The following is a 143,110-nucleotide window of genomic DNA, read 5'->3' on the forward strand; positions in this document are numbered from 1 at the left end:
ACATTACTCTCAGGTGAAGACCATTTCAGCAGTAACTGTATGTCAACAGGTGAACGACAACTATAAAAGCAAGGGGGTGGTGACTTAGCTTCCAAGGTAGTAGATGGCGAAGCAACATCTCAGATTTGAAGACATTTCAGCAAGTAGAATCATCTGTCTTTGGCCTCTGCTCATTATACAGGACTACAATAAACCCAAAGAATGACCTGGGCCATATTCCACAAAGCTCGATAAAGTTCTAAGCCTCGATAAAGTTCTAAGCCTCGAAAATGTTAGCTTGCGTTCGGTGCCATCAATGTGGCTCAAATAATTCGCTGCTTGGTTGAGCTCCTTCTGAGTCAGATATAATTAGCCTGGTCCCGACCAGGCTAAAACACAGGCTATAGTCATCCGTGCGTCAAAAAAGGCTCACAGGCGGAAACTAAACCCTGAACGAAAGTTCCTCATGTGTCTTTTAGGAAATATTAGTTCCCACTTCACACGAGATAGATAGATTAGATAGTTTGATTAGATAGTTTGACTGTGTGATAGGTAGATAATTTGATATTTTGAAAGTGTGATCGATCGATAGATAACTTGATATTTTGAAAGTGTGATAGATAGATCGAGACGATAGATCAATAAAGAAAAGAGTGTAAAAAAAAAAAGAAGTAATTGTCTCAACTTGCATTGCCATCAACACAGCGGTCTGGCTGGCGCAGTGGTTAAGGCTGCGGACTCGAGTTCCAAAGGTTGCGAGTTCGAGACTTGACTAAGTCGTTCATTTTTTTTTTTTTTACATTTAACCGAAGATTTCATGCAAAGGTTTCAAACACCATTGTAATCGTGTCAGTTCTTGTAAATTAGCCTGCACCATAATTTTATAGCCTACATACTTTTTTAGATGAGATTTTAGATTAGATTCAGACAACGAAATGCAGTAAAAAGTGCGCCTGAAGAGGGATTTGAACCACCGATATAAAATGACGAATAAATCCTATGGCAGCGGTCGATACCACTAGGCCATTGTGGCGATATGACGGTTTGTAGCCTGCTGCTGATATCACCACAGTAGTAAATATTCATTTATTAAAATATGAACATATAACAATAACTGGGGCTAGTATGACCTACGCATTTAATTGGTCAGCAATTTCTTGCCAAACCATTTCCCTCGCCTTGTTAATTGCGGCAGTATTGCACTATTTTACATCTTATTTTTCCGTCTTCATAAAAAATCAATAATTCGGAATGCTGCGCAAATGTAGTACCCCTGCAGAGTGGAGTATCTTCATTTCGACAGATCGACTCTTCTGGGCTGCGTATGTCTGCGTGCACGCGCCCATATCGAAGATTTGTAAGCCTGTCTTCTGTGAACACTGATGACACAAGGCTGATCCTCATTCGAGGAATCACCTGAGGCTTGAATACCAATCTCGAGTTCCCTGAGCGCCGCATTTATTTATAGCGCCGCTATATTAAGCCACCTTTAGTGGAATATGGCCCTTGTCTCAGGCATTTCCCCGATGTCAGTCAGCATTCTCAAACATGGCCACCGGGGGGAAAAAAACGATTGCATTCATGTGACCTGGGGCCCATTCCACTAAGGTGGATTATCTTCTAAGCCTCGATAAAGTTCTAAGCCTCGATAATGTTAGCTTGCGTTCGGTTCCATCAATGTGGCTCAAATAATTCGCTGCTTGGTTGAGCTCCTTCTGAGTCAGATATAATTAGCCTGGTCGCGAGCAGGCTAAAAGACTGGCTAAAGTAATACGTGCGTCAAAAAAGGCTCACAGGCGGAAACTACATCCCGAACGACAGTTCCATCAAGTGTCTTTTAGGAAATATTAGTTCCCACTTCACACGAGATAGATAGATTAGATAGTTTGACTGTGTGATAGATAGATAATTTGATAATTTGAAAGTGTGATCGATCGATAGATAGATAGTTTGATTGTGTGATGTGATAGATAACCTGATATTTTGAAAGTGTGATAGATAGATCGATGGATAAATAAATTAAAAAGTGTAAAAAAATAAAAGAAATAAATAGGTATGTCTATCAACTTGCATTGCATTTGACACAGCGGTCTGGCTGGCGCAGTGGTTAAGGCAACCAGCTAGAGTTCTGAAGGTTGCAAGTTCGAGACTTGACTAAGTGATGATGATTCTTTTTTTACATTTAACCGAAGATTTCATGCAAAGGCTTCAAACACCATTGTAATCGTGTCAGTTCTTGTAAATTAGCCTGCACCATAATGTTATAGCCTACATACTTTTTTAGATGAGATTTTAGATTAGATTCAGACAACGAAATGCAGTAAAAAGTGCGCCTGAAGAGGGATTTGAACCACCGATATAAAATGACGAATAAATCCTATGGCAGCGGTCGATACCACTAGGCCATTGTGGCGATATGACGGTTTGTAGCCTGCTGCTGATATCACCACAGTAGTAAATATTCATTTATTAAAATATGAACATATAACAATAACTGGGGCTAGTATGACCTACGCATTTAATTGGTCAGCAATTTCTTGCCAAACCATTTCCCTCGCCTTGTTAATTGCGGCAGTATTGCACTATTTTACATCTTATTTTTCCGTCTTCATAAAAAATCAATAATTCGGAATGCTGCGCAAATGTAGTACCCCTGCAGAGTGGAGTATCTTCATTTCGACAGATCGACTCTTCTGGGCTGCGTATGTCTGCGTGCACGCGCCCATATCGAAGATTTGTAAGCCTGTCTTCTGTGAACACTGATGACACAAGGCTGATCCTCATTCGAGGAATCACCTGAGGCTTGAATACCAATCTCGAGTTCCCTGAGCGCCGCATTTATTTATAGCGCCGCTATATTAAGCCACCTTTAGTGGAATATGGCCCTTGCCTCAGGTATTTCCCCGATGTCAGTCAGCATTCTCAAACATGGCCACCGGGGGGGAAAAAACGATTGCATTCATGTGACCTGGGGCCCATTCCACTAAGGTGGATTATCTTCTAAGCCTCGATAAAGTTCTAAGCCTCGATAATGTTAGCTTGCGTTCGGTTCCATCAATGTGGCTCAAATAATTCGCTGCTTGGTTGAGCTCCTTCTGAGTCAGATATAATTAGCCTGGTCGCGAGCAGGCTAAAAGACTGGCTAAAGTAATACGTGCGTCAAAAAAGGCTCACAGGCGGAAACTACATCCCGAACGACAGTTCCATCAAGTGTCTTTTAGGAAATATTAGTTCCCACTTCACACGAGATAGATAGATTAGATAGTTTGACTGTGTGATAGATAGATAATTTGATAATTTGAAAGTGTGATCGATCGATAGATAGATAGTTTGATTGTGTGATGTGATAGATAACCTGATATTTTGAAAGTGTGATAGATAGATAGATCGATGGATAAATAAATTAAAAAGTGTAAAAAAATAAAAGAAATAAATAGGTATGTCTATCAACTTGCATTGCATTTGACACAGCGGTCTGGCTGGCGCAGTGGTTAAGGCAACCAGCTAGAGTTCTGAAGGTTGCAAGTTCGAGACTTGACTAAGTGATGATGATTATTTTTTTACATTTAACCGAAGATTTCATGCAAAGGCTTCAAACACCATTGTAATCGTGTCAGTTCTTGTAAATTAGCCTGCACCATAATGTTATAGCCTACATACTTTTTTAGATGAGATTTTAGATTAGATTCAGACAACGAAATGCAGTAAAAAGTGTGTCCGAAGAGGGATTCGAACCACCGTCTAAAAATGACGAATAGATACTATGGCAGCGGTCGATACCACTAGGCCATTGTGGCGTTATGACAGTTTTTAGCCTGCTGCTGATATCACCACAGTAGTAAAATTCATTTATTAAAATATGAACATATAACAATAACTGGGGCTAGTATGACCTACGCATTTAATCGGTCAGCAATTTCTTGCCAAACCATTTCCCTCGTTAATTTCCCTAGGTTAATTGCGGCAGTATTGCACTATTTTACATCTTATTTTTCCGTCTTCATAAAGATCAATAATTCGGAATGCTGCGCAAATGTAGAACCCCTGCAGAGTGGAGTATCTTCATTTCGACAGATCGACTCTTCGGGGCTCTTTATATCTGCGTGCACACGCCCATATCGAAGATTTGTAAGCCGGTGTTCTGTGAACACTCATGACACAAGCCTGATCCTCGTTCGAGGAATCATCTGAGGCTTGAATTCCAATCCCGAGTTGCCTGATCGTCTGATTTATTTCAATCGCCGATATACTAATCCACCTTTAGTGGAACGGGGCCCTGACGTTCACTCCCGCTTCGTTGTGATTAACATTATTTCCCTCAAACCATGATCATCCTTTCAAATATACAACTGAATAAAAGTCAGAAATGACAGAACCACAGCACAGGTACAGGTGAATGATGCACAGGACACTTGAATGTGAATGCTTTCCAGTATGGAGATATATTTATATCATAAATACACACGTACGAAAGTATAATACGCAACCGTGTTTTGCTACCCGCAACCGTGTTTTGCTACCCGCAACCGTGTTTTGCTACCCGCAACCGTGTTTTGCTATCCATCCGCACACATCTCTCGAGTCGTGTGTCGTAAAAATAATTCACGCATGCGTGAACAGATCCACGCAAGCGTGTTTTGCTATCGACCCGCAAATATCTCTCCATTCGTGAACCGTGTTTTGTGAACCGTGTTTTGCTCTGCTTGAATTTACGTATGTATTTTTGAGACAAACATTTCCCTGTTTTGCCGTCTCGATTCGTAACTCGTAATATTCATTAGCTGATTATAAGGCGCTATCTGATTGGCCGGTGATCTGTGCTGTTCTTTCGACAAGATGAGTGTTTATACAGTTTCTACCACTCAGCAAATACGATAATACACTACGAGAGCACTTAGAATACATAATAGTTTGAGCCCCGCGGTGGCGCAGCGGTCTAAGCACTAGCCACTAGTGCAAGCTGCCCACCGGGGACTGGGATCGAATCCCGGTCTCGCCAGACCCGGATATGGCCAGGGCACACAGGGAGCGGCATATTGAGCGGCCGCTCCCAAAGGGAGGTATAGGACTATTTCCGGACAAGGATCCGTCGCGCAACACCGCCCCCGGGGTGCCGGAATAACGGTGTCGGGCTCGAGGAGCCAGTCAGCTAGTCTGCCTGGCGATCTCCTCTAGGGCTGCCGGCCACGGGGTCGTGCGGTGGATCCTACGCAATAGGCAGGGGATAATTGGATGCTAGGTTGGGTTCAATTGGATACCAAATTGGGTGAAAAAGGGGATAAAATCTGAAAAACAAATAAATTTAAAAAAAGAATACATAATAGTTTACAAGTAATACGTTTATGTGTTATATTATTTATATGTATTGTGGTTAACCTACATGTTTTGCTCACTGCACTTCTTATCCACCACTGATGTAAAAACCGAACAATTTCAGAATGTTCGCTTTTATAATATAGACTACCCACTTCAGTCACCTACACCACTGCTAGAAAGCATATGTTTGTAGTTGGAACAGGGAGCATTTTGAGGGAGGGGGTCAGAATATGGCAGCCTGCCTTTCATGCTGGCATATTCTGACCCCCCCCCCCCCTAACTATTGTTTGCAAAGTCTGAGACACTTCATATTTTTTGTGGTGACATCTTTAGGTCACTGGGTGGTACCCCTGAAAGCACATGCACAATACACATGGAGATTTAAATAACATTATTTATTCCATATAGTGGCATTAATTGTGGTTGCGCCAACTGACATACCGGTTGCACCACCTGACTTTTGCCACTGATTTCAAATTAAACAGGCTTCTACTTGGACACCTGCATTAGCTTTGACCTATGCTAGCAATATCATACAAATCATTTTAAAACAGAATAGTAGTTTTATGATAAAATAACATTTTCCTAGTTTTACATTGGTTGTACCACCTGACATGGAAAATATACCCTCCTACCTCTGAGGTGAAACTATCTATTTTTATCAATATTTGAGAGCGCTCTACAAATCATTTCACTCAGCCACAGATGTCAGACAGGGTCCTCTGGATGATGAAACATTTGGCTGATGCAATAGTCTCTTGATTTCAAAATAAAAGTCCCATGTTTACGGTTGTGCCACCCTGACATTTGAGGAAAAATGTTTACGGGACAAAAGTTCCTCAATTATCTCAATGGCTTTAAAACTATTGTTATTTGGAAATGTGTGTTTATTTGAAAGGTTTCAAACATAAAATCATGCCACAGTATTTCATATTGGATATATTATTATTAAAATACCACTTATAACAGTGTTCTTAATCTGTTCCTTTGTTGAGACGGTTGCGCCACCTGACATTTTGGGGGTTTGAGATGCTAAAACACAAAGTAATCCATATTATTAGAATGTACTGACAATACATTCAAACTAACCATGTTGTATAGAATAAAATCATATATGACTTGAATTGATTAATCTATTTTTAAATGGAAATAATATGACATGACACAAAAATATGCACGTCACGTCATTGACCCATTTGCTGAGTGGTAGAAACTGTATAAACACTCATCTTGTCGAAAGAACAGCGCAGATCACCGGCCAATCAGATAGCGCCTTATAATCAGCTAATGAATATTACGAGTTACCAATCGAGACGGCAAAACAGGGAAATGTTTGTCTCAAAAATACATACGTAAATCCAAGCAGAGCAAAACACGGTTCACAAAACACGGTTCACGAATGGAGAGATATTTGCGGGTCGATAGCAAAACACGCTTGCGTGGATCTGTTCACGCACGCATTAATTCTTTTTACGACACACGACTCGAGATATGTGTGCGGATGGATAGCAAAACATGGTTGCGGGTAGCAAAACGGTTGCGGATAGCAAAACACGGTTGCGTATTATAATTTCGTACGTGTGTATTTATGATATAAATCTATCTCCATATTCTATGGGTATAGGGAGCTGTGAGACATAAAAAACATAAACCCAAGGCTGGCGGTCATAAAACTGTAACCACTAGATCCCTTAAATCCTATTCTAGTGAGGCCTTAAACCATAAACTGGAGAAACAAGACTGGTTAGATGAACTAAAATGCACACAGGTTGAAGAGGCATGGCTAGGTTTCAAAACCAAATTCCTAAATATTATTGACAGTATAGCCCCCATGGGAACCACCAGGGTTAAAGCCCGATCGGAACCATGGATGAATTCGGACATTCTAAATGCTATGAAAGTCAGAGACCTAAAATGCTTTGAAGTTCAAAAATGCAAATCAAAATTAGTGAAACACTTAAACGAAGATCACAAAACCCACTTTGAGAAAATTAAAAAACAATGCAACAAACTATGCAATCAGGTAATTACCATGACCAAATCTGCTAAGAAAGAATACCTCGATAACAAAATCGAAGAAAACTTAAACAAACCACGTGACCTTTGGAAGCTACTTAATAGCCAACTAGGTTGCAGTCAAAAACTCAAAACCAGGTCTACAAACATCAGCATAAAATCTGGAGATTCTCTCCTTACAGACAAGCTGGATGTGGCTAAGTGCTTAAACACTTTCTTTACAACCATAGCCACTAAATTAGTTAACAATCTACCACCCCACTCAGGGCGTTATGGTGTAGAGCACATCCGTGCGTTCTACAATAAACTGGGTGTACGCAAAGATGATTTTAAACTCTCCATGGTGTCAAACGATGAGGTGTTTAAAAAGCTGGGCGCTCTACACTCAGAAAAGGCCACGGGCCATGACAATATTCCAGCCAGATTTCTAAAAGACTCAGCTGCCTCCATTACCCCAATCATCACCCACATAATAAACCTCTCCATCAAACAGGGACACGTCCCCCTTGACTTTAAAATAGCAAGGGTAACCCCACTGTATAAAAAAGGAAGCAAATTAGACCCAGGCAACTACCGACCTGTTTCTATTCTTAATTCCATCTCGAAACTTATGGAAAAAATAGTTTATGAACAGGTTGATAGGTACCTTACCGAAAAAAATCTGATGTATGAATTTCAATCAGGATTCAGAACATCCCATTCCACTGACACATGCCTTCTCTATTTGAACGACCACATCAACCATGAGGTGGACTCGGGCAAGTACTGCGGCATGGTCATGCTGGACCTCCAGAAGGCCTTCGACACAGTAGATCACCACATACTGTTAGATAAACTGAAAGCAATTGGGTTCGATAGAACATCGGTGGGCTGGATGCAATCCTACTTAGAGGGGAGGGAACAGGTGGTTAGTGTGAACGGAACACTGTCCCCCCCCCTCCCAGTGACCTGCGGCGTTCCACAAGGAAGCATATTGGGACCTTTACTGTTCCTAATATATGTGAATGACATGTCATCAGCATGTGATTGCAATTTGTTCCTGTTCGCGGATGACTCGGCTCTGCTGGTCTCTGACAGGGACATATTGCAGGTGGAAAAAGCGCTAAGCACTGAACTGAGTAGAATCTGCATCTGGCTAGCTGACAATAAACTATCAATACACCTAGGTAAAACTGAAACCATCCTATACGGATCCCCATCTAAACTCAGAAAGGCTGAAAATTTTAAAATAAAAGTGGGTAACATTAATATCACAAGAAAAGAGGATATTACATACCTGGGCTCCATCTTAGAGGCAAATCTTTCCGGAGATAAAATGGCAGCAAAAGTAATCAAAAAAGTGAACCATAGAACTAGATTCTTGTACAGGATATCCTCACTTGTCAGTAAAAACACACTGAGGACCCTATCAGGAGCTCTCATTCAATGTCACTTCGACTATGCCGTAACATCATGGTACTATAGAACCACAAAGGCCCATAAAACAAGACTCCAGACAGCCCAAAATAAACTGGTTAGGCTTCTGCTAGGCCTCAACCCTAGGACACATCTAACCGCTGCTCATTTTTTGAGCCTTGATTGGCTACGAGTAGTTGACAGAGTGCAGCAGCTTGCACTGGGCCTGGTCTTCAAGATACGCTACACCACAAAGACACCCAAGTACCTGTCAACATACTTCCAAAAAGTGAACAACGTCCACACATACAACACCAGAGGAAGCTCCACGAACCACGTTCAACCGCGTTGCACCACAAACAAGGGGTTAAACTCGTTTGCAAACTATGCAGTAAAAATGTGGAACGCCCTTCCTATAATCTTAAAGGAGTGCAAAACACTGCCCACCTTCAAAACCACTCTCAAAAAACATTTACAGGAGGCTGCAATCCGTAACTGGACCCTCTAAATCAAAAATCAGATTAAAAGACCCGAACTACCCACTGTACATACTTTATGTTTTGTCCCCCGCCCCCACCTGTGGTGTATGTCCCCACCTGTCCTACCCGCTGTACATACCTGATGTTTTGTTGTATTGTATATCTAGTATTGTTCTTCCCATGATGGATGTATTTTTTATCCTGTAGATAGTAATAGTTATTTGTCTGTATTATCGTGTAGATAGTACTAGTTGTTTTTTTTTTCCCCTGTCTGTCTTACATGTAACGATGAATTGAAAATCAAGGACCCCAATTGAAATAAGCCAGTGGCTTTCTTGGGTTTTTATCCTTTTAGTTGACCTTGTATGTAATATGTACTTTCATGTACCTACTTCTGCAAATCTTCTAATAAAGTTTTCAATCAATCAATCAAAAGACAGGTGGGTGGGACGGGAGCTCACACTTCATCAAGCAACTGTGCACTCATGAAAGATAATCATACACCCCACACCATCCTTAATCAAGCATTGAAGGTGGCGTAACAGGCTATGTGTCGACCATGTAACCGCAGGGTTCCCGGTTCGATTCCGGCCGTGGACATGTCCTGCATGTCATCCCTTCTCTCTCTCACCCATCCTTCCTGTAAAAAAATACTGTCTACTGTCTCTATCAATAAAAAGACAAATAACAGTGGGACTGTATGGAGCTATTTTAGTGCCAGCAGAAATTGAATTGTATTTGACAGATTGAATTGAATATGAGCACAACTTGAATTGTATTTGACAGATCTGAATTGTATTTGACAGATTGAATTGAATCTGAGCAAAAACTGAATTGTATTTGACAGATTGAATTGTATTGAATTCAGTTTTCACTATTTTAATTCAGTTTTCAAATTCAGTTTCTCTAAATACAATTCGGTTTTTCTCAAAATACAATTCAGTTCTCAAAATACAATTCAGTTTTTCGCAAAATACAATTCAGTTTTAGAGGCACTCATCCGGGGACTAATAGAATAATAGAGCACCGTCCGATTCTAACTCCCATCCCTCCCATCCGAATTCATAAGAGCAACGCATCCGGGTACTTTGCTCTCCCGTCATGTCCTTTTGGGTGATAGAAGTGTAGAAGTTTGACTGGCGGTCAATGGAAATTTCTGGTCTTTGCTACTTTAATCCGATAAAATAAGAAAACCGTAGTGCTTTTTAGATATTAGGAGCCCAAATCCGATGGTCAGTCAGGCAAACTATTATATAGTGTCGTTGCCGATCAATGATCGACGTCGTTATATAGAGAACATTTATGAAATAGGGGTTGATTCATCAGAGCAGTCATACGTCATCTCCCTGTGTAGTTCTTCATTTGATTTTCCGTGTAAATCCCCAGATGAGAGTGTTAGTTTTCTTAAGATAGGATAATAAATAAATTTGTTCAATGGGCATTTGCCAAAGTGATGAACTGTTAATCAGTATTTAGCCTGTATGGTGTGTATGAAGATGTTATAGCTAGCTAGCTACGATTTATCATGAAAATAATGAACAGCAAGCTAGATCCAAAACTAGGGCCGGTGGAGGAGGGCAAGTGTCACATTGGACAGACTACCAAAACAGAAGAATAAAGTATCTTAACGATGTCAGAAATACATTACCTGGAGATTCAATAAGGTACTTTTATATAATATAAATTATATGACAGGATATGGGTTATGGTTATGCAGTGGCTGGCCGATAGAGGGCGCTGGGGCGCCGCCCCCACCTTCACTTCCTAGTTCCCCACCTTCACTTCCTAGTTGCGATTTGTAAAAGTTTTTTTTTAAAATAAACATTGTTTATTCACAAAATGCGGCTGATATTCTGTCGGCGCCTATCAGCATTAATTAAAAATCCTCCAATACAATAAACATTTTATCTGTGTGTGTGTAAAATTCACTGTTAAAATACATAGGGGGAGGCGTCGGGGCGCCGGTCAATGCAAGTCTATGGCAGGCCGAATACTTTTCGCTTACACGTGAGCTGTAGCAGCGCTCCAATTGGCTGTCTCCTATTTCTAGGCCGGGGCGCAAAAATGTGCGTCCTGAATATCCGGTTGTTAAGTCTGACGTCAAACGTGACGTTTTGCAATTTCCGGCTTTTACAAAAAAAGAAAACAATGTGGTGGTCTGTAAACTGTGCAGAAATGAAATGGCCTATCACAGGAGTACATCTGCAATGAACGAGCACCTCAAGCGAAAGCATCCTGGAGCTCTTTGTGAAGACAGCCGCAAGATACCACGTAAAGCCTGATTTATACTCCTGCGTCGAATTTACGCGCAGCTACGCCGTAGCCTACGCGAGGGCTCTCCAAGTTTATAGTTCTACGTTGGTCCGCGGACCGCGTCGCGTTGGTCGGTGTACTCATAGCGGCATAATGGCGATCAAAAAACTTATTTTTGTTATGCTTGTTGTAAAGAAAATGTCTATAATGCATTGAAATGACAGTAAACTAAGATAATAAGATGGTTATCATACATTTTCAAATCTTTATTAATAAGTAATTACAGAAAAGGTAAATGACATTTCTGTCATGACTTCCGCATTTACGAGAGAGTCGGAATGTGACGCTACCAAGCGGACCAATCACAGTTCTTATAGATAACTTTACATTAAATATGTCTATCATAAATATAATTTAAACCCAACGAACAGCCATGGGGCTCCCTGTAACTAATCATTTATTTCTAAATAAACAGGATTGTACATCTCGTAAATGTGAATCGCGCTATAAGGAATGCACAGCACGGCTATGGCTCCGTTGGAACGGTGTACACAAAGCGGCATAATAGCGATCTTTTTGTTGTTATGCTTGTTGTAAATAAAAGTTCTATGATTCATTGAAATTACATTAAACTAAGATAATACGATGGTTATCATAATTTTTCAAATCGTTATTAATGAGTAATTACAGAAAAGGTAAATGACATTTCTGTCATGACTTCCGCATTTACGAGAGAGTCGGAATGTGACGCTACCAAGCGGACCAATCACAGTTCTTATAGATAACTTTACATTAAATATGTCTATCATAAATATAATTTAAACCCAACGAACAGCCATGGGGCTCCCTGTAACTAATCATTTATTTCTAAATAAACAGGATTGTACATCTCGTAAATGTGAATCGCGCTATAAGGAATGCACAGCACGGCTATGGCTCCGTTGGAACGGTGTACACAAAGCGGCATAATAGCGATCTTTTTGTTGTTATGCTTGTTGTTATGATTCATTGAAATGACATTAAACTAAGATAATACGATGGTTATCATAATTTTTCAAATCTTTATTAATGAGTAATTACAGAAAAGGTAAATGACATTTCTGTCATGGCTTCCGCATTTTGGTCTACGAGAGAGTCGGAATCATGTGCTACCAAGCGGACCAATCACAGAGCTTACGGTTGCGTAGAAACTGACGTGTTCTTAAATTTTTGGAGATGTGCACATCAACCTACGCCGTAGGCAAGGCGGGCCCACGCGGGACTACGCAAGGCTACGGCGTCGATATTACGCAGAAGTCTAAATCGGCCTTAAGTCAGCGTTGTATTTCTGTTCACTTTTCCGGCCGTGTATGAGTGAAAAATGGATAGCTACTAGCTAATGTTACACAAGCAATGTAGCTCACCACAGTTTGTATGTCTTGTCTTCTGGTGTTAGTAATAATATAAAAAAAATAATCTATTGCCTCTAAAATCACCACGAACAGAACGGCGGAGGTACGGGTAAACGTGCGCGTGCACGCGGGAAAAAAATCGTGCACGCGGGGGGGAAAAAACGTGCGCGCGAAAGAGGACCCCCCCGCCACTAATGTGAAAATTCATGGAGGAAACACTGCTGTGCCCCACCCAAAATGTTTAGCACCAGCCGCCACTGGTTATATGACACCTGTAGCGAGATAGATAGATAGAGCCAAAAGTAAAAAGTCGCTGAGAGACGAAAGCAGGGTCTGGGCTGGTAATTGTATGACGCGCCAAACAATCCACTGAGATGAAAAGTACGTTTTAGAGCTTATTGAATAGAACAATCAAACTTGGCGACGTACAAAAATAATCCATAAGCGATCAAAACCAGAAAAAGAAAAAAAAAAGCGTATGGAATATGCGTATAATGCGGCCAACAAAAGTACATCGCTCCCCTCTCTCTCCACTACCGCCATGCAAGATGCGCAGGTGCTTATTACCTTGCAATAGCCTATCACCCCCCATAACCATATGACTTCTCAATACAGTGATCAAGGCAATAAACAAACAATCAAAGTAAACTCACAATAATATGGAAGCATTTTAGCTGACTTAATTCAAATGCTAATGCAATATGAGATTGCAATTGCATGTTCCACTTTTGCATGCATTCTTTCAGACAATATTCAAATTCAAATGCAATTCTAATGATTTGCATTTTCATTTTCATGTACCCGATGTGCACATTCGCTGTCAATATTAAAATTATAATGCAAAGCCATTTGACATTTAATTTCCAAAGTCATGCGCTGCTTTGTAGCTGACAAAATTCAAAAGTTCATTCTAATGTGCAAATGACTTTGCAATCCCAAAATAGCATATTCATTTGCCACTTTTGCCTGTGTTATTTGAGTCAATATTCAAATTGTAATGCAATAATGTGATTCGCAATTGCATTTACATGTTCTAGTAAACACATCCGCTTTGTAGCTGACAAAATCCAAACTCTCTATGCAATTCGGTGATACGCAATTGCATTTACATGTTCTAGGAAACACATCCGCTTTACAGCTGACAAAATTCAAACTCTCTATGCAATTCGAACGCATCCGAGTACTTTGCTCTCCCGTCATGTCCATGCCCCTTTTTGGGTGATAGAAGGGGAGAAGTTTGACTGGCGGTCAATGGAAATTTCTGGTCTTTGCTACTTTAATCCGATAAAATAAGAAAACCGTAGTGCTTTTTAGATATTAGGAGCCCAAATCCGATGGCCAGTTAGGCAAACTATTATATAGTGTCGTTGCCGATCAATGATCGACGTCGTTATATAGAGAAAATTAATGAAATAGGGGTTGATTCATCAGAGCAGTCATACGTCATCTCCCTCTCATCAGGGATTTGTCGATCTTTGATTTGATTTGCCGTGTAAGTCCCCAGATGAGAGTGTTACATTAGTTTTCTTAAGATAGGATAATGAATAAATCTGTTCAATTGGCATTTGCCTACAGTTAATCAGTGACTTACTTGACTTGCAAGATCCGTTGGATCTCTTGCAGAGCAAAGGCCATCAACGACTCTTCTCCATCCATCACGGCTCTGGGCTTTCTTTTCCACCTCTCCCCAGCTGGTACCCTGCCTCTTCAACTCCGCCTCAGAGTCCCGCCTCCAGCTGTTTCTGGGCCTTCCTCTTTTCCGCTTTCCCTGTGGGTTCCATGTCAGGGCCTGTCGTGTGATGGTAGCTGCTGGTTTGCGCAGGGTGTGACCAATCCATCCCCACTTCCGTCTCCTGATCTGGCTCTCTACTGGCTCCTGGCTCCCTCTCTGCCACAGTTCCTTATTACTGATTTTATCTGGCCACCTGATTTTGAAGATGCGCCTCAGACAGATGTTGATGAAAGTCTGGATTTTCTGCAATGTTTTCTTTGTCATTCTCCATGTTTCTGAGCCATAGAGAAGGACACTTTTGACATTAGAGTTAAAGATGCGCACCTTCGTTGGAGTAACTATTCCCCTTGAGGCCCAGATGTTCTTCAGGATGATAAATGCTGCTCTGGCTTTGCCTACCCTAGCAGTGACATCACTGTCTGTGCCACCCTGCTTGTCAATGACGCTGCCAAGGTAGGTGAAGGAGTCAACTTCTCTGATGGGTCTGTCGTCTATGATGACGGGGGTGGTGTTCGGGGTGTTAATCCTCATCAGTTTGGTCTTTTCCTTGTTCATCCTGAGGCCTGCTGCAAGGGATGTGATTGAAAGCTGGGTGGTCTTGTCCTGCATGTGGTTATAGCTGTGTGACAGGAGTGCCAGGTCGTCAGCAAAATCAAGGTCATCAAGCTGTGACCAGAGGGTCCACTGTATGCCTTCCTTCTTGCCCGCTGTGATGGTCTTCATTATCCAGTCTATGACCAGGAGGAACAAGAAGGGTGACAGTAGACATCCCTGTCGCACTCCGGTCTTGACCTCGAAACTGTCTGACGTCTGGCCTGCATGTAAGACCCTGCAAGTCATTCCCTGGTAGGTGTTCTGGACCAGGGAGATGATCTTCTCAGGGACTCCGTAGTGCCTCATTAGTTTCCACAGTGTCTCTCTGTCCACGCTATCAAAGGCCTTTTCGTAATCTACGAAATTTATGAATAGGGAGGAGTTCCACTCTATAGATTGTTCCACTATGATGCGTAGTGTGGCAATCTGGTCGGCACAGGATCTGTTACTCCTAAAACCTGCCTGCTGGTCTCGAAGTAGGGGATCAACTGCAGTTCTCATTCTCTCCAGTAACACTCTGTTCAGGACTTTGCCTGATACTGAAAGAAGCATGATTCCCCTGTAGTTGTTGCAGCAGGTTAGGTCTCCTTTCTTTGGAATTTTGATAATAACTCCTTCCTTCCAGTTTTCCGGCACCCTCTCCTCCCAGATTGTTGCGAAGAGGCTGTGGAGCATCTCCGTGGTGGTTGCGATGTCGGCCTTGATTGCTTCTGCTGGTATTCCATCCGGCCCTGCAGCCTTTCCTGACTTCAGAGCCCTGATAGCCTGTCTGATCTCTGCCCTGCTGGGTTTCTCACAATTTATTGGTAGAGGTGTATCTGCTGGTGGTATGTCTGGCCTGACTACTGGGTTTGGTTGATTAAGAACTTCTTTGAAGTGCTCTGCCCATCTTCCCCGCTGATCCTGAATGCTGGAAATTGGTTTGCCCTGCTTGTCCTTCACTGGCTTACCAGACTGGTGGAACTTGCCTGCTAGCTGTCTGGTGATACTGTATAGGTCCCTGTTACGCTTGCCTGGCTCTTGACAAGGTGACAAAAAGGGAGACGACACATGGATAACAATAATAGGAGATTTATGAAAGAATATAATGTTTAAATGGAAATAATGATAAAGAAAATAGTAACGACAACCAAAAACGGCTGCTGGTCGACAAAGGAAGAGAGAGAGTCCATGAATCTAACCCACTCTTTAAGGTTCCTGGGACAATTAGCATGATCCACCACACCTGAGCCCATCTGGAAGGTCGACAGGACAACAGGTGTAATAGCGCCCCTTATAGGACCAAGTGTGGATCGTCACATCCCCCCCCTTAAAACAGAGGCCTACTAAAAAGGTCTCTGGAAATTCTGTTCCCAGATTTATGGTATAACTAAAAAACTAGATTTAATCAAAAATACAAATAATAACAATAATTTATGCCAAAGAAAACGGTGATCTCCGCCACACATCCCAAACATAAAATCCCAACCTCACCTACAACCTGCCCACCCTCCAGCAATTCCTGGATCCGGGAAAAGCTCTATTTAAGGAGGGAGGAGCAAGAGAAAGAGAGATTAAAGACAAAAGTTTAGAACAGCAGCATTGATTCACCTGGTAAGGCGCTGGCTCGGACTCTGCAAAGAATGCAAAAAGGTCAGGGGGTTATGATCTGAACAAACGACCACCGGATGGAACCCCCCCTCCCACATAACATCAAAGTGCTGCAGAGCCCAAACCAGTGCCAAACAGAACCCAAACAGTAACCAAACAGTAACCAAACAAAACCCAAACAGTACCGATAACTCAGCCAACGTTTCAGAAGTCTTGAGCCGAGGACGCAAAACACCGTCTCCAGGCCCACTCACATCCTCCTCCCACCCTGCTGCCACCACAGGAGTGGATGGAGATGGAGACACCCCATTCACTGTGGTCTGTGTAGACTTTCTACGGTTAGGGGTATCGTTCAAATAATTATGTTCGGACACCTGTCGTACAACAGAGTAAGGACCAGTACATTTTGCCTGGAAAACTGGGTCACTCACAGAACAATCATTATGAGGAAGCCATTGACGAACCAACACATCCTCCAAGAGAAAACAACCACTTGCAGAGCTCTCCAGCTCATCCTTAGGCTGAATCCCACTGAGCAGCAGCTTCAGCTCAGGATCCTCCTGTTGTGCTAAAATCAACTCACTCCGAGACAAAGGCGGCGGCAGATCAGGAAACTGAAAAACAGAATTGTCAGGAGTGAACTTATCAGACTCTTTACCATCATAAATTTTAGGGTCCATGCAACTCTTAGCACGAGTCATGGCGCAGGCAGTAAAAACCTCAGGAAACTCCTTCACACTAAGGTCGGGTCCTGTTGGCCGTGTAAACCCAGAACTAACAACCAGAGGTGGGGGCACATCACTCCACATTCTTCCTCCAGCCAGGTTATTTCCTAAGATGACGGCCACACCCACCACAGGCAGAGAGGGTCGAACACCAATGGTCACTACCCCCTGGACCAGATCAGAGTAAAGCTCAATTTCATGCAAGGGGACAGACAAAGTCTGCATCCCCATTCCTCTAATCAAAACGCTGGTCCCCACACTTGACTCCTGAGAGAATGTCAAAACAGATTCCAATATAAAAGATTCTGAAGCCCCTGTATCACGAAGTATCTGGACAGGCACTTTCTGTGGGCTTCCCACCAGAGAAACGAAACCTGTAGTAATAAACGGGCCAAAATCTGGATCCTCCTCGCTAATCTGTATGGAGACAGAGCCCTGTAGTGCCACCGCCAACTCAGTAGCCGCAGGTGGGCTGGATACTGAGGATGCCATCACCCCTGGTTTAAAGGGAGACCTCTCGGCAACCCCAGACACTCTTACTCCTGCCCCACAAGCATGCACTGCAAGAGCCAACGGTCTAACAGAGCCCCCCTTCCCACTGTAGGTTTTCTTTCCTTTTAGGACAGGACACTCCTGTTTCCAGTGACCCTTCTCAAGGCAATAATTGCATGTCGAGTTAGGATCTACTCTACTCTGACTGCCATGCTCCGACTTTGAAAAGGGGACAGAATAACCAGGACCTTCGTTAGGGAATTGTGTACGATTTACCAATAGGTCAGTCACGTTCTGATTATTTCTATGGCTCCCCTCGCTACGAAAACGATGGTCACCAAACTGACTCTTATGAGTCAGTACAAATTCATCTGCCAACACCGCGGCTTGACCTGCTGTTTTCACCTTGTGTTCGTTAACGTAAGTGGCAATGCGATCAGGGACAATGGTTTTAAACTGTTCCAAAATAATCAAATTTGACAGATCCTCCAGAGTATTCACCTCTACCGCCACGCACCAACGATTGAAATGGCTGGTTAGTTCTCTTACAACCTCAACATGAGTTTGTTTATCATGTTTCTTCCATTGTCTAAACCGCTGTCTGTAAGCTTCAGGAACAAGTTCATATGCCCTAAGGATAGCGGCCTTAACTGTATCATAATCTTTCCTCTCTCCACCATTAAGAGCAATATAAGCTTCCTGAGCTCGGCCAACAAGCACACTCTGCAGTAATGCGGTGCGGTCTGAAGTAGACCAGTCCCTATCGTCGGCAACACTCTCAAACAGTGAAAAGAATATATCAGGATCTTTTTCATTAAACTTTGGCAACAGTCTAACCATGGCAGACAAATTATCCCTCTTAGAATCGCCACCTCCACCGTCAGATAACTTTCCCTCAGCAATCAACTTAAGGCGCTCCCGTTCAAGAGCCAATTTATCCAACTCCAACTCCCTGTCCCTCGCACGCTCTCGCATCTGAAATTCACGCTCTCGCATCTGAAATTCACGCTCTCGCGTCTGAAATTCACGCTCTCGCGTCTGCTCTCGCGTCTGAAATTCACGCTCTTGCATCTGAAATTCACGCTCTCGCGTCTGTGATTCCATCTGTAATGCTAACAATTCCTTCTGTTGATCAAATGTTAACTCAGTGGACCCAGATACAACCCCAACGGGTATTTTAGGGACAGACAATTTACCCTTTAGTATGCCCCTATTAATTAACGTAGTCTGTAAAGCCTCCACTACGTCCTGTTTCTTTGCTCGGCCTTTCACCACCTCAAGCTTAACCTCATAATGTTCAACAACCTTCCACAGTTGTTCCTTCGTTAACTGTAACAATCCATCGACCGACGGAGCTTCCACAAACTCCTCAAAAACATCCATAACTCAATATAATCAAATAACCAATATTAACCAACCCTAACAAACGGGAATCTCCCCTCTTATTACAAACTCCTCCTATAAACTACTCCCATTTCAGCCATAATCTTCAGCCCATTTAAAGCGAGCAACTGTGCACACATACAAAACAGAAAAGTAACTAACATACTTCGTAAGAGCTGCCCCGCATCTAACTCAGTAATGACTGACTAACCACTCAGCTAGTCTTCAGTGCGTTCACATGCAACTCTTCCACCGGCAAATGCCTGGTGGCGCCCCCGCGTTCAACACACCAAAAATAACAAACGAAAACAATAAACAAGCGTTAAGCGCTTCTACTCCTAGCACGGGGGTTCACGTATAGCTCTGATGGTATCTAAACCACCCGCCCTACCTATCCTTCTCTGCTTTGCATAGAACACAGCACTCACCAAACTCCAGCCGAAGATCACAGCCAATATCAAGAGTTACGTCGTTGTCAGCACAGTCGGACGGCCAGCTCATCCTTCGTCACCAGCACCCAAACCAACATACCAAATATACTAAACAATACATTAAATCCAATTCAACCTAAACCCAATAACTATAACAAATAACCATGCGAGTCTCCCAATATAGAGTTGGACACATCCAACAATCCAATCCCGAATATCAATTATGAAAAGGGAGAGAATATTGCTCTCACCAAATTCAATCCCGGACGAGCCCCCAATTTGTTACGCTTGTCTGGCTCTTGACAAGGTGACAAAAAGGGAGACGACACATGGATAACAATAATAGGAGATTTATTAAAGAATATAATGTTTAAATGGAAATAATGATAAAGAAAATAGTAACGACAACCAAAAACGGCTGCTGGTCGACAAAGGAAGAGAGAGAGTCCATGAATCTAACCCACTCTTTAAGGTTCCTGGGACAATTAGCATGATCCACCACACCTGAGCCCATCTGGAAGGTCGACAGGACAACAGGTGTATTAGCGCCCCTTATAGGACCAAGTGTGGATCGTCACAGTCCCTCATATTTCCCTGTGCTGCTGCCATTTCGGCCTGTGAGGCCAAACTGTCCATGTGGGCCTTTCTGTCCTTCCTGAAACCCCTCTTCACCTCCTTATTCGCCTTGCTGTAAGCTTCCTGTGCCTTTCCCTTCGCTGCTCTTGTCTTACCTATGTTCATCCTTTCCTTCTTCCCTTTCCTCTCCTTTAGCTTCAGCAGTGTTTCGGCCGAGACCCAGTCCTGGTGTTTTGTCTTCCTCCTTCCAAGGACCTCCTCGCATGTGTCCAGCCAGATCTTCTTTGACTGCTGCCACCGGGTCTCCACATCTCCCTTTCCCTCCATTCCTTCGTCCTGCAGTATCTGGAATCTGTTCTTGAGGCTTATCTGGAAACTTTTCTCAACTTCCCTGTTCCTGAGAAGTTCCAGGTCATACCTTGCTGTTGTGTTGCTGGTGTTGTGGTGTCTTTTCAGACGGAGCTTTGCAGTCATCAGAAGGAGGTGGTTAGGGATGCTCCGATTTATCGGCCACCGATTTAAATCGGCCGATTTCACTCCAAATGACTCGATCGGTGATCGGCAAAAATGGCCGATCGCAAAAACCGATTTATTTATTTATTTATTTATTTATTTTTCTGGGGAAGACAGATAACTGAACAGAAAACATAGGAGGACGTAACAGTATGTAAACCACGAAGGCCACGTTTATGATGTCTTTTATACAGCCATATCGACTGACTTGGGCTTCAGGCCCTAACTGGGTGATAGGCCAGACCTTTACTATGCCATAAAAATGGGTCTGCGTTTGCTTGGTGCCTAATGGATCAAAACTTTTGTCTAAAAAGCAAAAAATATGTAGGCTATCCAGTCAGTAGGCCTACAGTTATGTATTTTAAAAAAAATCGGTATCGGTATCGGTATCGGTTGATCTTGAGGAAAAAAATCGGTGATCGGTATCGGCCCCAAAAATCCAGATCGGAGCATCCCTAGAGGTGGTGGTCTGATGATACATCTGCTCCCCTCTTCACTCGCACATCTTGGCATGACCCTCTGAACCTTCGACTGATACATATGTGGTCTATTTGGTTTTCTGTTACCTTGTCAGGGGAAATCCATGTGGCCTTGTGGATTCGTTTGTGTGGGAATCTGCTGCCTCCTATGACCAGCTGGTTTATGGAACCTTTCTCCATTTTCGTTAATCTGGCCCAGCCCATGTGCTCCCATGATATCTTCATACCCAGTGTTGTCAGCTCCGATCTTGGCATTGAAGTCTCCCATGAGAACAGTGACATCGCCCCCTCTCTGTCTGTCCAAGACACCCTGTAGCTGGTCATAGAAGTTGTCTTTGTTTTCTTCTGTGCCTTCGTTGGTTGGAGCATAGCACTGGATGACATTTAGCTTGATGTTCTCTCTCTGGGTGGCAAACTGAGCAGTGATTATTCTTGGGCTCACTGGTTCCCAGCCGATTAGAGAGCGCTGAGCTTCTGGAGCCAGCATGAGGGCCACTCCTTCTGTGTGGTGTGCTCCCTCTTCTGCGTGTCCCGAGTAGAGCACCATCTCCCCTGATGTTAGCTTTTTCTGCCCCGCTTGCAGCCACCTCGTCTCACTCAGTCCCAGGAGAGGGATGCCATAGGTCCTCATCTCCTGTGCTACCTGGACTGTCCTCCCGGTCTCGAACATGGTCCTGATGTTCCATGTAGCGATCTTGGTGATGGTCCTGGGGGTTAGCAGGGGGGTCGGCCTTACAGCGTCCCTTCGGCTTTGGCTGTCCGGCGTCATATACCTCCTCTGTGGAAGCCCCTCTTTCCCCAAGCCGTGATGTTTTCGTTTTGTCGTTAATGTTTCCGTAACCAGTTTAGCTTTTTGTGCTGTGGAGTGGTTGGCCCCACGCGCAACCCCCACTTCTGGAGGGCCATGTGCTGCTCTTAGTCAGGTTTGCCCCACCCAAGGACGATAGAGCCCTCGGGTGAGGGTCCCCCTAAGCCCCCCCACCACTACAAGGTGGCAGCACATCGGGGGGGACAGTTAATCAGTGCCTACTGTTAATCAGTAGCCTGTATGGTGTATATGAAGATGTTATAGCTAGCTAGCTATGATTTATCATGAAAATAATGAACAGCAAGCTAGATCCAAAACTAGGGCCGGTGGAGGAGGGCAAGTGTCACATTGGCCAGACTACCAAAACAGAAAAATAAAGTATCTTAACGACAGCAAAAGTGATGGATGTCAGAAATAGCCTACATTACCTGGAGATTCAATAAGGTACTTTTGTATGACAGGATATGGGTTAGGGTTATATGACACCTGTAGCGAGATAGATAGATAGAGCCAAAAGTAAAAAGTCGCTGAGAGACGCAACCAGGGTCTGGCTGGTAATTGTATGATGCGCCAAACAATCCGCTGAGATGAAAAGTACGTTTTAGAGCATTTATTGAATAGAACAATCAAACGTGGCGACATACAAAAATAATCCATAAGCGATCAAAACCAGAAAAATAACAAACAATGCGTATAGAATATAGAATAGAATAGACTTTATTGTCCTTGTACAGTTGCCTATACAATGAAATTGTAGTGGTTCTTCTGAAGGTGCAAAAACAGAAAAACATATTCACATATTCACAAACATATACACATAACATATCACAAATATTACACACTAGACAAATTCAAAAGCGAAAATGCTATAAAACAAGCTAAGAGACAATGAGGTCCGTGGTGTCAAGTGCAAATAAAGACAACAATATTAAGAAAATAAAAACAACTATGAAAGCAAGCTAAAAGACATGAGGTCAGTGTCTCATCTGGTTCATCAGTGGTTCATCTGCGTCATATGCGTATAATGCGGTCAACAAAAATACATCGCTCCCCTCTCTCTCCACTACAATGCAAGGTGCGCAGGTGCTTAAATTACCTTGCAATATCACCCCCCATAACCATATGACTTCTCAATACGGTGATCAAGGCAATAAACAAACAAGTAAACTCACAATAAACCCAGCCTGTTATACTAAATACCCCCTAAATCATATTCATGCCTCCGACAACACCTCAGGCCTTTGGGTGGTTCATCCACATGGATGGAGGCAGACTGGAAGTCTGTAATCCTACTTTGATTGTTTGTTTATTGCCTTGATCACCGTATTGAGAAGTCATATGGTTATGGGGGGTGATATTGCAAGGTATTTTAAGCACCTGCGCACCTTGCATTGCGGTAGTGGAGAGAGAGGGGAGCGATGTATTTTTGTTGACCGCATTATACGCATATGACGCAGATGAACCACTGATGAACCAGATGAGACACTGACCTCATGTCTTTTAGCTTGCTTTTATAGTTGTTTTTATTTTCTTAATATTGTTGTCTTTATTTGCACTTGACACCACGGACCTCATTGTCTCTTAGCTTGTTTTATAGCATTTTCGCTTTTGAATTTGTCTAGTGTGTAATAGTTGTGATATGTTATGTGTATATGTTTGTGAATATGTGAATATGTTTTTCTGTTTTTGCACCTTCAGAAGAACCACATTTTCATTGTATAGGCAACTGTACAAGGACAATAAAGTCTATTCTATTCTACTGTATATTCTATACGCATTGTTTGTTATTTTTCTGGTTTTGATCGCTTATGGATTATTTTTGTACGTCGCCAAGTTTGATTGTTCTATTCAATAAATGCTCTAAAACGTACTTTTCATCTCAGCGGATTGTTTGGCGCATCATACAATTACCAGCCAGACCCTGGTTGCGTCTCTCAGCGACTTTTTACTTTTGGCTCTATCTACCCTCTGAGCAATAGACGTCTTTTCAACCTCGCGTCTACGCTTGGCCATCATATAAACCAGCTATATTACGGCTATATTTTCTACTTATCTTAAATGCATGAAAACCGTTATTAAACCCCTCTAAACTGTCAGAATACGTCCCAGACGTCATGTAGTATGAGATTCATATAGTCTAGCAGAGTTATCCTAGCAGAAGTGGTGGTTTAAATTGCGTCTATACGTCGCTGTCCTTTAACCCAGATAAATGCGGTCTGTGTCTAAACCTGTTTTAGTCTAGCAGCACGTTGAGTTTAAATTAATACCCTAAACGCCTGTAGATTGTCAAAATATGTACCAGACCGTCATTTAGTCTGAGATTCCATGTAGTCTAGCATAGTTATTCATGCAGAAGAGGTGGTTTAAATTGCGTCTATACATCGCTGTCCTTTAACCCAGATAAATGCGGTCTGTGTCTAAACCTGTTTTAGTCTAGCAGCACGTTGAGTTTAAATTAATACCCTAAACGCCTGTAGATTGTCAAAATATGTACCAGACCGTCATTTAGTCTGAGATTCCATGTAGTCTAGCATAGTTATTCATGCAGAAGAGGTGGTTTAAATTGCGTCTATACATCGCTGTCCTTTAACCCAGCTAAATGCGGTCTGTGTCTAAACATATTTTCTACTTATCTTAAATGCATTAAAATTCAGTAGGCTATAACAGGTCAAAACAACTAGACCAATACAAAACTAAAGAACAACCAAAAAAACATATTTTCCCCCAAAATAAAATGTGACAACAATCAATTTCATTAATGGGAGATCCTAAAGATAAGAAAAATCATTGTTGTCATTTGTTCTACCTCGGGTAGGGGTATCTCGAAATCTGAGGGCCCTTCCTGCAGACTTGACTATGATGTGGAGAGTTCCGTTCAAGTTGAAGAGGAGTTTGAACTACACAACTGCACATAAACTAACTTTTTACCTAAAGTGACTGGAATATCCCCCAGTAGTAAATCATATCCTCAAATAATATCTTAAGAAAGCCTTCTTATCTTTGTTGATTTATTATGTTTAGTTGAGTGTCTGTTTCAAATATTTTGTCCAACAATAGCCTACTGACTTTACTGAATAAGGCTGTGCCTGTCATCATGACACATATTGGTCATGAAGTGTTGCCAATGTAATGAATACAATATTGTTAATTTCAATGTTTGTAATTGGTCACTTTCGTTTAAATTCAAAAATCGACCGGTCGAGTTGAGCAGAGAGACAAGGGCAGACAGTTTGAAGAAGTGAAGTGCGCGAGGAGTTGGTTACCTGGTTACCGAAAGAGAAATAATTATATAGACTCGACAGTTGAATTTCAGGTAGGTGGTGAAAATGTGATTATCCAGCGCTGACTATCTACCTACGTGGTAGACTAACTGTTTATAGCAAGCGCTCGTTTGTTAGATACGTTTTTGTGCAACTGACTTGTGTTTATGTTCTCCGCACACGCTAGACAAGGCAGAACGGGCCCCAGGCAGAACGGGCGGTGCTGGCTACAGAAAGAATAACCCAACCTAAATGTTGTCTCCCTAACTGTTAATAAATACTATTATGTTGTATGTAATGTTCCTATTTCATTGTTAATATTTAATATTCTTATTTCCTTATTTATATTTCGTATTTACTATTTCCCTAAATAAATACATGTTCCTATTCATATTTCCTTGTCATAATTTACTTATTACTCATGAAAATTGTATTTGTCTACTTATACTAAGTGTTTAAACGTCTAGGCTATAACAAAGCTAAATTGATGTGAAATTGGAAATTGAAACGTCTGTTTAAACTGCATTTCAACAGCTATATATAGTCTGCCGTTGAAATGTCTATAGAAACAGTCGTTTCAATTTCACCTCCATTAGGCTTTGTTTTAGCCTAGACGTTTAAACACCAGTGTTTCAATGTCTAGGTTATAATTAAGCTAAATTTAGGCTAAATTGGAAATTGAAACTACGTCTATGTTTAGACGTTGAAATGCCGTTGAAACATAGAAAGGGAAACAACGTCTATGTTTCAACGGCATTTCAACGTCTAAACAGACGTTTTTTAAATTTCCAATTTGGCCTATATTTAGCCTCGATTTGGCCTAGACCTCTACGGGCCATTTAGACGTTGTTTAGACGTCTAATCAACGTAAAATTGCTCACTGGGTATCTATCTCGCTACAGGTGTCATATAACCCTAACCCATATCCTGTCATATAAAAGTACCTTATTGAATCTCCAGGTAATGTAGGCAATTTCTGACATCCATCACTTTTGCTGTCGTTAAGATATTTTCTGTTTTGGTAGTCTGTCCAATGTGACACTTGCCCTCCTCCACCGGCCCTAGTTTTGGATCTAGCTTGCTGTTCATTATTTTCATGAAACATCGTAGCTAGCTAGCTATAACATCTTCATATACACCATACAGGCTACTGATTAACAGTAGGCACCGATTAACAGTAGGCAAATGCCCATTGAACAGATTTATTCATTATCCTATCTTAAGAAAACTAATGTAACACTCTCATCTGGGGATTTACACGGCAAATCAAATCAAAGATCGACAAATCCCTGATGACAGGGAGAGGACGTATGACTGCTCTGATGAATCAACCCCTATTTCATTAATTTTCTCTATATAACGACGTCGATCATTGATCGGAAACCACACTATATAATAGTTTGCCTAACTGGCCATCGGATTTGGGCATCTAATATCTAAAAAGCAATACTGTTTTCTTATTTTATCGGATTAAAGTAGCAAAGACCAGAAATTCCCATTGACTGCCATTCAAACTACACTTCTATCACCCAAAAAGGGGCGTGATCATTCTGATGACAGGGAGATGACGCGCAATTGCTCTTAGAATCGGTGCTCTATTATTCTACCTAGCCCAGAGTCCCCGGATGAGTGCCTCTAAAACTGAATTGTATTTTGAGAAAAACTGAATTGTATTTTGAGAACTGAATTGTATTTTGAGAACTGAGTTGTATTTTGAGAAAAACCGAATTGTATTTAGAGAAACTGAATTTGAAAACTGAATTAAAATAATGAAAACTGAATTGAATACAATTAAATCTATCAAATACAATTCGGTTTTTGCTCAGATTCAATTCAATCTGTGCATTGAAGCATGTCTCCCACAAGGTGCCACTTTTCTTAGTATAGCCAAACAATGAATCGGCAATCTTTGTTCTGGTTTAACTCTGGAGCACACACTCATCTCAGAGACCGTCTGTTAAAATGATAGGATCAATTGAGAATGGAGTATCCAATGGTATCCATGTGGCCTTGGAGTATGAAATGGAGTATCCAAACTTGAAGTCCAAGAATTGACATTGACATTACAGTCTTCCGGGTAGCCGTCTACTACGGAAACAGACTCAAGTTGCGAAGGACTGTATCAGAGGTGATGTACTGTACAGAACCGATACGTAAGCATGTGTGTCTTGTATAATACAGTACACATCATCCATTCTTCTACCCCCAATTGGTCTCAGTGACCACCAGGCAGTTCTATAGTTTCCAAAAATCACAAATGGCATGAAACCAACTAGCCAGGCCAGACGTGTCTGTTGACCCCAAGCTAATTTGTCATGAGTTCTTGTTGTCTCCCTCTCTTTCTTTCTTTCTTTCTTTCTTTCTTCTCCACCCTCTCTTTCATTCTCTCTCTCTGCTTGTTCCCTGGATGAAGCATGTGGTGATTAGTGTGTAATTATAGTGTAAGGATGCTGCTGCTGCTGGGTGCACTGTCATCCAGACTCCCTCTGAAGATAATGGGCTGGGTGGAGGGGTGTTTAGGAAGGGGCTGGGGCTGCAGGATCACACGGAGCCTAAGTGAGTTACACTCACCATGTTCTGCAATGAATGTGGGAGTGAGTGACGGAACGAATACAAAAGAGTTCTGTGTTGGAGAACAGGGGAAAATGTGCAGGGTATGTAATACAATTGGCCAAATGATATGTTACATATGTTCTGCTTCTTAAAACTAGAGGGGGTGTTTTCATTTTGAGCATTGCTTATATCCCCATGATGATATTTGCATACACGGTGTGTTTTATTTTTATTTTTTATTTGATCATCGTACATCATACACCATAAAACAGATCAGACGATGATATCCCCCATGCTACCAGGGCCGAGTGTGTATCCTTTTGGAAATGATATGACTATTTACATGTATGATGATAGTTACAAGTCGTTGTCTTTTTCATCATCATCTTCCACAGCCACCTGATTCTGGAGCCTTCCTCCTATTAGAGAACCCAACAGGGAGTCCTGTCCTCTGTCCTCCTGTTAGAGAACCCAACAGGAAGTCCTGTCCTCTGTTCTCCTGTTAGAGAACCCAACAGGAAGTCCTGTCCTCTGTTCTCCTCCAGGTAGAGAACCCAACAGGAAGTCTTGTCCTCTGTTCTCCTCCAGGTAGAGAACCCAACAGGAAGTCCTGTCCTCTGTTCTCCTCCTGGTAGAGAACCCAACAGGAAGTCCTGTCCTCTGTTCTCCTCCAGGTAGAGAACCCAACAGGTAGTCCTGTCCTCTGTTCTCCTCCAGGTAGAGAACCCAACAGGAAGTCCTGTCCTCTGTTCTCCTCCAGGTAGAGAACCCAACAGGTAGTCCTGTCCTCTGTTCTCCTCCAGGTAGAGAACCCAACAGGAAGTCCTGTCCTCTGTTCTCCTCCAGGTAGAGAACCCAACAGGAAGTCCTGTCCTCTGTTCTCCTCCAGGTAGAGAACCCAACAGGTAGTCCTGTCCTCTGTTCTCCTGTTAGAGAACCCAACAGGAAGTCCTGTCCTCTGTTCTCCTGTTAGAGAACCCAACAGGTAGTCCTGTTCTCTGTCCTCCTGGTAGAGAACCCAACAGGAAGTCCTGTCCTCTGTTCTCCTGGTAGAGAACCCAACATGTAGTCCTGTCCTCTGTTCTCCTGGTAGAGAACCCAACAGGTAGTCCTGTCCTCTGTTCTCCTGGTAGAGAACCCAACAGGAAGTCCTGTCCTCTGTTCTCCTCCTGGTAGAGAACCCAACAGGAAGTCCTGTCCTCTGGAGCCAAGATGGCCGCCGAAACACCCCTGAGGACAGAGCAGGAGGAGCTGCAGAGGAGAGGCAACCAAGTGACAGATGAGGTGAGATATTTTTGTTTCACATTAAAAGTCCCCAAAATAGGCCTTTCTGTTTCCATTTTTAAGACCAGCAAGGAATATTTCCTTGCACATAATGTCTCTGTTCATCTCCCTTTTGATGAAGTTTAAATAAGCTAATCAAATTTAGTGTTTAGTATTTTGAGTCTGTTTATGGTTGTGTTATTTTAGTTTTGTCAGTCTTTGTAAGCTGTTTTGATGTTTAGGGATTTTAACATCTAGTCCTATTAAGAATCCTCAATTGTCATTTTTATAGAGGGTAAATGTACCTTTTAACGTTTTATAAATGTGCTGTTCACAATTGTATGCTCTTGAAAAATCTAATAAACAAAGTAAAAAAAACAACAACCAAAAACTGTGCTTTATAGGAAGCATACATAAAAACAATCATACCAGAGATGTTCAAAAGGTTACCTGCGGTAAACAGTGGTCCCCTGAGTGAAGGTTACTACAGGTGACAGCCTCCCAGACAGTCCCACTAGCTCAGAATAGGCCCAGGCTGTTTCTGTACTGCACAAACAATCACTTGGCACACAAACCGCTGAAAGGAATCTTGTTTGTTCTGTGTGTCCCTTGTTGTGTTTTTATTGTGTATTTATTGGTGTCGTATGTATTGGCTGGTGCGATCAAATTTCCTCTTTGGTGATTAGTAAAGTACTATCTGACTATTATCTTATCTTATCTAAATGTCTGCCCCTTATTGTATGGCTTCTTTGTCAGTTCATTAGATTTACATCAGGACAGGGTAAGAGTCACACAAATCAACTTCTAACAATTCAACTTCTAGCAAGCCCCTACAACTCTTGCCTAGTCTACTGTACAATATAGTGAAATTACTAGATGCATTGTAGCATATCAGAGGGCAACTAATAATTGAGCTACACATAAATTGCTTATAATTATCCCGTCATCTCAGATCAAGTGCAAAGGGATAAAATAAGAACTTTATTGTCCAATTGTTTTTAATCAAATAAATGTTTTTCTTTGTCATAATGGCATACACAAGCAGACAGACAAAACCAGGGGTTGATCTAGGATTCAAAGGGTGTCTCTCCAGTGCAGTTAAAGCAGGGAAGAGAAAACAACATGAAGAGATGTGGAGAAAGAGATTGAGACGGTTTGGTTGGTGTATTTCACTGTGTCATTTGAACATTTCCTTTCCATTTACTTTGGGGGGGGGGGGTTTGATATGAGCTAGCTAAGTGAAGATAACAAATTGTCCTGTAAATGAAGTCATTTTCTAATCAAGTGCTCCTCTCACTCTCTCCCCTGACTCCATGTCTGCCAGTCCCTGGAGAGCACCCGGCGCATGATGCAGCTGGTAGAGGAGGTAAGGCGGTAAGGGAGGCCATGACACTGAAATGAACATCATCATTACAATTCCACTAACAACATCTCTTCATAATGCTTTTTTTTCTGTCAACCGATTGGCCTTTCGAGATCGTTAATTTCAGTGGAAATGTAATTAGGCTATCAGAGCATAACATAATCAGAGCCAACATAATTCTACTTCCTGTTGATTTCATGTTGACCTGGCGCTGAACCTCTTCTACATTACGAAGAAAAACATTCCAGGCAAAACATACTCCATTGTTGTGATCTCTGATTAGCCGAGACAGAGTCACCCCAACAGAGTAGAGTGTGAATTTAGGCTTAACAAAGTCAAACAACAGCAGGGGCTTTATAACACACATCCTGTAGGATGAATGATGGTGTAAATGACATACAGTATGTGACACGTTCTAGTTTTTTGGTCCGCATGTCAGCATTTAATGTTTGGACTTTTCTTTTGAAAAATGGGAATACATTTCCGTGTTGTTGAAAATCAATGACACGTCGCTAGTCAACGAACACAGCTTGTGTGAATCAGAAAACAATGCATTAACAATCTAAATAATCATCATCTCAACTCGTTCAATGCTGAGGGTGAATAGTCACCGAAATTGTCAACACTCTGGAGTAGCCAAAAGTATTGTTGATTGTGTGTGTGAATACCACCTAAAACACTTTCCACTCTAGGTGGTGAGTGTTCTGGAAATCTTTGGCTGTTAGTGAAGCAGGGCATTCCTTACACAATGAAGCTTATCTTAAACAATGAATTTGTATGGCCTCAACTCAATTAATGTGTGAAATAGAATGTTGAGATGCAATTGTGTAATGCAGCTGATTGTGACTCTAATATATATTATATATAGTATATATAATACATAATATACATATATATAATGTCATTTCTGATCTCAACAGAGCAAAGATGCTGGGATACGTGCGCTGGTCATGCTCGACGAACAAGGAGGTAAATAACTGATGAGACTATTTGATGACGTTGATAAGACTATTACCGTTTAATGGCAGTTTGTTTTGTGATGCGTGGACACAGACAGCATCAATGTCAATGGCACAACGTCCTCTTAAAGGGGCAATCTGGAATTCAAATAACAACAAAGTGGTCACCCCGACACTTCTTTGGCTAAACAGCTGATGGATGGGGAGGGAGAAATGTAACCCCTCTCAAACTCATAAATGGAGCTATCGATGCTACGACTGACTATCCATGAGATCAAAATGATTGAAGCTATACAGTGTTCATGTACAATTATATTGTTATTGTTTATAAACAATTGAGTAAAACAAGCTTATATTTTGCATTCTGATGAGGTAAGAGTTGAACTAAGCTAATGAGGCATTTAGAAGTTATGTTCTTCAAGAGTCAACAGCTATATATCATTCATTTACGTCATTTAGTCAAGAAATTGATGTACCAATCCCAGATTTCCCCTTTAGGAAGGGCCAAACTATTGTCATCTGGAACTACCATCAAGTGATGCGTTGGATTCCATCCAGATGAGTGTACAATGACTCAGAGAGTCCTTTGGAGCGTCCCAAAAGTCTTCTCTTCCTGGTATCTTCCCTCCTAACCTCCTTCTCAAAACCCATTGGAGGAGAGGAGCTTTTTGAGAAGGAGGCGAGGAGAGAGGATGTGAGGAATAGAGGGAAAACTATTTTTGACCCAATGATATTTTCCTTTTTTGACCCAACGATATTTCATCAATGTCATATTGGCCTTTTGAGACAATGTGTTTGTGTTCTTTTCTCAGTATCACTGACCCAGTAATTATTGGTAAATCACCATAAACGTGATAGATCGTCATGTTTCCAACCGCAACTAAATATTTTGCAGTGACTAGATATGTGTAGGAATGGATGTGTTTCCATTCAGGAAACAGTGACTAGTGTAGGCGACTAGAAACAAATACAAAATGTATTTTATGTATATAATGCAGTATATGTTTTTATGTTCAATTATGTGCGTGGATGCAAGCGTGTGCATTTTCTATAGTACATGGCTGTGTGTTTCCTCCTGTGCTCCTTGCTGCCCCCTATGGGCAGAACAACTGGACCGCATCGACGAGGGGTTAGAGAAAGACAACAAGGATATGAGAGAGACTGAGAAAAACCTCACTGATACGGCCATAAGTGCCGTGGCCTTGGCTCTGGCATGGGCTCAAGTACGTCTTCCATTGCTCAGAGGACATCTGAGATCTGAACTGTCCGTATGTCCGTCAGTCAAGCAGTCCCTCAGGCAGTTTGTCCAGCCTGCAGGCCTGTTCTGAGACGCTGCTCTCTGCTCCTGCTCTGATGGTTTTTGAGGTCCGCTGGGAGACTGTGTGTGTAGAGGTGTGTAGCAGAGGTACAGACAGTGTTTCTCTGACTTTCTCTGACAGACTTTCTCGTCTCCCATGTCCCTCTGCCTGGTTTTGGTGGAGTGTCTGTATGTGTAGATTATGGTGGAGTATCTGTATGTGTAGATTATGGTGGAGTGTCTGTATGGTTGAGTGTCTGTATGTGTAGATTATGGTGGAGTGTCTGTATGTGTAGATTATGGTGGAGTGTCTGTATGTGTAGGTTATGGTTGAGTGTCTGTATGTGTAGATTATGGTGGAGTGTGGGATGGCTGTTGAGGAACGTTTATACAGATGAGACATGTTTCAACTCACCCTGATGTCCTCCCTGTATCCCCACCGCCAAAAGTCAAATGTTCACAAATGGTACAGCACACCTTCTACCCACACAATACTTGATGTTGTCTCTGGACTTCACTGCGTGACTCATGATTAACCGTTTGTGACACGTTCTAGTGTTTTGGTCTGCATGTCGGCATACGATTTAATGTTCTGACTTTTCTTTTGGAAAATGGGAATACATTTTCTGCGTTGTTGAGCCTGCTAACAATGTAAAGCAGTGTTATAGTTAACTAGGTAGCAGTGGGGATTACTCACCGAATCCATTGCGTTGCAGTGTTTTGGCTTGACTGGAGAGTTTGTGTTGTGATTCTCAACAGCGTTGAAATGTATTTCCGTGTTCAAAATAAAAGTTGTTTCGCTTTCAGTTGTGTTCTCAGTTTGGGGGATGTGACGTATAATGTTTGGGTGAATGCGCTTGTAGCTTTTTTGTCAACCGCGCGGCTTTTGGTGAGAGCTTTTTTTTCTTTCTTCTTCATTTCTCCTCTACCCTTCTCTTCTACGCTCCTGCCTCCCATCCCATTTCCTGTTGTCCAGAGCAACTGGAGCGGATTGAGGAGGGCCTGGACCAAATCAACTCTGACATGAAGGAAGCAGAGAAGAACCTGACTGACCTGGGCAAATGCTGCGGCCTGTGCTCCTGTGATAAGTAGGTGTCGGCGGGGCGGCGGGTTGAGGGTTCCTTCCTCCTTCCTCCAGTAACGTGCGTGTGTGTGTGCGCCAGTTAGTCCGATTCCCAACTCTGACTCCTGCAAGCTTGCCCCTTTGTTTCCTTATGGCTTCACGAGGCAGCGTCCCAATCGCCTGAAGTGACGTCTCCTCGGAGAGGTGGAGGCAATAGGGTGGATTATTATTGGAGATCTGCTCTCACTTTTCCAACTCCTTGAAATGAGGAGTCACAGAGAGGGAGTCAATTTCAGCTTTTGAGATGCACCCATGAGTTTTGATTGAAGCTCTTTTTTTTGTCTCCAATAAGTTGTTGTACGTACATCTTTCATGTGTGTGTGTGTGTGTGTGTCTGTGTGTGATATGGTCTGTCCCTGTCCCTGTCCTTGGCCAGGCTAAAGGACTTTGAAGAGAGCGGGGCGTATAAGAAGGTGTGTGTGTGTGTGTGTGTCCCTGGCTAGGCTGAAGGACTTTGAAGAGAGCGGGGCGTATAAGAAGGTGTGGGGGAACAACCAGGACGGAGTGGTGTCAGCCCAGCCCTCCTCACGCGTCCTGGACGAGAGAGAGCAGATGATCATGAGTGGCGGCTACATACGCAAGTAACTATGACATGGAAAGCATAATCATACTCAAGGCAAGGCAAATGTATTCATATATAGAACATATTCATACAATCGAATGCAAACTCATAGTGCTTAACATAAAAACATGCATTAAAATAACAAAAAGTTAAAATAAAAATAGGTCGTCATCAGCCGAACAAAAGAAGTGCAGTACAATGACAATTTAAAAGGTTCAAGTTTAAAATCTATAAATAAGTCAGTTAAAAACCTAGCCTAAACTGAAGACTGTTATGTTCTGTTCGGCTTCAGCTTATTTTTAAAAAATTATAAAAATGGGGCTGACCTAATTGTTGTGATAGCAGTTTTTAGTGAGTGAAAGCTGCCTCTCCACTGTTGGTGCTCACTCTTGGAACAGTTACCACATATCTACTGTGAGTAGATCCACATGCAGCTTATGACTTATATTTATATTAACCGTTATTTATCCAGGTAAGTATCATTTAGATAAAATCAGCAACACAGGGGAATAATGTTGCAGACAATTTAGCGACAGACATACATGACAAACACATGACAGACATAGACAAAATTAATGTACACTTCAATTAGTACATACCTTACACACTCAAACATACATACAATCTATATACATACAGTGTTGTCTGAAGGTTTGTGAACCCTACATGGATGGTAATTTTTTTTGTATAAAAAATAATTAAAATGATCTTTATCTAAACCCCAATTCGTAATAAAAACATTCCAAATAAAGGATAAAAACAAGCAAATATTACATATTTTCATTGTTTATTTAACACAAGTGGTTTATTTAACAAAAACTCTGATTTCTCTGTGAACCTCTTCAGTCAATAGCTTGTGGCACCTCCATTAGCAGTCATCACTTGGAGTAAACATCTTATATAGCCACTAATCAGTCTCTGACATCTTTTTTGAGATATTTTTGCCCACTCCTCCTTACAGAAGTGAGCCAAATGAGTAAGCTTTGAGGGGTGTCTGGCATGAACTGCCCGCTTCAGGTCCTCCCACAGTATCTCAATTGGATTTAGGGCAGAATTTGACTTGACCAATCCAAAACACAAATCTTCTTTATAATGAGCCATTCTTTGGTAGATATGTTTTTGGCTTTGGGCCGTTGTCTTGTTGAAAGACCCATTTTCAGCCCAGCTTTAGCTCCTTGACTGGTGGCTTGAAAATTCATGGTTAACCTTAATGACGTGGAGTCGGCCAGGTCCAGAGGAGGAAAAGCAGCCCCAGATCATGACATTTCCACCACCACCATGCTTGACTGTTGGGATAAGGTTCTTTTGGTGGGAGGCAGTGTTGGGTTTTTGCCAAACATAGTGGATTTGATTGTGACCAAAAAGGTCAATTTTGTCAACATCTGTCCAGAGAATGGACTTCGAGAAACCTTCAGGCATGTCCAGATGGTCTCAGGCAAAGTTAAAAAGGGCATTTTATTTATTTTATTTTTTTACAGCAGAGGCTTCTTCCTAGCAACCCTCCCACGAATGCCATTTTGATTCAGTGTTCTTCTTATTGTTGAAGCATGCACAGTTACGGTACCTGAGATGCAGCAAGGGAGGTCTGCGAATCTCTAAATATTATGTTTGGGTTGGTTTTTATCTGATTTGTTGTTTTTCTTGTGGCTCTTGGGGATCTTTTGGAAAGATATCTACTTCTAGGCCAAGTTGCTATCATGTTAAATGCTCTCCCTTTGTCAACGATTTGCCTTTCAGTGGACTAATGGAGTTCAAATCTTAATTCCGCAGACTGATGTCCTCTGAGATCTCCTTTCCTCTCTGCAAGGTGTGTTTTGCATTCACCTGTATGGATAATGCAAAACTGACCAGGTTTCTTATCTCTATTTATCAGAGTCCCACCCGAACTCTTTCCTAAAGATCTCTCCTTCAACTGGTTCATTTTGTACCCAATTATTTACCCACCTGATTCTACTTACCTACTTGATTTAACCAATGCAACTTAGGGTTCACTTATTCTTGCACCTGCACTAATTTCTTTATGATTTAGTTGTTCTTCTCTTCATGATTACCTCTAAACCAACATATGGAATTGGTAAATATAAACCTGTTATGTTGGATAAAAAAACGAATCTATAATTGCATATGGGGAACATACTTTCAATCAGCACTGTACGTACAGTACCAGTCATTCAATTCAATGGGAAACTTTTGACTGGTACTGTACATACAGCAGATCAAGGCACTCCGCCCTCTGAGCCAACCATGGTAGACTATGGCCAGGTGACTCACAGATGGTAGACTATGGTCAGGTGACTCAGATGGTAGACTATGGCCAGGTGACTCAGATGGTAGACTATGGCCAGGTGACTCAGATGGTAGACTATGGCCAGGTGACTCAGATGGTAGACTATGGCCAGGTGACTCACAGGTGGTAGACTATGGCCAGGTGACTCAGATGGTAGACTATGGCCAGGTGACTCAGAAGGTAGACTATGGCCAGGTGAATCACAGGTGGTAGACTATGGCCAGGTGACTCAGATGGTAGACTATGGCCAGGTGACTCAGATGGTAGACTATGGCCAGGTGACTCAGATGGTAGACTATGGCCAGGTGACTCACAGGTGGTAGACTATGGCCAGGTGAGTCACAGATGGTAGACTATGGCCAGGTGACTCAGATGGTAGACTATGGCCAGGTGAATCACAGGTGGTAGACTATGGCCAGGTGAGTCACAGATGGTAGACTATGGCCAGGTGACTCAGATGGTAGACTATGGCCAGGTGAATCACAGGTGGTAGACTATGGCCAGGTGACTCACAGGTGGTAGACTATGGCCAGGTGAGTCACAGATGGTAGACTATGGCCAGGTGACTCAGATGGTAGACTATGGCCAGGTGAATCACAGGTGGTAGACTATGGCCAGGTGACTCACAGGTGGTAGACTATGGCCAGGTGACTCACAGATGGTAGACTATGGCCAGGTGACTCAGATGGTAGACTATGGCCAGGTGACTTAGATGGTAGACTATGGCCAGGTGACTCACAGGTGGTAGACTATGGCCAGGTGACTCAGATGGTAGACTATGGCTAGGTGACTCACAGGTGGTAGACTATGGCCAGGTGACTCAGATGGTAGACTATGGCCAGGTGACTCACAGGTGGTAGACTATGGCCAGGTGACTCAGATGGTAGACTATGGCCAGGTGAATCACAGGTGGTAGACTATGGCCAGGTGAATCAAATGGTAGACTATGGCCAGGTGACTCAGATGGTAGACTATGGCCAGGTGAATCACAGGTGGTAGACTATGGCCAGGTGAGTCACAGATGGTAGACTATGGCCAGGTGACTCAGATGGTAGACTATGGCCAGGTGACTCACAGGTGGTAGACTATGGCCAGGTGACTCACAGATGGTAGACTATGGCCAGGTGAATCAGATGGTAGACTATGGCCAGGTGACTCAGATGGTAGACTATGGCCAGGTGACTCAGATGGTAGACTATGGCCAGGTGACTCAGGTGGTAGACTATGGCCAGGTGACTCAGGTGGTAGACTATGGCCAGGTGACTCACAGATGCACCCTCACCAACACTGCAAAATATTTTCAATTTGCCTAACTTCTGTCACAAAACATATTTGAAACTCTCCAACCTGAGCTTGTTTAAAGCGGTGTAAGGAAGGATTGTGTACATAACAGAGGCGGTGTGAGGTGGGGTATATTTGCTCTTCTCTACAATAGATTGCCAAGTATTATTATCAGTCACCTGTCCAAACAGAGGACATTGTCTAAACACTAGTAACGCTGGAGGTAGCTAGGAAGGTGGGGAGACACACACACAGCTTGGGGAAGTCAACATCAATGTACAGGTCTGCAAATGCTGTTCTTTGTAGGTATATCTGTGTGACAAAGGTGGCTGTACTCTAGTACATTAAAATGAAGATGAATGAAGATGTTTTAGTCCTTAATTAATATGTTTTAGACCTTACATTTTAAGATCGCATCGTCTGTTCTCTTGTCTGTCTGTGTATGTGTGTGTGCTTGTCTATCTGCCTACCTACCTGCCTGTCTGTCTGTCTTTCAGGGTGACCAACGATGCTCGGGAGGGTGAGATGGAGGAGAACCTGGGACATGTGGGCAGCATCTTAGGCAACCTGAAGAGCATGGCACTGGACATGGGCAATGAGATCGACACGCAGAATGTTCAGATCGACCGCACTCAGGGCAAGGTCAGTCACATGGCACCAGACCTGTGTTTTTAAATCATTTCAAATACTTTGGAGTGTTTGCTTGAGTTTGCTTTGAGTCCCATATAAGCGTATTTGCACTTTTGGGACTGTTTCATAGGTTCAATGGCACCAAGCAGACATAATCAAGCACAGATGAGTATTTGAAATGATTTCAAATACTGTATGAACTCAGGTCTGTATAATGGCACTGGTATGGCACCCACTGTCCCTATAGCAGAGCTGACTAAAACAATAGGTGACCACCAACTATGTCTTGAATAATCAACATCTATTTTATAGGGGTGTAAATCACCAGCTTCATCACGATACGATATTATATCGATTTGTTTGTATGACGATACAATGTTTGACGATATCACAATGTCAGTCACGATACGATTTCGATTCGATTCAAGATCGATATGACGATATGATCGATATGACGCGATATCATATGCCAATCTAACACAATTATCCACTCACAAAAACAACTAGAATATTATTTGACCTTTTTATTTGTGAGCTCTTCCAGGTATCCAGCATTTAAATCATATTGTATTATACAGTATTCTTCTGTTACAAAAAGAAAAATAGACCCATTCACTAGTCTCACAAACCTACAGTATATTTGTGCAATAATAATAAATAATAATAAAATAATAATAAATAATAAGTGCAAATGCAGTACAGTGCAGTACATCTTATATACATTCTTCTTAACCAAAATAAGTTAAGTATATCCTCCAGTGTTATATAATAAGTATATCCTCCAGTGTTCTTCTTTGGGAGGTTTTTCTTCAAAAAAACTAACTGATCAACATGTTCAGGACAAACACTACGCTCTGAACGCAGGTCAGGATAATTTTTAATATAGGGCCATCCATCACACTTCCTCTAGGAAGCACTGATCTGATATGATGTGTTGATTGGTGAAAGGTAAGGCTATGCTTGGACAGTCATGTTAGATCACTGATTACGGGAGTAATGATTTACCTGTAGATTTTATCAATAGGAATTTTGTTCAGGTTTATCCAATGAAATTGGACAAGCAAACCGGAGTAAAGTAAGTAAGGTCCAACCTGCAGCCTTTGCCCATTCATAAGACAGATGCTTTGTTACAGACCAGAGCATTGACCAATCACAGTCGGCTAGACTAGAGCATTGACCAATCACAGTCGGCCGTGGGCGGGCTTGGCAGTCGCAGCTAAAACCGCTTCGCTGTTCTCCGCCGCAGTCACAAAATGCAGAACACACAGTGTGCAGCGCTCTTTGACTTTGTAATTTGCCGCTGCTAGTCGCGCGCTGCACGGAAATGGTGACAGTCACGCAGAATGTGCCATTTCAAAATAAAGGTGTATCTTTAAGATGACGATATAGATCGATATTTTTACATTGCATCGATGTAATCAGATCGTTAGTCAATGAATCGATGCATCGATGTGAATCGATGTATCGTTACACCCCTACTATTTTACATTCTTTGTGTTTGCTTCGCAGGCCATTCTCAATGTGACACGCATCGATGCAGCCAATCAGAAAGCCAACAATCTGATGAAAAGATGAAGAGGTCTTCTGGTCTGCTCTTGATTGGATCTTTTGTCTCCTTCGCAATTCCTGTGCAGCCATCCATCCCAACACTATTCTAAAAGGCCAAATGATCTTGTATGGCAGGTGATCATTCACACAAGGATGACACAATTCTATATAAACATTTATAATATAAACTAGTCAATTTTTTTTGTGGAAGTATGCAACATTGTATCCTTTTTTAAACGTGCACCATCCTGTATTTGGAATGTAAGCAGGGCACACTGCTGCCACCTGTTGGCTAGACATTATACTGTCCCTCTTCTTAACCCATCCTCCCTTCCTAGGACGCATAATAGAGCTCCAGTCACATTGGGTTGCTATTATTGCTAATATCAGCCATACTTAAAGATTAGTTTGCTAATGGAGAGGGAGTCAACATTTTTCAAGATTTTAAAATGCACTTCATAGCTTTGTTTTTATATTCATCGAACCCTACTTGTTAGTTATTATTAGTAGACACGAGTGGATCATACAAGATCATCTAACCTGCCTGTCCACTCTTCTTGTACTCTCCTCTTAAGGGCTCTGCACACAGCGTGCGATTTCTGTTGCGCGTCAACGTTCCATTTTGAAGTTTGAATGGAAGTCTATGAGAACATCGCATTTACCCACACACGGCCCCGATTTTAATCGCACGGCGAAAATTCGATTCCATTCATTTTGAATGGGAAAAGCACAAATTTGACAGTGCGACAAAACTCGCACGACGTGTGCTTTGTCCCATTCAAAATGAATGGAATCGAATGTTCGCCGTGCGATTAAAATCGGGGCCGTGTGTGGGTAAATGCGATGTTCTCATAGACTTCCATTCAAACTTCAAAATGGAACGTTGACGCCAACAGAAATCGCACGCTGTGTGCAGAGCCCTTTAGAATCAAAGTGCATTGGGCCAATATCAGTGATTTCAAGTGATTTATTTTATAACATTATGGAGAAATTAATATGATTGTGTTTATTTGGTCACTGTAATATAGGTGGATGTGATTTGTCAAATATTTTTTTAGCTTGTTCCCTTTGCAAGATGTGTGTTAATGTACGTAATCGTTTTTTTAATTATATTTAACTATGCCTATCCCTTTCCATGATTTCATGTTGGGTGGTTAAATCCTTATGTTTACATTTTAATCAGCCTCGATTTGTAGGCTACTGATACATTATTAAACAGTATGCCACTCAATGCATGATTATTGATGTTTAAATCGGTTTTCAAAAAAGAAACATTGTGTCAAAAGAACAGGTTGTGGTTAGTGAGAGGCAGGCTACTTATGTGTTTGCTCATCTTAACCGGCTGAAGAGTGTTTGCAGCGTGTCATCTCTTTCGGTGTAGTAACCGAATCGCGTACAACTCCTATAATAGCTAGGCAAATGCGTCATATGTGGCCCTTAACTGTTAGTATATGGCCATTATAACTGGCCTAATAAGTTAACCATGTTATTTATGTCGCATCAGTGTCACGGCAGGGTTATTAAAACGTATCTACAATACGTATGTTGGAACAACGGTTGTGGGAGTGATTGATGGCCCGTGACTTGGCCAGTTCGTATTCTGCTACGACTTCGTAGATGTTTGAGTCTGCGCAACTCAGGATCTCCTCCTCGGCTACGCGAAGTTTCTCAATCTGCAAGAGGAGAAAAAACATTCAACTCACTGGTAATTCCGCCCATATTATCGAATTGACCAAATACCCAACAACATTTCAGTATTATGGTCGTTAACTGTACTTTATAAAGGTGCTTGCTACCAAGCTAGCTAGCTAACTCTAGATGTAGTTATTTATATAAAAGAAAACATCGGCAAAGAAACCTGCAGCCACCTAGCATAGCTAGCTACTGACAACACGAGCGTTGTTTCTGCGCCTTTTCAACATGGTAGCCAGCACGCTATTTTAGAACGTATTGCTCAACGGAAAGCTCGTTAATCAGCTAAATCATCCGTTTATTTCGTGTTGAAGGAGATGCATGGTCCAGTTCATATTGGAGAAGGAGGCAGCAGGCTCACCGCCGGGGCGCAGAGATGGCGTTGGCTGTTCAGTGAGGATCAGAGCCAAGCGTCGGCAGGCAGGCAGGGTCAACAAAGGACCCGGGGGGTATTCCATCAACATGGCTAAAGGAAAATCCAGGCTTATTCTGATAAATCTCGCGAGACACACAAAAAAAAGTCCAGGTTTATTTGATAATGCTCGCAATAAGCCTGGATTTTTCTTTAGTAACGTTGATGGTATACCACTCAGGAAGCATGTTCTCATTGGCTTTGCGTGACAGCCCCAACAAACCTTTAATTCAAAGACAAATGACAAATGTAATTCCCATTTAGACAGTTATATTTTTGGGCCAATAGCCACCCCTAGACAGCCATTGACGATGATGCTCAGTGTGTTTTAGATATGAAACCAAAACAAATAGACAGAAATGTGTTCTACAGTGTATTGTTACAAACTAGGGCCACTAACAATACAGCAAATGTTTTTCTACATGCAAATAGTACTAGATTGCTATTGCTTTGGTTATGCTGTACTACAGTTAGATTTGTATTTAGTATTTGGAAGTCATATTTATCATTAGCATGGGTATCTCTGACAATGGTCTACATCTACTAAGGCTACTAAGTGTTGGAATATTTATCTCCCTGGATTTGTATTCTGTTTCGTCCCACGGTCAGATAAATGAATCCGTTTTTATCTTCCTGTGTTCTGAATGTTCTGCTCCAGAGTCACGTCTCAGGCTGGCAGAGCTGAGGTGCCCCAGGGTGAGGCAGGTGCCCCAGGGTGAGGCGGCTGGCTGGCTGGGGGACGCCCAGAGGAGAGGCCCGGTCATGTCTCGTTTTAACCACTACAGGGGCGGTGTTAACATGCAGGTGAGGAAGAAGAAGGCGCGTTTCTCCAGTAGTGAAGTCCACCTGCTGCTGAATGAAGTGAAGAAAAACAGAAGTCTCCTTGTCAGTAAGTAGGCTGCCCCTGCTCTCTGTAACGACGCATGCGCTGACTAGCCTCTTCCACTAGTTTGAGACTCGTCGCGTCACATCTCTATAAAGCTATTCGGTTGTTAAGTCTGACGTCAAACGTGACGTTTAGCCATTTCCGGGTCCAAATCAGAAATTCCCCGCACCAGAGTACCAGTGTACTACAGCGGTAGAATGACAGTTCAATCGTTTTTTTAGACTGGGATCACTTCATACAACAAGGGACACAGCACTTTCCCGTTTTCCACATATTGTCAGGGTCTTTGAGCCTCGGAAAAGCGCTATATAAATATAATTAATTATTATTATTACTGAGGCATTTCGAAGAGAGCGCCTCAGCCAACTTTGGACCCGGAAACGCGTCACGACTTAACAACCGAATTGGCTTTATACAACAATCTTGATTCATCAGAGTGCACGTAATGGGACCCAAATTCTGCTTGAATTTGATTATTAATTTGATTGTTGTTTACATTCTCCTTGTCATGTGTAGAATGTTATTCTGAACTATGATCTGAGCATTATCCACACAAAACTTGTTACCTATGAAATGTTCATCCTGATTTTGCATCCGATCGTCATCATCAGTCTCATGTGACGAGCAGTTTAGTTTGGGTGTGTTTTTTTGGGGGGCGGAAATGAGTCGTATAAGACATTCATTCAGCCGAAGAGGATAACTCTCTAAGGAAGCGCTTTAGTTGTTTTAGTGTTCGCTGTGCGCTCTGACTCGAGTGACTCTGCCTTGCTTCTTCTTGCAGGGTTCCCACGGGTCCTTGAAATCCTGTAAAGTTTGTGAATTTGAGAAAAAGGTCTTAAAAGTTTTGGAAAATAGACATGGGTCATTGAAAGTGCTTGAATTCCCCCCTCTCTATCTCTCTCTCTCTCTCTCTCTCTCTCTCTCTAAACAAAATATCTATATTAAAAAATGTTTTACTTAGCTCGTCAACTAGTAAATAAGTCTCTGTATTGCTTAACATTACACATATTTCACAATATATTGTTTTTCTGTGTTGTGGTAGAGAAGGCATGAGACCATCTAGTGTTCACACATTCAAGCCTCTCTTTTTAATTGTTGTCAGTGAGCGGATAGTTCCTATTATATAAAATCTCATCTAGATCTGTCTCAAACTATGCCGTGTTGGGTCCTTGAATTTGAAGGAATTGAGTCTTGAAAGTCCTTGAAAGGTGCTTGAATTTGATGTTTCACAAGGTGTGGGAACCCTGGCTTTAGTCGTTTTAGTGTTCGCCGCACGCTCCAACTCCAGTGACTCTGCGTGGCTTCTTCTTGTTTGTGCTCTCTCTCCGCCCCCCCGCAGACAAGTTCAGGACCCGGGGCTCCTCGTCGGACGTCAAGAAGGCCAAGTGGGCCAGCATCACGGCGCTCATCAACAGGACCGGCGAGAGCCAGCGCAAGGTTGCCGACGTCTCCAAGAAGTGGGCCGACCTGAAGTGCGACGCCAAGCGCCGCATGGCGGCCATGAGGGGACCCGACGGCCTCCGCATCGCCCAGAACCTGTCGCCCGTGGAGAAGATGGTGCACGACATCCTCCGGATGCCCGTGAGCGACGCCGCCGTGGCCCGGGAGCTCTACAGGAGGGACGGAGACGACTCACCGCTCCCGGAGGCTTGGGACGGCGTGGTCCCGGACCTCCGTCGCAGGGCGGGTCCCCCCCTGCGCCCCTCCGCCGCCCCCCCTCTCACAGCGCCGGGCGGGCGCTCTCAGACCTTGTACGCTTGTGAGTGGCCCGGTCATGTCTTTGTTGTTTGAGGAGATATTCAGTCACGTGTTTCTACGTTTCTAGTTTCCCTGTTCAGCTTTGACGCGAGGAATCCCAGAGGATCACGGTCACTTTGCAACGCCTCGTGTACTCGACGCACACACACACTCACACACCACACACTACACACACACACACACGCACACTCTATTCACAGACAACGCGGACAGGTGTGGTGGAGTGTTCCTGATGGTGGTCTCTTGTCTCTGCAGGGGGTCCACCTCAGTCCTCTCAGGACTTTGAATTTGAGATGCCGATCGACGAAGGTGAAGCGCCGGTTTCCAATAATAATAATAGTAATAATAATGATAATATTAATAACTTAAATGTATATAGCGCCTTTCACAAACCCAAGGTTGCTTAATAATAACAATAACATTTGTGTAGTATGTATGTATTTTCTATGTATGCATGTAATGGCACCTAAATGTGTGTGTGTGTGTGTGTCTAGACGAGAGTCTGGAGTTTGAAGAGGAACTGGCAGCCGAGCCCCGCAGGGGTTCCTTCCGGCCCCCTACGTTTCCCCCGGACCCTCCCGTCCACCAGGACACACACACGCCGCGGGCCGAGCCTCGCCGCACACACGCCAGGACCTCCTCCTCTGCCGCTGTCCTGTCTTCTTCCTCCTTCGCTACAACCTTTTTCTCCTCCTCCTCCTCCTCCCGCCCCACGGCTCCCTCCCTGTCCACCACCACCGGGCGCTCTCTCTTCACCTCCTCCACCAGGCCCCCTCTCATCTCCTTCTCCTCCACCAGACCCCCTCTCATCTCCGCCTCCTCCACCAGGCCCCCTCTCTCCCCCTCCTCCTCCACCAGGCCCCCTCTCATCTCCTCCTCCTCCTCCACCAGGCCCCCTCTCATCTCCTCCTCCTCCTACCCCACCAAGCGGGGGAGGCCCCCTCTCCCCGCCCCCTCCTCCTCCTCCTCCTCCTCCTCCTCCACCCCCACACAGGCCACGGTCCCGGGGGGTGGCGGTGACGGAGAAGCCCAGGAGGACGTCCAGGGACCCGGGGAGCGGTTGGCCCACAGCGCCCGTCTGGGTGTGCAACAGCAGGCGGCCTCCCGGGCCCTGCTGGGGTCGGTGTCGCGCTCCCTGGGGGTCCTGGCTGGGGCCATGCGCCGGGCGGCCGACGCGCAGCGGGAGTTCGCCCGGGCGTCCCTGGGCCTGCAGCGGGACACGGTGGGTGCGCTGAGGGACTTCTCCTCCTCCGCCCTGGCGCTGCTCAGGGACCGCGGACCCAATGGCTGTCCTTAACGGTAGTGGTGGTCTAGTGGATAGTGAGTTGGACTTGTGATCGGAAGGTTGTGAGTTCAAATCCCGCCTGAAACCACAACACTACTAGTGTGCCCTTGAGTAAGGCACTTAGCCCTCAGTTACTCCAGGGGGAATGTCCCTGTAATTCGTAATTGTAAGTCGCTTTGGATAAAAGCGTCTGCTAAATGGCAAATTTATTCAATTAAAATGATTATTAACGCCCTCTCTGACTGACACTACCACACACACTACCACACACACACACACACACACACACACAACCAGACACACACACACACACAACCACAGACACACACACACACACACAACCACAGCCACACACACACACACACAACCACACACACACACACATACACAACCACACACACATACACAACCACACACACACACACACACACACACACGCACACACACAACCCCCCCCCCCCACACACACACACACACACACAACCACACACTACCTGTAAAGTATGCCATTTGCCAGGACTGAGATCATAAAGTTCTAAATACTGTTTGCTGTTACCTTGAAAGTGAGCCAGGAGTCTGCTGCTACTGTACACTACTATAGAGATAACGGCACCAAAAAGCAGGGAACTAAAAGACGGTGAGAAGTCTATAGCAACTGGAGATTCACACAACCTGGGTTGTGTCTGTGTATTCCTTGTACAGATGACGGGTGTGTTTGTGTGTGTTCCTCGTACAGATGACGGGTGTGTCTGTGTGTGTTCCTTGTACAGATGACGGGTGTGTCTGTGTGTGTTCCTTGTACAGATGACGGTGCTCCCTGAGCAATATCTGTGATATGTAGCAGTATAGATTCAAAGAGTTTTACGAATGAACGAGACACGAGTTGTACGGATATGTGTGTGTACCACTCACTCTGCTTGACGGTCACTCTGAGACAGTTCAACCAACGACCCTAGTTGTTGATTATGCAGAACATGTACTTTATTTTTTATTTATTTTTATATCAAGCTGAATCTATGTCGAGTGTTCTATTTTTGTTTCGAATAAGTTCTCAGATTTTTCAGGAATTCAGTGATTCAGGAAAGTATTTGTCCTAGTAGAAAACCTTTTCAAACTTGAATTAACATTAATTGTTTTGTTTTTTTGTTCTACGGAATAGTTAAAAACGTATGACACTGGTTCTACTGTAAAATGACCCTTGTTTTCCTACAACCAAATTCTGGTAATAAAAGAACTATTTTGAAAGAAGTTATTCTTCAAACAATTAATGAGTTTGTTTTGTGTAGTAGACTGACTTGAGTGAATGAATGGGGGATCTCTCACCAGTAGTTCTGTGGCCACCACATCAAGCTTCAGCTTTAAGCCTCAGGTAATGACCACAGTGAAACACGATCCCGGGCCTGAATAAATGATGGGATGCCCAGCTCATCATACAAGGTGCTGGTGCTGTTTGCCCTCTGAAGGACAGAAAACAGGACGCATCCCGCTCAAAGGCCAAAGATAACACAACGCGTTCTGTCAACACTCTTTTATTCCTTTTTCTTTTACCATCCTACTGGAACCATCTATCTGGTCATGAATCCCGAATAGTAAGTACAAATGAGTGACGATGTGTTGTTGTTTGTGTCGTTGTGGAAGCCTCTGTGCGGTGTCGTGTTAACACTGTCTTTTTGGGCAACATTTTAGCTTCACCACCACTTTGGTTGAGGGAGACTGAAATGCTGTCTAGATTTCACAGTCCGTTTGCCAAATTCTAAGCCAATGGCTGCCAACTTTTGTGTTGTTTTTGGTTTTTGAAAAAGCCTGAAAACCCAGTTGCCCTAGATGTTTACTGTCGATAAGGACGCTCCAACAGAACAGATAGAATACCTCTCAAACTTTGAGAGGAGGCCTAGCAGAGAGACACTGTGTGTATGTGAGTGTGTTCATGCATTTGTGTGTCTTATGAGACTTGCTTGATATAGAACAAAGTGCTGATGTCTTCCCCAGTGACTACTTGTTCAAGCTGCTTCTGATAGGAGACTCTGGGGTGGGCAAGTCATGTCTGCTCCTGCGGTTTGCGGTAGGAATCCTACTTGACTTCTACACAGCACACACACACACACACACACCACAGCAACGACTAGAGTCAGCACCATTGTGAAGACCATGTTCAGAAGAGCAACAAATGAACGTCAGAAACACAGTCAAGCCACCCATATCATTTAGAAAAGGGATTCAAGCTTTATCATTGCACAGAGTACAACGAAATTATATTTATGCTCTATGCAAGGGGTCAGAGCCATTGAAGGCGACCCTGGAGCAATTTAGGGGTTCAATGTCTCGCTCAGGGACACTTAAACACGTGGCCAGCCGGGATTCGAACCGCTGCGAGCTGCCGACCTTGCGATCATTAGACGCTAGCTCTACCGGTTGAGCCACTGCCACCCACTTAGGGAGTTATTATAATAATAATAATAATAATAATAACAACCTTTATTTGTATAGCACTTTTCCTGCAAACGTTGCAGCTCAAAGTGCTATTTATCATTATATAATCATCATTTAAGTTATTTAAAAAGCAATTATAGAAGATGGTAACACAATGATAAGATTGTTAACACAATGTTGTTTGATGATAACAAACACATACTCAAATGTAGACAATCTTCACTGTCGTTCTATCATCGTACCATCATGTACTCCTATGTGAGGGGCACACTTCAATGGGAAACCTAAACATGGAAACGTGTCCGTATGTCTTCACTTCTCAGGACGACACGTACACAGAGAGCTACATCAGCACCATCGGGGTCGACTTTAAGATCAGGACCATCGAAATGGAGGGGAAGACAGTCAAACTACAGATAGTAAGTGCATGTTGTTTTCGAGACAAACACAACGAACCGTTTCTCTGTATTTTAGCTCTGTTTGGTGCTATGGGTGGTTGGCGTGGTAACAAAGGCCTGTTCATGATCTGTTCTGGTGTTGTCGATCACACTCTCAGTGGGACACGGCGGGGCAGGAGAGGTTCCGCACCATTACATCCAGTTACTACAGAGGGGCGCACGGCATCATCATTGTGTATGACGTCACTGATCAGGTAGAACTCTGTTTGGTCTGCCGATGGTTTTCGTTTTTGTTTTTTTCAAGAAATCGTGACGTTAGAATTATAAGGTTCTATCTAAATGTTGTTCAAAATTGAGTTTTTTACATAATCTGATCCATTAGGTGTTTATTAATGCCTGTGTGCTGTTATTTTTAAAATGTTGAAATTTTTGAGTTAGTAATTCATAAAACACAAAGGTTCCATCTCACAAAACATAATGGAATGTAAAAACTTTGACGCTCAATATCTCTGAACAACCCTAAACGGAGATAGAACCTTATAATTTTAAGCTCACGAAATGTCGAACATTGCGGCCCTGTCCAGAAACATACCCCAGCCCTTTCCCAGCCTAGACACTAGGGGGGGGACTTCAATGCTACAGGGCACACACCCCAACCATGTGTTGACTCCAATATTTTCCTGTCACATTGTCCTTCCTAGCACAGTCTCTGTAACTTATGGGGGTGGGGGGAGGGGGGCATAACCGGCTCAGCTCAGCTCACCTCAGCTTGGCTTTGTAACGTGATTAGGGTATTACTTGGCATTCATACAGGGGTGTCACTGCCCTCTTATAGGTTTTTTGACTGGCTAGATTCTACTGCTATAGGCTATGATTGGACAGTTCCTACTGCTATAAGCTTTGATTGGACAGTTCCTACTGCTATAGGCTATGATTGGACAGTTCCTACTGCTATAGGCTATGATTGGACAGTTCCTACTGCTATAGGCTATGATTGGACAGTTCCTACTGCTATAGGCTATGTTTGGACAGTCCCTACTGCTATAGGCTATGATTGGACAGTTCCTACTGCTATAAGCTTTGATTGGACAGTTCCTACTGCTATAGGCTTTGATTGGACAGTTCCTACTATAAGCTTTGATTGGACAGTTCCTACTGCTATAAGCTTTGATTGGACAGTTCCTACTGCTATAGGCTTTGATTGGCTATCTAACGTACTTCCTAGTCCATCAGAGTAATCATTCTACTGTTGTTTTACCAGGAATCCTTCAGCAACGTCAAACAGTGGTTACAGGAGATCGAACGCTACGCGTGTGAAAATGTCTCCAAGCTGCTTGTGGGAAACAAGTGTGACCTCATCCCCAAAAAGGTAGTGGACTTCTCTACTGGTCAGGTAAGTGGCTTAACGGGTCCCCTGTCATTTGTCACCAATGCAGATTCAACACAGATTCATTCTGCACAAATGATGATGTCTATCATAGACACTGGACAATGATATATTCACTTGCTAATGATGATGTGCTATAAATGTGAAATTAATGTGTAATAAGTAGCCTGATGTTTTTGGTTTTTTGTTGGTATGAATGACTTAGGAGTTTGCAACATCACTACAAATCCCCTTCCTGGAGACAAGTGCAAAGAACGCTGATAACGTAGAGAAGGCTTTTTTAACCATGGCCTCTGAGATCCAGAAGCGTCTAGGGAGTGATGGCGTCCAGAATGAAGCTGCTAAAGTGGCCTCCAAGATCAACAGCGCCCCCCTGTGGCCAGGGGGGGAGAAGGCCAGAGTGGAGGAGGCAAACTCTTGTTGCTAATGTTGCCATATATGACACCAACCGCAGCATGTGGGGATCAGTGAGACATAATCTATTCAATCATACTGGGTTTGGACAGTATTCTCATTTACGTTTTTGTTTTGTTTCAAGTTGTTTGTTATGAATGGATGCTTAAATGCACTAAACCATAATTCACACTACAGAGCCCATCTGAGCTGAGCCTAGCTGAGATGTACTGGGCTGGCCTGGTTACGCATCATATAGTTGCTGAAACAGTCCTGAAAAGGACAATGTGAAAGGAAAATATCAGAGCCAGCAATTTATAGTTGGGGATGGCCCTGTAGAATACAGCTCCTAATTATAGTATCTGAAGGGGAAAACATTTGATTATGACCAAAAAAAACCAGTTAGTTTGTAAATGTATGGTTTGATGCTTTAAACTCTAATAAATATTAATAATGGGTGACATTCTAACCCTAAAAGCATTTCACCATTGGCAGTCAGAGAGGTTTTCTGTGTTTTTTTAGTTTGTTGATTAATGACAACAATAAATGATTGTGGCTTAGTTTGTGTTCATTTATGTTATGTATACTGTTGTTGATGTATAATGAGAAAGATTTGATGCACCGCTGAACTACTCTATGAACAACAATTATCTTAAGAACATGACAGACAACGTGGGAAAAAACAGGCGCACAAAGTTGCATGTGTCATAGGCAAGGGTCATTATCTACAGTCTCACATGAGGTACAGGATACACATGAGCCAAATCAAGACCAAATGGATTACAGTCATCATTCATAAAGCAAGGAGAGGGTAATGGCGGTACAGGAATAGTGGCTTTGTTGTGTTTATCCTGCAAGTGATATGTAACGTAACGTAACGTTACCTACGTTGGTTTGACATACTGTACTTTGGGGCATTGCCATCAGTCATGATGGACTATTTCGCAACGCATTCGAAGGTCAACGCAATCTTCTTCCTGATTGGTGTAAATACTCGAGGTACCGCCCTAGTTTGGGCCACGAGGCCTCTCGCGGTTTGTCATTGCTTCTTAAGACTGTCCTTCAAAGAAACGTCAGCCAATCAGGCGAGCTTGTCCTTTTCACTCACGTTACGTTCACCGGCAGAGTCCCATTCAAGATGTCGGCGACGTCTGTGTTCCCCATGTGTGTCCGAGCGAGCAGGGGCCTCCTCAGGAGTAGAACCGGAGGCAGGGGCTCAGCCCCCGCAGTGCTGGTGGACCTGATGCGGGGGGTTTCATCGGAGCGGCCGCCGGCGGGAGAGGGGAGTGCCACAGGTGGCCTCGCTCAGGCGATACTGCAGGAGAGGCTCCAACAGACGAACCAGGTGAAACAGGCTCTCTCTCTCTCTCTCTAGCTGAGGACGGCTGTCAGGGAGAAAAACACATGTATCTCATTAACCTGGTTGATTAATTTCCTCGAGCCGTCATTTCCAGACGCTAGCTAACGTTAGCTGTCCCACTGACTCTTAAGGGCGACTCCTGTCATCTGCTTGCCCTCGGAGAAACATACCCTATGAATGAACTGTCGGATTAGCTAGCTTCTTCTAGCATTGTCAAGTTTCCGAAATACTCGGTCCAACCAATAAGCATAGCTACATGTAAGGTGTTCCTCGTCATGGTATGTTCATAGATGTGTATCATTCGAGTGAATCACTTGGAACTAGCGACTATTATCATCTCAATGAAATGTGGCCAGCGAGCTAGCTCCTTGAAATAGTATTCATGGTCATCACAATGCTCTGCTGTGGCTGTCAGACGCAAAGGCACATGGGAAAGATTGACCTGCGAACACAAATCTAATGCAGTATGACTAAAAACATGTGTGGTCTTACTGTCTTGCAATATTGTTGAAGGTCAGGTGAACCCATCTCCGCCCCCTAGTGCATTCCTCCACCAGTTCAATGAGGCTGGAGCTGCAGTCTGCCTGTGTCACTCTGTGTGTCTCCGTGTTGGAAAGGCGTCGACATTGCAAAGGAACGTTTTGTTGTAGGCCTACTTAGCCTAGCCCAGGGCCGTATTACAGAAACTTCCTAAACTGCATATCCTATCTTAACTGTTTGGTAACCATGGTAATTAGGATTAGGACCGAAAAGCCATTACAGGTCACAGTTCCTAAGTCAATGTTCCTATCCTAACTTGAGATAGGAAAAGTGTATTACACAAGCTTCCTAACTTCACCAAATCTTAAATAAAGTCACCTAACTTTGGGATAACCCCTTATGGCGCTTTTCCATTGACTGGCTCGGCACCGCTCGGCACGGCTCGCCTCGGCACGCTTTTGAAAAGTTCCATATAGGAATCGTTCTCCACTATACAGGAACAACCCGGGACTGTAGGAGGAGTTACCTGTCATAAGATTCCCCCGCTATACAGATCAGCGGGGGGAAATGCGATAAGAATGATGTCAAAATGCAGCACTATCGTGCACAGATCAGCCTTACAACACGTAACGTTAAGTGCCTGCCTGTTACTTGCCGCTTTCAGTTCTAGTAGACTAGTTTAGATCTCGCAACCAGGGAAATGCCGACATGAAATGCCGACACGATTCTATTTGTATTTCTCCTAACACGTTGAGCACTGTGCTTTTGTTGGTGAACAACCCACTGTACATACTTTGTGTTTTGTCCCCCGCCCCCACCTGTGGTGTATGTCCCCACCTGTCCTACCCGCTGTACATACCTTATGTTTTGTTATATTGTTCTTCCCATGTTGGATGTATGTTTATCTTGTAGATAGTACTAGTTATTTGTCTGTATTATCTTGTAGATAGTACTAGTTTTTTGTCTGTCTTACATGTAACGATTAATTGAGTATCAAGGACCCAATTGAAATAAGCCAGTGGCTTTCTTGGGTTTTTATCCTGTTAGTTGACCTTGTATGTAATATGTGACAGGGCATGGTTAAAAAGTCCTCAACTAGGGCAACATCTTTTTTCAGTTTTTTCCAGATTATGAAAGGGTAGATTGTAAGCTTTAAAATGATGTGTCATACATTGAAATCTGAAACAAGTTGAAGAATTCATGGATAGTTTAATGGTGATACCCCCTGAACCACCGTACTGAGATATCTAGCCTCAAACTTCTTCAGAGACGTTTTTCACAGAGGTAATGAGTGGGAACAATAGCTGGTTAACTCCACCCTAATCACTCCCTCAAGACAACCACACCTCAAGACAACCACTCCCCCATTACACTACCTGTCATTATCTACCTGTCATCTGTCAGTGGGGTTGTCAGCTAACCCTCAGGAAGCAAAATTGCAGGGCTGACACGTTTAAATAGCTAAATAATAATAATAATAATAATAATAATAATAATAATAATTCAAGATTCATGATTCATCATCATTTTATTGCCATGTGTGCCAAACGTTTATTACGTCCCATTACAAGTACAAGAGAGTAAAATTCATGGCAATGGAAAAAATTAGGCAAGATACAATTGAGCAATACAATAATAGAATGGTAAAAAATTATAATGTTGTGTCTGTGTGTGTATGCATTGCATTTATCATTATAGTCCATAATGCATCTAGTGGGACTTCGGTGTAGTTCCTTCCCATCCCATCTGGGCATCAAAGCTGTAATAAAAAAAGAAGACAGTACATTTAAAATGATTGCCCACTGTTACCAACACCACTTTTACAAAATAGCCTACTACTATCTTCATAAAATAGAATTGCATACAATGACAATGACACATACCTGAAGTGCTGGTGACTCTCATCAAGGTGTCATCTCTCAGAACCTCTCACCTCCTCATTCTGTAACACAGATGTCAGGTCAGAGGTGTGGACACTTCTCTAGTGTAGGTTTTCCATAGACTCAGTGTACTGTACTTGTACTGAAGAAATTTCAATTCACAGTATTATTCTATAGCAAATCTACATATCAATGAATTAATCATTATTGTTGATTCCACATAACATTATCGTTCATTACAAAAGCATTTACTTTTTCTATAATCTATTACATCTCTAACAAAGCTAGCTAGCTAGCTAACAAGCTAACAATTGTTTGGCTAGCTGGTACACACACACAAACACACTAAAATGGTGCATGAAACATATTACACTATGTTGCATGTTTAGTAGGTCTGCAACAAATTTATTTATTCATTATGTTTTATCTTTGACAACCTATTTCTTCCTCCCACCATCTCCTATTAGTGATGGTGGGAGGTAGTCTGATAACTGATGCTAACAACGGGGCTGATGCTACCTTACTCACAAAACAACAAATAACTGTATGGCTATCCTAAGTAAACAACACAAAATCCTAGTAAACAACACATGTAACTCACTAAAACTTACCCAAGAACACAGCAGAAGGTCTGTCTGCAGACGACTGTCCCAAGAATAGTGAACTGATGTGGAGATCAATGTCTGAAATTCCATTGTCATCTGTCATCGTCAGATTCTGAGTTCGGAGTTCCCGTTCAGAGTTCCCATTATGTATAGTCCAATATGAAGGAGTTCATTAATTGCCCACGGTGGATATTTCTGCCTGCTTTTGAAATTCTGTTGATAGCATTTAGCTTCAGCATCCATCTTGTAAACTTGTAAACAGATCCACATCGCACATGGCTCCTTACATACAGCTGGGGTGGGCGTGGCTACACACACAGCCACACGAAAACGAATAATACCCCCCTCCCGACTTTGCTAACTAAATGTAGGTATTTAGTGAATGTAAAACTGTTGGATATGATATCGAGTGGGTTCTTCATCGCTTCGTTTGTTGTCCTATGCCAAAAACCGGAAAACACATTTTTTCACAACAAGACTTGTTTGGCTCGATTGCGAGGTTTCAAAATGGCCGAGATGGGGACCTATTAATCAGACGCTGTCACATATGTACTTTCATGTACCTACTTCTGCAAATCTTCTAATAAAGTTTTCAATCAATCAATCAAAACCGTAATAAGCCTAAAAAAGTTCAACTGTTCAAAAAGCTCTGCTTTCAGAAACTGTTTGAATTTTTTAGATTGGGCATATAGTTCATGAATTACAATAGTTTGAAGGAACGCTGTAAAATCCTGTCTGCGCCGACAGCTCCGGTTTCGGAGCAAGACGCGAATCTATCGGCATTAGTCAAATACATGCTCACATCCAGTCATCCGCTCACTGCTCTCCATCAAAAATGGCACATCCATCAATAATATTACATAATAACAACTGCTCTGATTAGATTGCTTAGATTGTTTAATACATCAACGGGGGGAAAAGCGAGATGAACTCGCGAGTATCATGCTTCCTCCATTGAACGGAAAGTCCTATCTATTCCATTCAAAATGTTTTAGCCTTCCCCCTTTCCACTGGTAATAAGGAATTGGCAAGAATAGATCGATATAAATAGATCAACATTAATGCAGCACTATCATGCACAGATCAGCCATAAAACATGTAACGTTAAATATATAATGGAGCGATGTATTTCTACGGAAAGGCTGACTGACGCGGGGCTCATACAATCTTCGCGTTTGTTATAGATACGAGTGCTCCGGTGTCTTGCAGGTATTCAAATATATTTATTTATATATACAGCATATGGATGTTATGTGCCTGTTACCTGCCGCTTTCAGTTCTAATAGTTTAGATTTTGCAACCAGGGAAACGCCGACATGTGTTAAAGGGAGCAAGACGCAAATCTACCGGCATTTGACTGCCGCTGGACTGAGGAACAGCATAGACACAGGACATCGCCATAATAGCGTTTTCTTTTGTTATGCTTGTTGTAAATAAAAGTTCTATGATGCATTGAAATGACATTAAACTAAGATAATACGATGGTTAGCATAATTTTTCTAATCTTTATTAATAAGTTATTACAGAAACAGTAAGTGACATTTTCCGAGAGCGAAATCTGTTGTGGTATTTAAAGATGGCGGTTAGCGAAGAAATCTATGAACATGGGATGACGATTTCCATTGACCAATCAACGGTGTGCAGCGTCACACGTCACACGCAGCCTGGCAAAAAAGTACCTTTGGTACCTTTCGCTACCCATCCCGAACAAGAACTAAAACCGGCACGGGTACAAGAAATGGCACGGGTACTTTTGGCAGTGGAGAAAGGCTAAAGACCCGGGTCGGCCCTGTAGTGGAAAAGCGCCATTAGGCTGTCCTAACTGTCAGACATCACACCCAGGTGGTGGAGTAAGCTGCAGGTTTCACAGCATTCCGTTGCTATTGTTCAAGGAGTGACAGTTGGTCATTACATTTCAAACCCATTTTCTAACTTGTGATGACGACTACAGTTTTTAATGTACACAGGCATAATATGTATCAAAATGCTTAGGAACTTATATAATAATAATAATGTCTTGAAGTTTATTGCCTGTCGTTGTTTCTGATCCATTATAAGATAATTATAAGATATTATTGTTTACAAAAATAGGGACGTTACAATACGTTACAAAGTATAGGCTACCTTACAAAGGAGCTGCGCGAGATGGAAGTACCATTGGTTGCTAGGTAACAGACATAAACGTTGATAACCGACGTTGGATTTAATATTTAGGATGAGATAAGATAGGATGAAGTAATAAGATAGGATTCCTAAAGTTAGTTAGGATTTGTTTCTGTAATACCAAATTGAGATAAATGCTATCTTCTACTTTCCTATCTTAACTTAGGACTTAAGATAGGAAGTTTCTGTAATACGGCCCCAGATCTCTAGCTATGATAACCGGCTCCTCAGTTAACCCTAACCCAAAAATCGACTTGGTTGTCTCTTGAAAGCAGTCTGTTCAGTCAGTAGCAGTCCGATCTAGTCTACTTCGTTGTACTGTTAGCCTAAGTTCTGACATTCTAAATTTGCGTTTGTTATTTCAACAATTGACAATGCATTAGTCAGTGAGGCATGTGTACTCAAGTCAAGCATATTCCTAGAATTCCTTGTTAGGAATACACCAGAAGTGTGTCGGTCATTGTGGTGAAACCGTCCAGACCGGGGCTGATAATGCCTTCCTGTTTGACATGTTTGACAAAGAGTCCTATCAGTTATTTCTACATGTCGTTTGGAACGTAGAGTAATGTGGCACACACACACCGCTCCTGAAAGCGCACGCCCCTGACGTCACTGTGGTGTTTGACACAGGGCCAGCCTCCCCCAGGAGGTGAGGGGACGGACGGGAAGGAGGACCAGAAACAGGACCAGGGAGAGGACAAGAAGCAGAAGGACAACACAGCCTACGCCAAGAAGATAGTGCTGCGGCTAGCGGGCTTGATGGGGATAGGAGGCGCGGTGGGCATGGTGTACATATTCGGTGAGTTCTGCGTGTTCTCTACTTTGGTAGTCTCTGCTTTTCAACAGCAGCAGCAACATGTCAAGGTCTGACACTGAACCGGCAGTAGTGGTGAAGGTCTAGCTGAAGATAGTGGAGTGATTTGGAATAATATGCTCTCGCTTTAATGGTGAGTTGGTGAGTCTAGAGCATTTTGACTAAAATGACCATGTTAGCTTTATCTTCTTTCAGACTTACCTTTATTAGGTTACTGTTCCAAATACAGTGTTTCCGCGGGCCGCCACGAAAGAATTTCCTCCGCCACTAATTGATTCAGACAGTCCACTTTGATTCAGGCTGCGCAGAAAGGCAGCGAGTTATTATGACCGGAGAACAGAAAAAAAGCAGATTGAAGCTAGATTTAGGCCGCTTCCAGACCAACATTTCGTTACGATTTAGGGCGTAGTTATTTACAATATGTTACAATGTTGCAATTAACCTCGTCGTTTGTGTTCGCACTGCAATCGAGACTGAATCAGATAGCGAGGCGACGAGCTTTCAAAACAGTTTTGTGATTGGTCCGAATGTGTGTGTGTGTGTAATGCGCTGTGCATGTTCCGCTGCAGCTGTAGGATATATTGGTATTTGATCACCTTGTAGGAGTGACGGCAATAACAGGACGATCTAGTCGTTTTGCCGGTAGAAAAACAATCATGTGCGCTTTATTCTCACTCTCTGCATGCGTACTGACAACAACAACATTCATTCATCTCCGTCCCACTTATATCACGTCATATCACCCGCTAAGCAGCATGGGTGATGTAGTAAACATAAACATACAACAGTGCTTTATACAAGGCTGGAACGCCGTGAATTATGAATACTTTGCTCACTAACGAGCGGTCACTACAACCTTCTATATAAAATCACCTGCTCGGCTTTAATGACTTAACCGCTATTTAAGAAATTATAATTGTTGCCACCCTGTAGTTTTTGGTGAAACTTCGTCTTTGTTTTGAGCGCCAGTGCGCGTTTTATGCGCGTGCACGCTGTGCGCGCAACAGATAGCCACTCCGCCACTAATGTGAAAAATCCTGGAGGAAACACTGAAATGTGTGTCGAATGTTGCAACGCTGTTGAAAATCACAACACGAACTCGCTAGTCAAGCCAAAATATTGCAATGGATTGGGTGAGTAATCCCCACTGCTACCTAGTTAACTAGAACACTACTTTACATTGTTAGCAGGCTCACAAAACGAGCTGTGTTAGTTGACTAGCAAGTGTGTCATTGATTTTCAACAACGTTGAAATGTATTTAAATGTTCCTAAATAAAAGTCTGAACATTAAATTGGCTGCTGACTTGTTACCCCTTTCACCAGACCAATCACCATGTCACGTTTGTTTCTGGGATGCTTGTTAGTCAGTTAGACAGTTGAACTGTAGACATGCACATGCTTGTCAAACTGAATGGTTGGAAGCTTTAAAGATGACATTTGATCTTGATCTTGATCTGCTCAGAGCCACTAGCTGCTTCTCCAGAGCCTAGAGAACACTGTCATACGTTTATTCAGTTGGAATCGGCTTTGTGGATATGTGTAGAGTGCATTCGGGAAGTATTCAGACCCCATCACTTTTTCCACATTTTGTTGTGTTATAGACTCAATTTAAAATGGATTAAATACCAAAAAAAATGCCATCAATCCACACACAATAACCCAGAATGACAAAGCGAAAACATGTTTTTAGAGAATTTAAATACAAGAAATACCCCACGTACGTAAGTATTCAGACCCTTTGTTATGACACTCTTAAAATGAGCTAAAATGCAAAAATGTCACCAACAAATGACTCAGTAAGTTGAATTGAGTCCATCTTAATGCAAGAACAATAGTTCATGTCATTTTGGAATGAATATCTTTGTTTTGATAGGGTCTTTGATTTGCATAGGAATCAATTACACACTGTGTAGATTAGGATGTCACTACCAACTCAGCAAATGTTATCATTTTCTCTTGATCCTGACAAACACACCCAGAACTCCTCAGTCCTGCCAGTGACAAACACACCCAGAACTCCTCAGTCCTGCCAGTGACAAACACACCCAGAACTCCTCAGTCCTGCCAGTGACAAACACACCCAGAACTCCTCAGTCCTGCCAGTGACAAACACACCCAGAACTCCTCAGTTCTGCCAGTGACAAACACACCAAGAACTCCTCAGTTCTGCCAGTGACAAACACACCCAGAACTCCTCAGTTCTGCCAGTGACAAACACACCCAGAACTCCTCAGTCCTGCCAGTGACAAACACACCCAGAACTTGAAGCAGCTCCACTATTCTTCACAGCAGAGATGGTGCAGAAACTGCATTGCATGTGCTGGATTTACACTAAACTTAATGCTTTGTTGTGAAACCAAATAAACACATTTCCAGCCACTTTCTTTGCTGTATCACTTGAATTCATTGTTGCAAACACAATTATGGATATGAGATGGATTATTTTTCCATTAAGGGATTATTTTAGGCCACTTGGATATAGACCAATTTTGTAGAGTGACTCTGATGATGTCCCATCGACTGCACATTCCTGAGCAGTTTGTTCCTCTCCATTTGAACAATTTGTAATGACAACCTGATCCACACAGTGTGTAATTGATTCCTATGCAAATCAAAGACCCTATCAAAACAAATATATTGATTCCAAAATAGCATGAACTATTGTCCTTCAATTAAGATGGACTTATTAAGTGATTTGTTGATGACATCTTTGCATTTTAGCTCATTTTAAGAGTGTCATTGTGAAGGGTCTGAATACTTATGCACATGAGGTATTTCTGTATTTCAATTTTAATTAATTTACAGAAAGAAAAGAAAAGTGGTTTTGCTTTTCATTTGGGGTATTGTGTTTATTAAATTACATTATTTAGGGATTAATTCTTAAATATGTTTTTATTTGATCCATTATAAATTGAGGCCATAACACAACAACATGTGGAAAAAGTGAAGGGGTCTGAATACTTTCCGAATGCACTGTATAGATTGATATTTAAATCTAAATGGTAATGCATATTGTTTCAGTAAACTGAAGGAAATGGATACAAATTCATAACCAATATCATTTGTTTTTTAAATCCACAAGTTTGAATGTCTGGTGGTTGGTTATTACACTGTTTATAGACAATAATGGATTTTTGATGCTAATTTTTTCATCTACAGGTAGCAATTCAATTGACGAACAAGGAAATAAGGTATGTTCTCATGAAACCGTCTGGCTGAGGTAACATGTGGTTTGTCATTTTGCAGGATGTTTCACTGTACATACAAGCTCACGCCTGTGTGGTGTACTGGTGTTGACTAACAAAGCCACTTTAAACCATGTATTCATATTGATGAACGGCTAAGAGACAAAAAGAAAGCATTACTGTTCATATGGCAACATGTCCCTCCTCCGTCCCTGTAGTCTCTAACCCGAACCCTGTAGTCTTGAGCTCCAAATAGAGAAATTAGTTCTTAGTGTTTGGCACAATTCATCTGGAGGCTGAATGAGGTGTGATTCTACAGACAGATAGGCATTTCTTCAAAACCTCTACGCTTCTTTACCTCTACACTTCTTTATGGGGCGGCTATGGCTCAACCGGTAGAGCCGGCATCTAATGATGGTAAAGTCTGCAGCTCGCAGCGGTTCGAACCCCCACGTGTCGAAGTGTCCCTGAGCAAGGCGCTGAACCCCTAATTGCTCCGGGGGGGGGGGGGGGGGGGGTCGCCTTCAATGGCTGTGATGCCCCCTCCACATTTCGTTGTACTCTGTGCACTGTGACTAACCTTTTTTTGGAAAGGTAATGGTGGCTTGTAAGGGGCACACTTCTGACACCTCTCAGGTAGATCCGTGTAGCTGGTTAACTGATTCAAGCTGTTGCCTGGTGCTTGGTGGTGTGTATGTTTTTTCCACCAAAGGGGACACTTGATGGGGAACTGTGATGTGTGGCTTGTGCCAGCCCCCGGGGGTAAAAGGTGTCGGTCTGGGAATCGGTGAGCACTTCAAAAGACCATAGTTCTTTAACCTTGTCAGAGCCGTGGGTCCTATTCACTTCCTTACTTCACACGGGAGCGAAGTAAGGAAGTGAATTCAAAGGGCACACTTCTCAGATAACTGTGATAAGTGGGGCTTGTGCCAGTGGAGAGAGAGGTGTGTGTTTGGGAAGTGACCACTTCAAAGTGTCCTCCAGTGTTTCTGAAGGTCCTACTTCAAAGGGCACTTGGTGGTGTGTGCCGGTGGTAAAAGGTAAGAGTTAAAAGTGAGGAAGTTGAAAGAGCACACACACACTTCTGTCAGCTCCTCCGGTGTGCCGCCCGTTTCTGTGCCCACTCTTATCTCAGGCTGGTGTGAGAGGAGTGTGCCAGGCTCCTGGGTGCCGGGTCTCACACTTCTGCCCTCTGATTGGAGGAGCTGAGGTAATTGGAGGGCTGTGGGTGTCGCTGTGAGAAGGAGTGCTGGATCCTGTTCTCATTTATATTGCTTTCCCTTAAGCCAGGTACAGATACAACACCGAGACGAGACCCAATCCAGTTTTAGAACGCAGTTTTATTGATCTGAACGACCCTATTTTAGAATGTCTCCTGTCAACTTTTGGCATCTCTGAGATTCAACGCCAAATCTTAGCTTAGGTCGAGACAGAGCTGTCACAGCCGTTCTGTTGACAGCTCGTTCTAGCTTTTTCCATAGATTTTCAGTCTCCCCCTTTAGCATTATCGTGCTACATTATTATGCCTTAGTGAACGTAAACTATCCTCATATATTTCTCAGACATTACTTAAGAAGCATGACTTACATCTTCCATCAGCTTTTTTCCAACAACTGTACTCATTTCCTTTGAAACTCTATATCGATTGACTTTGTGATAGTTCGAGTCAATGTAGGCACTTGTTTATTGACTATGCTAACTGGGGAATTGAGATCCATGAGAATCCACCATAGCTGTGTGATCTGGCCAGTTAGGTAGCTGGTTAAAAACCAGCCGACTTTGGACAGAATGACTAAACAATAGCTAGGGTTAATGTATAATACATTAGACGTATATAGCGCTTTTCTAGACACTCAAAGACGCTTTACAAACTGAAAAGATCGGTAGTAATAATAAAAAGAAACAAAAAAGAAATAAAAGAAAGTATAGGGGCCTAATTAAGGTAGTGCTGGGGACACATGGGAAGGGGAGGGGGAGAGGGTTCACTGGTGAAGGCAAGTTTGAAGAGGTGGGTTTTGAGGGCCTGTTTAAATGTTGGGATGGTGTTGGCCTGTCTGATGTGGTTGGGGAGCGCGTTCCAGATGGACGGGGCTGCGGCTGAAAAGGTCCTATCACCCCAGGTCCGGAGCTTGGTCCTGGTGGTCTTGAGGGTGGTTTGGTCGTCAAACCTGAGGCAACGGGAATGCTACATGTCGAATGTTTTAGCCAACGACCAACAGGAGGCTGGGTGTGTGGGAAGGAGAATGGGTGGGCTAGTTCCTCCAAAAGGCACACTCGTCAGGTACCTGTGAAGTGTGGCCCTCTGGGTAAGATGGGGACGGCCTGGGAAGACACCTCAAAGGGGCACGGGTGGGGGGTGGGGGGGTGCCCTGTGCCGCTGGTCAAGAGGTATGCCTTTGGGAACATCGCCTCTTGAAAGAGCACACTCCTGCTCCTTTTGTTCACTTTACAGCTCAAGCTCGGCCACACCTCAAAGGCCACACTTGGCAGGCTGGCGGGAGCGGAGTGTGCCAGACCTCTTGGGTGCCGGATCACACACACCCTTCTGGCCCCTCTGATTGGAGGAGCTGTGTGTCATCTGAGGGCGGGTGTCACCGTGGGAAGAGAAACCGATGGACCCTGTTCTCATGTCAATGTTAAGTCTTTAGTGGTACTGGTCACATGATATCTAATATGAACGGCAACCAGAAAGGCACCAAAGGGAGCTTTGCTCCAAGGAGGGCCTTGGGTTGAGATCCTTTGTGATCGTTTATGAATTCAACATGTGTGTGGTGGTGGTGGTGGTGCCTATAAGGCAGGTTGTGTGGAATGAGAACAGGAGGTTCCCAGTTCTTTCTAAAAAGCCTTCTGAGGTAACTGCATGTAACGGTGAAAGGTGTTGGCTAGCGTAGACAAAAAGGCCACACTTCTCACCTCTCAGGCCCTGTGGTTCACACTACTGGGCTGTCTGGTGAACAGTGGAGTGGAGTGTGCCAGGGGGCTCTGGGGTGCTGGACCTCACACTTCTGCCTCCTCAGATTGGAGGAGCTGTGGTAATTGGAGGGTGGGTGTCGCTGTGAGAGAAGATGCTGGATCCTGTTCTCATGTCTATGGCTTCCTCTCAGGAGCCGCCTCAGACTCCTCCCCCCCGGACCCAGAGGCCTTGTTTAGAAAACTATCGAGGATGGACGTGAAAACGTTTGCGCACGGACGAAAACAACCAAATATTCTAGATTTTTTAAATCCACCGCCCTACCCTGTACCCTCCGATCATTATCCACTGTTCCCCTCACTGTCCCACCCTCGAAACTCAAAGGCTTCGGAGACCGTGCCTTTTCACAAGCTGCACCCCGCCTCTGGAACTCTCTCCCTCAACCACTCAGAGACTCACCCTCCCTCTCCACTTTTAAATCCCACCTCAAAACCTACCTGTTCTCCCATGCTTACAACCTCCCCTACCCCTAACCATCTCCCTTAACTAGAGATGCTCCGATCAGGGTTTTTGGTGCCGATCAGTGATCTGCCGATCCGATATCACCGATCACAGCGTCGAAAATGGCAATTGAAGCATTTTATTTATTGTGTAGCATTATTTATGTTTTTAATTATTCTTAACACCATTGACATTGTATATTATGTATTTAAATGAAATTAGGAGATGAGAAAGTATCATGAATTGACGACCATCTGTTTTATTGAATTCACAACCACCTGTAGCTTACTTAAGGAAAAACAAATAAAATGTGAAAATAAAAATCATAATAAATAAAATGTGCAACATTCCACTCGAATGAGAGGAACTAGGCGCTCTTAGAGAACTTGGAGCTTATACTGTCGCTTTCCTGAGGAACAATAAACATACCCAAACTAAACTGCAACATAAACAGGCTTTAGCCAAATATAAAATACTGTTTCAAGTCAGTCAGTTTCAAGTCATATTTAGGAGGAGATAAGACAGCAAGTCAGCAATAATCAATAAAACAAAAAAACAAAACATTGCACCTAAGGAGATTTCAGACTCAAACCTTACTTCTGATTAAGCAGCATCACTGGCAGATTTGCCTAGAGAAATACAAGCATCTCAGCATTTTTGGCACTCAGCCTGTTCCTCTTATCATCTAAAATATGTCCTGCTATGCTGAAAAGTCGCTCGCTATCTACACTTGTGCAAGGTGCACAGAGGAAGATCTAAAACTCACGCGCTAATAGTTGTTGCTATGGGCCAAGTGACTTCCTGCTCGCGGGGTCACATGACGTCGCTGAACACTAACTACACTACGCTCGTGAAGTCGCGCTGGAACTCTGACCAGCACTCGTGGAACGCCTCTCGTCCAATCAAAGCACTCGGTCCCTTTATGACGTCGAGCCCAGTGTGCGCTTCGGCGCTCTCTGAGCGAATCGACGAACGCAGCAAATGCCGTATGATATTCGTGGTATTGAAAGACCTTGCGTGCGTTCCTCCCCGAGGTATTTCTTTTGAGCAGACATTACAAACGGCATATTTGTTGTCTCTTTCCGACACTGTGTAATATTTCCAGACTGGCGACGCCATTTTGTAAACTGATCGGTCGTGTTTGATCGGCCGTTTTGAGAACTCCGATCAAAACCGATCAAGGCCATATCGGCCGATACCGATCGGCGCCGATCAGATCGTAGCATCACTACCCTTAACCCTGCCACCCCCCTCCTCCCCCCCTGGACATTGCTGTTAATTGTTCCCTGTGCCTGTTCGTTAACTCTGTGTTCTATGTGCTCATGTTATCTGTTGCTTGTTGTTTCTGTGTTTTCAGTTTTCCCCATATTGTCAGCGTCTTTGAGCCCTGGAAAAGCACTATATAAATACAATGAATTATTATTATTATTATTATTAAATGTAAGCACCTGTACTTGGTCTGAAAAGAAGTGGTATCGGTGCATCCCTACTGGACACTGCAGTGTGTGTTTTGGGCAGGATTTGACTTCCAGAAGCCGAGCAAATCTGAGCAGAGCAAAAAGAAGTGTAGTACCTCTCACACTGTAGTAGGCCAATTCCCATCAGAACAGTCTGTTGTTTGTTACCTTTGACCTAATGACCTATGTTCACCCTAAAGGCCTCGTTTATGCTATGCGACTCACAGAATATGACCTGACATAAATAGCAAAAAACACAAATCTTTGGATACAAATGCTAAGGGGGGGGGGGGGTGTCCTTATGATTCCTGTGTTGTGGTAAAGATGTCTTCCAAGAGGAACGCGTTATGACCACGGACAACCAGCAGGGGGAGTCGTCGTGCAAGAGTTAACAGAGTGGAAGGAGGATAGTTTTGGGTAGTGAAGAGACTTTGTGAACGTCCAGGGAGGAGGTCTGTCATCCACAGGGTTCCCACGGGTCCTTGAAATCCTTGAAAGTTTGTGAATTTGCGGGGAAAAAAATCAAGGCCTTAAAAGTTTGAAAATCGACAGGGGTCATTGAAAGTGCTTGAATTCCCCTCCCCCTCTCTCTCTCTAAAAAAAAAAAATGTATTCAAAATGTTTTACTTAGCTCGTCAACTAGTAAATAAGTCTCTGTATTGCTTAACTTTACACATATTTCACAATATATTGTTTTGCTGTGCTTTGGTAGAGAAGGCAAGAGACGTGTGTTCACACATTCAAGCCTCTCTTTTGAATTGTTGTCTGTGAGCGGATAGTTCCTATTATATAAATTCTCATCTCGGTCTGTCTCAAACTATGCCGTGTTGGGTCCTTATATTTGAGGGAATTGAGTCGTGAAAGTCCTTGAAAAGGGAGACAAACCCTCGTGTCCACGGTCTCCCAACCTCGCTCACCTGCTCCTCCGCTGCAGCCGCTGAGAGCCTCACCTAGGGGGCGCCACACACACACACACACACACACACACACACACACACACACACACACGCTCCCCAGCATTCGCCTGGCCAAAGTCCACAGCCCCTCATCATTATTCATAGGGTCATTCAGGTTACCTGTTTAGTATATCATTATATTTCAAGTATAGTATTATTATTATTATTATACATGTTATTATATTAACTATATTTAAAAAAATAAAATAATTGATGAACATTTCTTGCCATTTCGCCCTCACTCGAGACGTGTAACGTCAAGGTTCTTCCAGGGCTAAATGAAGACATGTCTTATACAGGGAAGGAGGGAAGAGGAGAGAAATCGCTCCAGACCAAATGTCTTGTTCAACAGCATGTTCTGAACACCGGTGCTCTAACTCTGCCTCCTCTCTCTCTGTCTCCTTACAGATTCCAGACGAGTTTGATAACGGTGAGTTCTTTCCCTATTCTATTCCATATGATTCTATTCTATATGATTCTATTCTATATGATTCTATTCCATATGATTCTATTCTATATGATTTAGGGATGGACGGTTTTTCGGTTAAACCGAAAACCGGGGTTTCTAAAAATAGAAACGGTTTTTTATCAAAACCGTCTGAAACCGTTTTTTTTTTTTTTTTTTTTTTGGAAGAATAAAATAGAATAAGAATAAAACTGGAACATGTCACATGTTTGTCGTGTGTGAAAATAACAATGATACAGTCTGAATCTGCCGCGCAATGAGTGAGAGGTTTGGTCAGTTGTGAAGAATAACTGAGGATTAATATCTAATTGGGATTATATTTAAGGGTAACGAATCACTCTATGGGAAAGATAGTTGCCTTCAGTTATTGGTAGATAGGAAAGGTTTTTTACAATTACTCGCTTACATTTAATAAGATCATTTTCGCTGCTCTCTGTAAAGCGCATTGGGTCACTTTTGTGAGAAATGCGCTATAGAAATAAAATGTGATTTGATTTGAAATCAATCAATCAAACTTTATTTATGTTCTATAGCACAAATCATGCATTGAATGTAACTCCAAGTGCAGTATTTACTAAACCACAATATAATAAAACAAGAGCTATACGGATCAAGAGTGTTTGTGCACAGCGCCACTGTGTGTGAAGGCGCTACTGAAAGTGATGACAGAACGCATGTCTCAGAAGATACGCGGTCACTTAGTGACGCAAAGGTAGTTCTGTATTTATCTCTATCTGTATTAGTACATTTATTTTGAAAGCTCTATTTTGACAGCTCTACCATGGGCACTTTTATTTTGATGGGGCATTCTTTGTTGATTGACTTACGACAGTTCAGGACGAGTCAGTCTCGCGGCATGTGGTTTTTATGAAAAGCTTTAAGTATGTTCACTGCATAATTCTAAGTCTAATATTTCAGTGATTATTGAGCAGTATTCAAATATTTAAATACATTGAGCAGCAGCTGAAACTTTGAAGATGCTGTTCCAAGAGATGATCTTCCGTGCAGGCGTGCACCCTGGATCAGCGGAGCTGGTGTGTTAAGTGTTCATGTGTTTTCATGTATGGTGAATACAAAAGTCTGCCTTTCCACTTATATTTGTGAAACTAAGTAGCCTAAATGTGTTGCGACTGTGCTTACGGTGTTTTAATGGTGTTCGACATGAGTGTATTGTAGCAGTAGGGCTCAATAAATAGAAATTGGCGGTCTTTTTTTTTTTTTTTTTGCAAGTTTTTTTTTTTTTTTTTTTTTTTAATGTATTTTTCGGTTAACCGGAAAACCGCGGTTTTACTCTCTGACGGTTTTTCGGTTTCAATAATTGGAAACCGTCCATCCCTAATATGATTCTATTCTGTATGATTCTATTCCATATGATTCTATTCCATATGCAGGGCTCTACGCTAACCTTTTTCACTAGGAGCACATGTGCTCCTAAATGAAAAATGTTAGGGGCACACAAAGAAATTTAGGAGCACAGTGAAAAATGTAATTATATTATTAATTAACATTAATAACATTTTTATTAGTGATTTTGCAATTTTTGCACCAAAATCACACTTTGGCCCATGCCTACAGCCCTACTAGATGCAGAGTTGATGGCATTGTATTATGGTAACTAGCTGTGTCAAGTTCTCCTGGTTAGCAGCATGTTCATTCATTCATCCATGTCATGCCTGTCAGCTAGCAGCTAGCAGCCCAGCCAGGCTTTAGGGCTAGGTCTGTCAGCTAGCAGCCCAGCCAGGCCATGCAAAGGTCTGTCTCCATGCTGCCCACCTCCCTGCTGCTGGGTCAGGCTACATCAGTCACACACGGTGGCCAGACAACTCCACATCTAGGGGTATTAAACTACCCCACATCCAGATGACCAGTCCCCAGCCCCATGCTGCCCGGGGTGGTGACATGTGGAGGTGGCCAGCCCAGCACGGTGCCTCTGCGGCGGCTAGCTGTTAGCACACCACCATCCCCGGGGGTCCCACCTCTCTGCCACACTCAAGTACAACATGTTGCATTTTCATGCCATTAGGCAACTTGCTTCCTAGGGTTTCCTAGGATTAGAGATGCATTTGGACTTCTGGAGTACCTCCACTACTTTCAATGGGTTCTGAAGGTCTGATTGATTGATTGAGATTGTTTATTTGAGGTAAGCCCCTTGAGAAGAATCTTCTCATTTTCGAGGGGGTCCTCACATGACGATACAAACATAATCGTAACACATAACAAATAACAATACAAAGCACCTACACACACACTCACACACACAGCCCGTCATCACTCCACAACCCACCACTACAACCCAACCGCAATATATACAAGCAACAGTCAGATACATACAAAATATAATTATCCGAAGACATCAGCAAGTAATCGAAATTGGCAACAACAGAAAGCACATTTAAGGAAAATACAGATACGAACAACCTGAAAACTAGCCGGTCCAAACCCCCCACATAATTAATAGCATAAGCAGGGCTTTTTTAAATAGGAAAGTAAAGATGATTTAAAGGATTGAAAGGATGTGATGGACCTTAAAGGGGAAGGGAGATTGTTCCAGTCACTAGGGGCCTTGTAGGCAAATGAATTACGACCTAATTTTTTTCGGTATCTGGGAACACAGAAAAAGAGGTTTTGATGTTGTCTGAGTGGATAGGGAGAACTACGGGGGACCAAGTAAACTTTTAAATACATGGTATATTTAAAGTAAATACATTTATAAATAAATTGTAACCAATGGGCTTGCCTTCTGTCTTCAAGTGAAAACCAGTTGAGTGAATCATACATTAGACAGTGGTGTGTAAAATAATGACATCTGAGAACAAAACGACAGAGGGAGTTGAACAAGACATTTAGGGGACGAAGACAGGTCTCAGAGGTACCCTGGTACACAATATCAGCATAATCAATAATTGGTAAAATAAGCTGAGAAACTAATCTTTTCCTGATTTCAAAAGTAAAGCAATCAATAGAACGATATAAAGAACCAAGGCAACCATAGGCTTTTTTAACAAGATTATCAATGTGTGGCTTGAAACAGAGTTCAGGGTCAACCCAGAGACCAAGATATTTAAATAATTTAGCAATTTCTAGGGGTGAACCATCATCATAAACAATATTTAAATCTAAGAGGTGGGGACGCCGATAATGTGCACCAAACACCATACAACAGGATTTGTTCATATTCAGAACAAGGTTATTATTAAAGAACCAGTTCTGAACAGATGCAAAATCTGATTGCAAGGAGCTTTGAATTTGTGTTATATCTCTGTGAGAAGTATAGATAACCGTATCGTCTGCATAAAGATGAATATCAGAGTTAGAACAAGACTTAGGGAGATCATTAATAAATATAGAAAAGAGGAGTGGTCCCAGAGTAGAACCCTGAGGAATACCCTTGTCCACAATTAAGTAATCGGACTGAGAACCCTGTAAAGAAACATATTGACGGCGATTATGCAAATATGCATTAAACCAAAAAAGAGCCTTCTGAGAAAAACCAATGGAGTACAACTTATCAAGAAGAAGATAATGATCAATCAAATCAAAAGCTTTAGATAGATCGATGAAGATGGCACCAGTCAGTTGGTCTTTGTCACAGGATGAGAAAACATCACTAGTAAACTTGAGGAGAGCAGAAGTAGTTGAGAAGTTGGGTCTAAACCCAGATTGAAATGGTGAAAGAATATCAAATAAATTAAGGTAGTGAGACAGTTGATTGTAAATCAGTTTCTCAAAAACGTTTGCAGTGAAACAAATAATTGAAATTGGGCGATAATTATTCATGTCAGTTACATTTCCGTTCTTGAAAATAGGGGTAACACGGGCACATTTCCACATTGAGGGAATTGAGCAGGTAGAAATTGACAAATTAAATAAATCTGCAAGAGGATACATTAACACATGTGCTGCTAGTTTAACAAATTTATCTTCAATACCGTCTGGACCAGCACCACCACCTTTGAAATCAAAGATTGCATTATAAACATCCATAGGCATGATTTTATTAAAGGAGAAAGTAGTAGTAGGCCTATGTGTTGTGGGGTTTGAGGAAACTGCAAGATCCGAGTATTTAGTATTTATAACATCACCGATAGAAGTAAAATGTTGGTTAAAGGCCTGTGAAATATGTAGGGGGTCAGAAATTATATCATCGTTAATTTTTATTTGAGATATGAGGCCTTTGTTAGTTTTATTGAGAGCTCGGTTCAACTGTTTCCAAAATTGTCGAGGGTTGTTAGTCTTTCTCAAGACTTTATCACGGAAGTAACTGGATTTTGCGTTACGCGTTTTAGTTTTGCAAAAGTTCCTCAAACCTTTATACATATCCCAGTCAGCAGGATCATTTGACAAACGATGTTTGGCCCAGGCTTTATCTCTCTGTTTAAAAAGATTGAATAGTTCAGTACTGATCCAGGGTAGATGCCTGCCTTTAACCCTAAATGTCTTTAGAGGTGCATGTTTATCAATAACTATTTTAAATTCTAAACATAAGAAACTCCATGCATCCTCCGGAAAGGGTATCAATTGGAATCTATCCCAGTTAATTGCAGTTATATCGTTAATAAATGAATCAACATTCATTTTTTAATATTGCCTCAAATTAATATATTTAGGTGGGGAGGAAGGTATTCTAATTTTCCAAACACAAAATATAACACAGTGATCACTAAAACAATCAGACAAAACACCAGATGCGGTTATTCTCTCAGGATTGGTGACCAGAATCCAATCTATTAAAGATGAGGATCCATGGTGATGGTCCACACGAGTTGGCTCACTGATCAACTGAGATAAATTAACACTGGAGAATAATGTTCTCTCATCAATAGAAGACTTATCAAGCCAATTAATATTAAAGTCGCCCAGAATGATCAGTTCATTATGCTTCTTTAAGGAGTTTATTGTAGATAGGATGCAGTTAGCTGAATCTGATAGAACTGGAGGTGGTCTATAAATGGTCCCAATTGTTAAATGTTTATTGTCATGAAACATGATGTTGATGAAAAGGCTTTCAAAATGAATTTGGTCAACAGTAGGAGTGGTACACTCTGAGGTAAATTTATCAGAAACATAAGTTGCCACCCCACCTTTTAATTTCATCATTAGTAATATTATTATGCAACCAGGTTTCAGATAAAGAAATAACATGGGGTTTATAAAGAGCCACCCATGCTCTAAGTAAATAAATTTTCGGAGCAAGACTCCTAATGTTAATATGAACTATCTTTATTCCTTTTGCTGACTCAATAGCACAGAGAAAACAAATATATGTTGGTCATGAGACCGACCTGGGAAGTAGGCCTAGGGCGTAGACGTTGGGAGGGAGAGAACGAGCTGCGGAGTGAGGGACTAACAGGGGCACACACACATACACACACACACACACACACACACAGAAATAAAATAAATTAGTAACATCATCAAGATGCAACACAAAAGCAGAGCAACAGCTCGGTCTGCAAGTCAATACAAGCATGAAAAGGATCAAACAATAGCAATTTAGTGATGGAATTTACACATCAGAAAGTAGGGTCACACATTTTTACGACAGTTTTTCGACAGTACAGCGCTTTACAACAGTCTAGGTTTACGGCAAACATGCCCATGCTGCATCTGATCTCCGAAACAGCAGCAGGGAAATACAGGGGCTAACGCTACTGGCAGGCTACATCGGGTACAAAATGTAGGCTAGCTAGCCGATAACTTAACACCAAACCAAAACAGAACATATTCAAATGGACTCAATATGAAAAATGAAAGAAGAGGATATAGTGAAGATCATCATGAGTCACATAAGAGCGTCGCTGGCCAGCGTTACTCGCTAGTTGTCAGTACCCACCATCATCGATAGTCCCAACCTGGAGCTTGCGGCAGAGGGGGAAGACAGAGTGGAGTCCAATGGTGGTGATGAGAGAAACATAGCTTTCGCAGCTTCGACATCAGTGTATTCGACCTTAACACCATTCATTTCCACCCACAAAGAGCACGGATACCTGAGGGTATAAGATAACTTCAGCTCTCGAAGCTTCTTCTTGACAGGATCAAACGCGCGCCGGCTCTTCTCAAGCTGAGCGCTGTAGTCGGGGTAGATGGAGATGCGACGCCCGTTGAACCGCAGCTCTTTCTGTTCTCGAGAGAGACGGAGTATGTTGGCCTTGTCTTGAAAGTGGAGTAGCTTTATCAAGAGAGCTTTCTACTTTCTACCCTGGGTAGTTAACCCTGGTTGTAACCTTGGGTTCAAATCTGGAGTGTGTGGGACCAAATCTGTAGATGTGGTGAGCTAATGAAGCTAATGAAGCTTGAGATGAGAAAAGGGCGCTTGTCTCTTTAAGGCCCAGGAGGGAGTTAGCGATTAGCGATGTTAGCTTAGCGCCAGTTTAACAGAAGTAACTTCACTTTTAACATGACTTCCCGTGGTCGTAGCGGGCTGGCTGACGGCTTAAAATGTGGCCACACGGTTCGCGCAGATTTATTTTTAGAATAAAAAAAAATAATAAAAAAAATAAATAATCTGTACTCGCACAGTGTGCTCGTGAATTTATTTCTCTAGTCGCACAGATGTATTTTTAGTCGCAATTGCGAGTGAAATGGTCGCACTGTCGAGCCCTGATATGATTCTATTCCATATGATTCTATTCTATATGATTCTATTCTATATGATTCTATTCCATATGATGTGTGTGGGGGGGGGGGTGCGCGTATGCCACCTTGCTAGCAGGCCCCGCCCCTATGCCACGGCAATGCCAACCGGCCGCTCTTCTGTACGTGACGACCACCCTGACCTTCCTGTCCCCATAGGCCCTAGGCCCCATCCCCATAGGCCCCACCCCCATAGGCTCCACCCCTCACGCTAGCCATTTCACTACAAGCGTCTGCCACATTTCCCACCCGGTCGCTTCCTGAATGTGCAGCGCCGTGAGACCTGCGTTTGCCTAACATTAGCTTGTAAACTGCAGTTTGTATGGTCTCTGGTATAAGTATTTAGTGATCGTTAAACTGTTGTTTATTATATCGAATGGGTACTTTACAACTTCAAGTTTCGTGTTATGGAAAAAATGAGTCAGCGAGTGGTTAGCCCTAGGCTGCGTTCGTAAATTCGCTCTGGAAATCTGATCAGGTCATGGAATGCATCTTGTCCAATCAAATGACTTGGTCCCTTTATAACGTTGAGCCCAGTGTTGTAAATGTCTTTTATTAGGATAAAACCCCTTGAGATGTGCCATCTCGTTTTCGAGGGGGTCCTAACAACACTACATAATAATGTATATGAACAATACATATTACATAATAACAGGATAAACAATAAAAGACACAACCATGACAAAACACAGACAAACAGGAGACAAACAACAACACACATTGCCAATTGAAAACATTGAGAACATCACAACCATAACAACACCAAAGTGGATAACAGAACAAGGGAAGGCGGATCTACATACAACAATATACATACTACACTTTACAATAAACGTAATAGGTGTAAATGTAAGTGGTGACAACTTCAAAGGAAACACGAACAATCAGTCAAAAGGTAAGAAGACAGTGCATGCTTAAAACTAACAAAAGACGTGATGGATCTAATGTGAACTAGTCAATTATTCCAATCAGCTGGGGCTTTGAAGTTAAAGGCTCTTTTACTAACTGTTTTCGTAACGTAGGGTGTAGTGAAATGAAACTGAGAGGCCCTTACGAACGCAGCCCTAGACTGTCTCGCGTCCCCCTTTACCTCGCTTCTACCCTGCTGCGACGCTGCTTCTATAACATCAGGATCAGACGCAGGGTGAGACCTTCAAAATAACTTGCGTAGAATCTAGTTTATTTTTATTTAAAAAGTCTGACCGGAAAATGTATTAGTGTCGCCAGAGTCAGACCCACTGCATGGGAATACGACACGTGCGGATGAGAGACATGTAAAAAAAAAAACGTGCACACTTATTGCTCGCGTAACATTGGTTAAGCTGCTGCCAAACCCCCCCCGATATTTTGCCAAGTGAAACGATAAGACAAAGAGGAGATAATCGCCAGATCAATATTTTGTCCCCCCCCCTGTGTGTGTGTGTGTGTGTGTGTGTGGCCCACCTGTGAGAAGTGTTTGTGTGTGTCATATCTCAGTATGTAGGCTATGCAAATAAGCTTGAACCTTGACACTTTTGAGTGTAGTGTGTGAGTTTATTCTGTTATTTATGCTATATATCTAGTATTGTGTTGAGAAGCAATGGAAATGAATCAAGAAATTGATAGAGTTGGCTAACTTACAAGTTCTATATGCAACAGAACAGATCACCCAGCATTGCTAATGAAAAGAATCAACGAATGTAATCGAACAAATCAACAAATCTAATACCAATACTTGCTCAATAGGTCTTAAATTATCTTTAAAAAAGTCACCTTTTTGGACCTTGACCAGTTTGCACCCCTGCATGCTAATTCCCTGCACAGTTGAGGAGGGGGGCGGGCGGCTATCCCCTCCGTAAAAGTGTCGATTTGACGTCCCCCCGTGCAGCAGATGGCCCCCTCGGTAAAACGCCTAACAATCACCCCGGTGATATCCGTTAATGACTTAATTAATTCTACCATCGCCCCCCCCCCCCCCCGGTACATATCTCTGTCTCTATCTCCCACGGCTGCTCTTGTTTTATTTATTTATTGGACCTCGGAGGCCCTGGGTCGCTAGCTCTGCTGCTGCTGTGGTATCCTGAGCCCCCCAGCCCTGACGCCCCCCCACCCCACCCCCCCCACCCCCCTTAGAGTTCACTACGGCCTAATGAAGGCCCATGATGACTTCAGGGGCCGGGGAGACAGGGCCTTGGTCCCTAGGGGGTGGGAGACAAGCGCTTCTGCCCCCCCCCCCCCGGTCTCTAAGCACGCTTCAGCCCCCCCTCTTCCAAGCGGCAGAAGGCGAACGGAGGGATGCAGGGATGGATGGAGGGACGGAGGGAGAGATGAATGTAGGGGAGGGGTGGGGTGGGGTGGGGGGCTTGGTGGCGTGTTCACCCCGTACTGCTAGCGCCAAGTGACGGTATTCAGAACGCGCTGGGGGGGGGGGGGGGCGGGGGGGCCTGGTGATGCTGAGGAGCGTGGGGACGCCACCATGGCGATGTCCCTCGTCACCCGGTGGCTTTGGCGGCTTGACGCAGCTGTGACATCAGTGGCCGCCCTTTGACCTCCGACCCCCCCCGCGCCGCCCAGAGGACACGGCGGATTTAGGGGTCACATGACGTCTCTGACTTGGCCGCGGGGTTTTCAGAACGATTTTATTGGACTGAAGGAAACCCCTGAAACACTCTCTGTGTGTTCAGGTGTGTCCACATTTGTGGGTGTGTGGGTGTGTGGGTGTGGTGACACTGTCAACTGCTGCTGATGGCTTATGTCTTACCCACGCTACACTCTCTCACTCTCTCTCACTCTATCAATCTCTCACTCACTCACTCTCTCACTTTCACTCACTCACTCTATCAACTAGGGGTGTAACGGATCACCTAACTCACGGATCGGACCGGGTCACGGTTTTTGAGTCACGGATCGGATCATTTTTCGGATCACCACAAAACATTTTTGTTTTTATAAAAACTGCTTTTTCCTTGAATTCTGTAAAAACACCAATTTTACTATGTGACAAAAACCAACAACATTCAAGATGTCAAAACTGGTAATATATATATATATATATATATATATATATATTAGGGGTGCAACGGTTCTCGTTTTTTTTACGGACGGTACGGTTTGCGTTCCACGGCTCAATTCACTAGTGAACCGTGACGGTTTTCGGTTTATGCTGCGATTTGGCTGCGTTCGTAAATTAGCTCTGAGAGCGCCGCAACAGTTTGAGGAAGCCCCGGATTCCTACAAGTCTGCGGTGTGGGGTCATTTCGCTTTTCCCGTTGAATACGACAATAAGGGGGGGGGAAACAGTGGACAGAAATATTACTGTCTGCAAGCTCTGCTTAAAGCGTGTGCCATATGCAAATGGTTGCACCTCTAACATGAACCAGCATATTCGCCGCTACCAGAGGCGCCCCGTCCATAGAGGCAACCAAGGCAATTGCTTGGGGCCACCAAACAAAAAGGGCCTCCAAATTTTTTTCACAAATTTTTTTTTTTCCACATTTTTTTTTCCACATTTTTTTTTTTCCAGATGGGAGTGTTACATTAGTTTTCTTAAGATGGGATAATAAATACATCTGTTCAATGGGCATTTGCCAAAGTAGCCTACTGTTAATCAGTATTTATCCTGTATAGAATAGAATAGAATAGACTTTATTGTCGTTGTACAGTTGCCTATACAATGAAATTGTAGTGGCTCTTCCGAAGGTGCAAAAAAACAGAAAACATATTCACAAACATATACACATATAAGATAAACATTTATGAACATGTCTTATGTCTACTGTTCAGTGTCTACTGTATGGTGTATATGAAGATGTTATGACGTTTTATCATGAAAATAATGAACAGCAAGCTAGATCCAAAACTAGGGCCGGTGGAGGAGGGCAATTGTCACATTGGACATTTATTGAATAGAACAGTCAAACTTGGCGACGTACAAAAATAATCCATAAGCGATCAAAACCAGAAAAATAACAAACAATGCGTATAGAATATGCGTATAATGCGGTCAACAAAAATACATCGCTCCCCTCTCTCTCCACTACCACCATGCAAGGTGCGCAGGTGCTTAAATTACCTTGCAATATCACCCCCCATAACCATATGACTTCTCAATACGGTGATCTAGGCAATAAACAAACAATCAAAGTAAACTCACAATAAACCCATTAGCCTGTTATACTAAATACCCCCTAAATCATATTCATACCTCCTACAACACCTCAGGCCTTTGGGTCGGGTGGTTCATGGAGGCAGACTGAAAGGACACACATTCATTGCCTATTTCATAAATGTTCTCCATATAACGACGTCGATCATTGATCGGCAACGACACTATATAATTGTTTGCCTGACTGGCAATCGGATTTGGGCAGTCTGGGGATTTACACGGCAAATCAAATGAAGAACTACAAATCCCTGATGACAGGGAGATGACGTATGACTGCTCTGATGAATCAACCCCTATTTCATTATTTTCTCTATATAGCGACGTCGATCATTGATCGGCAACGACACTATAATATAGTTTGCCTAACTGGCCATCGGATTTGGGCTCCTAATATCTAAAAAGCACTACGGTTTTCTTATTTTATCGGATTAAAGTAGCGAAGACCAGAAATTCCCATTGACCGCCAGTCAAACTTCTCCCCTTCTATCACCCAAAAAGGGGCGTGATCATTCTGATGACAGGGAGATGACGCGCAATTGCTCTGATGAATTGTAGTTTATTGATAGCTGGCTAGTCTCGCGGTGCCAGCCGTTTCCACTTCCGCTTTGCTCTCGCTCCAAACGTCTGGAGACCTTTATCCATAGAACGGATTCTATGTGCCGCCCGGAGCGAGCGGCAAATCTAGGACACTGATAGGCCGGACCGATGGGAAGCACCGCCCCCCCGTCCTTCTCATTGGTTCAGCGGGGCAGTTTTTTTTTTAAAGTTACCGTAACTATTCATTTGTTACGTATTTATTTGACATCTGGGTACAAAATATAAATAGTTAATACATCATGTAGCCTATATTAAAGCCTTTAAAAATGATTCATGATAAGATCCATCATTTACATGCATTTACATGCATCATTTACATGCTCCATGTTGCATGTAATTTGTATGCTACTTGTGGTCCAGTATGTCGCAATGTGTACTAGGTGTGCTACTGTACCTGTGGTCATGTACTGTTTTTACTGTTTTTATGTAATGTGCTTTGCATGTTTTTATGTGCTTTTATTATGTCAAATGTAATTGTTGTATTGTGGCTGTCTTGGCCAGGGCTCCTTTGTAAAAGAGACGCTAGTCTTTCAGACTGTTTTTTTTACTTACACACACACGAGCGCGCGCATATGCGCGAACTTCGTAAAACCGTATTATATTTTAGTGTCAGGGAAATAAATACATTTAAAAGTCCACATCGTCACCCGCCTAAGACCCTTACCAGGGGCCTCCATAATGTTGTTTGCTTAGAGCCCCCAAAAGTCTAGGGGCTCCACTGGCCGCTACCACTCAACGATAACACTGACTGGGAGCAGGAAAGCCAGTCAGGCAGCGTCAGTGAGCAGACAGCAGTCTCTCTCTGATGCGTTCGGACAGACGTACACTACCACTTCAGAGAAACACAAAAAAATAACCAATGCAGTGGGGATGTTCATTGCAAAGGATTTGCAGCCCTTTTCGGTGGTTGGAGATTTGGGTTTTCGAAATCTGATAAAAACTCTCGAGCCCCGTTACAGTGTCCCCTCCCGTACATCATTCAGCACCAAAATAATCCCCGGTATTTACCAAACAACGCGCAGAGGCATTGAAGACGATTTGGCAAAAACACAGAGCTTTGCACTGACTACGGAGGGTTGGACCTCCCGGGCAACGGAGAGTTACCTCACTGTCACGGTCCACTACATGTCACCGGATTGGGAGATGAAGAGCGCAGTACTGCAAACTCGTCCACTATACGAAAGCCATACCAGCGCGCACCTGGCAGAGGAACTAACAAATGCAGTGACTGAGTGGAAGTTGGAGAGGCCAAACATAACAATTCCCGTAACAACAGACAACGCAGCAAATATCGTAAATGCGATCCATGAAGCTGGTGGACTGGGGCCACAGATCGGCTGCTTTGCGCACGTCGTAAATCTCGCCGCCAAGAAGGCAGTGGCAATAACCCCGGTGTCCCGCCTCCTGGGTAAGATCAGACATGCAGTCACTTTCTTCCACAAAAGCACCACAGCCCACCATATTCTGACAATATGTTAGATATGTTAGACTTACCAAAACACAAATTAATCCACGATGTCGCAACTCGTTGGAATACAACACATGACATGTTGGAACGCTATGTGGAAAGTGTTACTTTTGTAGTGTGAATTTGTTTTCCTCCTGTTTGTATACGGGCTACCAGCTGTCAAGGCTAAAGTGCACTTTTACTTTCGAAAGTGTTTATTTATTTTTGGACATTTGAAAGTGTTTTTTGTTTATATACAATTATATATACATTATATACATAACATATACACGTGTATGTTAAAGTTCCATATTATGTATAAGCAAAATAAAGTAAAGTAACAGTTTGTAAATAAATAGTAGCATTTGTTTCTGAACCGAACCGTACCGAAAACCGTGACCCAAAATACCGAACCGTACCGAACCGTGGGCCAACTGAACCGTTGCACCCCTAATATATATACATACATATCTATCTATACATATATATAATATATATAACATATTCTACACTCAAACATTACATAATTATACTGAAATACACTCAATTTAAATGATAGGAGAGAGGGAGGAGGCGCCTGGTTGCAGCAGTGAGTCACTGGGCTCTTTAAAGCAGATGAATAAACATGTTTTATGCCACTTTTAACTAAATAATAAAGTGAACCCTTATTTTGAACATGGTATGAAAAAAATGCCTACATTATCAGAAGTTGTCGAGCTACCTTTTTCGTGCCTCCCGTCATAGTTGACAGAGAAGCCAAAGTGCTCCCATACATGGGATTTAAATGACGAGGGAGCCATTTCGAGGTCTTCTCCGCCGAACAACGTAACTATAGCTCGCCATGATACACCTGGGCCGCGTTCGTAAATTTGCTTTGAGAGCGCCGGAGCGCACACTGGGTCCGACGTCATAAAGCGACCAAGTAATTTGATTGGACAAGAGGCGTTCCTTGAACGCTGATCAGATTCCAGAGCGGATTTACGAACGCAGCCTTGTTGTTGTGGATTCCCAGCTCCACGTGTAGTGAGCAAACAACGGATTCTTTTTCTTTCGCATTATCAACCTATCATTGCGCTTTAGCGTCAAACAAAGCACGCAACTGTCGCGTCTATCTTTTCATGGCAACTCTACATTGTGATTTACAAGGGATATTAAGTAATATTATTACTTGTTAACATTTTGCAATTGATCCGCGGTACACATGCGTTCCGAACCGTGGAGGGCGATCCGAACGGATCACGGAATTTCCGTGATCCGTTACACCCCTACTATCAACCTCTCTCACTCTCTCTCAACCACTCTCACTCTCTCATTCTATCAATCTCTCCCTCCCTCCCTCACTCACTCTCTCACTTTCACTCACTCACTCTATCAACCACTCTCACTCACTTACTCACTCTCTCTCACCCTCTCTCACTCTCTCTCACTCTATCAATCGCTCCCTCCCTCACTCACTTTCACTCACTCTCTCACTTTCACTCACTCTATCAACCACTCTCACTCACTCACTTTCACTCACTCACTTTATCAACCACTCTCACTCACTTATTCACCCTCTTCCCTACACACACACCCCCACTCCCACCCCCCTCCTCACCTCAATCTATCTGCACAGAGCGAGAGGACAGGACCGACCATTTTCACTGCCTCTAGAAAGAAAGAAGCAATTGACAGTGCAGGCCCATAAGAAAAAGGGGGGGGGGGGGAAGAAGGGGGGGAAAAAAGGAAGAGCTCTCCCGAAAAGAAAAGAGAGAAAGAGAAGAAAGGCGATTGAGTAATAATGGCCTTTGGAGAGAGCATATGCCACCCCAGTCCAGGATTAAAGACCCCTTTGTTATGTCAGGAGGCCCGACCATCCATCTCTCTCTCGCTCCCAGCCTCCTGAGAGACCCAGAGGCTGCTGGATGCTACCCAGGGCTGCCCCCTCGAGGTGGCCAGAGCCACTCCTCCTCCTCCTTCTTCTCCTCCTCCTTCTTCTCCTCCTTCTTCTCCTCCTCCCTCTTCTCCTCCTCCTTCTTCTCCTCCTCCTCCTCCTCCTCCTTCTTCTCCTCCTCCTCCTCCTTCTTCTCCTCCTGGTCCTCCTCCTCCTTCTCCTCCTGGTCCTCCTCCTCCTTCTTCTCCTCTTGGTCATCCTCCTCCTCCTCCTTCTTCTCCTCCTTCTCCTCCTCCTCCTCCTTCTTCTCCTCCTGGTCCTCCTTCTTCTCCTCCTGGTCATCCTCCTCCTTCTCCTCCTCCTCCTTTTCCTCATTTTTCTCCTCCTCCTCCTCCTCCTTCTTCTCCTCCTGGTCCTCCTCCTCCTTCTTCTCCTCCTTCTCCTCCTCCTCCTCCTCCTCCTTCTTCTCCTCCTGGTCATCCTCCTCCTCCTTCTTCTCCTCCTCCTCCTCCTTCTTCTTCTTCTCCTCCTCCTCCTCCTCCTCCTTCTTCTCCTCCTGGTCCTCCTCCTCCTTCTTCTCCTCCTGGTCCTCCTCCTCCTGGTCCTCCTCCTTCTTCTCCTTCTCCTCCTTCTTCTCCTTCTGGTCCTCCTCCTCCTCCTGGTCCTCCTCCTTCTCCTTCTTCTCCTCCTGGTCCTCCTCCTTCTCCTCCTGGTCCTTCTTCTCCTCCTGGTCCTCCTCCTCCTCCTTCTCCTCCTGGTCTGAGACCGTTTACGTTGTCACCATCCTTCTCTCCTGTCATCCTGGTTTCTCCTCCATCCCTCCATCATCCCCCCCCCCCAGTCCCTTTATCACCATGATAAACACCATGCCTTTACCCATCCTACCATCTCATACACACACACACACACACACACACACACACACAGAAGCCGCGTTCACGCATAGCTGTTCAAACACAAGCCATACACGCTTGCATACTCCCCTGTGTGTGTGTGTGTGTGGGTGTGTGGGGCGGTTGGGGGGGGTCTCCAGTCCCAGGGGAGGGCTTGATCAACGGGGCCAGTCAGAGTCCCACGCTCCCTGGAAGAGGTTGTGTTCCCCTCAGGACTCATCAAATGTGCAGGGGTGATCACACACACACACACACACACACATGCACGCACACACACACATGCTGCAGGAGTGAGGGGAGAGGGGGTGTTTAACCAGCTTCGATGAGTCCCCCACCGCACGCACGCACGCACACACACACACACACACACACACACACACACACACACACACACACACACACACACACACACACACACAGAGCCCTGCTGTCGTAGCTGGGGCTCCCAGAGGGCCATTCCTGGTGTAACAGAGTGTTGGGGTCTGGGTCCACAGAGACACTAGAGACGCAGGTTCAGTTGGCCCACGGTTCGGTATAAACCTCGGGTTTCGGTCCGTGTTTTGTACGTAAGGAGTAAAACAAATGCTACTATTTATTTACAAGCTGTTACTTTAATTTATTTTGCTTATACTTATGGAACTTTAACATTCAGACATATTCCAGAATATGACTGGTATATTATAATATAAAGTATAATAAATATATATAAACCAAAATAAATAAATAATAATTTTAAATAAATAAACATTTTCAAAGGTAAATGTGCCTCTTAAGGGCTCTGCACACAGCGTGCGATTTCTGTTGCGCGTCAACATTCCATTTTGAAGTTTGAATGGAAGTCTATGAGAGATTCCATTCATTTTGAATGGGACAAAGCACACGGCGTGCGAGTTTTGTCGCACTGTCAAATTTGTGCTTTTTCCCATTCAAAATGAATGGAATTGAATTTTCGCCGTGCGATTAAAATCGGGGCCGTGTGTGTTGAAATGCGATGTTCTCATAGACTTCCATTCAAACTACAAAATGGAATGTTGACGCGCAACAGAAATCGCACGCTGTGTGCAGAGCCCTTTAGGCTTGACTACTTATATAGGAGAGGAAGAATTCAAAGTAAAAGTGCACTTTGGGCTTGACAGGTAGACCATGTGTGCATTATGCGCATATCGACATGCGTGTGATATACTCACACTGTTTTTGTTCCCTCAGCGTTGTGTTCAATGCCAAAACCGAAATGACTCCACAACACAGATTTGTAGCAATCCGGGGCTTCCTCAAACTGTCGCCATGTTCTCAACTCCACCCCCCATGAACAAACATTTAAACAAGTTACAGAAGCAACTGCGTTCCAGACAATCTCCACCTCCGACTTTCGGAGCTAGCCGACTCACTGGAACTAGAACCGCCTGTTCCCGGGAAATGGACTACAACTCCCACAATCCTCCAGTTCCCAGTCACCGACCTCATGGAGACGACAGACATCGTCATCATCATCTTCATCACCTTCATCTCCTGTGTTTCTCTCTGTCTCCCCTGCAGCCGCCCCGGTGCTCCAGCAGCTGAGGAGGACCTTCAAGTACTTCCAGGACTACAGACAGGTGGGTGTGGACATCTGTGTCTATGTCAGCCATTCCCAACCTATGGGCTACGGCCCTCTGGTGGGCCGCGAGGGTACTGCAAGTGGGCCGCCAAATCATTGGCAAAAACGTTATCATTTAAAAAATGAATTCATGGTACTGTTCAAAACCTTCAAAAATGCATCATCAGTGAGATACCGATAGACAGGAACTCTATCCTGTGTTTCTATCTCCACACTTCGCTCCGCACTGTGCCAGACCTGGAATTGTTTTCTTTTTTTTGCGTGTGTGCGCGACGCGAGAGAGTTTTTGCAGGGTGAGATGTCTGCAGATGAAAGTAATCAAGTTGAAACGTTAGCAAATATAATTGCAGAGTGTTCTGACAGAGAAAGTTGCTTCAAATTGGTCGTTGTTATTATTGTGACTAGAAAGTGTCTGATTATAGTTCCATGGTGTGAATAGTGTCAAAGAACTAGCAAGCTAGCTAGCTAGCTAGCTCAGAGGTGATTAGATGAGCTAGTCTGCTGCACACATGCCAGCTAAAGAGCTAACTGGATGCACTTTATTATTTTACTTAAAGTAGATATACAATATTTCTTATTCTGCTAGAATTGGGCTTTATGGTAATACCATAATGGTATATTTACCGTACATGGACAGTGGATTGAAGCATTGGAACAAACCCTCACTCATTGGAAATGTCTGTTTTTTATAGATGGACATAAACATTTTCATGTCAAAATGACATAATATGACTGCATTGCCCACAGCAACCCAATATTCATTTAGAATGATGTTATGAGTTGATATGGATCAATGTATACCTCTTATTAAATTATAAATACTCTGGTTGTCATGTTTGCCTTTTGGTTGACAGCAAAAGAGGGAGAGAGGAGGATAGAGAGGGAGAGAAGGAGAGAGAGCAGGATGGTGTCGGCACACCAGAGAGAGAGAGGGAGAGCAAGAACCAGGTGAGAAAGTGGACAGGTAGTCAAGACCACATAAGTAGCCTTGAGAACCGATGGTTCTCGAGCCTAATGGCCCATACGGCAGGAGCCTATCTCCTGTTTCCATAGCGTGAGGTGGCTTGATGTACAAGTACACCCCCTGGACATGACGCTGGGTCTTACCCCCAATCCAACCCTTAACACTGAGTTATTTAGCCTTGTGATTTTTTGGACAGGCACAGAAGACGAACTGTTACCGCTGTGCGTAACGGCCTCCTGGCCGTTCCTACAAAGGCGATTCAATCTGATCCAGTTTTAAATCAGATCCGGGCGCTAATTTCAGTTTACGTTCGGTTCCATCAATGTGGCTCAAATCATTTGCTGCTTGGTTGCTATGCAACCAATCCTTCACAACAAACCTGGTAGCGAGCAGGTTTACAGGCTGGTTTAGGTAATACGTGTGTCAAAAATGTCTCACAGGCGGAACCTACATCCCGAACGACAGTTTTGTCAAGTGTCTTTTAGGAAATATTAGTTCCCACTTTTTACGAGATAGATAGATAGATACAGTACAGGCCAAAAGTTTGGACACACCTTCTCATTCAATGTGTTTCCTTTATTTTCATGACTATTTACATTGTAGATTCTCACTGAAGGCATCAAAACTATGAATGAACACATGTGGAATGATGTACTTAACAAAAAAGTGTGAAATAATATGTCTTAACATATTATTAACACAGATTATATTAAATATTGTTATTATATATTTTATTAACAACAAAAAAGCAAAGGGTGGCTACTTTGAGGAATCTAAAATATAAGACATATTTAGAGTTATTTCACACTTTATTGTTAAATACATAATTCCTATGTGTTCATTCATAGTTTTGATGCCTTCAGTGAGAATCTACAATGTACCAAATAGTCATGAAAATAAAGGAAACGCATTGAATGAGAAGGTGTGTCCAAACTTTTGGCCTGTACTGTAGATAGATAGTTTGATTGTGTGATAGATAGATAATTAAATATTTTGAAAGTGTGATAGATTGATAGATAGATAACTTGATATTTTGAAAGTGTGATAGAAAGAAAAAAAAGTGTAAAATAAATAAATAGGTATGTCTATCAACTTGCATTGACATTATCACAGTGGTGTGTTTGGCACAGGGATTAAGACAGCCAGCTAGAGGTCCGGTTCAGGTTGCCGGTTCAATACTTTTTTTTTCTTCTTTTTTTTTTCTACATTTAATCGAAGTCTTCATGCAAATCGATTTACAATATATATATATATCTGTCTAAGTGAATCATCCATCCATCAGTAATCATAAGAAAAACGAATCTATGCCAAATCCAGGGTCCAGTTAGAAGAACATAATTTACTAGTCAGAAAGGCTTCAAACACCATTTTAATCGTGTCAGTTCTTGTAAATTGGTGGCCTACACCATCATTTTATAGCCTACATACTTTTTTAGATTAGATTTTAGATTAGATTCAGACAACGAAATGCAGTAAAAAGTGTGTCACAAGAGGGATTTGAACCACGTCTTACAATTACGATTTGATACCATGGCAGCGGTTAATAACACTATGCCATCTTGATGATATGGCTGTATGTAGCCTGCTGCTGATATCACCACAGTAGTAAATAGGGATGCACCGAAATGACAATTCTTGGCCGAGGCCGAAGCCGAATTTAAGGAAACACTTGGCCGAATACCGAATACCGAATGTGTATCGGCAGTTTTTAATTTTATCATTGCATAAACTAAATACATTTTGCTTTTTATTCATGCTTCTCTAAGAAAGAAATTGAGATTTAAAAAAAATAACTTTTATTGAACATTCCAGCAGACATCAGTCTATACCAACAAAGCACAATAAATAAAATAAATCAGTCAAATTAAATGTTTTTGTTTTCCCTGAATAGCTGCTGAAAGAAAATCTTTGTAGGCCTACAACAAAAAAGTGCATTGGGATAAAAGTGCTTTGAGCCTACTTTTTACTAGGCTACTTCTTTTCGTAAAAGACCATATTTAACATTTTAACAAAATGTTTTAAACATTAGAAAACAAACAAACAACATTATGCCTATACTTGACTGACTGCTCAAATTAAATCTGTCTGTATAACGTATGTATATAACTTATGTATGTGTAGCTTGTCAGCTATGGCATGTCAGTTACACAATATATAACAAAAATGTGCATAGGGATAAATAAAACAAATGAATAACTGGCTGCCCTTTAAAACAATATAAGCCTACTTATTCAGGAAAAGTGGCAGGTTCATCGATGCCCAAACTGCTGAAGGCTCTGGCCAAGGAACGGGCTGCAAATCTAACGTTGGTATTAACTCAAACAATCCAGACAAAAAATCTAAATATTTAAGTCCATATGTAAATAAAGTTATGTGTAATAAAGTGGAATGAAACAGGGAAAAAGTATTGAACACTAGATGAAAAAAGGGCGCTTGTGACTTTAAGAAGTAATGGCGATTAGCGATGTTTAGCTTAGCCAGTTGAACAGAAGTAACTTCACTTTTAACATCACTTCCCGGGGTCGTAGAGGGCTGGTTGACGGCTTAAAATGACCGTGATGACATAAGGACCTTATCCAGCATAGTCTTGTGTTTCTACCCCGGGCATAGCCGGTGTTATTCACGGACAAACAACTCGTTATACGTTCGATTTGGGCTCTTCGTCTCATTCATCAAAACACGGCCACTATTCGGTGGTAAACATTCGGTGTTTTCACACATTCGGCCGAATACCGAATGTGCTTTATTTTGCGATATTCGGCCGAATACATTCGGTGGCCGAATGTTCGGTGCATCCCTAGTAGTAAATATTCATTTATTAAAATAACAATAAGTAGGGGCTAGTATGACCTACGCATTTAATCGGTCAGCAATTTCTTGCCAAACCATTTCCCTCGCCTTGTTAATTGCGGCAGTATTGCACTATTTTACATATTATTTTTCGTCTTCATAAAGATCAATAAGTAGGACCACTACGCAGGCTAGTATCTTCATTTCGACATTCGGCTCTTCGGGGCTCTATGTCTGCGAGCACGCACCCAAATCGAGTATTTCCAAACCGGTCTTCTGTGAACACTGATGACACAAGGCTGATCCTCGTTCGAGGAATCACTTGAGGCTTGAATCCCAATCATGAGTTGCCTGAACGCGGCTTTTATTTTAATCACCGATATACTAATCCAACGTACGTGGAATAGCCCCCTGATTGTATGATGATGCATATGAAATATCCAATAAGAAAAAGAGAATAATGATGAGACACCCCCCCCCCCCAAAAAAAAAAGTGTGTGTGTGTGTGTAGGTCTGTGTGTAGGTGTGTGTGTAGGTCTGTGTGTAGGTGTGTGTGTAGAGGCAGGTCTCTCTCTCTCTCTCTCTCTCTCACACACACACACACTCTCTCTTTCGCTCTCACCCTCCTTTCTCTCTCTCCAATGGAGCGGGAACTGCATCCTGTCATCTTCATGTACACACACACACACACACATACACACACACACATACACACACACACACACACAGAGCCTTACAACCTAGAAGTTGACCCTCATCAGCTACATGCACACATTTAGCAACCTAGATTTTGAGATTTTGAACACACACACACACACACACACTTTCATTCTCTCTCTCCCTCTCTCTCTGTCTCTCTCTCTGTCTCTCTCTGTCTCTCTCTCTCTCTTTCTCTCTCCCCCCCTCCCCCTCCTCCCTTGTCCTGTCGTCTGTTGAGCATGTCTGTGCGTCCCTGACTATGATGCCAGTGTGTTTATGGGGTGAGCAGTGATGAGGCCAGCAGCACAGAGCCAGCAGACGCAGCAGGGAGGACAGCCGTGTCTCCTTCCAGGGGAATTCCACCCTCAGACACTTTTTATGGCTTGTCATCACCAGGGCCGTTTCCTACTCAGAGCGGAAACATGCACTCCTGACATCATCGAGTTGCGTTGGATAGCTCTACTTGGACGTGATGGCGGGGGACTGTTTCTAACGCCCTTGTTTCTGTCTTTTTCGGAAGCCAATTTCTTTCTTGTCGTATTGATGAAAAGCATGGGTTGTTGTAATAATCATTATAATAATAATAATAATAATAATAATAGATTTAATTGAAAAGCACGTTTCTCAAACTCGAGGATACTGTACAGAAAACAAAGCACAGAAAATTCATTTTAAAAATGAAAAGAAAACTCTGGTGCAGCTATGGTGGATAGTGTTAGTCAGGACCCATGCCGGAATCTAGATTTAAGTAGTTAGTTGAGATGTATTTTAAATGAACATTGGTAATGTAGTCTCTGATGTTCATGGTCAACTAAATCAGGCTATTTTGTGAAACAAAGAATGTTCCAGCTAATGGGCTAACCGAGCAGCCTAGCACGTAACGCTAGCTTTGAACTATTCATAGCATAAACATTGGTAAACTAATTGCCAGCAATGTTATCTAGCTATGTGTAGGGAGAGACACAATGTTAGCTAACGTTAGCTAATGCCTTTTGAGGGGAAATGAATTCCTTGCTAGTTCCAAAATCTGTTAGTGACGGCTACTACACAAATGTTTATGTGAGAGCGCTTCATGCACGTGCACGCGGAACATCGCGCGCACGCTTCACACGTGAAAGGTGAGCGCCCCTAATGTGGAAAATCCTGGAGAAAACACTGAAGGAGATCCTGTATCGTATGAGGAGCCAGTGAAGTCGTTGTTGTTGTCGGTGTTGTGATGATGTCATCTCTGTGCGCCCCATCAGATGATCATTGAGCCCACCAGCCCCAAGCTGCTCCCTGACCCCCTGAAGGAGCCGTACTACCAGCCCCCCTACACCCTGGTCCTGGAGCTCACCGACGTGCTGCTGCACCCCGAGTGGTCGGTACGTACCTACACGCTGTCAACACCCCCCAACACGCTGTCAACAACCCCCAACACGCAGTCAACACCCCCCAACACCTACACACTGTCAACACCCCCCAACACGCTGTCCACACCCCCCAACACCTACACACTGTCAACACCCCCCAACACACTGTCAACACCCCCCAACACACTGTCAACACCCCCAACACACTGTCAACACCCCCCAACACCTACACACTGTCAACACCCCCCAACACATTGTCAACACCCCCAACACACTCTCAACACCCCCCAACACCTACACACTGTCAACACCCCCCAACACATTGTCAACACCCCCCGACACACTGTCAACACCCCCCAACACGCTGTCAACACCCCCCAACACACTGTCAACACCCCCAACACACTGTCAACACCCCCTAACACCTACACACTGTCAACACCCCCCGACACACTGTCAACACCCCCCAACACGCTGTCAACACCCTCCGACACACTTACAACACCCCCCAACACCTACACACTGTCAACACCCCCCAACACATTGTCAACACCCCCCAACACGCTGTCAACACCCCCCAACACACTGTCAACACCCCCCAACACCTACACACTGTCAACACCCCCAACACACTGTCAACACCCCCAATATGCTGTCAACACCCCCCAACACACTGTCAACACTAGGGCTGGGCAAACGATCAACATTTTTTTTTCGATAATCGTAACGAATTAACGATCAATTATCGATTAATCAATAAGCTTTTTTTTCATTAAAAAAAAAAAAAAAAAAAACTAGGGCAGAAATAACAAGCATGTTTTCCTTGGGGAAATAACTTTATTTGTGTTGCTATTGCAGAATTGCACAATGCACACATTCATTCATTCACATTAACTAGACACTACAGTCAGATAACAATCCTCTTAAACAAGGCAGTGAGTAGCCTAAATTGTTTAACTTAAAAACACATTTTACATTATAAATAAAAATATAGAAAATAAGTAACTCACCATAGGAGCAGTAAAAAAACAGTTACTCACAAATAGGAGGATGACTGAAAACGTTAGTGTCTTAAGAGCGTCCAGCTTAACTTAAATTTAAACTCCAGCGAGAGACTGTAGGCGGCAGGCCTACTGGTTCTTGTTCAAAAAGATGATCATGTTAACATGTTCAGGGGTGAGAGACGAACGCAATCTGGTGACAGTTAGGCCAGCCGCAGAAAACACTCGCTTGAGGTTGCGGGGATGCAGAGGTAGGTCCGCGCTAATTTGGCCAACCGAGGAAACCTTCTTTCGTTTAATTTCCACCAGTCAGTTGGGTCGCAGTTCAGGCCCGCAGAAGGCTCCCTCAGAAAGGTGCAAACTTCGGTTTCGATGGGGATGTCAGCAGCAGCGCCTGCTGCGTATTGCTCCCCGAGGAGCTGTGCCATGGCGCTGACCGGAGTCAGGTTACACTAACGTACGGGAACTTCCGTCATGCCGTACTGCGTTGCGAAATTCAATGCGAAGGCAAATGCAAAGTTCATTTCTCACACATAACGTGGACAAACTAATTTCCATTATTATTATTATTATAAAAAAAAAATATATATATATATATATATATATTAACGATTATCGAGCAAAATATTTTGTGATCGACCAAGACCTTATCGATCAATTAATCGATCATTGATGCCCACCCCTAGTCAACACCCCCAACACACTGTCAACACCCCACCTCAACTCACCTCACCTTCAACTCAGCTCACCCTCAGCTTACCTCACCCTCAACTCACCTCACCCTAAACTCACCTCACCCTCACCTTCAACTCACCTCTAGTTTATTCAACTAGTGAATACTGCACCCCAGTATGGTGTCGCAGTGCCCACACCCGCCTCATCGACTCGCCTATAAACGAAGCTTTGCGCATTGTGACAGGATGCCTGCGTCCTACCCCCGTGGACAACTTTCCCATCCTAGCAGGCATCCAGCCCGCAGGCCTCCGCCGCATGGGAGCCACAGCACGTCTCGCCTGCCGGGCCGTGGAGCTTGATAACCATCTGCTCCATGATAGGCTCACTATAACAGCGGAGCCCTCCCGGCGTCTCAAGTCGAGACACCCATTTGTGCCTGCCGCACAGGATCTCAGGCAGCAATGCAGAGATCTTAACATTAGTGCGGTAGGATGGGCGGATTATATGTGGCGCGCGGAGTGGGAGGCAAACACCTCCAAACTCCGCGACCACATCCCAGTCGCCGGCCCTGAGCCCCTCGGGATGGACTTACCAAGGCTATCCTGGGTGAGGCTCAATCGTCTTCGGACCGGCGTTGGGCGTTTCCGCTCATCAATGCACAGATGGGGCTTGGCCCCAAATGCGTGGTGCGAGTGTGGCGCAGAGGACCAAACCGCAGACCATGTTATCCTGGATTGCCCGGTGTACCACCCACCCAACGGGATGCATGGTCTGTCGGTATTAGATGACGAGACGATGACGTGGCTTCTGGAGGGGTGTCCAGAAATATAGCCCGGGTGAGCCCCTCAACCAGGTCTCGGGGTGGTAAAAGGGTAGCCCCTCGGCCCCGAGCCTGGTGGAGTGGAGAGGAAAACAACTACCCATACGCCGAAGAAGAAGAAGAACTCACCCTCAACTCACCCTCAACTCACCTCACCTCACCCTCAACTCACCCTCACCTCACCCTAAAAACACCTCACCCTACTGCCTGTTCCTGCCCCACCTCACCCTCAACTCACCCCAACTCACCCCCAACTCACCCTCGCCTCACCTCACCCTCAACTCACTTCACCCTCAACTCACCTCACCCTCAACTCACCTCACCCTCAACTCACTCTCAACTCACCCTCACCTCACCCTCAACTCACTCTCAACTCACCCTCAACTCACCTCACCCTCAACTCACCCTCAACTCACCTCACCCTCACCTCACCCTCAACTCACCCTCAACTCACCTCACCTCACCCTAAAAACACCTCACCCTCAACTCACCTCACCCTAAAAACACCTCACCCTACTGCCTGTTCCTGCCCCACCTCACCCTCAACTCACCCCAACTCACCCTCAACTCACCTCACCCTCAACTCACCCTCACGTCACCCTCAACTCACCTCACCCTCAACTCACCCTCAACTCACCCTCAACTCACCCTCACCTCACCCTCAACTCACCTCACCCTCAACTCACTCTCAACTCACCCTCAACTCACCTCACCCTCAACTCACCCTCAACTCAACTCACCCTCAACTCACCTCACCCTCAACTCACTCTCAACTCACCTCACTTTCAACTCACCCTCAACTCACCCTCAACTCACCTCACCCTAAAAACACCTCACCCTACTGCCTGTTCCTGCCCCACCTCACCCTCAACTCACCCCCAACTCACCCTCGCCTCACCCTCAACTCACCCTCACCTCACCCTCAACTCACCTCACCCTCAACTCACCCTCAACTCACTCTCACCTCACCCTCACCCTCAACTCACTCTCAACTCACCCTCAACTCACCTCACACTCAACTCACCCTCAACTCACTCTCAACTCACCTCACCCTCAACTCACCCTCACCTCACCCTCAACTCACCTCACCCTAAAAACACCTCACCCTACTGCCTGTTCCTGCCCCACCTCACCCTCAACTCACCCTCGCCTCACCCTCAACTCACCCTCAACTCAACTCACCCTCACCTCACCCTCACCTCACCCTCAACTCACTCTCAACTCACCCTCAACTCACCTCACCCTCAACTCACCTCACCCTCAACTCACCTCACCCTCACCTCACCCTCAACTCACCCTCAACTCACCTCACCCTCACCTCACCCTCAACTCACCCTCACCTCACCCTCACCTCACCCTCAACTCATCCTCACCTCACCCTCACCTCACCCTCAACTCACTCTCAACTCACCCTCAACTCACCTCACCCTCAACTCACTTCACCCTCACCTCACCCTCACCTCACCCTCAACTCACCTCACCCTCAACTCACCCTCAACTCACCTCACCCTAAAAACACCTCACCCTCAACTCACCTCACCCTAAAAACACCTCACCCTACTGCCTGTTCCTGCCCCCACACACACACACACACCCCCCACAGCCGGCGCTAAACCACGTAGGCCTGCTTCTCCTTGTTGTTCCTCTCTGGTGACGTCTGGCCTGCTGCCTTCGTGAACAGACAAGTCAGTATTTGGGTTGAACTTTGTGTGGGCCCAGCCCCCGCCCCGCCTCGCCCCATTTCCTCTGGGCCGGGCGGCCATCTGGCCCCGTGTTGGTGACTGTGGGCCTCACCACCTGTCCTCCTTTCCACCTCTCTGTAAACACCCCCTCCTCCTCCTCCCCCCCTCCTCTCTCCACTTTCACCTGCGCCCTCCACCTGGCCCTCTCCTCTCTGCCTCCTAACAGTTCCACCACCTGAGACACCCCCCCCCCCCCCCCCACACACACACACACACACACACACACACATCTATTCCTACCTGACCCCAGCCCTCGTACCTGAACACACCCTCACCCCCCCCCCTCCCCAACACTCACACACACACACACACACCTATTCCTACCTGAACCCCCCCGGCCCCCCCAGGCCAGGTGTGTGAGCGGGCGGCGCGTGCAGTAGACAGGTGGGCCGCCGCCCGCTGAAACCCGACACCCCCCCACCACACAGAGGAGGAGGAAGGGGGGGGGCTTTGATTTCAGGAGAGGAAAGAACAGCAGTGGGACTCAAGCCAGGGCCTTATTGTCAGAACGTAACACACACACCCCCCCCCCCCACACACACACACACACACAGTCGTTTTCAACCTCCAGTAAGGTATCAAATGTTTCTCCCGACAATGACCCGGTGAAACAGACGTTACGTCCACCTCTTTGATGGGATGTTCAGTGTGTTTTTTTCCCCACACAAATAAACCCCAACGGTAGTGTTTAGGTGTGTGTGTGTGGGTGGGGGGGGTGATGACTCCTGTCTGTGTTTGACGTGTGTGTGACCCGCCCTTCCACAGCTGGCGACGGGCTGGCGTTTTAAGAAAAGGCCCGGCATCGACTTCCTGTTCCAACAGCTCGCGCCCCTCTACGAGATAGTCATCTTTACCGCCGAAACGGGCATGGTGAGTCCCACCTTATGAATGAATGATCTTCATTGTCATGGTAACAGGTACAGCAACATTTAAATGCAAACTCTAGGTGCTAACAAACAAACACAGTCCTAAGATAATTAAAAAACAAAACAAGAATGAGACATAAATAGACATAAATAGGGGGGGGTATAAATAAAAATAGGGGGATAAGTGATAGGTAGACATCTGAGAATGTATCTATTATGTGAACTTCTATACTTATATACACTACATGGCCTATTCACAGGGGGTATTTAGACAGGGGGGAGTTAGCATGTAACTGTGTACTTTATTATAAACATATAAACATATGGACTAGTAGACTTATATACAGTATATGACCCCTAACACAAGAATGTAAACATATTGCAGGGTTATAGAACAGTGCACTATAGCCCCGCGGTGGTGTAGCGGTCTACGCACTGGCCGCTAGTGCATGCTGCCCACCGGGGCCGGGGTTCGTATCCCGGCTCGCCAGATCCAGATATGGCCGAGGCACACGGGAAGCGGCATATTGGCCGGCCGCTTCCGAGGGGGGTATAGGAGTATTTCTGGACTAGGATCCGTCGCGCAACACCGCCCCCTGGGTGCCGGAATAACGGTGCTGGGCTCGAGGAGCCAGTCAGCCTAGTCTGCCTGGCGCCCTCCTCTGGGACTGCCGGCCACGGGGTCGTGCGGCGGATCCCATGCAATAGGCAGGGGATAATTGGATGCTAAGTTGGGTTAAATTGGCTACCAAATTGGGTGAAAAAGGGATAAAATCTGAAAAACAAATTAAAAAAAAAAAAAGAAAAGAACAGTGCACTATTCCCATGGTTATTGCACAGTAGTTTCTCGTATTGCACAGGGGGGAGGTTACAGAGGGGATTTTTTGTTTGGTTTTGCTTGATCTTATCTTTATAGCATGTTAACAGAAGTAAGTAAGTCAGTAAAGCTTTATTTATATAACACCTTTCATGCAAGAAATGCAGCTCAAAGTGCTTTACAACAGGATAAAAACATATATCAGCATAAAATGAAGGAAGTATATATAGTATGAGGGAAGTACCGTATTTTCCGCACTATAAGGCGCACTTAAAAGTCCCAAAAAAAAAAAAAAACGACAGTGCGCCTTATAATCCGGTGCGCCTTATATATGGATCAAAATGTAAAAATTACATGACCAATATTTTTTTTTTAATAATAATAAAATGTTTCAGTACGACTGGTAAACTACAAAGCCGCACCGCTTGCAGCATTACGGTAATCAGTAAACGACGGCCGCCATCTTGGAATCTCCGCGAATGCTATGCTATTGTTATGCTATCATGTGCTCTGAATGGATGCCGTACTCACCCAACTGTTCAATTCGGACACTGAAGAAGAATAATTCAAGGGATTCGTGGACGAGGAATGAACTGAACAAGTGAGCTTTACGTGTTATACATAACTGAACAATGTTGAGTTATGCACTAACGTTTGATTTAGTGGTATCAGACTGTTTCTTTTACTACGTGTTTACTGAAATAAAGTTTGAATGTTTGACTGAATTGAATTAATGAACATCTCAACCCTCTGTCTCCATGTCATTGTAGAACACCCATGCCTTTGGAATGTGAAGCTTGAGGTCTACAAAGACAAAGAAAAGTTCCCCTCCACGTTTGGGAGAAGAGTGAACAAGGCTGGGAGATATTGTTAATATTGTTAATATGTTATTGTTAATATTGTTATGTCTCCATGTCATTGTAGAACACCCATGCCTTTGGAATGTGAAGCTTGAGGTCTACAAAGACAAAGAAACGTTCCCCTCCACGTTTGGGAGAAGAGTGAACTTGTTATATTGTTTGGGAGATATTGTTAATATTGTTAATATGTTATTGTTAATATTGTTAATATGCACATTAACGTTTGAACAACGTTTGAACGTTGAACAACGTTTAAGAACGCTTAATAAAGTTTGACTTTATTTGACTGTTGTGTTGACATTCCCTTTAGCACAGCTCCATCTAGTGGATGCATAACGCAACCCCAGTCAAAAAAAAAAAAGCGACAGTGCGCCTTATAATCCGGTGCGCCTTATAATCCGGTGCGCCTTGTATATGAAAACAATTCTAAAATAGGCCATTCATTGAAGGTGCGCCTTATAATCCGGTGCGCCTTATAGTGCGGAAAATACGGTATATAAAACAGTAAAAAGAAGGTCAAAAATAAAATACAATAAAAGAAGTAAGTAAGTAAGTAAAGCTTTATTTATATAGCACCTTTCATGGAAGAAATGCAGCTCAAAGTGCTTTACAACAGGAATAAGAACATAACGTGAATATAAAAACAAGCATAGAATGAATATAAAAGCAGGGGAAAACAGTCAAAAGAAAAGGTAAAGATCAAATACAATAGAAATACATTTAAAAAGGAAAACAATGTACAACCTCTGCCTTAACGTTTAGTAACCGCTCTCTGAGTCTCTGTGTACGTTCAGAAGAGAAACAAATGTAAGAAATAAATAGATAAAACATTAATAACACAGTCTTAATCTGAGTCCCTTGCCTTGAAAATATTTAAGACTTCTTAAGAAGGTTAAATTGGTATGGTGAGTCTCACTTTATAGCATGTTAACAGAGGGTTAAACTGGCATGGTGAGTCTCACTTAATAGCATGTTAACAGAGGGTTAAACTGGCATGGTGAGTCTCACTTTATAGCATGTTAACAGAGGGTTAAACTGGCATGGTGAGTCTCACTTTATAGCATGTTAACAGAGGGTTAAACTGGCATGGTGAGTCTCACTTTATAGCATGTTAACAGAGGGTTAAACTGGCATGGTGAGTCTCACTTTATAGCATGCTAACGGAAGCGTCTGGCACGTGTCCCATCATGAGGTCACGGTTCCGTGTGATTCTGCACCTGAAGTTCTCATCTTCCGTGGAACTTTCCGTGGAACTTTGCAGAGTTTTTTTTTTTTTTCAAACTAACGTCGGTTCATAAGGGCTTCTGAGCTCCGTGGAGTTTACCAAACTCCCTCCTGAATTCCCCCAAAGGTCAAAAGTTCTCTTTCTTTCTTTCTTTCCTCATCCTCACAACGTTCTCATGTTTCCATCAACACTCCAGTTGTATAGAGCGTGTTAACACTGGCACAGGCGCTAGCTTGTTGTGACCATACACACACACACACACACACACACTCTGCACACACACACAGACACTACCTGTCACCTCCTCCTCCCAGGCCCTCTTATTCATCGCTCTCTTTCCCCCAAAACAAATCTGTTTCTCTGGAACTTTGGAACACGATTCACACAGAACAACACAACGGCGGTTCCCGCGTCGTTCCCGACTGCCTCGTCTTTGATCCCAGGCGACATCCGGGGGCGGTTTGTTTACGGTCGTGGCTGTTTTGGCAGCGGTTGTGACGGTCGGAGGGTGATTGTTTTCCTTAACCACCTGCCTCTGTGCCGACAGGAGGGCCGTGAATGGGCTGGTGTTTACGTCCAGAGACGCCCTTTTATTCAGGCCCGTATTTAGATGCAAATGTGCTTGGCCCAGGGTCTAATTGGCTGCGTGTTGTGGTGTGTTGTCTCTCTGGTAGAGAGAGCGTGGTGTTGTGGTGTTGTGGCCTCGGGCGTGGAGAAGGTTAGTGTGTGTTCTTTTATTTACATCCCAACGTACGGGGACGCAAGAGTACAATCGGTTGGCTTTGGTTCCTCAACATGAACGTTACAGCATCAAGATAGATAGATGTATACATACATACATACATACATACATACATACATACATACAGATACATACAGATACATACAGATAGATAGATAGATAGATAGATGGATGTATAGATCAGGGTTTCCGTTAGAAAAATTTGCCGTCGGACATCGTGTCCGGGAAGAATTCGATTTACCGGACAAACGTGATATATTCCGGTCATCATATTAAAATATAATATTTTTTTTTTCCAAAATCATATATTTTTTTCCTCCAAATCTAATGTTTGTCGCGGTGATTACTGTTGTGTAGCGGCCTATATATGCCATTTAATGTCTATTTCTCATCCGATACGATTAGATGCGAGCTATATAATATATAATAATATAACATGATTTGACGCATGCGCGCTATGCCATGCGTCAAATCCAGCGCTGAACGGGTCCAGCGCTGAACGGGCGCCTCACTGGGAACTGAACAGACAGCATCGATCAATGAACGGACTCCACATTACGTTAACTGAAGTTTGTTAAATTGTTTGGGATTAATGTGAGTTTTCTATTTTCTCTTTACAGTTTTACCCTTTTTTTTTTTTTAAATCAATAAAACAACGTCATTTCTATAAGTCTCGCTGGTTGGGAAGGCATTTCGTTTAGCTCGGGAGTATGACAATGGGAAGAACATAACTGTTTATTGAGAAACAATTGATAGGCAGTCTGGGATACGTATATAAAGAAATACCACAATGTCTAGATGTATAACATTTTATTGAACAGTAACAGTGCAAGCATGTAGGCTACGGGGAACAGGGATTTTGGTCAGTAGGTCCTTTGTACAGAGGGCGTTTCTCTCCGACAACGCGTTCCCAGGTACCATGGAAGTCATAGGTAGTCCAGCACACTGACAGAGAGACAGACAGACAGACAGACAGACAGACAGACAGGCAGACAGACAGACAGATAGACAGACAGACAGACAGACAGACAGTCAGCTTACTTCTACCCTTTTGAGTGGAATTACTCCTTTAATTAGCTGTTAGCCATCTCAAAGCCCCCTGAGTTGCTCGTCAACACTGAGAATAGACCACATTATAGAAACCAAAACACCGTTTTTTTAAATCCACAGGGAATAACCGAGAGTGTAAGGAAAGGCACACCCAGCGCTGTCAGTGGTGGGGAGACTTGAAGTGGCTTTGCTTGATTTCCATCACAGATTCAAGGATTGAAACACTGATGAAAATAGGGAGTAATAGTTATGGGATTATTTTAGATTATTTTAGATTAGATTAGATTAGATTAGGTGAGATTCAACTTTATTGTCATTGCAGAGTACAAGTACCAGACAACAAAATGCAGTTTAGCATCTAACCAGAAGTGCAAATAGTGATATAAAAACAAACACTTAACTTTCGGGGAAACTGCTAAAATAAAATAAATTAAATAAATTAAAAAAGAAAGCGACTATTAGCACCGCCGAATGACAACAAACGTATGAGTAATGAGTAAAACAATGTCACTTTTATAGTATGTTGTTTAACTTGCCGTTCGGTCGCCATGGCTCTGGTGTGTGTAGCAGCTTCAGCTAGCTGGCTGGAAACTTCTAGGGGTGCGTTCGTAAACACGCTCTGAGAGCGCCGGAGCGCACGCTGGCTTCGATGTCACAGAGCGACCGAGTCGTTCGATTGGACGAGAGGCGTTCCGCGAGTGCTGATCGGATTTCCAGAGCGTGTTTACGAACGCACCCAGCCAGCTTTAGCGAATTGTATTCAAAGGGAATTATTTTCGCCGGACAATATGTCCGACGACTTTTCAATTTGTCGGACTTCACCAAATTTTACCGGACAAAGACCGGCAATTGCCGGTTAACGGAAACCCAGGTATAGATACATACATACATACATACATACCAGGGTTTCCGTTAGAAAAAATTGCTGCCGGTCAACGTGTCCGGGAAGATTTCAATGTGTCGGACAAACGGGAGAAATTCCGGTCATCATATTAGAATATAATATAGGTGTTTCTCGCGGTGATTAGCTGTTGTGTAGCCTATATAGGCCTATGCCATTTAATGTCTATTTCTCATCCGATACGATTAGATCGCGAACTATATAATAATATAGGCTTTCATGATTCGCATGCGCTACTATGGCATAATTATGTCCAGGGCTGCACGCGCGCCACACTGGGCAGCCTAGTCACCTTTGCTACTTTGAATTACGACTGTAGGCTACTTTAAGATGTTTATTTCAATTGCATTAATGGGATTTGAGGATGTAATTGGTAATTTTAAGTATGCCTAGTTTAGCTTTTGATGGCTATTTGAACGGACTGCATCGATCGATCAATGAACACAGTAATAACCACATTACGTTAACTGAAGTGTGTTAAATAGTTTCACGACAGTAATGTACGTTTTTTATATTCTCTTTCCAGTTTATACCCGTGGACTATTTCACCTTAGTGGCACAAATTCAACTCTAACACTATAGATAGACTAAATTGAACTTAAATGATGGACACCGACTGAATAACTGAGTGGGGGGAAGACAGGTCTCAAATGTGGAACAATTATAACATTTAATATAAAGATAAAACATACACAAATATATAACATTGATATCCCTAAACTCAAATGTAGTGTGGTATTGTCAACCTAATCTAATCAATCCTAATTAATGGTACCAGTAGCCCAGGTTGTCGATAGTAGCGCACTACTCCCGTAGTACTTCTCCCGACTCAGGGCTGGAACGGGCACGGCAGGCTCAATCAATGAACGGGGTTGAGATGGCTAGCGTCCTTTACTAGCCGCATCTCACGGCCCTCGGTGGTCATTCACTGTGCTCTAGCACATCCAAAACACGCAGAACAATAACCTTGACTCCGGTCACTGCAGTGGTTTTATTTAGACTAGATCAAACTCAATTAACTGACTAAACTACTCGTGCCGTTGAGAGACAGGGTTGCCAGATGGGGGGGGTTACCGCCGAATGGGCTACTGGGTTTAGCGGTTATTTTCACCGGACATTATGACCGAAGAGGTTTAAATATGTCGGACTTCAACAGATTTTATCGGACAAAGACCGGTAATTACCGGTTAACGGAAACCCTGATACATACATACATACATACATAGCAGTGGAGGCTGGTGACTTCCAGAATTGAGGAGGCAAATTTTTTTCCGCTTGCTCGCTTCAAAATAAAACTGTTCAATAAATCCTAAATGTTGTCTACCTATTCGATGTATAAATCGCGCCAGAATCTCGCCGACTTCCGAGGTCATTTTAAGCAAAAGTATTTGGCCAAATGAGCTATTATTTTCAGGGATAATAGCCATGGGTGTTCTAGACGTGTCCTGCAAAGGACAAGTTGATAGGACACTCGTAGCCACTATGGCGAGTGTTTCTTTGACTGAAGTGACTGGCGAATTCTCAAAATGGCTTCATGTGATTGGACGAACAAAATGTCAATCTTTCAGCCCTGGACAATGCATGGTGAGGCCAGGCCTCCGTTGCCCACCCATTTTCAGTGATTTGGCCAATCACATATTGCCATGAAAAAAATTGCATTACATTGACTTCTATGAGAAACCACTTTCCTGGGAGGCCTGGCCTCCCTCAATACAAACGGATAGGGATTCTGGCCTGTAGGTGCTTTACAATTGCAATATTGGGTTTTAGCCATGGAAAAATTCAGATTTATGAACAAAACGGAAATAATATTAATATAAAAAAATATATTGGGGAGGCCAGGCCAGGCCTCCTCCACCTCTATGGAGGAGCCTCCACTGATACATTGATACATACATAGATAGATAGATAGATAGGTAGATAGATACATACATACATACATACATACATACATACATACATACATACATACATACATACATACATACATACATACATACATACATACATACATACGTACATACATACATACATACATACATGCATAGATGCATAGATGTATAGATGTATAGATAGATAGATAGATATATGTATAGATAGATACATAGATAGATACATAGATATATAGATAGATACATACATACATAGATAGATAGATACATAGATAGATGTATAGATAGATAGATCGATGGATAGATAGATGGATAGATAGATACATAGATAGATACATAGACACATAGATAGATACATAGATAGCTACATAGATATATTTATAGATAGATAGGTAGATAGATGTATAGATAGATAGATAGATAGATAGATGTATAGATACATACATAGATACATAGATAGATACATACATACATACATACATACATACATACATGCATACATACATACATAGATAGATAGATAGATAGATAGATAGATAGATAGATACATAGATACATACATAGATAGATAGATAGATAGATAGATAGATAGATAGGTAGATAGATAGATAGATACATAGATAGATACATATATAGATACATAGATAGATAGATACATAGATAGATACATAGATACATAGATAGATACATACATACATAGATACATAGATAGATACATAGATAGATAGATGTATAGATAGATACATACATAGATACATAGATACATAGATACATAGATAGATATATAGATACATAGATAGATAGATGTATGGATAGATAGATACATAGATAGATAGATAGATACATACATGCATACATACATACATCGATAGATAGATACATACATACATAGATAGATACATACATACATAGATAGATACATACATGGATAGATAGATACATACATACATACATACATACATACATACATACATACTAGGGGTGCAACGGTTCAGTTGGTCCACGGTTCGGTATGAACCGTGGTTTTTGGGTCGTACAATATAAAAAAATAATGGGCAACATCACAACAGAACATAAAACAATAAGTATGTGACCAGAGGGACATACATTGGTGCAGTAGAAAATAAAGTGCACAGCTTAAAAGTGTGAAATAAGACAGAAAATAAGGTAGTGCAATGGTGCTGAGGGAGAGGTGGCTGTAGTGCAACAAGGGGATGCCCAGAGAGAGTTATGGGTGGTTATGGTTACAGTACAAGATCACAGTAATAAAGTCAAGTAATAATAAGTGATATAGTAAGTAATAATAAGTCATATTATTGTATAGTGACACAGACAGAACCAGAGGTAGTGGTCCCAGATCTGTGTTCTAGCAACACACACACACACACACACGCTCGCCAGGTGATCGGTCCTTGTTAACAGGTTTTGAGAATGTAGAACCAGTGGCCTGGGGTGGTCCAGTGGTCCAGCACCGCGGTCTACAGTTTCACACATCATGCCCATGTCGACACATTCTCCACCTCTAGCCCAGGGCCCGCTCGTTCCAAAACGTTTCATCCCGATCAGAGCGATCCCGATCCCTTTCTTTGACCCAGGGTTCAGATGGAGCTGGGCTATACGACTCCAAAACCAGCCAGATTAACATCTCATCCTGGGTAAAGCAACAACAACAAAAAAGAAAAAAGAATCAGGATCATTCTGATCCAGATGAAAGGCTCTGAACAAGCGGGCCCTGGAGTCCAGCCCAGCCCTGACACGCCTGCCAGGCCTCAGCCTTGTTCAACACCTTCAGCCTGTGGAGCGTGTCAGAGCTCAGACTAAAGCACACATAAAGATAATCTGGCCGATTTCGGGCCGATTTCCCCCCTTCCGACCAAGGACAGCAAACGCCAGATTATCGGATGGCTCTAAAGATTATCCTACAAGATTATCCTGTGGTGTGAGGTGTGCTAAGAGTCAATTTCTCCCGACAATCTGCTCGGAAAATGGTCGGGGCCGACGATCGTAAATGTTAAACGTGTTCAATATTTACGACCAAAAATCCTCGTGTGGGGGCAACTCCCGACTACTACTATTAGCGGTTTTAGGTGGAAAATGTCAATCCCATCTGGCAACCCTGCTCACGAGTCCGACTGTGACGTGAATGGAATGTAGCCAATCAAGAAGCGAGCTGACTTCTTCTTTTCGTTCTTCGGCACTTTATTTTCCCTGTCGCACATGGCTGCCTCGTACAGGTCAGTCAGGGTACTACGTTAGATCATGTTTGATCACGCGAGATGTCTGGCTTGGGGAACGAGACTCTAGACCAGGGGTAGGCAACCTTTTTGATATGAAGTGCCATTTTAAAATGTTCTTGTTAGTCAGTGTGCCAACCACAATATCAACATTAATTATGACTCGACATCAAACCAAACAGACCAACTGATCTGCAATTTTATTCCACAACATGAACAACACTTTTCAGCAAAGAGCTATGTATGCAAAGCCATGTATGCTAAATAAACAGGCCTAACAGTCAACTAACTGAAACTTGAACAAAATGACCAGCATAACATCTAAGACAACTAAACTTTGTGATGCGTAGCACAACTTTAAGCAAATTGGAGCGCTCAATTTCTACCAAAGTTGCAATGCTGCTAACTGCGCTCCCTATGGTTATCATTTTAATAAGTAGGCCTAACTGGATGGTGATTATACAAGGGTCTTACTTGTATGAATTATAATTTATATTTATATAATTATTTGGTTGTTACTTACATTTTATTCTTTTATTCCAACCACAACAAACATTTTTTTTGGGTTGCAAAGAGCTATGTATGCAAAGCCATGTAAACAGTCCTAACAATCAATGTGATCCCTGGCCCTGTTTAACCTTTGCTCAACTCCATTATCTGGGGGTGGTACTTGGTCACTTTAAGTAACATGGCATGTCATTCACATCTACACTCTCATCAAGTGCGAGGCTAAACACTGTCGCATCTTTCAAACCAGCGGTCTGCTGCGCTTTCACGTTTTCTGTCATTTCTCCTATTCTTCGTTCCACACTTCTGGCTGACACTGGGATGTCTTTTATTCTTGATTTTATTGTGTCTTTGTTTGATAAGCCTTTAAACAAAACATCTGAGCTACAGAGGAAAGCCTCCTTAATATATTCTCCATCAGTGAATGGCTTTCCACGTTTCGCAATGCAATGAGCAATGAGCAATGCGAAAGCTTCCTTCAGTTGCGTGATTTTTAGCAGTGGCAAATGCTTTAAAGGTGCTGGCCTGCTTCCCATACCTTGACACAGCACGTCTTATTGATTCGGCCTTGTCTGTTTCATCCTTGAACGACTTCTGATGTTTGGTCTCATAATGCCGTTTAACGCTTGAAGTTCGGCAAACAACATTTTCGTGACATAGGACACATACAGCACGGTCTTTCTGGGACACAAAACCCCACTCTTATTATATATTATTATTATATTGTTATGTGTGCTTAACAGTAACACTTGTATCGAATCGAATTCAGAATTTTACTTCTGCGCCAGAATACGGCTCTCGTGGAGTGGATGAGAGACTAGGGCTGCATTCGTAAATTCGCCCTGAGAGCGCCGGAGCGTCCCCGAGACTGCCTCTAGTCCAATCAAATTACTTGGTCCCATTATGACGTTGATCCCAGTGTGCGCGAATTTACGAACGCAGCCAACATAAAATAAAATAAAAACATTCTCCCATTCTCGCACTTATTGCTTGCGTGCCACTGTTTAAGCTGTCGCGTGCCACTGCTGGCACGCGTGCCATAGGTTGCCGACCCCTGCTCTAGACTGTCGTAATGATAATCTTTATGTATGTGGGGTGCTGAAATGGGAATATCGGCGCACACCACACACAATACGATCAAGGCTGTTCAATCCAAGATTTTTTATCTTCATGTGTGGGGTCTGTCTCAGATAAAACATCTGTTAAGATTTTGAAAATCCTCATGTGTGTACCGGGCTTAATATATATATGTGTGTGTGTGTGTGTGTGTGTGTGTGTGTCCAGACGGCGTACCCTCTGATTGACAGCATCGACCCCCAGGGCTTTGTGATGTATCGGCTGTTCAGAGACGCCACGCGCTACATGGAGGGCCACCACATCAAGGTAACCATGGAAACACCCTCTCTGGTCCTGTCTGTCTGTCTCTCTGGTCCTGTCTGTCTGTCTCTCTGGTCCTGTCTGTCTGTCTCTCTGGCCCTGTCTGTCTGTCTCTCTGGTCCTGTCCCTCTGGTCCTGTCTGTCTGTCTTGTCTGTCTCTCTGGTCCTGTCTGTCTGTCTCTCTGGTCCTGTCTGTCTGTCTCTCTGGTCCTGTCTGTCTGTCTCTCTGGTCCTGTCTGTCTCTCTGGTCCTGTCTGTCTGTCTGTCCCGTCCCTCTGGCCTCTCCTCCACACCCTCCAGGAGAGTGTGTGGCTGTGTGTGTTTAGAGTTCATCCATTGCTGTCTGCCGTGTCACACTTTCAGGTAGACCCCCAGCCCCACCCTCACCCCCTAGACACCCCACCCCCTTGCTCTAGACACAAGGTCAGCCATAGTCGGCGCCCCTGGAGCAATTAGGGGTTAAGTGCCTTGCTCAAGGGCATGCACACCTCCCTCCTGAGGCAGGGATCGAACCGGAGACCTTGTTGATCGCTAGCCGGCCTGTCTAACCTCTAGGCTACCCCCCCCCCCTCCCATATGTAATCCCCAAGGATCACCTCAACGGAGGTTCAGAAGGTTGATGAACGTTGTACATGCGCCAACGTAGACTACGCTGTCCTCTGGAGGACAGTAGGCCAGCCGGTATGCCAGCCTGCCCTGCCTGTCCAGTCACATACCTGGTAGATCCACGTGGCGGTTCATCTTCCCTATTCTGATCAGATTCCAGATCAGATTAAAGATCTGCCAAGACTTGAGTTTCAGCTGAAGCAGCGATGGGGTTTGTTGAACTCACCTCCTTTTTCAAACACGGGGGCGGCGGCACAATGGTGCCATGCCCATCCCCCTCCACCCCCCTCCCTGTCCCTGTCCCTCCACCCCCCTCACTGTCCCCTAGCCTTCTGCTCTTCCATTGATTTTCCTCTCCTCTGTCTCCATCCCTCTTTCTCCCTCCCTAGGCCCCTGACAATAGAGGCCCTCCCCCCTTCCTTCCACCCCACATTTTGCTGGGCCTCATTAACCTCATGCCCCCCCCCCCTCCATCTCTAGCCCCTTCTCTCCAACAGCCTCAGTCTGTCTTGGTGGAGGCCTGAGGGACAGAGGGGATAGAGTAGTAGTCGATCCAGTAGTATTAACGTCTCTAGTTGACCAACCTTTACAATTAGAGTACAGGTCTGATGTAGCAGACCAGTGACAGCGGGACTGACCATGGGGGTCTTTGCACTACTCTTGTCGGGATAAGCAAAGCTCATCAAGGCTGTACTGTATACAACATTTTTGTACAAGTCGAACGACAACATTGTAGGATAGTTTTAGTTTTGTCCAGCGGAACGTAGTTAGACTCGTAACCCATTACTACTGACATCCCATTACTGACGTCCCTACTTTTGGGTTTGGGTGGTTTTGTAAAACACGTTGGACACCTAGACTGGCAGAGGTCCTGATCAGGTGTGGTTCTAGACTGGCAGAGGTCCTGATCAGGTGTGGTTCTAGACTGGCCAGGTCCTGATCAGGTGTGGTTCTAGACTGGCCAGGTCCTGATCAGGTGTGGTTCGAGACTGGCCAGGTCCTGATTAGGTGTGGTTCTAGACTGGCCAGGTCCTGATTAGGTGTGGTTCTAGACTGGCCAGGTCCTGATTAGGTGTGGTTCTAGACTGGCCAGGTCCTGATTAGGTGTGGTTCTAGACTGGCCGGTTGTTTCCTACAGGCCATTAAAGTCAGAACTGCAGAGTCACTATCCATCTTCCGTCGGAGACTGAAGACCCACCTCTTCATGCACCTTAACTGCTCCTCCTGAGACATCTACTACCCCCCAGCACTGTGTCTCCTAAGACATCTACTACCCCCCAGCACTGCGTCTCCTAAGACACCTGCTTTTTCCCTTTACTCTGCCTCCTAAGACTTCTACTGCCACCCTTGCTCCAGGGTCTATTAGTGTCTATTAATTATTCTATCATGGCAAACTAGAACTGGTGGATTGACGATTCACTTGCTTAGTCAAATGTATCGATTGTGTGTCACTTTGGAATAAGTGACACACAAGCGTCTGCTAAATGCCAAAAACTAGAGTTGGGAGGTTGTCCTCCGTCCTTCAGCTGGCGAGGCTAGCCGGCCTCTCTCCTCTCACCTGAGCGCACAATGTTTCCTGACACATTCTAACAGTGCCTGACCCCAACCACTTCTTTCGGTGACCCTCCTCTGTCCATCCCTTTCTTCGCCCCCCATCCCTCCCACCATGTCGTCGCCCTACCCTCCCTACCCTCCCTCCTCTCCCTCCTCCCTCCTCTCCCTCCTACCTTCCATCTGGCCCTCTGAAAAGCAACAGGGAGGCAGGGAGGGAGAGAGAGAGGGAGGGAGAGAGAGGGAGAGAGAGGGAGGGAGGGAGAGAGAGAGAAAGAAAGGCAGCTTCTGAATAGAGACCTTTCTCCCCCGGGGCCCACCAGGCATCTGTCTGAGAGGTGAATTTCGATGGTGTGTTTTTGTAAAAAGAAAAAGAAATGTTTTAAAACAACATGAAGCCACAGATGTGATATGCCAATATAATCACCCTGGATCATTCTGACAGGTCACATGACAAGGCACCTCTTCTCCCGTCTCGCCCAGCTTTGAGGGAAGAGAACCGAGCTGTACCTCAAGGGGGGCTGGAGGGGGGTCCTTGAGTCCTTTTAGAAAGCAGGCGGTGGAAGACGTATGGCCTTTTGTCCCAGGTGGAGGGCTGGAGACAGGCACCACAGGGGTGTCCCAACTGCCACCCCAAGGCTTTCTATCATGTTGTTTTTGTATCGTTTTCTTTCTTCTTTCTTTCTTTCTTTTTTTTTTTCTTTTACGTTTTCTTTTTTGGAGCCAAAAAAGTTCCTGTCATGTTTTTCATTTTATTGGACAGAGTCAGTGAAGACAGACAGGAAAGTAAGGAGAAGAAGGGAGAGAGACGGCATGTCAGCAGGGCATGGTGTTGGATTCAAACCCATGGCGGAATGGGCATAATGTTAGGGCTTTCAAACCGCCAGGGCTCCATGCTGGTCCCGGGCCCCGTTCTGGAACCTCAGGACCTTGGTGCTGTCTGACCCCGTTCTGGAACCTCAGAACCTTGGTGCTGTCTGGCCCCGTTCTGGAACCTCAGAACCTTGGTGCTGTCTGGCCCCAATCTGGAACCTCAGAACCGTGGTGCTGTCTGGCGAATCAGCCAGCGTTCATACCAGTGTAAGCGGAGCCATCCGCGTCATCAACGTTGTTTTGTATGAAAAAACACATTCTAAACACGTTCTCCTGCTAGCCAGCTACTCTGATACTAGAATAGAATGGCCACGAAGTTTGCGTTCACGCGTGTGTTTGTTTACATTTTGTCTCCTTCCTTCTTACTCTCTTGCTCGTCTTCACAACTGAAGGAAGGAGACAACATGTAAACACACACACACACACACACACACGTGTAGCCATTTTTATTCTAGTAACCAGTAGTTGGCTAGTAAGAGAACGTGTTTAGAAAGTGTCTTTTTTTTTCTCATACAAAATAGTGTCTTTCAGATACTGTAGTGGAAGATAACCTCATTTCCAGTGAAGTAGTCGCCATCTTGTTGTGACATTTTGGTGTAGAACGTGTCATATGACACACCCACTGACGACGTCACGGTTCTAGTTTTTGATTCCCGCTTGAGAACCACTATTTCCTGGTTCCTGCTGCGAACCAACTTTTCAGGTTCCGAACCGATTTATTTTCAATCTGAACGCGCCGGCCGGTTCAAGGTTAGGTTGGGGAACCAGAGGTTAAGCACTCTGGCAGGGGGAGGTGGGCTTTACTCTGGGACCTGGGCCGTGTGTTGGGTCAGACCACCAGCTGTTTGAACACAAACCACCACGGCGTGCTCGTGTGTGTGTCAGATTGGCTGGTAGCGAAACCGGAGCTCCAACCACCACAAAAAAAATCGAAACATTAAAGTCCATATGTAAATAAAGTTATGTGTAATAAAGTGGAATGAAACAGGAAACAATTATTGAACACTGAAATTAATTCAATACTTAGTGGAGAAGCCTTTGTTTGTAATGACAGCTTCAAGGCGCTTTCTGTATGAAGTAACTAATCGCCCGCAGTATTCAGGTGTGATTTTGGTCCATTCCTCTACACCAGGGGTGCTCATTACGTCGATCGCGATCGACCGGTCGATCGCGAAGGTAGTGTGGGTAGATCACACGGCATTGAAAAAAAAAAAAAAAAAAAGTGGAAAAAAAAAGTTTTTTTTTTTTTCCCCCTGTGTGGTCCAGACGGGACGCCTCCCGTCTGGACCACACAGGAGAGGGCATCACTCAGCCCCGCGCCGCCTCACAACACACACACACACACACACACACACACACACACACACACACACACACACACAGACAAGCACACACACACACAGACAGACAGACAGACACAAGCACACACACATGCACACACAGACAGACAGACAGACACACACACACACACACACACACACACACACACACACACACACAGACAGACAGACAGACACACACAGACAGACAGACAGACAGACACACACACACACTCCGCCGCCCGGAGACGTCGATGGCACCTGGCTTGGCACTGGCCAGTCTGGTGTAAACCACTCAGAGCTCCTGAGTTAATGTTAATGTTAATGGACTACCAGTGTGAATATTTGTTATATAGTTTAATAAATCTCTTCTTTGATTTTGAAACAGTGTAGCGTGGCCTTAATTTGTTATTATTACAGTACATTTTTGTGTTCGCAGCAATGGCAATATGTTTTATTTGGTTGGTAGATCTTGTTGAGCTGGTAATTTGAAAAGTAGCTCACAAGCCTAAAAAGTGTGAGCACCCCTGCTCTACACAGATTGTCTTTAAATCTTGAAGCTTGCGGGGGGCCCTCTTGTGAATCTGGATCTTCAGATGCTTCCACAAATGTTCAATTGGGTTAAAGTCAGGTGATTGACTGGGCCATTCTAACAAGTTGATTTTCTTTCTCTGAATCCAATTGCAAGTTTCCTTTGCTGTATGATTTAGATTGTTGTCCTGCTGGAAGGTCCACCCACGTCTCATCCTCAGCATCCTGGATGGCAGCAGGTTCATCTCAAGAATCTCTCTGTACATGGCTCCATTCATTGTTCCTTCAATGATATGAAGTGTGCCAGTACCACGAGAGGAGAAACAGACCCACACCATGATACTTCCACCTCCAAACTGCACTGTTGGTATAGTGTTATTCGGGTGATGTGCAGTGCCATTTCTCCTCCAAACATGGTGTGTTGTGTGACAGCCAAAAAGTAAAACTTTGGTCTCATCTGACCAGAGTACATGCTCCCAGTAGTTCACTGGCTTGTCCAAATGTTGTTTGGCAAACCTTAAACGAGCTTCAACTTTTTTTCAGTAGTGGAGTCTTGTGGGCTGAGCGTGCATTGCCTACTGTCCTTTCTGTCACAGTTGTACCTGCTGCCTCCAAGTCTTTCTGGAGCTCTTTCCTAGTGGTCCTTGGCTCTTTGGCTACTCTTCTAAGTATCCTTCTGACTCCCTGATCAGAAATCTTGCAAGGAGCTCCTGTGCGTGGCTGGTTGATGGTGGAGTGATGTTGCTTCCACTTACGGATAATGCCCCCAATGGTGCTTACTGGAAGATTCAGAAGTTGTGAAATACGTCTGTAGCCAATTCCGTTTTCAGTCTGTCTTCTGCAACAATCTGGTTGCGAAGGTCTTGAGACAGCTCTTTGCTTTTACCCATCATTAGATGTTTGTTGTGTGGCACCATGGTAACAAAAAACCCTTTTATAGCCCATCAATATATTCTAACCCGGCTGACATAATTAGCACAGATTGGAGGTAGAGTTGCTCCTAATTAGTTATGGTTTTCAGCTGGTTCCTTGCCTTTCCTTGCTGTGGTGTTCTGCTTTTTCTTGTGTGTTCAATACTTTTTTCCTGTTTCATTCCACTTTATTCCACATAACTTTATGAACTTAGATTTTTTTTTGGTCTGGATTGTTTGAATTAATACCAAAGACTGGTGCAAATTTAACTTGCATAGGCTCATTGGAAATACATTTACTGGACAAAATATTGATGCGTTCAATACTTATTTCCCCCATTGTACTAAAAACATACTCATGTTCGAACTACAAACAATAGTATCAAACCATATTATTTTGCTCAAATATATCCTTCACACTTTACATTTCTACAAGCACATACTACACACACACACACACACACACACACACACACACACACACACACACACACACGTGTGGGCTTGGGTCCCACCTCGGAGGGAGGGCAGATGCTTTATTTCGACTGAGGAGAATGTACTGATGAGTCCACTGGGCTTTCCCATACGTGTCTTTCTCTCTCTCTCTCACACACCCACACACACACACTCCCTTCCCTGGCCTCAGCTGGTCCCAGTGCAGCCTTAGTGGAGGGCCTAGGGAGCAGATGGAGGGGGCCCCAGCGTGGTCCTTATCTCTGGGGTCATCTGGACCCCCTCAGGCCCAGCGCCTGGCAGTCTGTCTGGCCTTCCTCTGGTATTTGACACATCTACAGACGTGTGGTCATGGAAACATTGTGTTACTGTTTTATGAGCTGGTTTTTTAATATGTATGAGCTCGATTGGACCACAAATGTCCTTCTTCTCCGATGGTGTTTTTGTTGTGATTCAGTTATCTAATTAAGCTCTCTCACCCCCCCCTGTCTCTCTCTCTCTCTTTCTGGCAGGACGTGTCGTGTCTGAACAGGGACACGTCCAAGGTGATCGTGGTGGACTGTAAGAGGGAGGCCTTCAGCCTGCAGCCCTTCAACGGCATGGCGCTGACCAAGTGGGACGGCAACTCTGAGGACCGGACGCTCTACGACCTCGCCGCCTTCCTGAAAAGTAAGCGTTTTTGTTTTTGTTTTCGGCCCGCGTGGAAGAAAGCGCCACTCCCGATCTTATGTCAACTTTCTCCCCCCTATAGCCAAGCACTAGAAATGGACATTTGTTCTTATTTGTTTTCTGGTCTTTTTCTGAGCTTTTGCAGCTGACGCTGAAAACTCACCGCCAACGTTGCCTCAGCGGCGTCGTGTATAACAGATGTAGACATAGACTACAGTTTCAATGTTGCTAGTTAAGATCATTTTTACGTCGGCCTCACACAGAGAAAACAGGTGAGACTCCGACTCTCTAACGACTCGTAGCGAGCGAGTTGGGGGAGCCACAGGCTGTATGGCTGCTCTAACCTGTTAACATGGCTGTATGGCTGCTCTAACCTGTTAACATGGGCTGTATGGCTGCTCTAACCTGTTAACATGGCTGTATGGCTGCTCTAACCTGTTAACATGGGCTGTATGGCTGCTCTAACCTGTTAACATGGCTGTATGGATGCTCTAACCTGTTAACATGGGCTGTATGGCTGCTCTAACCTGTTAACATGGCTGTATGGCTGCTCTAACCTGTTAACATGGGCTGTATGGCTGCTCTAACCTGTTAACATGGCTGTATGGCTGCTCTAACCTGTTAACATGGGCTGTATGGCTGCTCTAACCTGTTAACATGGCTGTATGGCTGCTCTAACCTGTTAACATGGCTGTATGGCTGCTCTAACCTGTTAACATGGGCTGTATGGCTGCTCTAACCTGTTAACATGGCAGCATGGCTGCTCTAACCTGTTAACATGGCTGTATGGCTGCTCTAACCTGTTAACATGGGCTGTATGGCTGCTCTAACCTGTTAACATGGCTGTATGGCTGCTCTAACCTGTTAACATGGCTGTATGGCTGCTCTATCCTGTTAACATGGGCTGTATGGCTGCTCTATCCTGTTAACATGGCTGTGTGGCTGCTCTAACCTGTTAACATGGGCGCCTAAATGAAACTCCCACGCATCGCTGAGGAGAGCCGAGGTTGACGCTTGCGGTGTCATTTAGCCGTTAGCGTTCTCTGGCGCTAATATGCCACTGGCTGTGCTGGAGATGGACAAACTGCACTGTCGAGCAGCCCAGTGTCTCCTCCACCCCCTCTTCCTCCTCCACCTCTCACTCCTGTGTCTCCTCCACCTCTCACTCCTGTGTCTCCTCCACCTCTCACTCCTGTCTCTCCTCCACCTCTCACTCCTGTCTCTCCTCCACCTCTCACTCCTGTGTCTCCTCCTCCTCCTCCTCTCGCCAGTCCCTCTTGTGTCTCCTCCTCGACCTCCTCCTCCACCTCTCACTCCTGTGTCTCCTCCTCCTCCTCCTCCTCTCGCCAGTCCCTCTTGTGTCTCCTCCTCCTCCTCTCGCCAGTCCCTCTTGTGTCTCCTCCTCCTCCTCTCGCCAGTCCCTCTTGTGTCTCCTCCTCCACCTCCTCCTCCACCTCTCACTCCTGTGTCTCCTCCTCCTCCTCTCACCAGTCTCTCCTGTGTCTCCTCCTTCTCCTCCTCCTCCTCCTCCACCACCTCTCCCCTCTCATTCCTCCTCCTCTCACCAGTCACTCCTGTGTCTCCTCCTCCACCTCTCACTCTTGTGTCTCCTCCTCCTCTCACCAGTCTCTCCTGTGTCTCCTCCTCCTCCTCCACCTCTCACTCCTGTGTCTCCTCCTCCTCCTCCTCCTTCTCTCACCTCTCACTCTTGTGTTTCCCTTGCAGCCATCGCCCTGAGCGGGGTGGAGGACGTGCGTTCGGTCCTGGAGAACTACGCCCTGGAAGAGGACCCCATAGAGGCCTTCAAACGCAGACAGGCCCTGGTAGCCCAGGTACACACACACCTGAACATGTAGCCCAGGTACACACACACACCTGAACATGTAGCCCAGATACACACACACACACACCTGAACATGTAGCCCAGATACACACACACACCTGAACATGTAGCCCAGGTACACACACACACCTGAACATGTAGCCCAGGTACACACACACACCTGAACATGTAGCACAGGTACACACACACACACAGACACACACACACATGAACATGTAGCACAGGTACACACACACACACACACACACCTGAACATGTAGCACAGGTACACACACACACACACCTGAACATGTAGCCCAGGTACACACACACACACACACAGACACACACACACACATGAACATGTAGCACAGGTACACACACACACACACACACACCTGAACATGTAGCCCAGGTACACACACACACCTGAACATGTAGCACAGGTACACACACACACACCTGAACATGTAGCACAGGTACACACACACACACACACACACCTGAACATGTAACCAAGGTACACACACACCTGAACATGTAGCACAGGTACACACACACACCTGAACATGTAGCACAGGTACACACACACACACACACACACACACACCTGAACATGTAGCACAGGTACACACACACACACACACACACACCTGGACATGTAGCACAGGTACACACACACACCTGGACATGTAGCACAGGTACACACACACACACACACACCTGAACATGTAGCACAGGTACACACACCTGAACATGTAGCACAGGTACACACACACCTGAACATGTAGCCCAGGTACGCACACACCTGAACATGCTCTAGCCACAAACTGTTGGACTTTTTCCCAATCTTGAGTCATATCCTGATCAAACAAGAGTGATATTTAATTCTAAAGGTCAGGGTTAGAGGAAGTAGAAGGTGTTTTTATGTGTAGCTTACTATGACCTCCCACACTAGGAGAGCAGTCTGTTTGTCTTCAGTGGAATCTCTTCCTGGTATGTTCCAAACAATAGGGGTGTAACGGTACACGTATTCATGCCAAATATTTTTCGGTACGGGTCCTTACAAACGTTGCTTAAGTTTTTGGTGTGTTGAAGTAAATCTCAGCCAGTACGCATGCACACACACACCACAGAGAGACTGTCACTAGTTTAGCTTAGTTTAGTTTAGTTTAAAGTAGAGCTTGAAGTTTCTCCAGGATGCCTTGAGTCTCCTGTTTGGGAAAATTATGGTTTCTCAGTTACCTACGATGATGATGGACAGAGACAGGTGGATCAGACCAAAGCTATATGTGTGGTGGCCTGGGAAAACCCTTCACATGGTGGCATTTTGACATTTTCATTTTTTTATATTTCCATAAATTAGAAGTTCTCAGCTATTCATAACTGGTTGAATGACTGAGATAGCCCTTTATTTTAAAAAGTTATGAGCATTTTAATGTAGCATGTCAAAAAAAGTGAAAGGGGAGAAATCCTCCCCTTTCTCCTCCGGGTCAGGGGAGGAGCCTATGCAGATCGGCCGGTCTCGTTAGTCTGCTTGTGATGCGGTGGTAGTCTGCTTGCCTCGTCGGTATGCGAGGGACAGATCCATTTGTGTGTCTTCTAGTTAAGATGTTATTACTTTATGCTTATTGTGAGCATCAGTAAACTGGCAATAACACAGGTGGAAGTATCGTCTCTCCTTTCGCTCATGTGTGCGTGCGTTGCTTAACTGAGAATGAGACACGTTCAACGTGATGTTGTTTCGCTAGCAAACTACCCGCCACAAAAACATAAAAATAAGTACTTTCTCTTTTGTTTTCTTAAAATGTTTATTCACCATAATGTAGTATGGAGTTCAAAGTACTAGAATACCACATAATATCAAAATCGCCAAAATCGCGATTTCCATCTATATTTGCTCTTTGCCACGAACGAACGCCAGCGACATCCGACGGGTTTTCCCAGGCCACCACACATATGCTGCCGTTGTTCAACTACGATCGGGTATGCGGCTGGCTGTACGTTGAACTTGCTAACTCATTTGAGACGCGTCACCTGAATGTGAACATCACAGGTACAAGAAAAATGCAAACCCAGCTCCCCATGGCATTAGCAGCCTCTCGCTAACAATTCAGACCGGGCCAAAGCTATTATATACAGGGGTGCACATAACTGGTGCGCCAGTGCGCATGCGTCGCCAAAATGCATGCTGCGCGGCAGATCAGCGGCATGAACGCGCTCTTGCGCACCAACAGCTGGAAGCGCTGGGAGAGGAATTTACTTCCTCAAAATCCAACTGCTGACTGCTGACTGCTGCATCACTGAGGCACCTGACTAGCCCCACTAAGTAACTATTTGCCGTCCCCTCAGCCGAAGGCCCGACGAGTAATCCACCACAACAGTCGACCGACGACGACCACGGCGACTCCCCTCACGAAAACATTCGGAAAGTATCGTAACTTGTACTTTCATTCCGCGTATCGCGTATCGCACGGTTATCTCGCCGCCACGTGAAAATTCAGTCCCGAACGACTCGTCGCTAAAAGGAAAAACAACACCAAGGGACTTCACGTTTCTTTTCTCTGAAGCTTTCAAACGTTCAGACGTTTGTTTTACAGCTTCATTATCGCACCTCGACCCCTGACCCAGGGAATATGGTTGGGAATTCTATTAGAAGAAAAAAAAAAGACTTTGTTGCACAATCAAAATAATGAGCTATTTAAAGTGATAGCCTACAACATCCTCTACCATGGTTGAAATTGAGGACAGTATTAACAGCAGTCAAGAGAGCAGTGATGATGATGATGATTAAGCTTGTAGCATAAGTAAATGCTTAGGCTGTAACTTTTTGTTGAAAAGTTGATTTCAGTGTTTACAGAACAGAGCAGTGCTTAAAGAGATGTCAGTTGATTTCATTGTGTTTAAAGAACAGACATTCAGTTAGTGCTTAAAGAGATGTCAGTTGATTTCATTGTGTTCAAAGGAGTCTGACAGACTTTCATGCTTAAAGAGCAGTCATTTGATTTTGCATTTGTTTCTTTTGTTTTGCACACAATCATTTGTTCGTTCATCTTTATTTATGAATAAATGTCGTTTTGCTAATATAAGTTATCCATGTATCCCTTTATTATCCATCCTGTGGGACGGGTCGTGACTCGCGAGCTCGGGGAGCACCAAGCAGCATCCCTAGGTGCTCCTCTGAGCACTGGCCCCAAAAAGTTATGTGCACCCCTGATTATATATGACTAAGTCACGCTTTTTTTCATAGTTTTACATTGCCGTCTACAGCCGCCAGAGGGCGCTCTGGGCTTGTCACAACTATATGCTGCTCCTGTACCACTGAAGAATTAACTGAAACATTAACGGGAGCTTGGTGAACTTGTTTACTGGTAACTTGCTTGTTGGACTAGCTGGTTATGTTAATTTAGCCTATTCAGCCTCCCAGGTATGTTCTTTATGCTATTGTGTAGCTGAATACCTTAATTAAATGTGGCTTGTTATGTTACTTTAGCCTATTCAGCCTGTTGTTCTGTGTGCTATTGTGTAGTTGAATAACTTGCTTTTCCAGATTAAATGTCTGTTCTTGGTCTTGGATTTTGTGAAATACATTTCTAAATAAATGCAATTTATAGTCCAGTGCGATTTATATGTGTTTTTTTCTTCATGACGCATTTCTTAATGGTGCGACTTATACTCCGGAAAATACGGTATTGTAAATCAAAGAGGTCTAAAAAAGGTCTTAAATTGGACTTGTTGAAACTTGTAGGAACCCTGTGTTTGCCTCCCTGCAGGAGGAGGAGCAGCGTCAGGCAGAGCTGGCCCAGCAGAAGAAGCAGGCCCTCTCTCTGGGCTCCCTCGCCGGCCGGTTCTGGCGCTCCAAGCAGCAGTGAGGTGGAACACTCTCAACCTCGCGCCCACCAACCGCAGCCCACCCCGCTGACAGCGTCTGGCCAACGGGACGGCGGCGGCGGAGGCGGCGGTCACCCGGGGGTGGGGCTTGGCGGCGCGTCCGGACGCGTGGGGGGAACGAGACGAAGAGAGAGAGATGGAGAGAGAGACCGTCCAATCAGCAGTCACAACCAAGCGAGGCTCCAATAGAACGACCGGTTCCCTCTGTTGTTACCAGAGAAGGTCCACTTCCTGGATCTCAGACGCCAAAAAAAACTGCTTCCATTGGTCCCTCGTTTTGTCACCTGACTGACATATACGACACAGTGCAGGTCGGCCACACGAGGACACGTTCATCGAACCCTTTTCCAGACGTTCCACTTTCATCAGGTCCAAAAGCCCCAACAGCCGTACGGAGTCAGAACCGGAGAAGAAGTGCACTTATCTGCAACTCCCGCGCACTCGGATCTGGAGCACTCCGCACCGAAAAATGGACTTGGATCAGCTTCGTGGCCGAAACAGTTCCCTTTCACCGGTTTAAGTTGTTTTTTTTGTTTTTTTTCTGGAGGGGTGGGGGGGGGGGGGGAGAGGGGCAAAATGTATATCCCAGACTGTTCGGACCTGGGTTTAGAATAACAATATTATTATTATTATTATTATTAGATATGTTGCACTTGGAAGACTCGCTGAACTTCTCATCTCCACCAATGAGAAGGCCAGGCATGGACAGGTGCAGGTCAGAGTCTTAGGAGACGTCGTCCAATGGCGGCTTGGGGATCACTGCGCTGTTACGACAGAGAAGGACAGAGAGACATTTTTAGCCAGTCGAGCCAAAGAGAGCCGTTGGACACTTGGGGGCTGGTGTGCCGTTCTTCAGAGAAGCAGAGAGGATAGTGGATCATCATGTCTGAATATGAATTATGTGCTTGTTGAATGTTCTGTGAGATTCAAGTTGATGTGAAGCATTCACATAGTCCCCCGATGAAAACAATAAAGCGTATTCCATGGAGCTTTGGTGTCCTGAGTGGTTTGACTGCTGCACTGTTCTCTCCTGCTACTGGTCCATGGCAGGTCACCTGACAACCAGCTGGTTAAAGGGGCCTCTTGAGTTTGTTTTATGATCTAATGCGCTGTCCATACTGTATGAATATTAATATGTATATAGTCATACTGTATGAATATGTAGTCATACTGTATGAATATGTATATAGTCATACTGTATTAATATTAATATGTATATAGTCATATTGTATGAATATTAATATGTATATAGTCATACTGTATTAATATGAATATGTAGTCTTAAGGCCAATGCACACGGCGTGCAATTTTTGTTGCCGGACAACATTCGATTGCAATGCACACGGCGTGCGATGCAATTTTTGTCGCACCGCAAAATTCCATTTTCAACTCACACCATTGAAGTCTATGAGAAAATCATAAAAAATCGCATCCCAATGCACACGGCGTGCAATTTTTGTCGCACCAAAACATTCCATTCTCAATTGTTACGTAGTCGGACCAGGCAGGCTGATTACAATAGGCTCTACCAATATTGCTTGCCTTGCTTCCACAATTTCTACAAGATACAACTGGACATATTGTGATAAAATATGTGGGTCCCCTGATTTCGGGGTATTGGTAAAATGTCAGGAGAGGGAGCGCACAAAACACACAGCCAGAAAGTAAAAAATGTATGCTCCAGTCTCTCTCCCCGTTATGAGTGACTCAATTAATTTAGATAGACCAGTTGAAGTTTTCCCAATTGTCCCATTGTGATGCAATAATCCGTCGCACCACAAACATTTGCAAAATTTGACAGTGCGAAAAACTTGCACGCCGTGTGCTTTGTCCCATTCAAAATGAATGGAATCTAATTTTCGCGGTGCGATTAAAATCGGGGCCGTGTGCATTGGGATGAGATTTTCTCATAGACTTCCATTCAAACTTCAAAATCGAATGTTGTCCGGCAACAAAAATTGCACGCTGTGTGCATTGGCCTATACTGTATGAATATGCATATAGTCATACTGTATTAATATGAATATGTATATAGTCATATTGTATGAATATTAATATGTATATAGTCATACTGTGTAAATATGAATATGTAGTCATACTGTATGAATATGAATATAGTCATACTGTATTAATATTAATATGAATATGCATATAGTCATACTGTACTGTCATTAAATTACGTATGGCTTTTAATATAATGATATTGATTCAATGAAGCTAAAGTTGAGAGATTAATTAAATGAGAGGCTAATTAAATGTGACTACTCAAATGTATAGACAAAGCTCTCGATGCAAGGACCAACAGTCCATGATTTTGGAACGCATGTTAGAGTAGCAGTATATGACCTTCATCTGTTGTACTCAAGGAATTACATACCATAATAGCAGCATTACCTTTTCAAATCAGTCTTATATATTCATCATTTGTACAACAAACTCTCCTATATCAACATATAATACATAAACAATACAGTAAGTATGTTAATATTAGTGGGCTTGCTTCAGAAAGTTCAACTATTGTTCTTGCACATATTTCTTGTCCTCTTTCTTATGTTCTCACTGTAACTCCTACATCAATCCAAATTGACAATGCAGAGAGGTCTGAACGGGTGTGCTATAATACCTATAACCCTTCAACTTTTCAGCTTTTTGTAACTCCAAACACATCCATTAAACATGGTGAAATATTGATTTGGGTCAACATTCTGAGAGCTCCATTGTTATGCAACTGCTATGGAACTTTCACAACTCTTGAAAAATGAAAACAACAGGAGACCTGCAGAACACATTCTTAGAATTATGATGACAATGTTCTCTTTACAGATGAGAGCAGGTTCACACTGAGCACATGTGACAGACTGGAAGAGTCTGGAGACGCCGTGGCGAACGTTATGCCGCCTGAAACATCGTCCAGCATGACCAGTTTGGAATGTCATCTGGGGAGGCACATCCTAAGTGTTCCATTAATTTCTTTGAACAGTGTATATATACAGTCATGTGAAAAAGACACTCCATGAAACACTCGAAGACACTTTTTCAACATATTTAAACATGGATATTTTAACAATATTGAGAGATGGAGGGAATAAAACAAATAAACAAATAAAACTGAAAACATTTATTTTAAAAAAATATTTGAAAAATATAATTAATAGAAATGCAATTTTCTTGTGAGGGAAAAGTTAGGACACCCCCACATTTGTTACTACCGTACTTAAAATGTCTAAAATGAGAATCAAGTGCACCACATCAGGTGCAAATGATTAGAACATCGTTAGAGAGGATTTTGGAGGAGGGTGTCTTATTTAAACCTCAGACATTTAGTTTGCTCTTGATTATTGAAGTGAGTGGTGTCACCATGGAGAGATCGAAACAGCTCTCTGAGGCCTTCAGAAAGAAGGTTGTCGATGTTGTGAGTCTGGAAAGGGATTTAAAAAGATCTCCAAGCAATTAGAAATCATCCATTCCACTGTCCCATTTACAAGTGGAGAACATTTCAAACAACTGCCAACATGGCCAGGTCAGGCCGTCCTAGCCCCTCCTATCCGGCTTCAGATCCCACCACAGCACGGAGACCGCCCTCATCAAGATCATCAACCATCTCCTCATGGCTGCCGACTCTGGCCGCATCAGCATCCTCATCCTCCTGGACCTCTCTGCAGCCTTCCACACTGTCTCCCACACCATCCTCCTCAACCGCCTATCCACCCTCCTAGGTGTCACCGGCACAGCCCTCTCCTGGTTCCAATCCTACCTCTCCAACAGGGAACAGTTTGTTACCATAACTACCACTTCCTACTCTGCTCTCAACGAAGGCGGTCGCATCCTCCTCTCTCTCCCTCCCACACTGTCTCGTCTCGTCTGCCTCGGAGCCCTTCTCTGCACTCGTCTTTTTTTAAACTATCTGAAGAACTTTCAAGTCTCACATGCGAAGAACACACTCCCCCCCTCATGCCCCATCCCCCCGCATTCGCCCCCCCTGCTACTATGTCTCGTGTTAAACTGTTTCCTCTCTGTTCCTCCATTCTATGACGAGAGTAGCTTAGTCGCCTTGGCTCTCCCTTCTGTTTGTCTTTGTCTAATCATCGATGTTTCAAATTTGCCCTGTTATGTTGTCTAATCATTGATGTTTCAAATTATATGTAAAGCACCCTGTGCATTCGTCAACCATGGTTAACCCCCAGTCAACCATGGTTGGCAGGCTCTGTGCTTGGACCCCTCCTGTTCACCATCTACATGCTCCCCCTCAGCCAGATCATTCGCCATCACAGCCTCAACTTCCACTGCTATGCTGAAATCTATCTCAGCAGTACTCCATCCTCCCAGCTCCCCCCTCAGTCCCTGGTCAACTGCCTGCAAAAAATAAAAACTTTGGATGTCATCAAATTTTCGCAAACTGAACAGTAGGAAAACAGAGCTCATGGTTGTGGCACCCAAGGCGCTGCTCCGGAAGGTTGGTGACTTTATTATTATTATTATTACAGGTAGCTCTTGCCACAGTTGATGTCAAAGTACCATCAGAAAGAGACTGCACAAGTTTGAATTTTATGGGAGGTTGTGGCACCCAAGGCGCTATTCTGGAAGTTTGGTGACTTCATCCTCGAGGTTGACGGCTGCTCCATCTCCCGAAATCTGCAACCTGGGTGGAGCTGCTTTGCTGCAGTAGGGCCTGGCCAGCTCACCATCATAGAATACACTATGAATTATATATATATATATATATATATATTTTAAATATATATCATGGGGTTTCCTAATTCACATGACTGTACATCACAGCAAAAATGATCAGTACCAGCAGGACAATCTGAACCCATTTGAAAACCTCTGGAATGTGACCAAGAGGAAGATAGATGGTCACAAGCCATCACACAAACCCAAGCTTGAATTTTCTATCTATATAGTATCTTAGATATATATATTATCTTAGATAGATATATATATTATATTATATATATATACATATATATATAATATTAGATATATATAGCAGCTGATGCTATGCATCTGACTAGAAGAGGGAGAGAAACGATGTCTATCGATCTATCTATCTATCTAGTAATCTGTGTAGACTGACTCCACTTAAAGAATCAATCAGTCTATTTCAATCAGATCTTTGATACAGTATTTTGAAAAGCTTTTTTAGCTTTACTCGAATTTGCATTACATCCTATATACACAGCCTAGATCACTTAACCTATTAACTTTAACTTTATGCCCAGAGTTCCTTGAAAAAATCTACTCAAATGTGCTTGAGAATCTATTCATATACTGAAAATGTATGTACTTTTTCATATTTTAACGATCAATCCATCTTTAAAATGTGTGGCCTTCAAAATGTGTAATTTCATTTGGACCAAATACGACAAAAATACTATTAGAGAGGTGCGACCAAACTGGGGACATAAAATGTCACCTTCAGCTGTCAATGACCAGCACGCGGCTGGGATTGGGAATCAGCTCGTCTCGAGCTCTGGGTGTCGCACTTAACACCTCAGCAGAACTCACATTCAAATGTATAGTCCCCTGTGCCTTCTGCCACCGAGTAACAACACCTCTACAAATGTTCTCCCGGTAAGTCTTTCCGCCCCTCAAGATTTGTTCCCTGTTGTTCTCCGCCTGGTGTTAACGCCAACGGTCAGACACACGTCGCACCTCGACCAAAGCGACGACTCATACACCGTTTGGACGCTGGGCACGTGGAGTGTCAAGATGTGCAAGAACATGACGCAGAGTATTTGTGGGTATTTGGAGGCCAGTTCTCATTGTCTGTATGTTTAGCCTATTGACCTACAGATGGTGTCACTGTGTGTCTCAATCCAACTTTAAAATGTGCAGACTGACCCTACTTAAGTGACTTATATTCAAAGTGTTGATAGCCTACTATAGACACTTGCACTCTCGTTTTTGCATAACATTAAAGGTTTCTATGACGACCATTGGGTTCCTAGTATACGTTTTAAAACGCACCTCCTCATGTTTTGACTTGATAATCAATCCAACTTTAACATGTGCAGATTGACCCCACTTAAACAATTTCCATTCAGAGTTTTGATACTATTTAGACTTTTTAAACATTTACACTCTCTTTCTATCCATCTATCGGACTATCTATAGTCCAAACCATCTTTTAATATGACCAAGTAACAACAAACAAAACACTTTGCATGCCCACAACGTTTCTTCAGGAACTTCCTTTTCTAGTTTAGCCTATGTTTAATTATTGGAGAACTGTGTTAATTCAAATTAAACATATTATATGGCATGATTGGCTTAATTGAGAATGCGTGTCTCGTGGACACTAACAGCACTTCTCAAAATGTATTATGGAGGACTTGGTTTCTGGGGGTGCTCTTGAGTCCAAAGGAGTCCACAAATAGTCCAAAATAATGCCTAGAAATGATCTCACTGGTCAAAAAGAGACACCTCCCAATACCCACGAGCATAAGCTTTGTTTTGTAAGGATTGTGTGGTTTTACAAGAAATTGATTGATATTACGTATCGAGTATGATAACCAAATCGTCAAGCAAAAATATTTTAAGGGAAACAATTAGTAATTGAACGTCTGTAGTGTATATCAGATTAAAATGAATAGACTGACACTGGGCTATATTAGATCATTAGTCTCTGACCCCAGTTGGGCATTCTCTCTCGGTGTCATCGACGTGGTAAAAGTTAAGACCATTTTTGTTGTTGTGTTGTCTATGTCTAAGCCTGTTCAGAGAATATTGTATTAAGAAAACCCCTGAGCACTATATCACTACTAGCGTTTCTAATGTAGGACATCACCAGTGCCTCGTGTAGGGCTAGAGTTGATGACAGATAAGGTCGTCATTAAGATGAGCCTATTGAAACCATTAACTCTTGACAAACACTTGGAAGCTTTTCATCAGTATTTGACACTAGGGGATTTGGACATTTTGGCGCCCCTGATGTCTAAGGACAAATATTTGCAGTAGGCGATCAATGCACATCTTTCTCTCCGGAGTGTTTGGTCAAGGTTTACTGAGGGTTTAAAGGTGTCTAAAATCACTGAGCTTTCATTCTCCATTCGGGAATGATACTAGCTTGAGTAAGGATTAAATAGGGGATTAGGAACGCTAACCGAGGTGACTGTTTAATGTCATTTAAGCCTGGGTCCTCTGTCCTTGCATGAAACCAACTCGGAGAAGATAAAGTGTGAATGTGTTTGATGTTACAATTGTTTCTCGTGTGACCAGTAATTATGAGTTGCAAAAACAAAAATAAACACGTGGTCTAACCAGACCATTCACAGAGCACCACGCCACTGCGTTAAGATGCATCCATCATGTTTGGATCAACATCTGGATTTCGTATTAACGTTATGTCGTTGCTACGCTGCCAATTGGCATTAGAGATGTTAATGAGACCGTTTGAGAGAGAGGTGTGAAGAGGACATGTGGGGTAGTCACAGCTACCTGCAAACTGTGGTGTTCATTTTGTTCCCCTGACCATCACCCCTAGACAGACGCACACGTGCCAACACTCAGATGCCCCCAGATTTTTTCCAGATAAGTGTGTGAGTTAATCTTTTACGCTTTCTTTTAATAGCATGATTATTTAGCTCTAGCTTGACCGAATTATTGATTTCTTCTTTAATAGCCTACTTAGTGCAATCATTGTAAAAAAAATCAGTGTAGAGGAAATCGAAAGTTGATTAAAGCAGTCATATCAGGAGACAGACGTTAGGCAAGACGCGTGCAAGTATAGGCTAGGCAAGGAAAGGGTTATCATTTCAGCTGATCTTGTTCTGTAGTTTGCCTTGGTTTAGGGCTACGAAATAATGCGTCCCTTGTAAAAAGTTACACACACACACACACACACACACACACACAGACACATAATGTACACAATTACGCATAGGCGTAATTTTTATTCTTAGTAATTAATGTCCCGTGGGAACTGGGGAAACCTCTGACCATGTCAGCTGATGTCAGCAGGTCACCACACGCCTGCAAAAGGCAATGTGTCATTTCATTTGGACCAAATACGACAAAAATACTATTAGAGAGGTGCGACCAAACTGGGGACATAAAATGTCACCTTCAGCTGTCAATGACCAGCACGCGGCTGGGATTGGGAATCAGCTCGTCTCGAGCTCTGGGTGTCGCACTTAACACCTCAGCAGAACTCACATTAAAATGTATAGTCCCCTGTGCCTTCTGCCACCGAGTAACAACACCTCTACAAATGTTCTCCCGGTAAGTCTTTCCGCCCCTCAAGATTTGTTCCCTGTGGTTCTCCGCCTGGTGTTAACGCCAACGGTCAGACACACGTCGCACCTCGACCAAAGCGACGACTCATACACCGTTTGGACGCTGGGCACGTGGAGTGTCAAGATGTGCAAGAACATGACGCAGAGTATTTGTGGGTATTTGGAGGCCAGTTCTCATTGTCTGTATGTTTAGCCTATTATTGACCTACACAGATGGTGTCACTGGGTGTCTCTCCATGGAGATACAGCATGCTACCTGTTAAACTCATGCTGTGTCATGTCCTCGTAGCTATCGAACATATTACAATATGCACATATTCGATCATGCCATCTGCTCATCGATTTCTGTTTCTTTCTCCTCCGTCAAATTCCTCCCAGGACACGCGACGACACCTGTGCATCCCTCTATCCTAGGATCTTATCGGTCGTCTATTAGCATAATGCTGCCAAGCTCAGTCAGCCCTCCTAAAATCAATGACTGTTCAGATGTGTAAAGCCAGATAAACAGATATTGTAAGAGAGTCCTTGTTTTCTTTTCTTCTTTTGCTTTTACGCATATGTGGCCTATTAGTTAAGATATACCCAACATAAACAGAACTATACAGACCTCAAATGAATGTATTTTGTTTCTTTGTTTTGGGCGTTGACTCTTTTGTTGGATACAGGGATTACTGCTATAGACTCCATAAAAAGGCCATTGTATGCCAAAAGTGTCACAACACAACATGCGGTTGTATTAAAACCACACAACGCGCATTTTTGTTTTGGTTAAAGCCACCTCTCTTCCCAGTCTGGTGGTGGTTACGCACGATGACTACTCGTATTGTAGAGGGCAAGCTCATATTTATTTATCCATGTCTGTTGTCCCGGGTTGGAACTCAAGCCGAGAAAGTACCCTGTCTAGATAATTATCCAACAAAATCATGACAATAGGGGTTCATCTGTACCCTCTTGTATGTGTGTGACGCGCGTTAGCGGAGCGTGCCTGGGGTAACGTCAGGGCAGCAGAGACACGCGTGGCCCTTATTACAATGACAATAGACCGAGCGCCAAAGAGGAGCAACAGTTTGTAAAGCCACCATTGTCCCGGTGGACCACCACAACACACACACAGCCCACCGACACACGCCCGGTTTAAACACCATGATTAGATTAGGCTATGTTTATACACTCATTCATCGTGTACAATGTTGTACGCCTACTTGTAATTCAGTTGATTTGTGGTCATTTCGATCATTACGGTTCCATTTATCTTTGCTGCTCGTATTTATTGGTTTTTATAAGCTGTTCTCATGATGTTCCATTCGTTTCAGTTTGCCTTGTGTTCTTGGCACTTTATATTGCAAATAGTAGACTAGGCTCACTATTTAATTCATTCCGCTGCACGCTTGAATGGGCAGTGGATTGGTTTATGATCTAGCTATGGCTACATTCGTCTGGACCTGAACTGCAATGAAATGTTACTGAACGTGAATGGGGCTTTTCTCGGGCTGTGTCAGTCACGGTGATGCGTGTTTTCCCTCATCAATCCAGTCAGAAAATATGCTATTTAGATGACCATGATTCGTATAGTTCAAGTGCTGTTGTTGACGATTCACATTGTTAGTGGTGGTTATAGGTTCTGACCAAAGAAAATGCTTGCGTGTGTGCTTATGACGAAGTAAATACGTTAAATATCGAAAGAGCTGGGGTATTGCATCGCCAGGTGCCGTTGATTATCATCCAGCTGTAGTCAGCCCGCCCCCCCTGCCCCCAAAAGCAATTATCTGACATCTCCAGTCCTCCGTGCTACCCCCATCATCCCTCCTTCTCCCCCCTCAAGACCCCAGCCCACAACCAAGACAACAAAAGACTCCTCCGAATCTTTCCATGGTCCAATAAAACATCTCCCTCCACAAGTCTGCCGCTTTAACGACTCACACGCGTCAGAACAATTACGATTCTGGGACTGAATTAAGGGCTGTGCGCGCGGCCCCCCCTCCTCCTCCCCTCCCCCCCTCCTCCTCCCCTCCCCCCTCCACCCTCGAAGGCCGTTGATCTCAGAAGAATAGAGTGGCACGCGACATGTTGAAGAAAACAAAAAGAGGACAAAACTAAGCACTGGTTAATAGAAGTACAGTGACTGGTGTTTTTCTTCGCCAATTAAGTGATCATACACAGAGAGCCCATATTTCTATCTAAGGTTAATTTCTGTACATTCTTTACCCTATAGTTCACTTGAAAATACAGTAGGCTAAGGCTATGTTATCTGAATAATAATTGACAGGTAGGGTTTCTAATGCCACTGTATGATGTTATGTTTAGCAGTTCTGTGCGTTAAGGCGCAGAGTCATTTGGACGCATTGGGTTCTCAGGTGGTGTTAGTACATATCAAGCTCACTTTATTGTATCCTCTGCAGTGTGTATGATGCTTTATACGCTTACATATGGTTCCATCCTTATGTTACCCTATCCAATTACGCTGGTGAAATCGAATCAAAGCGTAAACACAGTCACCAAATTGCAGGCAAATCTTTACAACCTACTTGGCACTCCCCCTCCAGCGCCCCCCCCCCCTCGGGTCCCGGGTATAAAGTCCCTGGCGCACGCTTCACCACACGAAACTGAACGTACAAATCCAGAGCGCAACTCCTCCTCGGAGCTAAAGGACTTTATTTTCGCTCCATTTCAATGAAGAACTGTCTGATATAATTCTCTATGCATTTTGCGCTTGATACTTTTCTTCTTGTTTTGGGACACACGACTTTTTCATCTATATTGGATATCTAGCGCTATCTGCTATACGTTTATAGCAGACAAGAAAACACAGCCCAAAATGGCTTATTTGTTATTAACTTGTGTTTTGGCCTTTATCTCAACGCAACTGGTGAGTGCACTTCTACATTCAAGTCAATATGAGTTGTAGAATGCCTAATGGCAATTGTAACTCGTTACATTTCATGTTGTTTGCGCACCGTGCACTGACACCTATGCTTGTTCCGTCCCGTAGGTCGAGTCGTCCGGTGTGTTTGAGTTGAAGGTACACTCTTTCAGCAGCACCCGCAGTGTCTGCAAACGGTTTCAGGAATGTCAGATATTTTTCCGCGTCTGCCTCAAACACTCACAGGACGTCATCTCCCCGGAACCACCGTGTACCTACGGCACGGGCCTCACCGACATCTTCAGTGCCGACCAGAGCTCCATCTCCGCGAGCGCACCGATTAGAGTACCTTTCCATTTCAAATGGCCGGTGAGTACCGATACAAACCAGAATGTACCGCACTATACATTCATTATTTTGCCATACACATGTCATTTGCTCATTGGAGGTCTTTGACATAGTTTGTTGACTAATGATTTCTTCTTAATTATTGTAGGGAACATTTTCGCTGATAATCGAGGCCTGGAACGCCGAGCCCTCCGACGGACAGTCCACAGGTAGGTGACCCAGACACGACGTTCCTCTAGGGGGCGGAAAGCTGCTTTCATCTGCTTCTCAAATATGCTGCCAAATGTATCAGGGTGAAATCACGTTTTAGGCATTTGTTCAAATAGATTGTTTGATTAATTAAAATACTATCCAATTACTCGACTCTATTTTTCAAAAAACATTTGAGCATATCAATAGCCTTGATAGTAATCAATTTAATTTCTTTCCCCCAACAGAAAACCAGAATAACTTGATCAGCCGTCTGGCCACCCGTAGAAGATTAGCCGTCGGCGAGGACTGGTCGCAGGATGTGCACTTTGGAGAGCAAAGTGAATTGCGCTATTCCTACCACGTTGTCTGTGATGAGTTTTACCATGGGGACAGCTGCTCGGACTACTGCCGCCCCCGGGACGACCAGTTCGGACACTATACTTGCGATGCAGCGGGGAACAGGATGTGCCTGTCTGGATGGAATGGGGAATACTGCTCAGAACGTAAGTTGGGTCTAAATCTATCCCCAGTGTTTCTTTGTAAACGAACGGAAACTGGATTGTTATCCATTGCTTATTTTTTCTGTATAGTAGACCAATGTCCAGCATCGGGGTTTTTTCCGACACTGATTTCTTTTCAAGTGCGCGCGTAATTTTCCACCTTCCACTAAATTGTTAACTAAAGCAGTTCAACGACATCCTTGGCGAAAAAAAAGCGCTTGTGTCTATTCACATGTGGAGTTTGTCTGCGTCTTTTGTTCGCACCAACAATGGGAAGTTGGGTGTATGGTTTAACAGGGACACGCGTTGGAACTTAATGTGCGCTCCCTTGCGTGAAAAAAGACGGCATGTGTTCCTTTTGTGTGCGTACCAGCTGCTTCGTTTAGTACTTAACAAATACTTGATGTGTCTGAGCCCTGCAAAGGGGGGTTGTTTTGTGATGCGTACGGGGGCACACTCATTCTAATTTCTCCCCTTTCTCCCTCTCTCTATCTCCACAGCCATCTGCTCGTCTGGCTGCAGTGAGAAGCACGGTTATTGTGAGGCCCCCGGCGAGTGCAAGTGTCGCATGGGGTGGCAGGGGCCCCTCTGTGACGAGTGTGAAAGCCATCCAGGCTGCCTGCATGGCACCTGCGGCCAGCCGTGGCAGTGCAACTGCAAGGAGGGCTGGGGAGGCCTGTTCTGCAACCAGGACCTCAACTACTGCACCAACCACAAGCCCTGCATGAACGACGCCACGTGTACCAACACGGGCCAGGGCAGCTACACCTGTACCTGCCGGCCGGGCTTCAGTGGCAACAACTGTGAGATCGAGACCAACGAGTGTGACAGTAACCCCTGCAAGAACGGAGGCAGCTGTAACGTAAGTTCTATAGGCTTCACCTCGAACAGTTGTTTGCTGTACCTTCTGATAACGAGTCTGTATGTTCAGGTAGAAAATGCTACGGCGTCTACAATGCTGACCATGTCTTGTTTGATGTTCCCCCAAATGCAGGATCTAGAGAGTGACTACACCTGCACATGCCCTCAAGGCTTCTACGGCAAGAACTGTGAGATCAGCGCCATGAGGTGTGCCGATGAGCCCTGCTTCAACGGAGGGACCTGCGTGGAGAGGGCGACCGGCGGCTACTCCTGCCGCTGCCCCTCCGGCTACATGGGCTCCAACTGCGAGAAGAAGATCGACCGCTGCAGCAACGAGCCCTGCGCTAACGGTAAGAATCTTCCCAGGGTCATCAGTGTGTGTGTGTGTGTGTGTGTGTTTGGTGTTGTTTTCGTGGTAAAGGCAGCCTTTCAAGGCTTGCTCTTCTTTTCTTTTCTCCGGTTCGCTCAAGTTTTGTTTTGAAATGCAACCGTTGCACATTCTGCTGCCTACACAAGTTAACCGTGACAAAAATGCAGCCGCAGTCAAAAGGCACGCTTCGAATGACGCCAGACCCTGGCTGAGACTGATACAACGTCTTTTAGACATTGCTGTCATTCTCAGGCTGCAATGTTACCAGTGGACCTGTTTTCACTGCTGGTTTCTGCTCCCTTGGGTTCTCATTAGCGAGATTGGAGCTTTCCCCACATCATGTGGGAAAGAGTGGGAGCATCTCTGTAATCTGCTGAATGTGCATGATGCATACCATTTCCCCGTAAGTGCATCGTTTGCTGTTTTGTCGGGATTTAGATTTTTAACCCCTTGTGAATCTCTTGCTGCTCTGACAGGTGGCCAGTGTCTGGATCTCGGCCATAGCGTCAAATGCCGCTGTCGCCCCGGCTTCTCCGGCCCGCGCTGCCAGACCAACGTCGACGACTGCGCCCGCAACCCGTGCCGCAACGCGGGCACCTGCATGGACGGCGTCAACGACTTCACCTGCACCTGCACCCTGGGCTTCACCGGCAAGGACTGCAGCGTCCGCTCCGACGCGTGCTCCATCTTCCCCTGCCAGAACGGCGGCACCTGCTACACGCACTTCACCGGGCCGGTGTGCCAGTGCCCGGCCGGCTACATGGGTTCCCGCTGCGAGTTCCGCCTGCAGCCCACCCCCCCCCGCCAGCCTACGGCGGCCACGCCCGACAGCTTCCCCGCCGCCCTGGGGGTCTCCTTCGCCCTGGGCCTGGTGACCCTCACCCTGATGGTCTGCGCCGCCATCTTCGTCCTGAGGCAGATCAGACGCGACCGGAGGAGGGCGATGTCGTCGTCGGTCCGTAACCAACTGGAGACGGTCAACAACCTGGCCACCGGCGGGTCGTCAGCGGGCCTGGCCAGCCTCAGAGAGAAGGAGGCCTTCCTTATCCCCGGCGGGCATTACAAGGTGTCCAATAAGGATGCGGCACTCAGCGCCGGCCCCTCGGACAGACACGGCGACAAGGCCGCCTACAAGCAGAAGATGGTGGACTACAACCTGGCCAAGGAGCAGGACCGTCACGCCAACAAAACCAAGTTTGACCTGTAAGTGTCTCACACCACCACAACGCATCACACACACCTCCTCACCCCTACTCTATCACCTTGTGCTCACCTCACATCAGCGTGCTCTGGAAATAGCGGACATGTTCGAACTTGATGGAACGCTGTTGTAATGTTTATTCTTCTTTAAGATTTGTAGTAGGATACCATGAAGTACTCTGGGTCTGATTCACTAAGGGCCTTTCATGACAAGACAAAACAGAACTCAACATGAAACGTTTAGTGTTTGTGTATGATGGCATTGCTCTTGTGGACACCGAACTAACTCACTTTTCTCCTGATCTCCTTCCAACAGAAAAAAATCATCTGAAGCGACTATCATGGTTTCCCCAATGGGCTTCCCAAGAGAAGGCCTGTACCACCCGGTCTTCATCATCCCTGAGCAGATGGAACAGTGTGTCTTTGCTACTGAGGTAAGCAGGTTCCTCCATTATAACTTCTCTCTGTGCATTTTAGAATTAATTTAGAAAGTGTTACACAATTTGAGGATGGGACGGAACTAACTATCTCTTCCTGTTTTTCTTTTTGTCATTTTAGGTTTAACAACAGTATTATGAAGTATTGGAGTACCACAGCCACCGAGGGCTCTGCCTGAACATGTTTACAATCTTTCAAAGACAATTCAAATCATTGAAGAGGATATATTATAGAAACATATATTATTTAATATTTATTCATGCTGCTCATTGAAAATGACATTTTTTCCCATAACACTGATAATGTTTGGAAGACGTCAACACGTGAAAAGTGGTGGGCTGGAAAGTAAGATAATGTCCAGCATTATTTGCACTACATTTTAAAAAAATCTAATATAATTTTTATTTTATTTTTTGTATTTTAAAAATGAACAAAATGAACTTTTTTCTCAGAAGAGGGCTCAGGATTCCCCCAATCAGAGAGAGGCAGGGCCTTTTTCACTTCTGAAGCCTTATTGAACAAAAACATTTCTCCTACCAATCATCATGAGTGGCCTTTTCAATCACAGAATAAGCTTCACTACAATCCACCTGAGAATCCACAGTCACAGCAAGAGGAATAGCTTTTTTACGGACCTCTTTGGATTTGGTTCTTTCGGTTTCAATGCGGGAAACAATGTGTAGCTATCAAAAGAAACGAAGATGAAGGTTTTGCTAAAAGCTAAGGACAGCTGTCTATGGATATCTCTTGAGTTTAGAGTTGAAATGTGAAACTAAACTGGACTCCCCTTTCTTTATGGAACTCAGTCACCAATGTGCCCTTTTGCAGTGTGACAGTATGTTCGGGAAACTCAATCTTATCAAGTGCCTGATCTTTAAATTATGCTATGACTTTAAGGAAAATGGTACTGATCATACACACTGAAAACTTGCTAAAATGTTATTTTATGTGTTTGTTCAATATCGTACATGTTTTTTCATGGTCGCTTTTTGCAAACCAGAGTCTTAAATTGGAGCCAGTAGAGTTTTTAGTGCGTCATGTGTCCAGTTGGACTATCTCAACGCCTTTGTGTACAACTTCCAACCTGTCAATCACCTAGTGCATCTTCTGACATTCCCGTGACTTGAATGCAGTTTATTGTGTAAAAAGACTGCCTCAAAGACCACAAGAAATCTTGGTTTTGTCAACAACAACAACAACATGGTCTTTTAAAAAAAGACTTCCCCTCTACCGAGGGAGGGACTCCAAAGAGAGGTTTTTAAATTTTGTTATTTTTCATTTGAAACCAAATAATGTTTAGTTTTTTATATTTGTATCATTGTCCTCTTAATTTAAAAATGCAATGTGTACATAACCTTGAGATATTCTTTCTATTTAATTTTTTTGTACATTATTTGTATTTATGAAGAGAATTGTATATATGTCTATGTATGTGCCTATTGTCACAAAGTCAAAAATCTATATTTTTTCATAAATAAATCTGAAAACAACTTAATTCATTCAATGTGGAATCCATTTTGTCATGTGCTGGGGGGCTTCTCTCTGGGATGTGAGGAAGGGCCTCACCACTGTGGTTGACGGGGGCCTTCGACTGTCCCTGAACCCCAGCAGATAGCAGTGAACCCCAGCAGATAGCAGTGAACCCCAGCAGATAGCAGATAGCAGTGACGCTGGCTTCTTAGAGAGAGAGAGGGAATGACGTGGACGGCACTGGCAGATTGTTGCCTAGGAGACAGCTACACGCTGCTGTGGGGAGATGCGTCATCTAGGGATTAATGGGAGGCTATCCTACAGAGCGATTCTCTCCAAACCCTGGGGGCCAAGTTCCCACAGCATACATTATCTGGTTCTAAAGCTCTGCTTTAATCCATCTCCCCATGCCTGTATATATATATATGCTAATTCTCTATCACTTTCTCCAACACCCGCCACCACCACCCCCTCCGCTAGACCCTGTATTGTGCAAAATAGATCAAATAAACATGTTAACAAATTAGCATGTTCTGCTCTGCACTGCAGCTGCGCTTAGCGTCATGTGTACACATCTGCTCACTGCCAATGTGATCAGATCATTTCTTCTGAAACATGAAATCCTGAGGTAGGAAATTCCTAAATACTGTAAATACTCGTCTTTAGAAGGGTTCCTGTGTTAGGCTCTTGGTGGGGGGAGGGGGGGGCCGACGCTGTGGGGCCTGTCTGCGGCCTGCCTGAGCTAGAGCAGGAGGCTATTCCACGAACGTTGATTAGTATATCTGCGATAAAAATAAATCCTGCGATCAGGCAACTCGGGATTGGAATTCAAGCCTCAGGTGATTCCTCGAACGAGGATCAGGCTTGTGTCATGAGTGTTCACAGAACACCGGCTTAGAAATCCTCGATATGGGCGCGTGCACGCAGACATAAAGAGCCCTGAAGAGTCAAACTCTCGAAATGAAGATTGATCTTTAGGAAGACGACAAATAAGATGTAAAATAGTGTAATACTGCCGCAATTACATACTGTACATAACAGCTGTATACATTGCACCAAGCACAGTTGCTAGCTTAGCATTAGCGCGGCTACATGACGTCATCAGTAGTGGACAGAGCGCAGATCCTCAAGCAGTACACATCATCGCGGGGGATTTTAATCATGCTGACCTGAAGGTAGTACTACCCAAGTTCTATCAGCATGTTAAATGTGCAACAAGAGGAGATAACACACTGGACAAGGTATACACCAACATCAAGCTTGCTTACAAGGCTAGACCGCTAGCTCATCTAGGCATGTCTGACCACGTGTCCATCCTCCTGATCCCAGCCTACACTCCCATGAGGAAAAGTGCTCCCATCACCACTAAGACTGTCAGAACCTGGCCAGCAGGGTCCGCCCCACTGCATGAGGACCTGGAACAGTTCACGTCGTCGGTTCTGAACCACATAGTGAACTGCACCAACTCAGCCACCGTGGACAAACGTGTCCGGGTCTACCCCAACACGAAGCCATGGATGACTGAGAAGGTCCGAAAACTGCTCAAGGAGAGGGACAACGCCTTCTCAGCGAAGGACACAGTGCTGTACAGCACAAACAGGGCCAACCTAAACCGTGGCATCCGGGAGGCCAAGGCAGACCACAGAGAGAAGATTGAGGAATGCTTCCTGAGCAACGACTCCAGCCGGGTGTGCCAGGGGGTTCAGCACATGACAAACTTCAGAGTCAACAGGCTCACAGCCGCGGAGGACGACCCCCTGCTGGCGGAAGAGCTGAACACCTTCTACGCCCGGTTCGACGAGGGGCGAACGGAGGTAACCACAACACAAACACCACTCTCTCCAGCTCTCAGTAGCCTCACCCTTACAGAGCATGAAGTGAAACGCGTGCTGAAGGTGGTGGACCCCAGAAAAGCCTCAGGGCCGGATAGCGTCCTGGGACGGGTGCTGAGGGACTGCGCCGACCAGCTGGCCGGGGTTTTCACCAACATCTTCAACCAGTCCCTGTCCCAGGCCACCATCCCACCCTGCCTGAAAACCTCAACAATCATCCCAGTCCCGAAGAAAAGCACGGTGAGCTGCCTAAGCGACTACCGCCCGGTGGCACTCACACCAATCATCATGAAGTGCTTCGAGAAACTGGTCCAGGCCCACATAGTCACACGCCTCCCGCCCAACCTGGATCCATACCAGTTCGCCTACAGAGCCCACAGGTCCACAGAGGACGGCATCGCGACGACTCTCCACTCCACTCTATCCCACCTGGAGAGGGGGAACAGCTATGCGAGACTGCTCTTTGTGGACTTCAGCTCTGCCTTCAACACCAGACAGGCTAGTGACCAAACTACTAGACCTGGGACTATCACACTCCATCTGTGCATGGATCAAGGACTTCCTGTCTGACCGCCCCCAGAGGGTGCGGGTGGGCTCCCACACCTCCACAGCCCTCAGACTCAGCACTGGGTCCCCCCAGGGCTGCGTGCTAAGCCCCATCCTCTACAACCTCTACACCTACGACTTCACCCCCGTCCACCCCAGCAACTCCATCATAAAGTTTGCAGACGACACCACCGTGGTGGGCTGCATCTCGGGGGGGGACGAGGCGGCGTACAGGGATGAGGTGGAGCAGCTGGGCAAGCTGTGCAAGGTTAACAACCTGCTGCTGAACCAGTCAAAGACCCAGGAAATCATCGTGGACTTCAGGAGGAAAAAATCTGAGGTCCAGCCCCTGCTCGTCGACGGAGGGAGCGTGGAGAGAGTCTCAACCCTCCGATTCCTGGGGGTGCACATTCAGGATGACCTGTCCTGGAAGACCAACACAGCAGCCATCATCAAGAAGGCACAACAGCGGCTCTACTTCCTGAGAGTCCTCAGGAAATACCACCTCAAACAGGAGCTGCTTGTGACCTTCTACCGCTGCACAGTGGAGAGCATCCTCACCTACTGCATCTGCGTGTGGTTCTCCAGCTGCACAGCCGCAGAGAGGAAAGCGCTACAGAGAGTCGTGAGATCGGCCCAGAAGATCATCGGCGCCCCCCTCCCCTCTCTGGAAGAGCTGTATAACACACGCTGCCTCAGGAATGCCTCCAAGATCTCCAGAGACCCATCCCACCCTGGGAACGAACACTTTGTCCGGCTGCCCTCGGGCAGGCGGTTCAGGACCATGTCTGCAAGGACAAATAGACTGAAGCTCAGCTTCTACCCTAGGGCCATTCAGGCCCTGAACACAGTAAAGACCTAGGTTCTAGGCCCTGGACAATCTAGACAATTCGATGGCAGCTACTAGATTGTAATCAAGTGCAATACTGAAACACAACTGTGAACATTTCAAACCTGCAAACTGCGACACTTTAAATGAATGTGCAATAATACTATGTGCAATATGACAACCCTCTTGCACATAAGGTTCAGAGATAGGAAATGTTAGGATATTTATAGCATAGCATAGAGTACAGCACAGTGTTTTATTTGTATAGTATAGTATAGTGGATAGTGTATATAGCCTTTATTTATGTAAACCAGCTCTTTTCCCTTCTTGTTTTTAGTATTTTTTTCCTAGCACCCGGGGAGCCCCCCCTCACAAATTTCGTTGTATGGTACCTGTACTATATTAATGACAATACAGACCATTCATTCATTCATTCATTCAACAAGGCGAGGGAAATGGTTTGGCTGACCGATTAAATGCGTAGGTCATACTAGACCCAGTTATTGTTATATGTTCATATTTTAATAAATGAATATTTACTACTGTGGTGATATGAGCAGCAGGCTATAAATTGTCTTATCGTTATGATGGCATAGTGGTATTGCCCGCTGCCATGGTATTTATTCGTCATTTTAAGACGGTGGTTCAAATCCCTCTTCAGACACACTTTTTATTGCATTTCGTTTATGATTACTGATGGATAGATGATTCACTTAGACAGATATATATACAGTATATATATATATATATATATATATATATATATATATATATATATATATATATATTGTAAATCGATTTGCATGAAGGCTTCGGTTAAATGTAAAAAAAAATAAAAGTTAAATTAAATCAAGTCTCGGAACACGCAACCTTCAGAATTCTAGCTGGCTGCCTTAACCACTGCGCCAGTCACACCGTTATGATGACAGCGATGCAAGTTGATAAACATACCTATTTTTTAATTTTATATATTTTTTACACTTTTTTATTTATCCATCGATCTATCTATCTATCACACTTTCAAAATATCAAATTATCTATCACACAATCAAACTATCTATCTATCGATCAATCACACTTTCAAAATATCAAATTATCTATCTATCACACAGTTAAACTATCTATCTATCTATCTATCTCATAAAAAGTGGGAACTAATATTTCCTAAAAGACACTTGAGGAACTGTCGTTCGGGATGTAGTTTCCGCCTGTGAGAGATTTTTTGACGCACGCATTACCTAAACCAGCCTGTAAGTCTGCTCGGGACCAGAATTACTCAGAAGGATTGGTTGCATAGCAGCCAAGCAGCGAATTATTTGAGCCACATTGATGGAACCGAACGCAAGATGAAATTATCGCCGATTAGAAGATTATCGCCGATTAGAAGATAATCTCTCTTAGTGGAACGGGTCCCGGGTCTGGATGCTAAGCTACGCTAGCTGAGGCTAGCACAACAAACACAGCCTCCCTGTACAGAGACAGGTCACCTCAGTTTAATACTCCCAAAAGACTGAAATGAAATTGTGTGTGTGTGTGTGTGTGTGTGTGTGTGTGTGTGCATTTTTGACATTGAGCAGACACCTTTATCCAAAGCGACTTACAACAAATACATTTGTCTAAGTAAGCGTGTCATCTATCCATCAGTCATCAAAAGAAAAAGTCATCTCTGCTCAGGCCAGGGGCCATTAGCAGTCATAACACTAGAAGAAATACCCTCTTATGAAATATGACATTATCTCCAAAGCCTGTTCTTATCAACTTTTATTGATTTGAAGGTCCGCTCCCTCAGTCTGTTTTTCTTTACCACACTCCTCCTTTCTCCTCCTCCTCCTCCTCCTCCTCCTCCTCTCTTTTCTCTATGTCTTCCTGCAGCTGTCCAGCTTGAGTAAAGTCTTAACCAATCCTCTTTTGGATTGGTGCTGAAAGTGCTGGTTAAGATGAGCAAGCACCTGCTACTAAGCTCGTTGGACATGGTGTTGTCGGGCTGCACCCTGAAGCGTGTGTGTGTGCGTGTGTGCGCGTGTGTGCGTGTACATGTGTACGTGTACTTGTGTATGTGTGTGTGTGTGTGTGTGTGTGTGCACGTGCGTGCGTGCGCGCACGTGTGTGTGTGTGTGTATCGCTGAATGCCGTGTGGCTTCTTTCATGGTACTATGAACACTCCCCGAAGCCTAATTTTACTCTCTTACACTCAGGAAATCCAGAGTCCAGTACCAGCAGGCTACAGAACAGCTTCTTCCACAGAGCTGTCACTCTGATAAACAATCCCCCCCACACACACACTCTGTTGAACAATCTCCCCCCCCCCCCCCACATGAGGTACAATGACCCTCAGTACCCCCCCCCCCCCCACACACACACACACACACACACACACACACACACACACACACACACACACCTCGGCCAATGTGGTCAATCCAATTGAGTCTTTGCACGACTGCTGGTTGCATACTCCCCTGGTCAATGTCAACACCCAATTACCCTTTGCACTACTTTACATTGACATTTTTGGCATTTAGCAGACGCCTTATTCCAAAGCGACTTATTATCAATACATTTGAAGTAAGTGAATCATCTATCCACCAGTCATAGCAGGAAAAACAATCTATGCCTAGGCCACGGGCCATTGGCAGCTGTCATACTTGTAAAAAATGTTTTATATTGACACAGGAGAAACAGTACAGGGGATAGTAGATGTCTCAGGAGGAACAGTATATGGGGGGGGGGGAAGCAGGTGTCTCTGGAGACACAGAGCAGGGGGGTAGTAGATGTCTCAGGAGGGACAGTTAAGGTGTAGCCTGAAGAGATGGAGGTCTTCAGTCTCCGACGGAAGATGGGGAGTGACTCTGCAGTTCTGACAGCCGTGGGAAGCTTGTTCCACCAGCGGGGAGCCAGTGTAGTGAAGCGACGTGACCGGGCTGTGAGACTGCCGCATTCACGTATTGGTGGTGGGGCCAGTCGGCCAGCAGAGGTGGTGGAGCGGAGTGAACGGGCTGATGTTTGGGGGGTGACCATTGCTTGGTCAAGCAAGTGGCTGTCTCTTTTGCTGCCTGGTAGGCGAGCACCAGGGTCTTGAATCTGATGCGAGCTGCTATCAGGAGCCAGTGAAGGGTGCGAAGGAGGGCAGGTAACATGAGAACATTTGGGGAGGTTGAACACCAGACGGGCAGCAGCATTCTGGATGAGCTGCAGAGGTCTGATGGCGGAGGTGGGGAGCCCGGCCAGGAGTGCGTTGCAGTAGTGGGCTGGTGGACTGACATCCATCCAGAGATGTCAGCAACTGTTGTTTACAAATACTACCTTTGCACATACCATATTTTTGCACATACCTCCTTTAATATAGCCACTATTTATACATGTGTACATGCCATACTGTACATAGCTACCGTAACTGTACATAGC

General features: G+C 44.1%; 5 protein-coding genes and 1 long non-coding RNA gene across 6 annotated transcripts; all 6 read left to right on the forward strand.

The window, feature by feature from the left end:
- Nucleotides 1-29,177: 29,177 nt before the first annotated feature.
- On the forward strand, nucleotides 29,178-40,305 carry LOC308157316 (synaptosomal-associated protein 25; the record flags this gene model as incomplete). The annotated part of the gene is made up of 7 exons (XM_080530854.1): nucleotides 29,178-29,249; nucleotides 30,553-30,594; nucleotides 31,512-31,560; nucleotides 33,824-33,935; nucleotides 34,414-34,551; nucleotides 38,598-38,742; nucleotides 40,240-40,305. 7 exons carry the CDS (start codon nucleotides 29,178-29,180, stop codon nucleotides 40,303-40,305), a joined length of 624 nt encoding a protein of 207 aa, XP_080386980.1.
- A 1,658-nt stretch (nucleotides 40,306-41,963) lies between these two features.
- On the forward strand, nucleotides 41,964-44,853 carry LOC308158022 (nuclear apoptosis-inducing factor 1-like; the record flags this gene model as incomplete). The annotated part of the gene is made up of 4 exons (XM_080531614.1): nucleotides 41,964-41,983; nucleotides 43,041-43,271; nucleotides 44,608-44,740; nucleotides 44,823-44,853. The coding sequence occupies exons 2-4, from the start codon at nucleotides 43,145-43,147 to the stop codon at nucleotides 44,851-44,853; spliced, it is 291 nt and encodes a 96-aa protein (XP_080387740.1). The 5' UTR covers nucleotides 41,964-41,983; nucleotides 43,041-43,144.
- A 120-nt stretch (nucleotides 44,854-44,973) lies between these two features.
- On the forward strand, nucleotides 44,974-45,663 carry LOC308157508. The gene is made up of 3 exons (XR_013937451.1): nucleotides 44,974-45,027; nucleotides 45,282-45,335; nucleotides 45,521-45,663. It is a non-coding gene; the product is annotated as an uncharacterized lncRNA (long non-coding RNA).
- A 2,223-nt stretch (nucleotides 45,664-47,886) lies between these two features.
- LOC308158496 (ras-related protein ORAB-1) lies at nucleotides 47,887-50,953 on the forward strand (the record flags this gene model as incomplete). The annotated part of the gene is made up of 6 exons (XM_080532131.1): nucleotides 47,887-47,900; nucleotides 48,301-48,373; nucleotides 49,065-49,160; nucleotides 49,298-49,393; nucleotides 50,401-50,532; nucleotides 50,732-50,953. 6 exons carry the CDS (start codon nucleotides 47,887-47,889, stop codon nucleotides 50,951-50,953), a joined length of 633 nt encoding a protein of 210 aa, XP_080388257.1.
- A 1,104-nt stretch (nucleotides 50,954-52,057) lies between these two features.
- timm50 (translocase of inner mitochondrial membrane 50 homolog) lies at nucleotides 52,058-120,531 on the forward strand (the record flags this gene model as incomplete). The annotated part of the gene is made up of 11 exons (XM_080530601.1): nucleotides 52,058-52,264; nucleotides 58,038-58,206; nucleotides 61,382-61,413; nucleotides 67,641-67,662; nucleotides 84,822-84,880; nucleotides 90,580-90,699; nucleotides 95,691-95,795; nucleotides 107,304-107,402; nucleotides 114,153-114,309; nucleotides 116,035-116,141; nucleotides 119,905-120,531. The coding sequence occupies 11 exons, from the start codon at nucleotides 52,058-52,060 to the stop codon at nucleotides 120,001-120,003; spliced, it is 1,176 nt and encodes a 391-aa protein (XP_080386727.1). The 3' UTR covers nucleotides 120,004-120,531.
- A 10,543-nt stretch (nucleotides 120,532-131,074) lies between these two features.
- dlc (deltaC) lies at nucleotides 131,075-135,165 on the forward strand (the record flags this gene model as incomplete). Its single annotated transcript, XM_080532634.1, has 9 exons — nucleotides 131,075-131,125; nucleotides 131,249-131,488; nucleotides 131,616-131,676; nucleotides 131,905-132,162; nucleotides 132,660-133,021; nucleotides 133,154-133,370; nucleotides 133,867-134,593; nucleotides 134,907-135,024; nucleotides 135,149-135,165. 9 exons carry the CDS (start codon nucleotides 131,075-131,077, stop codon nucleotides 135,152-135,154), a joined length of 2,040 nt encoding a protein of 679 aa, XP_080388760.1. The 3' UTR covers nucleotides 135,155-135,165.
- Between the last annotated feature and the right edge of the window lie 7,945 nt (nucleotides 135,166-143,110).

The sequence above is a fragment of the Nansenia antarctica genome (assembly GCF_963989245.1).
Source record: "Nansenia antarctica genome assembly, chromosome: 5".
NCBI lineage: Eukaryota > Metazoa > Chordata > Actinopteri > Argentiniformes > Microstomatidae > Nansenia > Nansenia antarctica.